Raw genomic sequence first — 119,364 nt, 5'->3', positions numbered from 1 at the left:
ATGGAAGATCTGCTCGAAACACTTCTGTTTTGGGCGCAGTTATTGGTGTTTGCGAGGAGCTAATGTGAAATGGTTGGAGGACCGATAGTAAATAGCTGCAGCCTTTGTTTGTGAATTGATTGTGCACCACGAAGCATTGCACATTACGTTGATTAATACTTTCCCCAAGAGTTCCGCATTGTGAGACTTCAGAAGAGATGCGGCTGGAGAAGCAAGATAAACATTATAGCAGTGGGTATTTAAAGCAAGGATCTTTTTATTTTAATCCTCTTGTATTCCGCACCACATGCATTGTCTTCTCATAAACATATGTGCTTCTGTGGGCAACATCTTGATTCGGTTTCTTTTCATTTGTAATGGTATTTGTGAACGAATATATTTTTGCAGTGCCTTGCTTACTCGCTTGTCATATTGAATATTACAGGTCCCATTTTACTGAATGGTGAGGAACGTGTCTGTTGATGATTTACAGTTGCCACATCTGACCTGTAACTTGACGTCATATCATAAACTGTAAGTTCATTCTGCTGTCGTGGGCAAAATATATTAATACTGCACTATCTGAATTAAAGTTACTGGCCCGGAATTTGCGGTGGGAATGATGGCGAACTGGCAGTCTGCGTTGGCCCTCATTCTACCTTTGAAACTGACCGCAACTTCGGGATTTGGCGCAGGTGCATGTGGAAATCGTGAAGTTGCAGTCAGTCATTGGCAGCCCCGACACTGGGTCCGCTGTGCCCACTACCCACGCCACACAGAGCCGGCAATCTGTGTAATGCCAAATCATTGAAACTGACAAAAACTTTGGCTCTTCCGCAGTAATTACACTGCTAAATTCCCCACTAAAAGTTAGACCCAAAGGGATGAGGTGTAACTGGAGTTTTAACAGCCTATTGCCTGCTAAACAAATGTTAATGGCTCGGAAAACTAATTTTAATTGTGTGGAGTATGCACACTGCACAGGAATTGCAGGCAACGGGTCTCAGCTGTCCCATCATTATGCTTCAAAGTCTATATAGGCCTTGAAATTCAGGTGGTTGGCGCCACCTGTTACAGCCATAAAATGGCGAAAAAACACGGCCGACATTCTTCCATCAGCTGGTGGTAGCTGCCATTTTCAGCAGGTCGGAAGTGCTGCCATTGCCTGTCATCAACGAGAGTATTTTAATGAGTTGGAGCGTGACCTCAATCGGCGTGCATCATCTTCATAGGCAGTCCCTCAGAATCAAGGAAGACTTGCTTCCACTCTAAAAATGAGTCCTTAGGTGGCTGAACAGTCCAATACGAGAACCACAGTGCCTGTCACAAGTGGGACACATAGTCTTTGAGGGAAAGGGTGGGTGGGATTGGTTTGCAGCACGCTCTTTCATCTGCCTGTGCTTGATTTCCACATGTTCTCGGCAATGAGATTCGAGGTGCTCAGCACCCTCCCGGATGCACTTCCACCACTTAGGGTGGTCTTGGGCCAGGGACTCCCAGGTATCAGTGGGAATGTTGCACTTTATCAGGGATGCTTTGAGGGTGTCCTTGTAACATTTCCTCTGCCCACCTTTGGCTTGTTTGCCATGAAGGCATTCCAAGTAGAGCGCTTGCTTTGGGAGTCTCGTGTCTGGCATGCGAACAATGCGGTGTGCAATACCGAGTTGGCTGCTCGCATTGCCACCCACGCTAAATCACGCCAGTGAGTGCTGCCGTGAGAAAATGCTGTTTCAGCAGCATTAAAGACCACAAGGAGCCTGGCAGGACTTACGAGGATGGACGCTGACAAGTGGAAAACACCTCAGATGGATGCCGAAACATCAAACGTCTCCTTTGCCAAGGTTCCTCTTTTAAACTTTCACTTTTTGCCCATCAATGACTGGAGGCGGGGGCAGTTGCATTTTCTGACACACACATGCTTCTGGGAGGCCTACAGTAGGTCAGTAAATCATTGGTGAACTCCATTGCAACAAGTGAAGATGATCGCTGTTAAAAAAAAAATCTCTTCTATCTTTATGATAGTGTCACCATAACGTCACCCCCTAGCAAATCTAGACTCAACTGCTTAAAATTTTAACGAATTATAAATAATTTATTGAAAATTCCATAAAGAATTCCATCAACTAATTATTTTGTGCCAAGTATGCAAGACCTACTAAAAGCTGCTATGATGACTACATATTTAAACACTTTCAAGAGTAATCATTGGGGAAAGATTAGTGATTAGAGAACGCAGAGGCACTTATTTCATAAACAAACAATTAAAAAATCGACAGTTTTTTTTTGAACACGTACGGCAACTGTTCGGGTAGCTCCTTTCTGCCTCATTCCCCTACACTGCAAGCGGGCGACAGAGGCGATCTTTGGCCTCTTTTTGAGATTAGTGCTACAAAGAGTGTGTTATACCAGAAAATCACCACCAGGCTGATGTTAATGATTAGCTTATGCTCTCTCAGCCAGCGGCCATCATCCTTGGCTGCCACTGTTACCGGCAGAATTCCAGCGTTTCCAATTTTTAGCCCTAACATTTTTAAGAAACTTTTCAAACATTTTTTTTTTAAATTTGGCGATCTTTATTTCAGGTTGGTCTTTCCCCCCCATATGTGAGCCCCAATCTTTCATTTTCTCTCTATTGAAAAAGTTAGAATTATAAGAGCTTATTCACTTGCTTGTTTGCTGTCTGTGAGAATTCTGCCTTTTGATTGGCTGCTTAGACAGCCTGTTGATATCAAAATAGTTCAAAAAAGGGGTATCCTCACTACAGTGCATTGAATTGAAGGTCAGAAAGCCCAACATTCACAAAACAAGGATTGAAAGATCCTTGTGCGGAGCATAGTTCGGGGCCAGCAGTGAATGTCTTTTTTCGCCCTTGACCACAAATTCCAAACATATATTTACTTCTATGCTTCTCAAAAATACGTGATTTTTGTTCCATTGTCAGAATAATATGCAGATACCAATACTAGGTGTAAATAAGGTTTCCAGTATAAGGCTATGGGCCTCGACAACATCCGGGCTTCCGTCCTGAAGACTTGTGGTCCAGAACAAACCGTGCCTTTAGTCAAGCTGTTCCAGTACAGTTGCAACACTGGCATCTAGCCAGCATTGTGGAAAACTGCCTATGTATGTCCGATCCACAAAAAGGACAAATCCAATCCTACCACCCCATCAGTTTACTCTCAATCATCAGCAAAGTGATGGAAGATGCTATCAAGCGGCATTTACTCACCAATAACCTGCTCCCTGATGCTCAGTTTGGGTTGCACCAGGACCACTTGGCTGCAGACCTCTTTACAGCCTTGGTCCAAACATGGACAAATGAGCTGAATTCCAAATGTGAGGTGAGAGTGACTGGCCTTGACATCAAGGCAGAATTTGACTGAGTGTGGCATCAAGGAGCCCTAGTAAAACTGAAGTCAATGGGAATCAGGGGGAAAACTCTCCACTGGCTGGAGTCCGACCTAGCACAAAAGAAGATGGTTGTGGTTGTTGGAGGTCAATCATCACAGCCCCAGAACATTGTTGCAGGAGTTCCTCAGGGAAGACCCCTCAGCCCAACCATCTGCAGCTGCTTCATCAATGACCTTCCCTCCATCATAAAGGTCAGAAGTGGACATGTTCACTGATGACTGCAGTGTTCAGTGCTATTCGCAACTCCCCAGATAATGAAGCAGTCCGTGCCCGCATGCGGCAAGACCCGGATGACATTCAGGCTTGGGCTGAAAAGTGGCAAGTAACAATCATGCCACACAAGTGCCAGGCAATGACTATCTCCAACAAGTGAGAGTCTAACCACCATCTCTTGACATTCAACAGAATTAGAAACATAGAAAATAGGTGCAGGAGTAGGCCATTCGGCCCTTCGAGCCTGCATCGCCATTCAATGAGTTCATGGCTGAACATGCAACTTCAGTACCCCATTCCTGCTTTCTCACCATACCCCTTGATCCCCCTAGTAGTAAGGACTACATCTAACTCCTTTTTGAACTCCTTTTCTAACATGCTCCTGGCCAGCTTCTCATCATCCATCCTCCACAAACTGCCGTCCACCATCGCCAAATCCCCCACCATCAACATCTTGGGGTCACCATTGAGCAGAAACTTAACTGGACCAGCCACATAAATACTGTGGCAACAAGAGCAGGTCAGATGTTGGTAATTCTGCAGTGAGTGTCTCACCTCCTGACACCCCAAAGCCTTTTTACTATCTACAAGTCAGGAGTGTGATGGAATATTCATCACTTGCCTGGATGAGTGCAGCTCCAACAACACTCAAGAAGCTCGACACCATCCAGGATAGAGCAACCCGCTTGATTGGCACTCCATCTACCACCTTAAATATTCACTCCCTCCACCACCGGCGCACCATGGCTGCAGTGTGTACCATCTATAAGATGCACTGCAGCAACTCCCCAAGACTTCTTCAGCAGCACCTCCCAAACCCATGACCTCTACCACCTAGAAGGACAAGGGCAGTAGGCACATGGGAACACCATCACCTGCAAGTTCCTCTCCAAGTTACACACCATCTTGACTTGGAAGTATATCGCGATTGGGTCAAAATCCTGGAACTCCCACCCTAACAGCACTGTGGGAGTCCCTTCACCACACAGAGTGCAGTGGTTCAAGAAGGCGGCTCACCACCACATTCTCAATGGTAAATAGGGATGGGCAACAAATGCTGGCCTCGTCAGTGATACCCACATTTCACAAACAAATTAAAAATAAGTATAACGTCCAGTTGGATGAGACTGCACTCGCCTAGTTCCATTCTTATCTATGCAGTCGTAGCCAGAGAATTACCCGCAATGGCTGCTCTTCCTGCTCCTGCACCATTACCTCTGGAATTCCCCCAAGGATCTACAATTAGCCCACTCCTAATTCTAATCTACATGCTGCCCCTCTGAGATGTCATCCAAAAACATAACATCAGGATCCAAATGTACGCTGATGACACCCAGATCTACTTTACCACCACCTCTCTCAACTCCACCACTGTCTCTGATTTATCACGCTGCTTGCCTGACATCCAGTACTGGATGAGCAGTAATTTCCTTCAAGTAAATATTGGGAAGACAGAAACCATTGTCTTCAGTCCCTGCCACAAACTCTGTTCCCTAGCCATTGAGTCGATCCCTCTCTCTAACAACTGCCTGAGGCTGAATCAGACCATTCTCTAAACTGATATCGGATTTGACCCCAAAATGAGCTTCTGACCAGATATCCGCTCCATCACCAAAATCACTAACTTCTAACTCCATAACATCACCCAACTATGCCCCCTCCAGCCAAACCCCCATCTTCCACCCGACATAACTTGAACTTATCTAAAACTCTGCTGTCCGTATCCTAACTTGCACCAAGTCCCATTCATCCATCACTCCTGTGCTTGCTGACCTGGTCCGGCAATGCCTCAATTTAAAATTCTCATCATTGTTTTTAAATCTCTCCATGGCCTTGCCTCCTCCCCCTCCCTATCTCTGTAACCTCTTCCAGCCCGACAATCAATGTTTCCTTTAAGCTGCGCAGCCGCACAGCTCACGTCACCTCCTGCGCTTTTCAATGGGGAAAACCGCACGTGCTGTATTTTGAATGGCACGTGGAGCCCCTTAAAGGGGCAGTGCACCCAGCAAAAATTAACAGGAACATTGCCTACAACCCTCTGTGCTCCTCCTATTCTGGCCTATTACACATCCTCAATTTTAATCACCATCTTTGGTGGCCGTGCCTTCAACTGCCGAGGAACTAAGCTCTGGAATTTCCTTTCCATATCTGTACATCTTTCTACCTCTCTCTCCTTTAAGACGCTCCTTTAAATCTACCTCTTTGACCAAGCTTTTGGCCATCTGTCCTAATATGTTACTTGGTGTCAAGTTTGTTTTGATAATGCTCCTATTAAAAGGCACTACATAAATGCAAAATTAAAATTTGAGTAATTGCCGGACTGGCAGCCAATATTAAAAAAAAAGAGTTGCATTTATATAGCACCTCTCAAACTCAGGACCTCCCAAAGCACTTTGCAGCAAATGAAGTACTTTTAGAAGTGTAGTTACTGTTGCAATGTAGAAAACGCAGCAGCCAATTTGCACACAGCAAGGTCCCACAAACAGCAATGTGATAATGACCAGATAATGGCCAAGAGTTTTCGCTTTGGGTGCAATTGGAGATCTGGGTGCCAATTGCATTCAAAATTGCGCTAGTTTTCACAAGTGTTGATTTTGCTCAAGATTCCGCTCAAACTCATTTACATATCAGCAAACGTAAAATCTGCCATAAACCAGAGCAATCAGGCAGCTTTTTAAGTTTTAAAAAATTGCATAATATATATTCTTTGCGGTATTTAAAAGTAGTAACCTGGTGCAGTTTTATTAATACAGCTGAAAATGGGTTTATCACAAAAAATAAAAAATTAAGTCAGAGTGTCTAGCCCACCACCTGTGAGTAACCAAATTTTAAATAACTTGTAAATAACTTTTTAAAAACTATACAGGATCATGTACCAGTTACAATGATGCATAGTAGTCAGTTTCTTAGTAAATTAAAATATTTAAAGCTTTCAAAACATTTCTACTATTGTCCCTGCGCCTAAAATAACGCTTAATTTTAAGAGCCTCCTCGAAAGTCCGCAAATAGACGCAATTAGCAGAAATTCGCAATGGTAATTAATTCAATGCCATGACAGTTTTAAGGGCGTGGTCCTGCTCCTAGCGCGATGTTTTCCAAACCAGTGCAAAAGATCACGGAAACTTGATTTGCGCTGGACATAGCTTGTGTTTGAAATTCCTCGATCTTTTGTGCTGGTTTGGCTGACTTTGAGTGAATTGAACTGAAAAAAAACAGCGCAACCTAGCAGGAAGTACTGCTCAATCTGTTTTAGTCCTCAAGTTTATTCCAGTTGATAAGCTTGCCAATAGATAGTGGGAGGGCACTCTTGGAATACCTGCAGTGGACTTGGGGGATATTTGTAACTTTCTATCCCAGCTCGAACAAAACTGATTGACTGAGATAATTGGCACAGAAGATTCAGGGAAGCTCCTAATTACTCAGATCGGGCATTGAGAACCAGAGCAACTGTGCTAATGCAAGCAATAAGTTTTATTCTGGAAGATTTTGAATTTATTTAATTTAACTCATTTTATTGTTGATTTTATTTAATTCATTCTTCACCTTGATTTGGCAGATTATGTTGCCATATGTTACTAGAAATATTGATATTTTGACATTGGATTTTAAATGACCTTCTCAGCAAATATTTTTTTCAGCAACTTGCTTTCTCCATAGATCTCCAGTAGATGATTCCATCCTTCTCAAGAAGTAAAACACTGGTGTTAGGTCTAATCTTGGTAACATTTTATTAACTTCCAACAATCCTTAGTCCATCTGAGAGTCATGCAGTTTAGAGTTGCTGATGATTTCACCTCACCTTAGCTGATGACTGATCATGATGTGATTTTTCTTCATAGCCATGTGTTATAGTACATGACTTTCCCATAACTTATGATCTAATCAGGGATAGTTAATCACTTATGAAATAAAAACAGAAAACGCTGGAAATACTCAGCAGGTCAGGCAGCATTACAATGAATTGTTTGGAGTGCAGTTACGCAGACCAACGTTTCAGGTTGATGATCTTTCATCAGTTCTGATTTCAACGTTAACTCTCTCCATAGATGCTGCCTGACCTCCTGAGTATTTCCAGCATTTTCTGTTTTTATTTCAGATTTCTAGCATCCGCAGTAATTTGCTTTTGATATAGTCGGGGATATTTAATCACTTGTGGTCTAGCTGGAGTGTTAACATGACGACTGCTTTGGGCAGAACAAATCTCCATCTTATTCATCATTCCCATTACGGATTAGCACATCAGTTAAAATAATGGACAAAGGAATTGCATATAAATGCATAAATCAGCATATGTTAATCTTCATACAGCATAATTTTATTGTTTTGTATTATCTTAAGTTATATATATTATCTCAAGCATTAATATTACTTATAAATTATTCATGCAACATTGTTTGTCTGTGGCTAGAACTAGAAATTAAAGTTGGCATAAAAGAGTGTGGCATAGCACGTGTTTCTCAATGGGACAATGCAAATTTCTCCATGGCCTCGCCGCTCCCTATCTCTGTAATCTCCATCACTCCTACAACCCTCTGAGATCTCTGCGCTACTCCAATTTTGGCCATTTGCACATCTCTTTTAATCGTTCAACCATTGCTGGCCATGTTTTCAGCTGCCTAGTCCCCAAGCTCTGGAATTCCCTCCTTAAACCTCTCCGCCTCTCTGAAGACGCTCCTCAAAACCTACCTCTTTGAACAAGCTTTTGATCATTTGTCCTAATAGCTCCTTATGCAGCTTGGTGTCAAATTTTGTTTGATAATGCTCATGTGAAGCACCATGGGACATTTTACTATGTTAAAGGTACTATATAAATGCAAGTTGTTATCAATCAGGTGTATTGTCCAAGACACAACAACCTTGGCTTAACTGAAAAGCAGTGCTCCAGGAGGCTATGGTTTAGCTGCTGTGCCAGTTCCTACAAAAAAACCTCAGACATCTGAAATTTAGACCGCACTGCCAGTGATCTTCAAGATAACCCTCAATTTTTATAACAGAGTAATTATTTGCACCACATTTTTGGCTCTCTGCGCATGCGCGCCTGTTTGATATTGCGCATGCGCACTCTAACTGGTCATGCAAGCGCAGTACTCAACGGTGCCATAGCTGCGGCATACCCTGCCACGCTTCACGTGGCTTTGTGTGGAGAAGGTCGGGGGATCGAAGGGGGGAAAGGAGGATAGGAAATCGAAGGCAAGAAGAGGGAGAGGATCGGAGGGGGGGAGAGAGAGGATCGGAGGGGGGAAGAGAGAGGATCGGAGGGGGGAAGAGAGAGGATCGGAGGGGGGAAGAGAGAGGATCGGAGGGGGGAAGAGAGAGGATCGGAGGGGGGAAGAGAGAGGATCGGAGGGGGGAAGAGAGAGGATCGGAGGGGGGAAGAGAGAGGATCGGAGGGGGGAAGAGAGAGGATCGGAGGGGGGAAGAGAGAGGATCGGAGGGGGGGAAGAGAGAGGATCGGAGGGGGGGAAGAGAGAGGATCGGAGGGGGGGAAGAGAGAGGATCGGAGGGGGGGAAGAGAGAGGATCGGAGGGGGGGAAGAGAGAGGATCGGAGGGGGGGAAGAGAGAGGATCGGAGGGGGGAAGAGAGAGGATCGGAGGGGGGAAGAGAGAGGATCGGAGGGGGGAAGAGAGAGGATCGGAGGGGGGAAGAGAGAGGATCGGAGGGGGGAGAGGATGTCAGGAACTCAAGGGGCAGGTTTGAGGGGAAAGCATAGAGGGGATGTGGAAAGAACGTGATCCAGGTCTAAAGGTTAGGAATTGAGAGTGAGAATGTGATCCAGATCAGAAGATGGATCAAAGGGAAAGCGAGGATCGAAGCGGGAGATTGAAGGGGGGGGGAAAGAGAGGGGATTGGGAGGGGGAGAATGGACTGAAGGGGAGGGGAGAGGGGATTGAGGGGGGGAAAGAGAGGGAATTGAAGGGGGAATGTTCTACCCCCCCTCTGTTAGATATGGAACGGGTTCTTTCAACCTCACCCCCTTTACACACGCAGCGTTCTCCCTCTCACCTCGCTCCCCCCACCCCCACCCCCCCTGCCCCAAGACCTGCTTGACTTCTCAGAAAGCCCGGCGCATGTGCGGCAAGTGACATAATTGGACCGAAGTCATAACATTGTCACTATTTACTTCCTATCCAATAAACCTGTTAATAATCCGTGATCTACACACAATCCCCATCTATGGCGGGAGCGGGAGGGCGGAGAAAGTCAAGAACATTTTTGGGTGAGTTGAAGGTCAGGAACCTGTTTGGGGGTGGGGGGAGGGGGAAGGTCAGGAAGTGGTGGGGGGGAAAGAGGTCAGGTCAGGAACTTGTGGGGGGTGGGGGGGCAGAACGTCAGAAACTTGTTGGGGGGGTGGGGGGAGATGGTGGGAGCTCTAACCTGCGAGGGTGAACCCTGTCGTTCTCTGAAAGCAGTACTGTGATCTGTGTCTGGAGCCTGGCAGTCAGAATGACCAGCTCAAATTACACGTTGCAAGTACTTGATTGCTCAGACTGGCAATTCATCTGCATTGCCATGATCTAATTAGACATTCTAGACAAACTGCTGGGTGTGTCTTGCCCTCCAAGGGGACCAATCAGAAATCTGTTCTTTTCCTCCAAGGGGGACCAATCAGAACTTTAGTGTTATGAGTAATTACAGCATGTTTATATTTTAGGTTCCTTCCAGGATAGTGCTGTGAAATCCTACAGTGTCATCTGTTGATGAATCGTGGATGTGACTAATCCTTAATACAGGAATGCCACTACTTTCAGAACATTCACCATTGAGCAGCAGCAATGTGAAAGAGCTGCACAATTCAAAAACACTGCCAGCTTTCCACATATACATGGGGTGATTGATTGCCTTTATGTTATCCATTTGGGCCCTGGCCCATAAAGCTGTGATTTAAAGGAGCAGAAAAGGGTTCTATGTTCTTAATGTTCAGCAGGTCTGCGACATAACATCTTCAAATAAGGCAGATTGTTGGCACAAAGTAAATGTATCAACTCAAACTAAACCTTATAACTAGAATAATGACATTACTACTTTTAAAATATATGCACTAAACATTTTCTATATTCAATTCATCTGCATTGCCATGAGCAACATCATGGGAGATCAGCAGATATATAATAACGGTATGCCTAGCACGCATTTTCTGTCTGCCACTCTTCGACTGTCACACTGCAAATTTCTGTGTCACACTTTTTTTTTTAAGAAAAGTATAACAAATGAAAGGCAGTCATTTGAAATGTACAAAGTCCCCAAGCAGTTGAACATTCAAAATAGCTTAAGTGACACAGAATCCAGAATGTCGGTAATCCCTGGCTGAGTTTACCAAACACATTAAACAAAAAGAGAATGAAAACCCGTGTTGTGACCTCATCCAGTGTTTATTTCATAGCTATTAGACCTTGTGGCCTTATATGGATACATCTTCACCACTGCAATAGAATAAAATATTTTTGCTTTGTATGATATACAACATTTCCTGTAACAATGCCACAGGACATCCGCTTCTATATACACAAGTGTGGTGCCCAGTGCATAACTGTCATACTTCATAACATATGTGCCAATGGGATTTTTTTTTAAAAGCCAGTCATTTCCTGCTGGTTTTTCTGACCTTTCTACCCTGACCATGATCAAAAACAGCAGCAGATTTTACCAATAGCTGCCAATCTGTAGAGACTTTTTCCAGCATTGCCATCTAACTAACTTCAGGATATGCCTAATAGGTATTAGCCTTAATTGACTTCAAGATTTGCCTTTTTACAGTAACTAAACCTTGTGCCTTAAAGGGACAGGTGAAGTTACACACAGCTCCATAGCAGAATAATAGCCCGGATTTTGCTGTGAGTGGCGAAGGAATGGCTTTCGCCGTTCACCTCACATACAGCTGCCCATAGGCTTTTAGCAGGCTTGTCAGCGCAGATTTAGTCTTCCAGTGTCAGTTTGAATTTGGCTCCCTCTACACGGGATCTGTGTGGTCTGTGAGCAGGTCAAGCAACCGGAAAATTGCAATCCATCAGATTGAAGAATCCTCAGATGACAAAGCAAGTAGTAAAAAACAGGAAATATAAATTACATAGAAAATAGGTGCAGGAGTAGGCCATTCAGCCCTTCGAGCCTGCACCACCATTCAATATGATCATGGCTGATCATGCACTTCACCCATTCCTGCTTTCTCTCCATATCCCTTGATCCCTTTAGCCGTAAGGGCCATATCTAACTCCCTTTTGAATATATCTAACGAACTGGCCTCAACAACTTTCTGTTGTAGAGAATTCCACATGCTCACAATTGTCTGAGTGAAGAAGTTTTTCCTCATCTCGGTCCTAAATGGCTTATCTCTTATCCTTAGACTGTGACCCCTGGTTCTGAACTTCCCCAACATCGGGAGCATTCTTCCTGCATCTAACCTGTCCAATCCTGTCAGAATTTTATATGTTTCTATGAAATCCCCTCTCATTCTTCTAAATTCCATTGAATATAAGCCTATGCGATCCAGTCTTTATTCATATGTCAGTCCTGTCATCCCAGGAATCAGTCTGGTGAAACTTCGCTGCACTCCCTCAATAGCAAGAATGTCCTTCCTCAGATTAGGAGACCAAAACTGTACACAATATTCAAGGTGTGGCCTCACCAAGGCCCTGTACAACAGTAGTGAGACCTCCCTGCTCCTACACTCAATTCCTCTCGTTATGAAGGCCAACATGCCATTTGCCTTCTTCACCGCCTGTGTACCTGTATGCCAACTTTCAATGACTGCTGTACCATGACACCCAGGTCTCGTTGCATCTCCCCTTTTACTAATCTGTCACCATTCAGATAATAATCTGCCTTCCTGTTTTTACCTAAAATGTGGATAACCTCACATTTATCTACATTATACCACATCTGCCATGTATTTACCCACTCACCTAACCTGTCCAAGTCACCCTGCAGCCTCTTAACATCCTCCTCACAGCTCACACTGCCACCCAGCTTAGTGTCATCTGCAAACTTGGAGATATTACATTCAATTCCTTTGTCTAAATCATTAATGTATATTGTAAATAACTGGGGTCCCAGCACTGAACCTAGCGGTACCCCACTAGTCACTGCCTGCCATTCAGAAAAGAACCAGTTTATTCCTACCCTTTGCTTCCTGTCTGCCAACCAGTTCTCTATCCCCATCAATACATTACCCCCAATACCTTGTGCTTTCATTTTGCACATCCTGTCACTGCTTTCCAAATGCGCTGCTATTACATCTTTAATAATTGATTCCAATATTTTCCCCACCACCGCTATCAGGCTGACTAGTCTTCTCTCTCTGTTTTCTCTCTCCCTCCTTTTTTTTTTTAAAGTGGGGTTACATTAGCTACCCTCCAGTCCATAGGAACTGATCCAGAATCTATAGAATGTTGGAAAATGACCTGCAATGCATTCACTATTTCTAGGCCACTTCCTTAACTACTCTGGGATGCAGACTATCAGGCCCTGGGGATTTATCGGCCTTCAATCCCATCAATTTCCCAAACACCATTTCCTGATTAATAAGGATTTCCTTTAGTTCCTCCTTCTCGCTAGACTCTTGGTCCCCTAGTATTTCCGGAAGGTTATTTGTGTCTTCCTTAGTGAAGACAGAACCAAAGTATTTGTTCAATTGGTCTGCCATTTCTTTGTTCCCCATTATAAATTCGCCTGATTCTGACTGTAAGGGACTACATTTGTCTTCACAAATCTTTTTTCTTCACTTATCTGTAGAAGCCTTTGCAGTCAGGTTTTATGTTCCCTGCAAGCTCACTCTTATATTCTATTTCCCCCCTCCGAATTAAACCTTTTGTCCTCCTCTGCTGAATTCTAAATTTCTCAGTCCTCTGGTTTGCTGCTTTTTTTGGCCAATTTATATGCCTCTTCTTTGGATTTAACACTATCCCTAATTTCCCTTGTAAGCCACGGTTGAGCCACCTTCCCGTTTTATTTTTATGTCAGACAAGGATGTACAATTGTTAAAGTTCATCCATGTGATCTTTAAATGTCTGCCATTGCCTATCCACCGTCAACCCTTTATGATCATTCACCAGTCTATCCTCACCAATTCACGTCTCATACCGTCGAAGTTACCTTTCTTTGTTGAGGACTCTAGTCTCTGAATTAACTGTGTCATTCTCCATCTTAATGAAGAATTCTACCATATTATGGTCACTCTTCCCCAAGGGGCCTTGCACAACAAGATTGCTAATTAATCCTCTATCATTACACAACACCCATTCTAGGATGGCCAGTCTAGGATAGACATATTGGTCTAGAAAACCATTCCTTATACACTCCAGGAAATCCTCCTCCACCGTATTGCTACTGTTATGTATGCATGTCAATGATGTACTGTAACACTAAATCTGAATGTACCTTCACCCTGTATATACCATACCTGTACACCAGAGGGTGCTGCTGCTGGAGACCTAAGTGTCACCTGTACACTGCAGGTAACCAAGTATAAAAGGGAGCTCATCTCGGTGTCCTCACTCTAGGAGCTGCAATAAAAGGACTGCAGTCTGTACAGTTCAACTGTCATACCCCTACCTCATGGAGTTATTAACAGAGTGCTTGCATACACAATAACTGGTGACGAGGTTATGAATTCCACGCACATGTCTAATCTCAGCAACTTCCAACAATTCACTGATGGGGAAGATTGGGACGCTTTCGTGGAAAGGTTAGAACACTTCTTCATCGCGATCAACCTGGATGGGGACTCACTGGCCACGTTGGCGAACAAACGCAGGGCCATCCTGCTCAGCAGTTGTGGGCCCACTATCCATGGCCTCGTCAAGGACCTGCTAGCCCCAGTGAAAACAACAACCAAGAGCTATGCAGAGCTCGTAACTTTAATACAAGAGCAACTGAAACCCAAAGAGAGCATCCTCACAGCCAGGCACCAGTTTTACACTCACCGGCAGCCTGAAGGCCAAGAAATTGCTCAGTATGCTGCAGATCTAAGAAGTTTGGCTGCACCGTGTGACTTTGGCGACCACCTCACCGAAGCACTAAGGGACATTTTCGTTATTGGTATCGGCCACGAGGGCCTCCTCCATAAACTGCTCTCTGCGGACACCACGTTCACCCTGCAGAAGGCAATCAAAGTGAGCCGGGCCTTCATGATTTCGGTCTGCCACTCCAAACGAATGATGAGCCACACCCAGGACTCTAAACTGACGAGTGCAGTGAACAGAATGGCGACTTTCAGAGGCAAGAATGCTGCCCCGAGTCCCGCAACCCTGAGTCCGCCACATGGGGCCAACTGGTTAGCCCCGTGCTGGCGCTGTGGAGGAAACCACAGGGCCCACCAGTGCCGATACAAAGAGTACACCTACAAAGGCTGCAACGTGAAAGGTCACCTTCAGCGAATGTGTCGAAAAAGTTTTACTCACCGCGTCACTGAAGAGTTGGCCGATCACCTGGGCTCCGATACTGATGAAGACAAAGCTGCTCAGCTCCTGTAAGAAGAGTACGGAATACATACCTGCTCCACCGAGAGTTCCCCGTGGAAGATGGAAGTGGACATCAACGGGGTTCCAGTTTCAATGGAGATCGACACAGAGGCAAGCCAATCGTTGATGAGTCAGATGGCCTTTGAAAAACACTGGAACAATCCCGTCGAATGACCAAAACTATCCCCAATTCAGGCAAAGCTGCTCACCTATACAAAAGGCACCATTCCAGTCGTTGGCAGCGTGTTGGTCCAGGTGTCCCATGGCGGTGCGATGTACAAGCTCCCCTTGTGGATCATTGCCGGCAATGGTCCAACGCTGCTGGGAAGAAGTTGGATGAAGCAGGTCCAATCGGTCGGAGCGACGTCAGCCTCCAGCGATCGACATCCTACGCAGCCCCAAACTTGGATCCATCACAGCACCTGGAAATCCTACCGTCCAGCTCGACTACGTGGCGACGACACAGACTGCACAACACCGTGGCGAGATCATCCAACCCGAACATCCAGACCTTACCTTCCGGGCCATGGCAGGACTCCGAGGGAAGAAGATCGGTGAAAAAGGTGGATTCCTGGCATCCGTGGCCAAACCTGGGGAGAAAAGGATCACCACAGTCTACCCCGAGAAGAGCGAGAAGATGGCGGTCGCAACACGAGGCGAAGAACCTGGAATCAAAATAGCCGCGACCAGACCACGAGGGACAGTGTTGGAGGAGCAACACGTGGCACTGAGCGGCGAACTGGATTGGGGTAAAGATTGCAAGGCCCTCTTAAAGGAGGCCGGCAACCCAAGGCAATTAAAGGGACAGTTCCACTCTCGGCACAGTGATGCCAAGGACATTAAAGTTAAAAGTGCAGTAAGCAAATGCAGGTATACAAATGTAATGTTAAATGGTGATGCCGGAAAAACTAATGGAAAAAATGTAATGAATGCTCTTAACAGTGATGTAAGTAACAAGTTTTTAAACGTTAAATAATGATACCAGAAATGCTAATATGATAAATGGAGACACTGATACACAACAAAGTGTTGTAAGTACAAAATGTGATAATGTGAAGAGAGATAACAGTGTAGAGTCGACTAGTTGCGATCAGAGCCAATGTGTCATGCATGTAAAAAGTAGACTGTTAAAGGACACCGGGTTCTACAGGTAGAATGTCAATGCAGGAGGAAACCCCCCGTGGGAGACCCCCAGGTCCAGCGGGCTACCGGACCATGTAGCCTGGGCTTTTGGGACAAATGTGATGCCCCAGGAAGGGCTCACACACACCCAGTGGGAGCAGACCCACTGCAGGGACAGCGGTCAATGGGCAGCACAGCCACCACCACTGGCAACCTGCCCCAGATCGGCCCTACACCCCCTGGCCAGCACCGTGAGCGAGAGGCCAGTACTCTCCAGCTTTCCCGGCGGACCCTGGGATGACCATACTTCCACCACCAATGGAGGACAAGGAGCCCACACAGCCCTGTGGCCCTGCTCACCACCACACACCATCACTTACCCACTCTACAGTGTATGTACCTTACCCATTGCACTGGCTCCACCACTGAGGAATCCTCCAACAGTGACACCCACATGTTTTTTGTGTGAGGGGGGGCGGGGTGGGAATGGATGAGGGCAGCCACAAGCACAGGGATCACACCTGGCACTCACACAACCCTCACCACAACCTCCCACAGCCCACTATTGATCACCTCCCCATGTCATGGCAATAAGGACTTGGAAATGGCTTAGGGGGGAAGTGTTGTTATGTATGCATGTCAATGATGTACTGTAACACTAGACCTGAATGTACCTTCACCCTGTATATACCATACCTGTACACCAGAGAGTGCTGCTGCTGGAGGCCCAAGGGTCACCTGTACACTGCAGGTAACCAAGTATAAAAGGGAGCTTACCTCTTGGTGTCCTCACTCTAGGAGCTGCAATAAAAGGACTACAGTCTGTACAGTTCAAGTGCCATACCCCTACCTCTTCGAGTCATTAACAGAGCACTTACATACACAATAGCTACCAGTTTGTTTAGCCCAATCTGTATGTAGATTAAAGTCACCCATGATAACTGCTGTATCTTTATTGCACGCGTCCCTAATTTCCTGTTTGATGCCATCCCCAACCTCGCTATGACTGTTTGGTGGTCTGTACACAACTCCCACTAGTGTTTTCTGCCCTTTGGTGTTCCGCAGCTCTACCCATAGATTCCACCTCATCCACGTTAATTTCCTTCCTTACTATTGCGTTAATCTCCTCTTTAACCAGCAACGCTGCCCCACCTCCTTTTCCTTTCAGTCTATCTTTCCTGAATATGGAATACCTTGGATGTTGAGTTCCCAGCCTTGGTCACCCTGGAGCCATGTTTCCGCAATCCCAATTACATCATATCCGTGGCATTGAAATCATTGTACAACAGTGAAATAAAGATTGGGATATACACGTGAGAATAAGGGAGAAACTCAAACAGAAAAACACACAAAATATATATTTTTTAATCTGCAACATTAATTTTCTTCTGCGGAAATGAGACTCTACACTTCTAAAAATTTAATTTTCAGGGCCAGAGAGGTTATCACATACTTGACCATTAAAAACTCAGTTACTCCAGATTTTACAAGCTCTAACTTTTGAATCTGTCTTTGGTATGGAATCAATTGGCAATTAGCGGCGAGGGACGTGATCGGGGCCCAGGAGAGGCACGAGTTCAGGGCCAGGGGCAACACAGGCCAGCCCACACTGCGATACGTGTGCGCACTAGGTCCGTGCAGCAGAGCAGGTCTCCAGTCGTCTTGGTTAATCCTGGCCACTGGACCAAGACCTAGCTCTGTCAATCTCGTGTGGTGGCTGGTGTGCAACGGTCACCACACGTTAAAAAAAATCCATACACAGACATCTTCCACCTTTCAGGATATAGTTCGGGACCTGGAATATTGGGTCCTTCATTGAAACACCTGTGAACTTATCCTTCTTGGCGTGGAAGCAAGTCATCCTCGTTTCGAGGGACTGCCTATGATGATGAGCCTAAGTTCACGCCACAAGATTGATTTCTCTGCAGATTCCATTGGCAAAGATTGCAACAGTGCACCCTGTGGAGGAGCAAGGTATCAACTGACAACAACATCTGGAATTCCACATTTAACTGTGCATGTGCAGACAGCAGACGTTGCTGTCTGTTTTACACAGTAATAACGGCGTTCGCTGACAGCTTTGCCGTTATTAGTCATCATCATCATTATAGGCAGTCCCTCGGAATCGAGGAAGACTTACTTCCACTCCTGAAGTGAGTTATTTGGTGGCTGAACAGTCCAATACAAGAGCCACAGACTCTGTCACAGGTGGGACAGATAGTCGTTGAGGGGAGAGGTGGGTGGGACTGGTTTGCCGCACGCTCTTTCCGCTGCCTGCGATTGATTTCTGCATGCTCTCGGCGTTGAGACTCGAGGTGCTCTTCGCCCTCTCAGATGCACTTCCTCCACTTAGGGCGGTCTTGGGCCAGGGACTCCCAGGTGTCAGTGGAGATGTCACACTTTATCAGGGAGGATTTGAAGGTGTCCTTGTAACGTTTCCGCTGCCCACCTTTGGCTCATTTGCCGTGAAGGAGCTCAGAGTAGAGCACTTGCTTTGGGAGTCTCGCATCTGGCATGCGGACCACGTGGCCCACCCAGCAGAGCTGATCGAGTGCGGTCAGTGCTTCAACGCTGGGGCCAGCTTTATTAGTACAGAAAAATCATTGACAATATATTGTGCATTACATAGCATAATGCTCCTGTCCTTATAAAGCAGTATACCCTCCAACTTACTGTAAGCAATGCTGTAGAGAGCTTTTAGTTTCTTATATAAAAAGGATTTGATATTATCAAGTACTTTAAAACATGACATATTAAATGGTTTTATATTATATATATATATATATTATATAAAACCCACATTATTACTTTAAAAGTCAGGAAAGTAGGTCTTCAGAACATAAATGGCAATTAATGAAAAAGTAAATGCCAAATTATAAGGATAACTTATAACTCCAAAAGTTATACATGTTTGGAATAATGACCAAATAGGTTAACATAAACAAACACATTGGGATTGTCCAATTTTCATATGGATTATATAATGGGAGAGTCGGGGTCTAAGAGGGATGAGGTAAAAGCATTGATTACATCCCTGGCTCTTACACTGTTGTAGTAAAAGCTTTAAGATCATTAATGTTCTTGCACAAAGACATATTAGATGATATAATTTACTAACAGAAGATGCTGCAAATACTCAGGTCAGGCAATATCTGTGGAGAGAGAAACAGTGTTAACATTTAAGGTCGATAAACTTTCATCAGAACTGGAATAAGTTAGAAATGTAACAGGTTTTAAGCAAGTACAGAGGCAAGGGATTGGGAAGAGGAGGAAAGGAGGAAAGAACAAAAGAACAAAAGGGAACCTTCAGTTCTGATGAAAGGACATCGACATGAAACGTTAACTCTTTTTCTCTATCCACAGATGCTGCCAGACCTGCTGGGTATTTCCAGCATTTTCTGCTTTTATTTCCAATATCCAGCATCCGTAGTATTTTGCTATTGTATTAGCATTTATTATCTGTTCAGGTCTGAAATGTGATACTAAAACATTTCTATACCAATAGTCACCATTTCACACTGACAGTCTGTGTTCACTGAAAGTCAGTGCGAATTGGGCCCCATTCCCTCAGCACCACTCCGAACTGTAATAGAAATGGCTTTGACCCCTCCATATTGTTGGTGTTAACTCTCAATAGAACAAGAGTTACTGCCTACAGTATGCATAGAATCATAGAATAATACAGCACTGATGGCCATTCAACCAATTGCGTTTGTGCCAGCTCTTTGAAAGAGCTATCCAATTAATCCCACTCACTGGCTCTGTCCCCATATCCCTATAAATATTTTCCTTTCCAGTATTTATCTGATTACCTTTTGACAAGTATTTATCCAATTCCCTTTTGAAAGTTATTATTGAATCTGCTTCCACTGCCCTTTCAGACAATGTATTCCAGACCACAACAATTGCTGTGTAAAAGAAAATTCCTTATGGCACCTCTAGTTCTTCTGCCTATTACCTTAAATCTGTGTTCCCTGATTAGCGACCCTTCTGCCACTGGAAACTTACTCACTCTATCAAAACCCTTCATGATTTTGAACAACTCTATTGAATCTCCTCTTAACCTCGGCTCTAAGAACAACCCCAGCTTCTCCAGTCTCTCCATATAATTGAAGTCCTTCATCCTTGGTACCATTCTAGTAATTTTCTTCTTCCCCCCTTTATGGCCTTAATATTCCTTCTAAAGTGTGGTGCTCGAATTAAACACAATTCTCCAGCTGAGGCCTAACCAGTGTTTTGTAAAGGTTTAGCATAACTTCCTTGCTTTTGTACTCTATTCCTCTTATTAATAAAGCTAAGGGGCCCATATGCTTTTCTAATAGCCTTCTCAATTTGTCCTGTCACCATCAAAGATTTGTGTACATACACCCCCAGGTCTTTCTGTTTCTGCCTTTAAAATTTTTACCTTTAAAATTGTACCATGTTGTTTATATTAGTCTCTCCTATTCTTCCCACCAAAATAAATCACTTCACAATTCTCTGCATAAAATTTCATCTGCCATGTGTCTGCCCATTACACCAGTCTGTCTGTGTCTTCCTGAAGTCTGTTGCTATCCTCCTCATTGTTTACTACATTTCTGAGTTTTGTGTCATCTACAAACTTTAAAATTATGCCCTGTATACGCAAGTCCAGGTCATGAATATACATCAAAAAGAGCAGTGGTCCTAATACTGACATCTGGGGAACACGACTGTATACTCCTACACGGCAAGCGATCGCCAGGTGGGCAGAGGAAACATTTCAAGGACACCCTCAAAGCCTCCTTGATCAAGTGCAACATCCCCACTGACACCTGGGAGTCCCTGGCCAAAGACAGCCCTAAGTGGAGGAAGAGCATCTGGGAGGGCGCTGAGCACCTCGAGTCTCGTCGCCGAGAGCATGCAGAAAACAAGCGCAGGCAGCGGAAGGAGCGTACGGCAAACCAAACTTCCCACCCACCCTTTCTTTCAACGACTGTCTGTCCCACCTGTGACAGAGACTGTAATTCCCGTATTGGACAGTACAGACACCTGAGAACTCACTTTTAGAGTGGAAGGAAGTCTTCCTCGATTTTGAGGGACTGCCTATGATGATGACTTCCCTCCAATCTGAAAAACAACCATTCACCACTAGCCTCTGCTTTCTGTCCCTTAGTCAATTTTGTATCCACGCTGCCATTGTCCCTTTAATCCCTTGGGCTTTCATTTTACTTACAAATCTATTCTGTGGTAATTTGTCAAAAGCCTTTTGAATGTTCATATACACATCAATCGTACTATGCTCATTAGCCCTCTCCATTACTTCATCAAAGAACTCAATCAAGTTAGTCAAATATAAACCGAAAATGCTGGAAATACTCAGCAGGTCAAGCAGCATCTGTGGAGTGAGAAAGAGATAACTTTTCAGGTCGATGACTTTTCATCAGAACAGTCAATTTGCCTTTAACAAATCCATGCTCACTTTCATTAATTAGTCCATACTTTTCCAAGTGCCAAATAATTTTGTCCTGGCATATTGTGCCTAAAAGATTCCCCACCACCAACATTAGGCTGACTGGCCTGTAGTTGCCAGGGTTTTTGCAGCAACTGGAATCAGTTGAAGCGCCAGAATTCTGATAGGAGCGGTGCTGAACGGACAGGGAAGGAAAACAAATAGATGACAATATAGGGTAATGGAAGGGGCAATTGGATGGCAATGGAGGGAAAGAGTGAAGGAGGCAGAAACTGAAAGGGAGGATGGGGGAAGTTGGGTGAGATGCTTTGGGTGGGAGGGGAAGGGGAAATCTTTTTAAAAAAGAGGAAACATGCATCAATTGTGAGGTATAACATGCTTATTAACCGGAATAAAGAATTTTTAGTGTAAAAAAAATTACAAGCCTCCAGATCCGCTTAGAAATCCACCAGCAGTTTGAGACTTCAACATCTGAATTTCCCCATTCAGACTTTTATGTTCACAAGCAACAGGATGTTGAGTATAGAGTACCTCCACTTAATATTACAAATTCCTTTACACGTCATGGGTTCATAAACAGGGGTATGAATCAGAACCTATTCATCAGCATTTGCTAGTTTTCTAGATCTACAACTATGCATATTATTTCTCATTAGTGGTGGGGGGGGGGGGGGGGAGAAACGGAACAATATTTAATTTAAAATAAAAGCAGAAAATGCTGGAAATTCTCAACAAGTCAGACAGCATATGTGGAGAGAAAAACAAGAGTTAACATGACCTTTTGTCAGAACAACATTTTGAGAGTTACAATATTTTAAGAGAAAAAAAACATAGAAAATAGGTGCAGGAGTAGGCCATTCGGCCCTTTGAGCCTGCACCACCATTCAATATGATCATGGCTGATCATGCAACTTCAGTATCCCATACCTGCTTTCTCTCCATACCCCTTGATTCCTTTAGCCATAATGGGCCACATCTAACTCACTTTTGAATATATCTAACGAACTGGCCTCAACAACTTTCTGTGGTAGAGAATTCCACAGGTTCACAATTCTCTGAGTGAAGAAGTTTCTCCTCATCTCAGTCTTGTTTTATTGCATTATTATAACTTTTGTGTTTTCTGAAGGGGAAAGTATTTCGAAAGCCACGTTGGTGGATTCATTCAACCCAATATAGATATAGTGTTTAAAAAACTGATTTAAAACTATCTGCCAACTTGGTGCAAAAAGTTGGGTCTGGCACCAACAACTTCTGCAGCCGTGGTCCCCGAGCTCGCTCGCAGTTACGTCACAATTGAGCGGGGTCGCGCGGCTGCTGCTGCGGCCAGTTGGCAGGCAGCGCGCGAGCGGATCGGATCCGGACTGGGCGCCGCCGATGGACGCCGGCTCTTGGCGAGCGGCGGCTCCGGCACTTCACATTCCCGCAGCCGCCTTCTCCTTCTTCCGCTGCCGCCGCACTGCTGCTACCGCCCGCGTGCCTCGGCTCCCATTGGCGGCTGTTTAAAGGTAGGGGGGGTTCCCGCCAGCTTTACTTTTATTTCTCGCGCGGCCGTGAGCAATGAGTAAGCGCGTGGACGCTCGGGCCTGGGGCCTAAGGAGACCGGGATGGGGAGGCGAAGGCGAGGCTGCGCATGAGCAGGAGGCCGCGCTGATCGCTGGGTCTTGTAGTTCTCCGTGACGTCAGTGGCCACAAATCAGAGGTGAGAGGCAGGTGGGCGGAACTCCAGGTCCCAGGGTGCAATGTGCACGGCACTCTTGACTGTCCCAGAGCCGCCTATAATATTTAGCAATATTATCTGTACTGCAGTTGTACTTTCTTTGTCATTCATGGTCTTCAGTCCGTTTGCAGCTCCTAACTGACGACGGTGAGTAGTTTTTGAGTTCGTCCATGGGTACGATTTTGTGATAGAATCAATATAGGATTGTTCAGTGTCCGCTTAATTGACGAGAAACATTTTTTACCATATGGTGGGCTGCAGTTTTGGTTCAAGTATACACTGCTCCTCGAGTAACCTGACAATTACGTTTCTTTTATTGATTTACAGTGATGCTTAAACGTTGGTGGGCAGCTTAGTGTGATGTACCATATTTGTGAAACTTTTTATACACTTTTTAAAAGTGACGATAATAAATTTAAAAGCGATGGAAATGCATTAAGAGGTTATTGGCATAGCCAAAAAGGAATATTGCAGATTTTTTTTCGGCACACGTTTGTTTGGGGATTATAGTAGCAACACACGTACCCAAAAAGGAAAATCAATGGAATGTAGTGTTAGTACAAGTACCTTGTAATCTACCCAAAAAGTGATCTTTTATTTCTGCTATCTATAGTCACTCACACTCGCCTGCAATGATCAGGGCAACACAAGTGCAAATGGTAGCTTGTCTATTCACTTGCAATGTTGATTTTTTTTAATCCAAACAAAAATTGGTACTTTATATACCATAAGTTTATTGAGTTTCCTTGCATAATGTATTTTATATTTTGTATCACTCTTGCACCATGATTGATTTGCACAACACCCACATCTCCCAAACATGCACTTGCACAACAAATTGTGCAATGAGTATTTAATTTGAATCCACTATTTTTCAGAGCTTGCAATGGTACTGTTAAATGAGGCTTAAAGACTATGCATAACAACAGTCCAAGTACTTGATAACTAAATCTTTTGTTGAGCTTGTGAGAGAAACTTACTTACAGGCAGAACTTGGGAGCAGTTGTGTCTACACACTTTGATCCTACTAATTACTTGCGCCCTGACCATTGTAAGCAAGGTATAATCAGCACACTGGCAGCCTCAGCTTCTATGGAAGTGTTTCCATAATATAGCCCTGCTATGTCAACCAAAGAATATTCTGGAAGTCTGAGTGCACCTGTCCAATTTTAAGCAAAATGCAGTGATCATCAATGAGGCTAGCTAGTATCTCGGTAGAGAGTCACTTGTATACTGCAGTTCTACTACAAATTGGTTTTCAAACAGACCCATGACTTCCATATGCACTACATGTCTTTCTTTATGCCACCACACCAATTGGAGGCCAGTGTTTTATGCTTGTGTGAACTGTAATGCAGTTAGATTGTTGGCAAAATACTGTTCTAGTGAAGCTTCTGGAGAAGCAGGGCAACTCGGACAGCAACTTTCTGGTTTCCGTGTTTAATTATGCATGTGCGGTTGCCAGAAGTTGCTGTCCGATTTCCCCTTTAATGCTGAGAGCCTCACCATTATTTTTACCGCAATATCTGGACCCCATGTTTGGCCAGGTGCTGCAAAGAAAAAGGGGTGGCGAGGGATAAACCTGGCAACTACAGGCCAGTCAGCCTAACTGGAGAGGCTGAACCATTCAACTCATAATTTGGATTTTGTTTGCATATATGTTTGGTGGCTCATTCTGAGCTTGAATTTAAATTTTGTTTGTCAGACATTTTTAAGTTTTCTGCCTATCTTGTTCAATTCAAGTGTGTTTGAAGCCATCAGAGAGGTCGGATAGACTTCGTGGAGGGTCAACAACATAGTGCTGCATAAAGATTAATATTCAAAGATCTTCTGTCCAGTTCAATTCTTCCCTGCACTGTCCAGCATAAAGACACTCAAAATGATGCTATTGCAATCTCGGCTGACACAAGTGCAATACTGAGGAAGTGCTACGATGTTGGCGGTGCGATCTTTCAGATGTGACAGTAAACTGAGACTCTATCTGCCCATGGCAGTATTCAAAGAACAACAGCGGATTTCTCCCAGTATTCTAGCTAACACTTACCTATCAGCCAACGTCACTAAAACAGATCTGACCAATTATCTAATTTGCATCTGAGATATTGCTGTATACAAACTTGCTGCCACATTTGCCTTATACAGTGTACTTAAAAAGTACTTAATTGCTTTATGAAGTGCTTTAAGACATCCTATGGTCATGAAGGGCATTATATAAATGCAGGTTTGTTCCATTTTTTCCAAAGATAACTTGGTCTCCATAGCATTCCCTTTATTTCGTGGGATAGCAAATCAGAGAAAACGCATGAAATTGTGATCCTTCAGATGGGAGAGTGGGAGATTTCAAACACGTGTGAGCATTCCACTTAATTCAAGAGTGTTGTCGGGCTTATAAGTTACATTTGCTCTGAGATGTGATTGAAGAGCTTAAAGAATAATCTCATTTGTGAAGTTTTAAAAATTTGAATTTTATTGAACTTTTTTATTTGCAGAATAACACTGATGGTGGTTCCCATGGTGATGAGGCTTCAGTATCTCTGTTGCAATTGGCGTTCATTTGTTCCTGTGGCATTAGTGCAGCACGTGGAGAATACAGTGTGCTGGGGCAGTAAGTGGTATTTTCATATATAATTTTATTTTGCCTTCTGCAAATTAATACATCAAATTATGACTCTTCATCATTATTATATTTTTGTTTTCTAGATGTTTTTTTATTTTCTACTTTAGTAGGGATTCCATTATTTTTTTCTACCACCGATGTTAAGCTGACTGGTCTGGTCTATAGTTCCCTGGATAAGTTTGATCTCCCTTCTTAAATATAGGTGTAATGTTAGCTATCCACTATCCTCTGGAACTACACCTTTATCTAACAAATTATTAAATATGAGTAATCGTGCCTCTGCTATCTCTTATCTAGATTCTTTTAAAATGTGTGGATGTAATCTGTCCAGACCGGGGGTTTTATCCACTTTGAGTTTAATTAGTTTATTTAATATTTCTCCTGTATTTATTATATATGTGGTTGTATCATTCTAATCTCATCTTCGAATGTTATGTCCACTTGATCTGTCTCCTTTAACTACTGAAGCAAAGTAATTATTTAATCCACCGTGCGTCGTCCACCCTACGTAAACTTGAGGTCATCCAAAACTCGGCTGCCCGTGTCCAAGCTCGCACCAAGTCCTACTTACCCATCACCCCTGTGTTCACTGACCTACATTGGCTCCCGGTTAAGCAACGCCTCAATTTCAAAATTCTCATCCTTATTTTCAAATCTCTCCATGGCCTTACCCCTCCCTATCTCTGTAATCTCCACAAGCCCTACAGCATCCCCCCCACCCGAGATATCTGTGCTTCTCTAATTCTGCCCTCTTGAACATTCCTGATTGTAACCACTCAACCATTGGTGGCCGTGCCTTCAGTTGCCATGGCCTTAAGCTCTGGAATTCCCTCCCTAAACCCCTCTACCTCTCTTTCCTCCTTTTAAGACACTCCTTAAAATCTATCTCTTTGACCAAGCTTTTGGTCATCTGCCCTAATTTCTCCTTGTGTGGCTTGGTGCCAAATCTTTTGTCTTGTAACACTCCTGTGAAGTGCCTTGGGACGTTTTACTGCATTAAAAACGCTATATAAATACATGTTGTAGTAGTAATATTGCGCCATTTCGCTATCACTGCCTGTGATTTTTAGGCTGTGCATTCCCTTAGTGGCTCTATTTCCATCCCGACTATTTTTTAAATTTATGCCTGTAGAATATTTTACTATTTGGTGTTATGTTCCTTGAAAATTTAATTTCATAGTTCCTCTTTGCCATGCAGCTTAAAGGGAATGTTGATGAACATCTAAAGATCTTTTGCCTCATCACAGCTCCTAGTCTCTCATCAGTAAGAAAATATTGGCCAGGTTTTACATGGTATTGACAGCAAAACTGTCAGCATTCATCGTCATTACCCCTCTGAAACTGACCACAACTTCGATTTAACACATGCACAAATAAACGCAGAAATTCTGAAGTTACAGTCAGTCATTCACTGCTCCACCACAGGTTGCACTGTGGAACTCCCTAGAGCTCGCAATCAGTTGAAATCACACTGAAAGACAAACACTTCCCCTATTATGATGGAATACTGTTTTTTTTAAAAAACCCTCAAACTTTAAGTCTTGTTGAAAAAGGTGTAATTGGGTTTTTAATGGCACACTGACTGCTGAACAACCGTTCTGGCCCTGAAAAACTATTTTTATATTTGAGAAATGTCAAATTTTTCCATCAGCATAAGAATTGCATGATTTTTAATATTTTTTTAAGTTTATGATATTTCAGCTTGTACCTTAATCATTTATGTATGTCCTAATCTTTATTTCGCTCTCTGTAAAATTTATAAAAAGTAAATTAGAATCTCTGCATTTTATTTCCTGGTTTGCTGTCTGAGAATTATTCAATGCAATTGGCTGCTTAGCTAGCTTGATGATTTCACTGTTGCTGGACGCTTAGGATCTGCTTGATTTGATGCCAGACTTAAATAAAGGTCGGGACAGCTCAAATTCACGCCACAGAGATCGCTATATCTTTGTGGGCAGCTTTCTTTGAGGTCAGCGGTGATTACCGTCACTGTGTCTTTCTCAGATTCAAAGTGAATGATTACACTTCTCGCATATGCCTTTGTCATCTGCAAACTTAGATATTCAACTCTCTTCCTTTATCCAATTAATTAATATATATGGTGAAAGGCTGAGTTCCCAGTACACCCTGGGGAGCACCACATGTCACATCCTGCCAATCAGAGTCTGTTCCCTTTATCCCTATTCTCTGTCTCGTACCGCTCAACCAATTTCCAACCCATGTTACAAGGTTGTCCCCAATTCCATGCACTTTCATTTTTGTGTGGAACTTTACCAAATGCTTTCTGAAAATATCCATAGACACTCCCTTTCTGCCATTTTAGTGACCTCCTCAAAAAATTCAACTAGATTAATCAGGCAAGGCCTAACCTTTCAAAAATTCACGCTGACTCTTTCATTGGCTCATATTTGTCCAAGTGCTTAATCATTCTTTCCCTGATGATAGATTCCAGTAATTTTCCTGCAACTGATGCAGAACTGACAAGTCTCTATTTTGCCTGATTTCTCCCTCCCTCCCTTCTTAAATAATGGAGTATATTTGCAATTTTCCAATCCATAGACATAATTCCTGAATCTAAAGAGCTTTGTAGAATTTATCATTAACACATCTGCAATTTCCTCATCTATTTTCTGATTTGAGTACTCGAGTGGAAACCATCAGGATCAGGAGATTTCTCTATGTTAAATCTCATTATTTTCTCTTTTTTTTTTACTTGTGCTAAATGCAGTGGCCTGATTTTTGCAGTAAAAATAACGGTGAGGCTATCAGCGCTCACCGTTATTAAAGTGTAAATCAAACATCAACTGTGACTGCATATGCACGCTCAGTTAAATGTGGAAATCAGGAATTTACTGTCCAATTGACCCTGCTCTTCCAGAGTATCTCGCCAAGAGACTCGGCATTGAAACACATGGAAAGGCTGAAGTTGCTGTTCCTGTGTGAGAGAAACATACTAAATTCGCCAGAAAGGTTGGGGCTTGTCCATTCTAGTGCAAGTACATTTTTAACAGCATAATAAGTCTTAATTACTGCCAAACAACCTCTTTGGCACTGAAAATTAACTTTTACAAATGTAGAGTTTCACTACTTCAGATTTTAATTATTGTTGGAGATTTTTTTTTAATTGTAACTTTTTATTTCTCTCTCATCTCTCTTAATCCCATCTGTCTTTCCCTCTCCCTACATGATTTTACATTGAATTACATATTCTAACTTACACTTCCTGGTTCAGACTGAGTGCCTCAGTTAGGATTCTTCAATCAGATTGGTTAAGGAGATGCACAGTTGCTTTCTCTGTTCACACAGGTCCCCTGTAGAGGATGCTGTGCTGTTTTTGCTTTATAATCACAGCAAGTTCCAGTGCAAAATCACACAGTCTGTGGGCAAACTAAATGTAATGAAGGGCTGGTGCCATTCGTTCTCTGCTGACCACAAAATCTGGGCCAATATGTTTCTTCTCTTGAATTATTAAATATTTCTTTCAACACTTCCCACAGTTTGTAGGTTTACCCATTAACTGTTCAGCCCAGTTTACTGTGGTCAATTCATTTCTGATCCCTTCAAGGTTTACCTTACTTAAATTTAAAACTCTCGTTTGCGACTTTCCATTCACTCTCAAACCTAATATCAACTCATTCATATTATGGTCATTATTCCAAAATGTTCCCCTACCACCAGATTGTTAACTAATTCTGATTTGTTTTTCATCACAATAGGATTACATAGCATATACAGCACAGAAACAGGTCATTTGACCCAACCAGTCCATGACAGCCTTTATGCTCCACTCGAGCCTGCTCCCATCCTCCTTCATCTAACTCTTATAAGTATAACCCTCTATTCCCTTCTCCCTCATATGTTTATCTAGCCTCCCATTAAATGCATCTATACTATTCACCTCAACTAATGCCTGTGGTAGTGAGTTCCACGTTCTTGTGATGCTCTGGGTAAAGAAATTTCTTCTGAATTTCCTATTTTATTTCTTGGTGACTATCTTATATCGATGGCCTCTAGTTTTGCTCTTCCCATCAAGTAGAAACTCTCTGTCTACTCTATCGGCATAGACACAATGGGCCGAAGGCCCCTTCTGTGCTGTAAATTTCTGTGATTCTGTGAAAACATTTCATAATTTTAAAGACCTCCATTAGGTCCCCCCCCTCAAAGGAAAAGAGATACAGACTGTTTATCCTTTCCTGATAGATATAACCTTGCAGTTCTGGTATCATTCTTGTAAATCTTTTTTGCACCATCTCCAATGCTTCTATATTCTTTTTATAATATGGTGACCAGAACGGCACACAGTACTCTTGAGTGTGATCTAACCAAGATTTGAAACAAGTTTAGCATAACTTCTCTACTTTTCAATTCTATCCCTCTAGAAGTAAACCCTAGTGCTTGGTTTGCTTTTTTTAATGGCCTTATTAACCTCTTCGGTACTTTTAATGTGTATATTTGTACGCCTTTGTTGGTTCTAAAATACTGTCCTGTATACATTCGAGAAATTCATTGCCTTTACAACTTGAGATGTTCTATAATAACCACATTGTTTTTGCTTCATGCTTCCCAGATCTCCGTATTTATACATCCCCACTACATCACTCCTATCAGTAGGTCCCACCAAAGTCTTGCACCCTATGCTGTTCGTTAACTCAACCCGTAGTGTTTCCACTGCCTGATGATTACTGAAATCCCTTTCTACTGCTATAATTGTCTTTTATCAATATTCTTCCTTTCTCAATTTCTCTGTCCTTTCTAAGGATCCTATAGCCTGGAATATTTAACTCTCAATCACAAGCAGCTTGTAGCCAGGTCTCTGTAATGGCTACCACATCATATCCTTTAAGATGAATTTGTGCTGATTTTATTTCTTATGCCAAGTGCATTTGTGTCCAGAACTCTTATTTTGGGTTAACTACCCCTCACTCTGCCCCTGTGTCCTGGTGGCCTTTTTCTTGCACTTTTTGACTTTGACTTAGAGTGAATTATGCCCTCCCATTCTCCAACTTATTTAACTTTTCCCCACTGCGCTATTTACCCTTTCCAGAAGGATGCCTTTCCTGCTTAGGTGCAGGTCATCCCATCTGTGGTACCAGTATCCCAGGAATCTGAAGCTTCCTCTGCCCCATCCTTCCAACCAAGCATTGACAATCCTAATCTTTTTCTCCCTCTCTGGTCCAGCATGTGCCACTGGGAATAATCCAGAGAGTTACTACCTTGGAGATTTTGCTCTTTAATCTCAAACCTATTGCTATCTATGTCATTGGTTTCTACATGAACCACAACCTCTGGCTGCATGCCTTGTCATTCCAGAGCCTTTTTTATTCATTCCATGATATCCCAAACTCGAGCAACTGGGAAGCAACATATCATTCAGGACTCTGGGATTATGTCCAAACTTGCATCCATTACAGTGGACAGAAAAGAACCTTTCATTCCATTAGGCTGGGCTAGTTTGACGTCCTCATAAAGGGGTGAAAGGATGATATTCCAACACATTGCATTAGCCAGACCCACACTGAATCCTAGGTTGTATCCGTAAATGAGAGGTTGTGTACAATTTCCGAAACCCCATTCAGTACTTTATTCATACTTGGGATGGATGAATTTAATGTTTGTTTCTGAATCTGTTGATTCCCTTCCAGCTACATTCTCACTAAGTGGTACCCTACTAAAACCAAGTTTGTGTGTTGTTTGATTGAAAATATTGATGCTTCCAAAACGACCAAATATTTTCAGTATGCATAGGATTAGTAGATAATTGTTTTCACTTTCATTTGAAAACAATAGTTTTCATAAATAATTTAATTAAATTACTGCAATTACACAAATAGCAATTGAGAATTTCTCCCTTCACACTGCCGCAGTGTTCAGCATGTTAGAATAACTTGATCTTTGTTGTCCTGACCAACAGATTCTTATTGATCGTCTGTGAAGTGTGATTCGGGGATGGAGGAAGACCAACGGGAGGTGGGCTGGTTTAATTAATTTATGGTATTTAATATAGAGCGTTCTTATTTTTCAAAAAAAATGTATTTGTTTTTAAGAGGACTATTTATATAAACTTAGATGTGAGAGTTCTAATTTTCAGTCTTGTCTGGTGATACAAGGTTAATTCCTTGATGATGACCACATTGTTACGTTAATTAATTAATATGGACAAACCCAATAGCAAAAAGATTGTATCCTTTTAATTTAGCTAATATAGGAGGATGAATTCCTGTATGCTAGGTATAACAAACTCGTTAGCCTGCTTAGATGTTAAATGAATTATTTCTGTTAATCTGGAAACGGATCCAAGAACAGTATTGCAATTCTTTTTCTTCCTTGTATGCTTCCAGTAGCGCTATTTGATGTCTGGCCCAGGCTTTGTAGGTTTCTGCCATTTTTTTTTCCTACAAAGTTAAAGTCTGTTTTCTTGTGAAAACTAGAACAATATTCACTGGGAAATTGGTACAATCGAGACAAAGTGCAACTCTGACTTGCATATATTGGGAGAAATAATAAGTGAGAGGTGGATGTAAAGTTTTATTAAGTTGTATTTAATGTCAAGGTCCCCAGTGGCTGAGAGTTTACCCAGTGGGTAACTGAACCATAGAGGCCAGGACATCTATCCTCAATCTGTGCTGTTAGTTAATCTCAACCGAGCAATAGCAGAGGTATTGTATTTGGCCCCAAGTTAGGGAGCTGAAAATTGTCCGACAACCCTTCAACTCCTTGCTAGGATTGCTTGTACCTGAACATTGAAGGAGGACAGGCTTGGACTCCACTGTGCTGGACCTAGCTGTCAAACAGCCCATAGTGCTTAGCATTGAGTTCACGCATATATAATAGCTGCTTGGGAGAGGTACTGCACCCCAGTAAGTAGTCAACAACTTAAAGGAAAAATGGGAAGGAAGAAGCTTGGCAGAAAGAGGAGAAAAAAAACATAAAATTAAAAAAAACTGTATTTAAATTCATAGAATACTACACAAAAAGAACTTGCCAATGTGTTTACTAGTTTTGGGAATCGTACAGCAGAGAAGGTGGCTATTTGGCCCATTGTGCCTGTGCCAGTTCTTTGAAAGAGCTATCCAATTAGTCCCACTCTTATGCTCTTTCCCAAAGCCCTTCAAATCTTTCCTTTTCCAGTATGTATCCAATTCCCATTTGAAACTTACTATTGAATCTGCTTCCACCATTCTTTCAGACAGTGCATTCCAAATCATCAAAACTTGCTGCATGAGAAAAATTCTCCTCATCTTCCCTCTGGCTCTTTTGACAGTGATCTTAAAACTTGTATTGTAAGAAGTATTTCATGTGTGTTGGGGATGGAGAACGTTGATCTTGATCAGTAATGTCATTCTTGGCAAAATTACACATTACTCAAATTGGATGGAAGCATTTAGATTTACATTTAAACATCGCTGCTTTTTTGTTGTTGTTTGTTATATTCCAAATGGTTGGAAAGTTTTTGAAATTTGCTTTATTATGTTTTTACGCTCTTGGTAGTTTTATTAAATGAAAACTGCAGTTTATACTTAGTGTCTTCTCTTTCCTAGAATTTGCACCAACACCACTTCAGGCTAATCTCCACTTGCTGCTAACTAAATTTAGGACCAATAATGAGATAACAAAAAATTAAGAATTTGTGAACAATTCTGTCAACAAAGCCGTGTTTAAATGGGAGCTCTGAATGACTCCTAATTTTATAGGAAGTTTGGGCACAGATATATATGATGTAGATTTCCATTGTGTGTTTTCTTTGTTAGGCTATGTATTTAAATGTATGAACTTTCTTTTTACCACTTTGAAAAAGAGTGATCCATTCATCATCAAACGCAAGAAATCAGAATCGAGGTGTAAATGCTGATCAGAGCAGAAAGTGTGCAGGAGAAAGGCTGAGAAACATTGCAGTGAAAGGCATAATTACCGAGAGAGCCTGTCACTCAGCAGGCTCACTAATGGATTATGTTTTCCAGCCTGTTTCTTGCAATATGCCTGGACTCCCAGAAGCACATTGATTACCCCCTGCATTTGCCATACAGTGGCGAGTGGCTAGGAGCGAAGAGAAATAATGCCAAGATGGGACTGGAAGCAAGACAATGAAGACGAGCATTGAACTAAACGTCTCCTGAGTTAGGGCAAAACAAACTAAATGGAGTAAATAAATATATATATTTTTTAAACTGCACTGACGAACATATACCGGTAAATTTTGCTCTGTTCTGCTTCCTGTGTGGAGTTTTGATTGCGGAGTGAGGATTAGACAATCAGGTGCGATGGTCATAGTGCCGGGTTCAAGGCGCTCCTGATTTCCCAGCCATTAAAATAAATGACTGGAGAGTTGAGTGTTGTGAATCAGTTGCACTGACTTTAGCACGTGATTCTCCAGCGCAATTTCTGTCTCATGAGATCCCTTATCGGGAACAGAATCTCTCAAAATTTACCCTGTGGTATATCTTTTGATATTCATCATCAATAATACGGCAGTATAGAAATCACTAATAACCAATAAAAGTAGGTGGTAAATTATGAAAATAGTTTACATTTGAGATGTGAGTGACCTGCAAAGGATGGGGATAGGTATGTAAATGGAAAAATTAGTACTGCTGCCTTTGAAATCAGACTCCGACATCTGCCAATATTTCCATTTAAGATTAAAACAAAAGCAAAATACTGTGAATGCTGTATCCATTAATAGTGTTCTATTCTAATAGGGCACTAATGTCAGAACATCTGTTGGGGTTAAGAAGATCTAAAGTTGCATACCGTTTTCAGAAGCTTCAAGAACTAAAATTAACTGTTAGCACTGTTTTTTGTCCTTAGGCAGAAGCAAGCTCAACACCACCAGCCGTATCTGATGACGAGCCACAGAATATGTCAGATATTCAGCAAAACTTGTGTAAGTCTTTCATATTTAATTTCCAGAAAAAAATTAAAGCAAAGTTAAGAAAGTAATAGCAAGTGATATCATCTGGGGTAGTATTAGGGTCACCTTTCATAAACAGTACCAAGCCCCATGAGGATATTAGTGTCCTAAGATGGTTGTCCTTTTTTAACTATGACCCTTTCTGCCCTACTGTTAACAATCACCACTTCCTGATTTACTTAATCTCCTTTACTCTTTTCAGTGTTGGTGATTTCTATGGGTTTTAGCCCTTCACCTTCATGTATCAATTTTTTTCACAAGTGTAGTGAGGAGTAGCTTCGATGGAAGAACATGGTTTTGTGAAAGGGAAATTGTATTTTACAAATCTTGGATTTTTGAAGATGTAACCAGTCGGATATGGATAAGGGGGTACCAGTGGATGTAGTGTATTTGCATTTTCAAAAAGCATTCAATAAGGTTACTGCACGAGGTTATTACACAAAATTAGGACTCATGGGATTGGGGGTAATATATTAGCATGGTTTGAGGATTGGTTAGTGGACAGAAAACGGAGAGTAGGAATAAATGCAACTTTTTCGAATTGGCAGGCTATAACTAATGGGGTACCACAAGGATCAATGCTTGAGCCTCAGCTATTTACAATATATATTAATGGCTTCGATGAAGGGACTGAATGTAACATATCCAAGTTTGCTGATGATACAAAGTAAGCTGTGAGGAGGATGCAAAGAGGTTGCAGAGAGATAGAGACAAGTTGACTTGAGTGGGCAAGGACATGGCAAATGGAATATAATGTGGGGAAGTGTAAAGTTATCCACTTTGGTAGGAAAAACAGAATATTTTTTGAATGGTGAGAGACTGGGAAATGTTTGCATTCAGAGGGACCTGGGTGCCCTTGTACATGAATCACAGAAAGTTAACAGCAGGTACAGCAAGCAATTAGGAAAGCAAATGGGATGTTAGCTTTTGTTACAAAGGGATTAGAGTATGAGTAAAGAAGGCTTACTACAATTATACAAGGCATTGGTGAGGCCACACCTGGCCTACTGTGTACATTTCTGTTCTCCTTACCTAAGGAAAGACATGTTTGCCTTGAAGGGAATGCAACAAAGGTTCACTAGACTGGTTCCTGGGATGAGGGAATTGCCCTATGAGGAGAGATTGAGTAGACTAGGCCTATATTCCTTTGAGTATGAGAGGTGATCTAATTGAAACATATAAAATTAAGGGGCTTGTCGGGGTTAATGCTGAGAAAATGTTTCTCCTGGCTGGGGAATCTAGAACACATGGGTCACAGACTCAGAATAAGGGGTTGGCCATTTAGGTCTGGGATGTAGAGAAATTTCTTCACTCAAAGGGTTGTGAACCTTTGGAATTCCTCTACCCCAGAGGTCTGTATGCTCACATTGAGTATATTCAAAACAGAGGTCAATAATTTTGGTGGAATTAAGGGATATAGGGATAGTGCGGGAAGGTGTTGAGGTAGAAGATCAGCCATGATCTTGTTGAATTGCAGAGCAGGCTGAAAGGACCAAATGGCCTACTCCAGCTCTTTATTCTTATGTTCTTATGTAAGAAATATTCCCCCACTATCTCCTCTTCTCACCCCATCCCAATCCAAAAAAGGTGAAAATAATTTAAATTAAGCTTTTTAATTTAAAACAATGCAAAAAGCTCTTGATGATTTGGAGAGCTTTAATTTTTTATTTCATTTACCAGAAAGAGCTGTCATTTTGGGTTTCCACATTTGGCAAGGGGCCAACTTTAGCTGTAGGACCTTTCAGCAAGTGGCTCTATCAGATGTAATTTGGATCAAATTCTGCTTGGTCCAGCATGCTCATTGGGAATGATCTGAGTTGGGAAGTTTCCGTATTGGCTAACTACTGCTTCCCTTTTTTTTTTAAAAAAACTTTTAAATTGTGCTTAGAATTCGAATTGACACTTTGCAGCAAGTATTTGGGAAACTGAGTTACTAAAAAAACCTTAAAAATGTACTCTCAATGGGCCCAATTTTGGCCATGACTTGCATCAATTTTTTTGGAGTAAGTTGTTTTTTCTGGCGTAAGTTTAAAAAATGCCATTTTCCCCAAATTATTTGCTCCAGAGTAAGTCAGTTAGGTACGATTTTTTTTTTAGTTAATTTTTTTTTCCAAAAGGGACCTTCCCAGACACTTATGCCAGTTTTGGCCATTTATGCCACTTTGGCCAGCTAAAACGTACTCCAGATCGACTTAGGTCAGCGTATGTGGCCGGCTCTGAAAAACATTGCGGGCAGTTAAGAATTCGGCGCAGGTTAGTACCTTGAAAGCACCAACACTTACAAAGCACTAAACAAACCACAAAAAGTAATAAGCAATCAATCAATAACAAATAAAAAATAAAAGTCCTACCTGTTATGCCAGAATCAAGATTTTTTTTAAGTTCCTCCCACCCCCATTAAAACACTCTTTCCAGCCCCCCCCCACCCCAAACTCTCTTTCTCCCCCCCGCCCCCCCCCCTCCCCCCCCAAATCAAAACTCTCAAGCACAGCCATCAATAAATAAAAAATAAAACTGAAGTCCTATCTCGGCCCAGGAAGTCAGCGGGCCGGCCGGCCGGTGCGGGAGGCCACTCGTCCGGGGATAGGGTGCGGCAAAGATCGGGGCGTCCCTTCGGCCAGGGATAGGTGCTGCGAGCATCGGGTCCTGCTCACAGCCCGCAGGACACGCTGGGAGGTCAGGAGCATGCGCGCAGCTGCCGGCAGTGCTTTCTGCGCTGGACTGTTGCTCCACCCCCCACTTCACTAGCTACGCCACGCTGGGACACCGGAGAGCGGGCAGAATGGGGCCCCTTTTTTATCGGCGCTGTTTCCAGCACGCAAAGTCGGTGCATTTAAGGTAAGTGCGCCAAAAAAAAGGGTTGGGGAAAATTGGGCCCCACATAATTGTGTTGATGTTGCATCTCCTCTGGTTAAGTTATTAATGCACCTCATGTATATTACTGTTGCTCCAGGATTTGACGTTTCTGTCTTCCACTGGCAAAATTATCTTCTATAGAAGTGTATTATTTTGAAAACCTGCATGTCTTCAGTGTAGACAAGTTATCTAGCCAAGTAGTAGGTATAATGGTTGACGAGGTTCAGCTGGTGGTGGCAGCCATGTTTTTGTCACAGTTTATAGTTGCAGGAAAGTGAAGTTAATGTTGCTTCTTTAAACTTCAACCTTTTAGATCCAACCAGAAAGCTGGGTTTTACTTATTGTCCCTCTCTTTCCTTTACCAGGTTTATATTAACAAATTGGGGGGAAAAACGTGTTAATTTTTCTGCTGTTGCGATGAGTGAGATAGACATAACGGGGCAATATAAATCCAGGTCCCAGTGGATGTTAATTCATGGACCTTTATTTTGAGGCTTAGCCCTATGTCTGTTTTTTCAGACTGCGAGTACAGACACCTTCTATTGGAAACTGTTAAACAAGTCACTACTTTTCAAGCAGACAGCTCTAAGTTTAATAAAAAGATTAAGTTGGATTTGCTGTATCAGTAACAGTAGGAATACTGTTACTCAAATAAAAACCCATGAAGACATTCCTTAAAGAAAGTGAACTTGGAATGAAGTTCTCTTTTGTAAGTGGCATTCAAGGTGGATTAGCAATACATTATAAAACTTAACATGAAAATAAATAAGAAAACTAATTACTCAGAACTTGAAATGTTGTTATTGTGAGCGGGGCTATTGGACCAAGATGTGTCGCTCATATCTTCTGAGAAAGTTTAAAGAAACTTGTGCCGTCTCCTCCCATTGACAGTTTGACTGCAATGTGGTGCACATTTTTATACAGCTCAGGTTACAATTGTGCTGCCACGAACCAGTGTGGCGAATAAATTACTGTAACATATTTATTTACTTACAGCAGATGAAGATGCTTTTAAACTTCTGTGGGAGATGAAGATGCGAAAAAGGCAGCAGAAGCCAAATCTACCAGAAACTGTCACTGAACTTTGCACAGAAGATGGCTGTAAGGTCTACCTAGTTGGCACAGCCCATTTTAGCGAGAGTAGCAGAAAAGATGTTGTCAAGGTAAAAATGGAAAACGTTATTAATTTGCTATAAAACAAACTTGTCAATGGTTAAATAAAGTTTTTAAAGTAAGGATAAATACTGAAGCAATAGAATTTTCACCTTTTGTAGGATTGCAGTTTGTTTATGCATTGTGCGTATTCCAATTTAATGCAAAACAACTACTTGAGATCAAAAACTAATTTAAGAACATAAGAAATAAGAACAGGAGTAGACCATTCGGCCCCTCGAGCCTGCTCCGCCATTTAATAAGATCATGGCTGATCTGATCATTGACTCGACTCCATTCCCCACCCGCTCCCCATAACCCCTTATCCTCTTATCGTTTAAGAAACTTGACTATTTCTGTCTTAAATTTATTCAATGTCCCAGCTAGGGGGAGTGTTTGCTAGTGCTGTTGGGGAGGAGTTAAACTAATATGGCAGGGGGATGGGAACCAATGCAGGGTGACCGAGGGAAACAAAAAGGAGACAAAAGCAAAAGACAGAAAGGAGATGAGTAAAAGTGGAGGGCAGAGAAACCCAAGGCAAAAAACAAAAAGGGCCACTGAATATAAAGGGGATGCAGGAGGTGTCAAAACTAAAAATCATGGTTTAAAAACTAGTATTAAAACACTCTACCTAAACGCACGCAGCATTCGAAATAAAGTAAATGAGTTGACGGCACAAATCATCACAAATGGGTATGATTTGGTGGCCATTACAGAAACGTGGTTGCAGGGTGGCCAAGACTGGGAATTAAACATACTGGGGTATCTGACGATTCGGAAAGATAGACAAGAAGGGAAAGGAGGTGGGGTAGCTCTGTTAATAAAGGATGATATCAGGGCAGTTGTGAGAGACGATATTGGCTCTAATGAACAAAATGTTGAATCATTGTGGGTGGAGATTAGGGATAGTAAGGGGAAAAAGTCACTGGTGGGTGTAGTTTATAGGCCCCCAAATAATAACTTCATGGTGGGGAGGGCAATAATCAAGGGAATAATGGAGGCATGTGAAAAAGGAACGGCAGTAATCATGGGGGATTTTAACCTACAAATTGATTGGTCAAATCAAATCGCACGGGGTAGTCTGGAGGAGGAATTCATAGAATGCATACGGGATTGTTTCTCAGAACAATATGTTACAGAACCTACAAGGGAGCAAGCTATCTTGGATCTGGTCCTGTGTAATGAGGCAGGAATAATAAACGATCTCGGAATGAGTGATCACAGTATGGTTGAATTTGTAATACAGATTGAGGGTGAGGAAGTAGTGTCTCAAACGAGCGTACTATGCTTAAACAAAGGGGACTACAGTGGGATGAGGGCAGAGTTGGCTAAAGTAGACTGGAAACACAGACTAAACGGGAGCACAATTGAGGAACAGTGGAGGACTTTTAAGGAGCTTTTTCATAGTGCTCAACAAAAATATATTCCAGTGAAAAAGAAGGGCGGTAAGAGAAGAGATAACCAGCCGTGGATAACCAAGGAAATAAAGGAGAGTATCAAATTAAAAACCAATGCGTATAAGGTGGCCAAGGTTAGTGGGAAAATAGAAATTTGGGAACATTTTAAACGACAGCAAAGAATGACTAAGAAAGCAATAAAGAAAGGAAAGATAGATTACGAAGGTAAACTTGCGCAAAACATAAAAACGGATAGTAAAAGCTTTTACAGATATATAAAACGGAAAAGAGTGACTAAAGTAAATGTTGGTCCCTTAGAAGATGAGAAGGGGGATTTAATAATGGGAAATGTGGAAATGGCTTAGACCTTAAACAATTATTTTGCTTCGGTCTTCACAGTGGAAGACACAAAAACCATGCCAAAAATTGCTGGTCACAGGAATGTGGGAAGGGAGGATCTTGAGACAATCACTATCACTAGGTGGGTAGTGCTGGACAGGCTAATGAGACTCGAGGTAGACAAGTGTCCTGGTCCTGATGAAATGCATCCCAGGGTATTAAAAGATATGGCGGAAGTTATAGCAGATGCATTCGTTATAATCTACCAAAATTCTCTGGACTCTGGGGAGGTACCAGCAGATTGGAAAGCAGCCAATATAACGCCTCTGTTTAAAAAAGGGGGCAGACAAAAGGCAGGTAACTATAGGCCGGTTAGTTTAACATCTGTAGTGGGGAAAATACTTGAAGCTATCATTAAGGAAGAAATAGCGGGACATCTAGATAGGAATAGTGCAATCAAGCAGACGCAGCATGGATTCATGAAGGGGAAATCATGTTTAACTAATTTACTGGAATTCTTTGAGGATATAACGAGCATGGTGGATAGAGGTGTACCGATGGATGTGGTGTATTTAGATTTTCAAAAGGCATTCGATAAGGTGCCACACAAAAGGTTACTGCAGAAGATAAAGGTACGCGGAGTCAGAGGAAATGTATTCGCATGGATAGAGAATTGGCTGGCTAACAGAAAGCAGAGAGTCGGGATAAGTGGGTCCTTTTCGTGTTGGAAATCGGTGGTTAGTGGTGTGCCACAGGGATCGGTGCTGGGACCACAACTGTTTACAATATACATAGATGACCTGGAAGAGGGGACAGAGTGTAGTGTCACAAAATTTACAGATGACACCAAGATTAGTGGGAAAGCGGGTTGTGTAGGACACAAAGGCTGCAAAGAGATTTAGATAGGTTAAGCGAATGGGCTAAGGTGTGGCAGATGGAATACAATGTCGGAAAGTGTGAGGTCATCCACCTTGGGGGGAAAAAAAACAGTAAAAGGAAATATTATTTGAATGGGGAGAAATTACAATATGCTGCGTTGCAGAGGGACCTGGGGGTCCTTGTGCATGAATCCCAAAAAGTTAGTTTGCAGGTGCAGCAGGTAATTAGGAAGGCAAATGGAATGTTGGCCTTCATTGCGAGAGGGATGGAGTACAAAAGCAGGGAGGTCCTTCTGCAACTGTATAGGGTATTGGTGAGGCCGCACCTGGAGTACTGCGTGCAGTTTTGGTCACCTTACTTAAGGAAGGATATACTAGCTTTGGAGGGGGTACAGAGATGATTCACGAGGCTGATTCCGGAGATGAGGGGGTTACCTTATGATGATAGATTGAGTAGACTGGGTCTTTACTCGTTGGAGTTCAGAAGGATGAGGGGTGATCTTATTGAAACATTTAAAATAATGAAAGGGATAGACAAGATAGAGGCAGAGAGGTTGTTTCCACTGGTCGGGGAGACTAGAACTAGGGGCACAGCCTCAAAATACGGGGGAGCCAATTTAAAACCGAGTTGAGAAGGAATTTCTTCTCCCAGAGGGTTGTGAATCTGTGGAATTCTCTGCCCAAGGAAGCAGTTGAGGCTAGCTCATTGAATATATTCAAGTCACAGATAGATAGATTTTTAACCAATAAGGGAATTAAGGGTTACGGGGAGCGGGTGGGTAAGTGGAGCTGAGTCCACGGCCAGATCAGCCATGATCTTGTTGAATGGCGGAGCAGGCTCGAGGGGCTAGATGACCTACTCCTGTTCCTAATTCTTATGTTCCACAGCTCTCTGAGGCAGCGAATTCCATAGATTAATAACCTGAGAGAAGAAATTTCTTCTCATCACTGTTTTAAATGGGCGGCCCTTTATTTCTAAGATCATGCCCTCTTGTTCTAGACTCCCCCATCAGTGGAAGCATCCTCTCTGCATCTACCTTGTCAAGACTCCTGATAATCTTGTACATTTCGATAAGATCACCTCTCATTCTTCTGAATGCCAATGAGTAGAGGTCCAACCTACTCAACCTTTCCTCATAAGTCAACCCCCTTTTCTCCGGAATCAACCTAGTGAACCTTCTCTGAACTGCCTCCAAAGCAAGTATATCCTTTCGTAAATATGGAAACCAAAACTGCATGCAGTATTCCAGGTGTGGCCTCACCAATACCTTGTATAGCTATAGCAAGGCTTCCCTGCTTTTATACGCCATCCCCTTTGCAATAAAGGCCAAGATAACATTGGCCTTCCTGATCACTTGCTGTACCTGCATACTATCCTTTTGTGTTTCATACACAAGTACCCCCAGGTCCCGCTGTACTGCGGCACTTTGCAAACTTTCTCCATTTAAATAATAACTTGCTCTTGATTTTTTTCTGCCAAAGTGCATGACCTTACACTTTCCAACATTATACTCCATCTGCCAAATTTTGCCCACTCACTTAACCTGTCTGTCATTTTGCAGATTTTTTGTGTCCTCCTCACACATTGCTTTTCCTCCCATCTTTGTATCATCAGCAAACTTGGCTACGTTACACTCAGTCCCTTCTTCCAAGTCGTTAATATAGATTGTAAATAGTTGGGGTCCCAGCACTGATCCCTGCGGCACCCCACTAGTTACTGGTTACTAACCAGAGAATGAACCATTTATCCCGACTCTCTGTTTTCTGTTAGTTAGCCAATCCTCTATTCATGCTAATATATTGCCCCCAACCCCGTGAACTTTTATCTTGTGCAGTAATCTTTTATGTGGCACCTTGTCAAATGCCTTCTGGAAATCCAAATACACCACATCCACTGGTTCCGCTTTGTCCACCCTGTTCGTTGCAGCCTCAAAGAACTCCAGCAAATTTGTCAAGCATGACTTCCCCTTCATAAATCCATGCTGATTCTGCCTGACCAAATTTTGCTTTTCCAAATGTCCTGCTACTGCCTCTTTAATAATGGACTCCAACATTTTCCCAACCACAGATGTTAGGCTAACTGGTCTGTAGCTTCCTGCTTTTTGTCTGCCTCCTTTTTTAAATAGCGGCGTTACATTTGCAGTTTTCCAATCTGCTGGGACCTCCCCAGAATCCAGGGAATTTTGGTAAATTACAACCAATGCATCCACAATCCCTGCCGCTACTTCTCAAGACCCTAGGATGCAAGCCATCAAGTCCAGGGGATTTATCTGCCTTTAGTCCCATTATCTTATTGAGTACCACCTCCTTTGTGATTGTTAAGTTCCCCCACCCCCCTCCCCCCCTATAGTCCCTCGACTATCCACTGTCGGAATATTGTTAGTGTCCTCTACCGTAAAGACTGATACAAAATATTTGTTCAGAGTTTCTGCCATCTCCATGTTCCCCATTACTAATTCCCCGGTCTCGTCCTCTAAGGGACCAACATTTACTTTAGCCGCCCTTTTCCTTTTTATATACCTATAGAAATTCTTGCTATCTGTTTTTATATTTTGTGCTAGTTTACTTTCATAGTCTATCTTCCCATTCGTAATCATTTTTTTTTCGTACTTTGCTAACTTTCAAAGGTTTCCCACAGTCCTCCCACTAATTTTGGCCACTTTGTCTGCCCTTGTTTTTAATTGGATACTGTCCTTTATTTCTTTAGTGAGCCACGGATCGCTATCTTTTCTCTTACACCCTTTCCTCCTCACTGGAATATATTTTTCTTGAGAGTTGTGAAATATCTCCTTAAATGTACACCACTGTTTATCAACCGTCCTACACTTTCATCTATTTTCCCAGTCCACTTTACCCAACTCTGCCCTCATACCTTCATAGTCTCCTTTATTTAAGCTTAGTACGCTGGTTAGAGATCCAACTTTCTCACCCTCCATCTGAATTTGAAATTCAATTATGCTATGATCACATTCCGAGGGGATCCTTTACTAGGGGATTGTTTATTAATCCTGTCTCATTACACAGGACCAGATCTAAGAGAGCCTGCCCCCTGGTTGGTTCCATTACATACTGCTCAAGGAACCCGTCCCTTATGCACTCTATGAACTCCTCCTCAAGGTTACCCTGACCAATTTGATTTGTCCAATCAAAAGAAAAGAGTGATTTTGTAGGGGGGAGAGGAGGGTGCAGTCACCCTTCAAACACACACATTCATCTCTCCTCGCAGTCAGTTTCTAATCAGTGATGTACTTGATAATGAAAACGTAATTTCTTTTGTTTGAGGATAGTTACATTTAATTCATGACAGGAGTGTGGCTACATATTAAAATCGTATATCATTAGTATTGATACCTATTCCTGAAATTAAACTGTATGATACCACAATGTTTATGACAGAAGTGTTTAAATATATTGGGAGTCTGTGATAAAGTATGCACATCCATTGCAATAAATTTAACATGATCTGGAATTGCTGTTTGCCATAGATTGACCTTTACTGTGAAGTATGGTACCGACTTAGCTTGTTAGTAAGATACTTACTAGTTTTAGAAAGGTGTAATGTTAGTTGTGATAGAGAAACAAGTAGGACAGGAAGGATGGTATGAGTGCATATTGTTTGAAGATTTGTATTGATCATTAACCCACATAATTTTGATCATATTAAGTAGAATGTTTATCTGAACTAGTTGGAGCTCACAGTATGTCTTCGATAAACCATTTTGTCATGCTATACATTGTACATAATACTAATTTAGTATGTTAACTCTGTTACATCAGAATTCATACATGATCAGTTCTCTGAATCATTCACTTACTCAAATAGGAATGTTTCCTGACCTGTTTTGATAAATGGCAACCTGCTAATTTATATTTTCACTGCACAAGTTGAGTCTGCCATAAAATGTGGTAGAGCTGCCGGATTTGGCTTGAAAATTTATCAATTAAATTCCTTTGCTGAGTTAGTTGACCTCCGCTGATGGGAGCTTTACATCACCAGATAGGTTCAGATTTTAAAAAACACTTGTGCTCTGATCTTTTCAGAATAATATTGCAATGGACCTAAATTAGGGTCGGAAAATCATCTTGGTTTCCTGCTCTTTACTGTTGTGGAGCAATTCCTGGTGGAAGTGGATGCTGACAGAGTGCAGGATTGGGATCAGCTGTGATGCACATTGTGGTTGAATAACCTGCCAACACTCAAATTCAAACTCTTGCATGAAGTACAGTCACTGGGACGTGTAGCAAAAGGTCAAAGATAATGAGGGGAGAAGAATATTTGATGAGTGTAAGAAAAAATAAAACACAGCATCAGCTACAACCATCTATTCAGTATGCATTGCAAAAAGATGGGTAGATTTATTTTCTCGAAGTTGGAAACCAGACTTTTATGTGGGGTACCAGAAAAGGGTGAATCAAATTACTCAACATCTGTATTGCTACAATATCTGTTTATAATCGGTTCTCTAAATAAATAAATAATAAAAGAAACTAGTTGCACATGGACTGGAGATCCAGTGTAGTCTGCAGTACAGGTTGATGAACTGGGAGGTGTAAAACTTGGGTGATACAGTGCCATCAGTGGGTGGCGTGTTATTGCAGTTTAACGAGTTTACAGAGGCAGTTTGCATTACAGTTGTGAACCTGAGAATTTAAAATGAGGACAAAAAAGTGACAGGAATTGCAAATTCCTGATGTAAAATTCGTATTATAGATAGATACTTGAATTTTTATAGTGCCTTTTAAATCAAAACATCTGAATGCTTTACACTTTTTTTCTTGAAATGCCATGATATAGGCCAATGTCATGCCATAATGTAGGCAAATCCAACAGCTATTCTATGCCAACATGTAGAACAGCTCAAGGAATTCGATTGGTTCACCTTCAAGAAAGTGAAATCCAAACTGGTAATTTCTTCCTGTAAGCATGATGTGTTTATTATTTTGTATTTTGTTCCAGACTATTCAAGAAGTACAGCCAGATGTAGTGGTTGTAGAACTGTGTCAGTACAGAGTCTCCATGCTTAAGATGGATGAAAAGACATTACTAAAGGAAGCCAGAGAAATCAATCTGGAGAAGCTGCAACAAGCTATAAAACAGGTATTCTATTTAGTCTGACTTTTATATGCTTAATACCAGTGAAAGGTGTTTCGTAGCAATTCTGGTATTGTGTGTGTTTATACTTTAAAATTAATGTCAGCATTGTATGCTGATTTGAAGAGGTGAGAGAGTATCTTGTAAACTGAGGAATCATGTAAAATTAAAAAAGCCAATGTAATGTACATATAAGAAAATACGGGGTTAAAAAAAGACAATTGGACATGTATTTGAAGAGAACTAATTACAGGGTTATGGGGTGGGGCGTGGGACTAAATTGGACTGCTCTTTCAAAGAGCCGGCTCAGGCACGGCGGGCTGAATGGCCCCTTCTGAAAGATTTTATTAAAGGCTTGTTCTTTCTATTGACCATGTAGTCTCCTTTATCATGGACTCTTCCGTCTATTTACTCACCTGTGGTAATGTGCTGCAAAGTTTTTCACGGCTTTTCTCGAAAGGTGAATCATGCAAAACGCCGTACGAATGTACATCACTGGAAAAAACCATTTTGGTTCACCAGACCAGCCCCTCGTTTCAAAAATATAATACACAATTTGCTGCTGTATCCCTCAAAACATTTCTTGCCAAATGTCTGACCAGTTATCTCTTAAAATTACTGATGATATCTGCCTCATTTCGCCTCTCTGTGCACTCTATTCCAAACATTCACTATGCTCTACGTTAAATAGTTATATCTGATCTGTCCTCTTCATCCTATGCCCCTTTCCTCCAATGGCCCCAGCCTGCTGATGGTGTTGCAGGCCCGGACCACGCCGATTTCCGGGCCTGGCCTAGCCGCACGCTGCTCCCTTCAATGGCCCCAGCCTACTGATAGTCTTGCAGGCTGGAACCGCACCGATTTCCGGGCAGGCCAGGGCCATTGGAGGGAGCAGCGTGCGGCGGCATACCACTGCACAGAGCAGCGCGTGCTGCTGCAGGAGGGCGACGGCTACGAAGCCAGGTCGCTGATTGCAGTGCGGGCAGGCACAGCAGGAGGGGTGAAGGAGTGGCAAGAGTCCATAGAGGGAAGTGACCGGGGCCAGGAGAGGCGTGAATCTGAGGCCCAGGGATGGCATGGGCCAGCCCACACTGCGATATGTGTGCGCGCTCGGTCTGTGCAGCAGAGCTGGTCTCCAGTTAGTCTTGGGTAATCTTTGCCACTGGACCAAGACCTAGCTCTGTCAAGCCTGTGTGGTGGCTGGGGGCAATGGCCACCACACGTTAAAAAAAATCCAAGCACAGGCATCTTCTACCCTTCACGATGTAGTTCAGGATCTGGAATATTAGGTCCTTCATTGAAACACCTGTGAACTCATCCCTTTTTGGCGTGGAAGCAAGTCATCCTCGCTTCAAAGGACTGCCTATGATGATGATGATGATGATGATGCCCCTTTGTTTTCAGAGTCAACTTATGTTTATATCATTAAGCATCTTGAATACCTTGGTCAATCTTCTATAGTGTAAGCAAACTCAGCTTCTATTAGTTTTGGTGTTCGATACCAGGTTTCTGATGGATAACCTTTGCTGCACTTTTACCGGTGTCAGAATTGTGACCAGTCCTGTAACAGATGGGGATGAAATAATACCATTTATGAGCAATACAACCCAGATCCTATTTACTGGTGCTGTACACTCTGCTGATGGTTTCAATTATCTGGCTACCAACATTCCCAGCTCCTTTTCCTGTGCTGTATCTTTTAGACTAACACCATTTAGTACCAATGTTTATTCTCTTTCCTTGGTCTCCTCACTTTGCACTTCACATTAAATTTTGTTTGCCAACTCTAAAAGAAGTGCCGATTAAAACCTCTGCCTTGCATAATTCATCCTTGACCGGTGTCATCCTTGACCGGTGTCTTCCTTGGCCTGACATTTCTATGCTCCCATCAGTCCATGTGATATTTCTTGGAACATTTGATCATCTTTGTTCCCCCTTATCCTAATAACTGTATCTCATTCTAAACAAGATATTTATCTAACTTTATTAGAATGCATTAATGACGCACCGTGAACTGCATTTACATAGAATCCTCAAGTCTTGCCTAAACGTTCTGTAGTTGTGTGCTTTCCACAATATTATCTATTCTTGACATTTTAAAGATCTAGATCTTGTGTCTTAATTGTCCTTTACGTGAATGAAAACCAGTTCAATCCCAAGTTAAATATGTTCTAAATTCCAGGTGCATTTTAATGAGTTTATGGATGATTACATTATTTTTAAATCCCATCTGCAAAAATTGTCTCCGTAACATTTATTAGATCTTAATGCACGGCAGCGTTCTTAAGTTCAACTGGCATGTCTGTTTTTAAAAAAAAATTAAATAACGCCTCACCTCAGTACTCAGTCTCATTATTGCACTTTCACCACGTGATACGTAACTGAGCCTTTGGATTCCTCTTGAAAATGAATGTGCTGAAAACAGGCAGTATATCAACCATCTATAAATGGATCTAGAATATTAATGTTGCTTGAGTAACTTAATTTAAAAATTGCATTTTATCTCCCTGCTTGATGGTGCTCTGAATGGGCCCAGGTTTCGAGCCGCGCCTAGAACGGCGCAGTCCCGACCTGGACGCCCGTTTTTCGCGCCACAAAGTGCACCTAAAAAAAACTTCCAGATTCTCCAGCTCCCTGCAGGTTGTTTGGGGGCGGAGCCAGGTCCCTGCGCTGAAAACAGTGCCGGGACCTCTGCACAGGCGCGCTACATTTGGGCGCGCAAGTGCAGTAGCTCCAGGCGCCTGAAACTGTGTGGGAGGGGCCGAAGCATGCAGCCCCTAGTCCTGGCCGAATGGCCTCACTGGGGCTGCGTGAATAAGGCTCCTCCCACGGCCAGCTCCTGCTTCCTCCCGACCCAACTCGACTCCCGCTTCCCGTCCCCGACCCGACTCCCGCTTCCCCCCGCCCCCGGACCCGACCCGACTCTTCCCCCCCCCCGCCAGCCTCCGGACCAAACCTGACACCGACCCGACTCCCGCCCCGGACTGGACCCGACCTGACCTCCCGACCCCCGACCTGACCTACCTCTCCCTCCCTCCCCCCGACCCGAACCGACCTCCCTCCCACCACCCCCCCCGACCCGACTCGTGCTCCCGACCCCGACTCCGACCCGCGCTCCCAACGCCACCTACCTGTAAATCTGGTGCTGGGGACGGGCCCTGCCCGAAGTCTTGGGGCCCCCCCATCTCCTTTCCTCCCCCCCCCCCCCATCTCCTTTCCTCCCCCCCCCCCATCTCCTTTCCTTCCCCCCCCCCCCATCTCCTTTCCCCTCCCCCCCCATCTCCTTTCCTCCCCCCCCCATCTCCTTTCCTCCCCCCCCCATCTCCTTTCCTCCCCCCCCCATCTCCTTTCCCCCCCCCCCATCTCCTTCCCCCCCCCATCTCCTTCCTCCCCCCCCATCTCCTTCCTCCCCCCCCATCTCCTTCCTCCCCCCCCATCTCCTTCCTCCCCCCCCATCTCCTTCCTCCCCCCCCCCATCTCCTTCCTCCCCCCCCCCATCTCCTTCCTCCCCCCCCCCATCTCCTTCCTCCCCCCCCCCCATCTCCTTCCTCCCCCCCCCCATCTCCTTCCTCCCCCCCCCCCATCTCCTTCCTCTCCCCCCCCCCATCTCCTTCCTCCCCCCCCCCATCTCCTTCCTTCCCCCCCCCCATCTCCTTCCTCCCCCCCCCCCCCCATCTCCTTCCTCCCCCCCCCCATCTCCTTCCTCCCCCCCCCCATCTCCTTCCTCCCCCCCCCCATCTCCTTCCTCCCCCCCCCCATCTCCTTCCTCCCCCCCCCCCCCCATCTCCTTCCTCCCCCCCCCATCTCCTTCCTTCCCCCCCCCCATCTCCTTCCTTCTCCCCCCCCATCTCCATCCTCCCCCCCCCATCTCCTTCCTCCCCCCCCCATCTCCTTCCTCCCCCCCCCCATCTCCTTCCTCCCCCCCCCATCTCCTTCCTCCCCCCCCCCATCTCCTTCCTCCCCCCCCCATCTCCTTTCTCCCCCCCCATCTCCTTTCTCCCCCCCCCATCTCCTTTCTCCCCCCCCCATCTCCTTTCTCCCCCCCCCATCTCCTTTCTCCCCCCCCCCCATCTCCTTTCTCCCCCCCCCCCATCTCCTTTCTCCCCCCCCCCATCTCCTTTCTCCCCCCCCCCATCTCCTTTCTCCCACCCCCCCATCTCCTTTCTCCCACCCCCCCATCTCCTTTCTCCCACCCCCCCATCTCCTTTCTTCCCCCCCCCCCATCTCCTTTCTCCCCCCCCATCTCCTTTCTCCCCCATCCCTCCCCCTTCCCTCCCTCTACCCCCCTCCTCCCCCTCCCCTCGCTGTCAGAAACACAGACACTGACAGACAGAGAGATAGAGACACTGACAGAGACACACTGGTGGGGGGGGGCGGGGGGCATCCCAGCACGCTGTTGGAGGGCTCCCGGTGCTGCAGTCGGTAAGTAGAAAATGTTTTATTTATTGATTTTTGAAAAAAATTATTTCTTATAAATTTTTTTTTGATTGATTTATTTATGTTTTTATCATTTATTATTGATGATGGCTCTTTATTTGTAAAACTGAAGTGTTTAATGTTTGTAAACTTCCCTTTAACCCCCCCTCCCCCCATTCCCTACGCCTGATTTGTAACCTACGCCTGATTTTCTAAAGTGTAGACAAGGTTTTTTCGAGCGTACAAAAATCTTCACTTACTCCATTCTACGTTAGTTTGGAGTAAGTTTTCACTGATGAAACTTTGAAAACAGGCGTAAGTGGCCTGACACGCACCCTTTTTGAAAAAAAAATTCTGTTCCAAAGTGAAACTGTTCTAACTGACTAGAACTTGAGCAAACTAAATGGCGAGAATTCCGATTTCTAAGATACTCCGTTCTACACCAGTTGCTCCTAAAAATCAGGAGCAAATCATGGCGAAACTTGGGTCCCAAGGGTCTACAGCAAGCCACAATGCATTCTGAATTGTCACCTCAGCAGCCAAGTAGCATATGAATATCCCAGAAATGTGTTGTGATAACTTGTCCAGTCGCATTAATCCTCATTGTCAAATTTGTCTCAGTTGTGGCGCTCTAAGCTCTGAGTCAGAAGGTTGTGGGTTTAAGGCTCACTCCAGGACATGAGTATATAATCTAGGATGACACTTCAGTGCAGCACTGGGGGTGTATCGTTTTGTTGGAGGTGTCATCCTTTGGATGAATAAAAAAATCCCATTGCACTATTGAAAGAGCATGTTATTTCACTCCTAACCTTAACTTTTTCCTCCACCAACACCACCAAAAACAGATTAACTGATTTTTAATTTCATTGTTTGTACGCTGCCATGTTTGCCTAAAAAAACATTGACTGCAGTTCAAAAGTAATTCATTGACTGTAAAACACGTCTTGACGACATGAAAGGCATATGTGCACATTTGTTCTTTCTGCTGGTTGTCTCTCATTCTTTCTCTTCTGTCTGCATTTTCCTCTACTTACTTTTTCACTTTTTTCTATCGCTCCTTTTTCTCTTCTCAGTAAAACTAGTAATACTGCACTTTCTGCTTTTCAATAATTGAGAGTGGGATTAGCTGAAGTGTTCTTTTTATTAAAAAGTTAGTTTGCAGGTGCAGCAGGTAATCAGGAAGGCGAATGGAATGTTGGCCTTCATTGCGAGAGGGATGGAGTACAAAAGCAGGGAGGTCCTTCTGCAACTGTATAGGGTATTGGTGAGGCCGCACCTGGAGTACTGTGTGCAGTTTTGGTCGCCTTACTTAAGGAAGGATATACTGGCTTTGGAGGGGGTACAGAGAAGATTCACTAGGTTGATTCCGGAGATGAGTGGGTTACCTTTATAATGATAGATTGAGTAGACTGGGTCTTTACTCGTTGGAGTTGAGAAGGATGAGGAGTGATCTTATAGAAACATTTAAAATAATGAAAGGGATAGACAAGATAGAGGTAGAGAGGTTGTTTCCACTGGTCGGGGAGACTAGAACTAGGGGGCACAGCCTCAGAATACAGGGGAGCCAATTTAAAACCGAGTTGAGAAGGAATTTCTTCTCCCAGAGGGTTGTGAATCTGTAGAATTCTCTGCCCAAGGAAGCAGTTGAGGCTAGCTCATTGAATGTATTCAAGTCACAGATAGATAGATTTTTAACTAATAAAGGAATTAAGGGTTATGGAGAGCGGGCGGGTAAGTGGAGCTGAGTCCACGGCCAGATCAGCCATGATCTTTTTGAATGGCGGAGCAGGCTCGAGGGGCTAGATGGCCTACTCCTGTTCCTAATTCTTATGTTCTTGCAGAGAGCCAGCACAGGCTCAACGGGCCGAATGGCCTCCTGTGCTGTAACCATTCTATAATTCTATAATGACCTTGAATAGAGGGTGGAGAATATTTTAACCTAAACTGGTCTAGGCAATGAGTGAAAATTCCTTGTGAAATCATCTGAACCCAAGATTCTGTTAAATTTCGAAGTGTACCAAACTTGTTAAATAGCTTTGCTTCCCTTCTACCCTGATCGCTTTCAAAGTGAAATTTGAGAGAAGCTAGCTACGTATATCAAAGGTGCAGCTCAATTTTGCAAATACACAGAGAAATTAAAATTGACTTCAAGAGCTGGATTTTCGTTTTTTGGTGAAAAAGGTAGTTTTTCGCCAAAATTACCATTTTTGCTGCGCTACCGATTTTAGGCCTAACTTTCGGCCTTTACATCTGTGCCGCAAAGTTGGCATTGCACAAGGATTCGCGGCGTAAACAGTTTTGGCAACTTTAATCCGAGGCCAGTAGCACTGCGAGAGGCCTTGTGGGGGGGCGGGGGAGAAAAATTGCAAAAAACATTCACAAAACCCTTAGCTACTAAATCGCTGAAAAATAATTTAAAAAGAAAAACTTTAACTTACCTTTTTTGCGGGTCTTCATACTTACCACTGCTGGCAGGGCTGCACCGACAAATTTGACCCCGTCAGTATTCTAGGCGTGGTGGAAAGTGCCGAAAGTATGACGGTAACGCAATCTGCGGCGTTGTGCGTTGTTTCACGTTGCACACCTCTCCCCAGCTGCACGTGGAAGCGCCGCCGCAAAGAGGTGCCCAAGGATCCCGCCGACTGGGTTTTCGCCGTGGAGGATCAAATTGCAGCCAAAGCCTGGTCGCAAAGTCGGCAAAAATCCAGCTCCTAGTCTCCTTATCCTATTACAATTCTAATTTGCAGAATGCTTCTATGCTCTTTCAAGAATTTACTTTTTTTTTTTATAGCAAAATGAAACAAATGGTAAAGTGGGCAGACAACAAAATGAAAGACCTTTTGAGAATTATCTAAGCTACCTTACAGACTCTCAAATTTACCATCTCAAAAAACTGTTCCAATTTTCTTTCCAATAGCCAAGATGAATTTAACAAATGAATTTCCCAGTAAACCTTTCAGAAGAGAATCTTTTTTTGGAAAGAATAAACAGGGTAATCTTTTTAAATAAGCATATTTGCAGGTTCACACGAGGGCAGTTATCTGTAAAAGTTGGCATTTTAAACTCTCTGCAGCGATCAATAAATCAAGCAAGGTTCTTTGTAGCCTTTGATATCTGTTGATGAATAACATGATGTTTTAGCTACTGAATGTAGTAGTTAGCATCTAAATTCTTTTTTTGACTGCTTAACAAAGTTTTCTGCATCTTTTTGAAAATTTGCATCTGTCCTTGTTTTAATAGAATGGAGTCATGTCTGGATTGATGCAGATGCTGTTGTTGAAGGTCTCTGCTCACATCACTGAACAGCTGGGCATGGCCCCAGGAGGGGAATTCAGGGAGGCCTTCAAGGAGGTAGGCATTCAACTTATCAGCTATTTTGCCTCTTGGAATTGAGAAGTCTCTCTTCTGCTCAGAGATCTGGACTGCGCAATGGCAGTGAAATAATTAAATTGACATTTATTCTCAAGTGATCTATTTGAGCAACATTTATGATTAAGTTAAGTGTGTATTTGAGATGAATATTAAGGTCTTGTAAATTTTAGTTATTTATAACGAACAAGAGTATGTGTAGTGGCTATGATGATACAGATATTCTATAAGCAACATCTTCATAATCTGTTTTAATGATGTTTGTTGAATGTTGGCCAAGATTTCGGGAGAATTCCGTGCTGCTCTTTGAACAGTGCCATTGGATTTAAAAAAAAATTAATTCTCTCAATGTGGACGTCGCTGGCGGGGTCAGAATTTATTGCCTTTCCCTAATTGTCCTGAAATGGTGATGGCCTTTTTCTTGAACTGTTGTAATGTGGTTTGATACAACTGAGTGGTTTGTTAGGCTACTTCAGAAGGCAGAATCAAGCATGTTGGTGTGGGACTGGAGTCGCATAAAGCAGACTGGGTAAGGGCAGCAGGATTTGTGAAGTAGTTGGGTTTTTATGACAACCCAACAGCTTTATGGCCACTTTACTGATACCAGTTTTATATTTCCATTTTTAAACTAAATTCAAAATTCTCAAGCTGTCATGGGTTTTGAACTTGTGTTCTCTGGCGTATGAATCCAGACCTCTGCATTACTCATCATCATAGGCGGTCCCTCATATCGAGGATAACTTGCTTCCACGCCAAAAAGGTGATGAGTTCACAGGTGTTTCAATGAAGGGCCTAATTTTCCAGGTCCTGAACTACATGTTGAAGGGTGGAAGATGTCTGTGCTTGGATTTTTTTTAATGTGTGGTGGCCATTGCACACCAGCACCATTACTAGTCCAGTAATGTAACCACTATGTACCCCTACATCCGTGGCGGCATACCACTACAAGGTGCAGCGCGAGCCAGTTCAGGAGGGCGACAGCTGTGAAGAGGGCGACTGGATTGGATGTCACTATAATCCAGGCCGCTGATTGGAGGGTGGGCATGTACAGCAGGAGTGGCATGATCGGGGCCCAGGAGAGGCGTGAGTTCGGGGCCTAGAAGAGGCGAAGGCGCAAAGGCAGCATGGGCCAGCCCACACTGCGATATGTGTGTGCACTTGGTCCATGCAGCAGAGCTGGTCTCCAGTCGTCTTGGGTAATCCTTGCCACTGGACCAAGACCTAACTCTGTCAAGCCCAAGTGGTGGCTGGTGTGCAATGACCACCACAAGTTAAAAATAATCCATGTACAGGCACCTTCCACCCTTCAATATGTAGTTTGGGACCTGGAATATTAGGTCCTTCATTGAAACACCTGTGAACTCATCCCTTTTTGGCATGGAAGCAAGTCATCCTTAATACGAGGGACCACCTAAGAAGACGACGACATCTGTCCTTAACATCTCATTTGAAAGAGACGCCATCAATAATGCAATACTCCTTCAATACTACACTGTAATGTCAGTCAAGCCCTGGAATGAAGCTTGAACACTTGGAAGTGAGAGTGTTTCCACTGAGCCAAGACTTCCAAGAAAAGAAGGGCGTTCTCTTGAACATGCGTGTCTGTCATGTTCACCCTCTTTGGAAAACTTTTATGATCCTGTCAACTTGTGCAAATATAATTAGATGAAGAGCATTTTGAGGGTTATTGTTTAATTTCCACTTGCACAACTATATACAGAGTATTCTATATATGCTTTAAATTTGATTTAAAAAATTATGATTCCTTAATTTATTTAAATTCTAATTTCATAACCAGTTTGCCAGTAATGTTGTATGGCATATGCTTGGATAAAGATTTCTAGATATAGGATAGTACATTGAAATGTAAACTTTTATGAAATGTGCATTTCAAAAACCTGTACAACATCTGTGTTTCAGGCTGGAAAAGTGCCTTTTTGTAAGTTTCACCTTGGGGATAGGCCCATCCCCATCACTTTTAAACGGGCCATTGCTGCACTTTCCCTCTGGCAAAAGGTCAAATTAGCCTGGGGTCTCTGTTTCCTGTCTGATCCTATCAGGTATGAATAAATACTTTTTAATTCTAGGGAATTGTAAGCTTCAGTCATGCTATTTAAAATGAAACAATTTAAATTATAAAACTATATTGTGCTGTTCTGCTGAAGTACAAGATATAACCAGATATTACATTCATTATCTTAAAAAAATGTTTTACTGGTAAACCTGCAATATTCTGTAAACGTCAATACTTATTGGTCCAGTTATTTTGTAATTAACCTAAAGACATAGAAACATTTATTTTCTTTGTGTCAAATCAGTAAAATAAGGTCTGATATAACTGCTTGTTAGATCATGAGAGACCATCGACGCTTGTTGTGTGCTAGAAAAAAATATAGCAATAGAGTATGATATCATTGCACCCGTGTTGTACAGAATCATTTTGAATGTGTATTCTACGGCAGTAATGTGTCAGGATTGAGATGATCATCATCATGATAAAACATTTAAGCTTCCCTCTTGCGGATGCCATCTAGGAATAGAGTAGCTAATTCAGCCCCTCGAGCCTGCCCCACCATTCTATTAGATTATTACCGATTTGTACCTCAACTCCATTTACCCGCCTTTGATCCATAACCCTCGATACCATTACCGAATTAACAAAAAATCTGTCAATCTCGGTCTATAAAATTGCAATTGACCCAGCATCCATATCCTTCTGTGGAGATAAATCCAAATTTCCACTGTCCTTTGTGTGGAAAAAGTGCTTCCTGATTTCATTCCTGAGTGGTCTGACTCTCATTTTAAGATCGTGCCCCCAAGTTTTGAATTCCCCCACCAGAACAAACGGCTTCTCTACCTACGGTATCAAATCACTACAAACACCTCACTTCAATCACGCCTTAATTGTCTAAAATCAAGGGAATATAAGTCACATTTATGCAACCTGTCCTCATAATTTAACCCTAAGTCCTGGTATAATTCTGGTCAATCTTCACTGTACCCTCATCTCTTTCAAGGCCACGACAGCTACCGAGGTGCAATGCCCGAAACCGAATACAGTACTGCATATGGAGTCTGTCCAAGATTCTGTACAACTGAAACATAACTACCTCCCCTTTGTATTCCAACCCCATTGAAATAAAAGCCAACATACCATTAGCCTTTTTGATTGCTTTTTCATCTGTGCATTAGCTTTTAGTGATGTGTACACGGACACCCAAATCCCTTTGCTCCTCCACAGCTCCAAGTCACTCGCCATTTAGAAAATAGTCCTTTTGTTTTCCTTTCTTGGATCCAAAGTGGGTGACCTCCCACTTCCCTACATTGAAGTCCATTTGCCACAATTTTTCCCAATCACGGAATCGGTCTATTCTTTATATCTTTTTATATCTATATATTACAGATTGTTATCCTTTGTGCATTATGTGGATGTTAGGATTTTTTTTTAAGTGTGTTCAAAGAAGCAAGACAAACAGAAAACATTGGTAGTAAAATGTTTGTCCATAAATTTTTAACTAATCTATCTGTTTCAGTAAAGATGATGTAGAAAAGTGCAAACAAAAAGATCTTCTGGAGCAGATGATGTCTGAAATGATTGGAGAGTTTCCTGACCTTCACCGTACCATTGTTTCCGAGCGAGATGTTTATCTAGCCTACATGTTGAAGCAAGCAGCAAAGCCATTAGAACTACCTCTGGCTTTAGGACGTAAGCATATAAACTGGCCTGGATAAAATGTTGTTATCTGTACTTGGAGTGAGTCTTGTCGTTGGGATTTTGTTTAGTATACCAAGAAGATTCCAGGTTTGATTCCTAACCTGTGTTGGGTTAGCTGATTTCAGCCAAGGCAGTAGTGAGGATGCAACACTTTGCCTCATCTTTTGTAGACTGCTGTTCAGTAACTCCTGCTAGAAGTGCATGTGTGGAAGGACAGGACTTGGTGGTGATTTTTGCACCTAGCCTGCCAATACTCAGAATTAAAGCTCATATAGGAGTTATGTTGAAGCATGTTGGAGTAAATCTAATTATCAACAGTTTTTACGCTAATGTGGTGCAAAGTGACTGCAGTGAAATACCACAATTCCGACTGTTGGAACTGAGTTTTGGGTGCATGCATTACAATTATATTTTCATTGTGTAGTCTAAACAGTTACGAGATGTCTTTATATTCTTTGTTGTCAATATTTTTAATTGTCCTGCTGTATATGATCTTGTCAATCAGGTAATTGGGTGCAGTTTCACAAGCTACTCTGGAAGGTGCTGATATTCAGTTAACAACTTGTATTTATATAGCGCCTTTAACTTAGTAAAATGTCCCAAGGCGCTTCACAGGAGTGCTCTAAAACAAAATTTGACACCGAGGTACATAAGTAGAAATTAGGGCAGGTTGGTCAAGGAGGTAGGTTTTACGGAGCATCTTAAAGGAAGAAATGAGGCAGAGAGGCTTAGGGAGGGAATTCTAGAGCTTGAGGCCAAGGCAGCTGAAGGACAGCCGCCACTGGTTGAAAAGGATTAATTATTGGGGTACACTACAATTATCATCTAGGGATCTGATCCGTTATTTTTCTGTTCATTCCACAGCTGAGCCCAGCCAGCAAATGCCATCTATTGTGGTAGGAGTAGTTGGAATGGGCCACGTACCTGGAATTGAGAAGAACTGGAATAATCTATTAAATATTCAAGAATTAATGAGGTAAAATTTTCCATAATTTTTCATTTGAAACAATTTTGCCTTAAAGCTACTGTGGTGGTAAGTGGCACTGAATGTGGTACATTAGTGAAGAGATTCACATTTAATATGCAGTGATCAAATAGTAACAGTGTTTATGTATAGATTCCCTTGTTAATTCAAAATCTAATAGGTGACTAGATGAGATTACCTTTTCTCAAAACTGAAACTACTAATCTTATCCTTGGCTGTAAGGCCTGAAACTATAACATTTAGTTTGGAAGAGTTACCAATAGACAAAGCTTCTGGTATCTGGTCAGTTATCATTTTCATTCCGTTTGTAATGCACATTTTACTTGGAAACTATGTCTTAAACTTAAAGAATTTTAAAAATCCACATCTTCCATAATGTTCTGCTAATTACTAAATTGCCCATGGCATTGCCTACGGCGAGTCCAGTGGAAGCCCGAATGCAGCACGTCGTCTCAAGGCAAGGAAGATTGAAGCAGGAGTGAACCTCCTAGAAAACTGAAGTTGGATGGGGATTGGGGTTGCAAGTGTTGCTGGCAAGCTCCCAACATTTTGAGCTGTCGTGGGAGTTGGGCTAGCAGCCGGGACTCCTGTGAAGATTTTCCCTCTGAGCAAGAAGATGTGATGGGGTGCCTCCAAGTGGTATTGGCAGGCAGGCAACATTCCAGACATGGGTGGGAGTGGGATTGAGAGCTGGGGCGCCATTGTGGCGCTGGACTGTCCAGCGGGAGAAGAGACGAGGCCTGAAAACCCACCTTTTCAAAATACAATTTTTGAGGCAGAATTGGGAGGCCCAGCAAGAGCAGCGATCAAAAGGCATGATTAAAATGATGATGTTGGTTTTGTTTCTTCATCTGGAAAATATTTTTAAAAGATTAAAATTGGAAGTTCTGAGCAGCGCATATCTACAGCAACCATACATTATACCTGCTCATGGCACTAGCTTAAATCACTAACTCACCGACTCTTTGGCATTTTACATATTAGAATTACAATAACAGCCTATACTTTATCAATACCAGTATGTGGTTTTATCATTAACTGCTAGTAATGGGGACACCCTCCCTGAACTGATTTTTTTTTTTTAATTACTGAGTCTTGCAGATATAAATTTAATGAGCTCTGTGATGGTCACTTATTAAAATACACATTTGTTGAGGTTAATCTGGGGATTGATTAATTGGTATGAAGCAAAATTATTTTGTCATTGCATCTGAATAAATTATGCAAATGTAAATTTAATAAAGGTGCATTCATCTCTAAATGCCTTTGAGATTCATATGATAGGCAAATGTTCTAAGGTATTGTGGCAGGCAGTACTTTCAGTTCATTCGGTATATGTTTCCTATAGTTAGGCCAAAATTCAGGAAATTCATAACTTGGTGTGGCACTTGGATATAAAGACCAGGAACTTCATGGCCTTTAAAGAGTTCGCTAATGTTGCCTGGTACAGCAATTCAATTATCCTTACCATCCTGTGAGACAAAGGGACAAATTAGCATAGTTTCCTGTGCCTGATGGTATTCAGAAGCCCCTTCTGAGGTATGCCAGTGTTGGCACAGTGCGAGGATAATGTTGGAATCATGTGTCCTTATGGCCTACCCAGGGTTACACACAAACCGTGCAATGTGCAGCTTATTGTACTGTATTTTTAATGCAGTAGAATTCTTCTCAACAAGGTTTGCTGCTTGCAGTTTTACTTTATATGGTGAAATACTATTTTTGGCTGCTTCCCTGATTAAGCAATATAGAAACATAGAAAATAGGTGCAGGAGCAGGCCATTTGGCCCTTTGAGCCTGCACAGCCATTCAATATGATCATGGTTGATCGTGCAACTTCTGTACCCCACTCTCGCCTTCTCTCCATACCCCCTGATCCCCTTAACCGTAAGGGCCACATCTAACTCCCTCTTGAATATATCCAACGAAATGGACTCCACAACTTTCTATGGTAGAGAATTCCACAGGTTCACCACTCTCTGGGTGAAACAGTTTCTCCTCATCTAGATCCTATATGGCTTATCACTTATCCTTAGACTGTGACCCCTGGTTCTCGACTTCACCAACATTGGGAACATTCTTCCTGCATCTAACTTGTCCAGACCCGTCATAATTTTATGTGTTTCTATGAGATCCCCTCTCATTCTTCTAAATTCCAGTGAGTATAAACCTAGCCGATCCAGTCTTTCTTCATATGTCAGTCCTGCCATCCCGGGAATTAGTCTGGTGAACCTTCGCTGCACTCCCTCAATAGCAAGCACGTCCTTCCTCAGATTAGGAGACCAAAACTGCACACAATACTCAAGGTGTGGTCTCACCAAGGCCCTGCAGTCAGTCCTCCCTGCTCCTACTCAAATCCTCTCGCTATGAAGGTCAGCATGCTATTTGCTTTCTTTACAGCCTGCTGTACCTGCATGCTAACCTTCAATGACTGATGTACCATGACACCCAGGTCTCATTGCACCCTCCCCTTTTACTAATCTGTCACCGTTCAGATAATCTGCCTTCATATTTTTGCCACCAAAGTAGATAACCTCACACTTATCCAGACTATACTGCATCTGCCATGCATTTGCCCATTCACCTAACCTGTCCAAGTCACCCTACAGCCTCTTAGTATCGTCCTCACAGCTCACACTGCCACCCAGCTTAGTGTCACCTGCATACTTGGAGATATTACATTCAATTCCTTCATCTAAATCATTAATGTATATTGTAAATAGCTGGGGTCCCAACACTGAACCTTGCGGCACCCCACTAGTCACTGCCTGCCATTCTGAAAAGGACCCGTTTATTCCCACTCTTTGCTTCCTGTCTGCCAACCAGTTCTCTATCCACGTCAATATATTACCCCCAATACCACGTGCCTTAAATTTTGCACACTAATCTCTTGTGTGGGACCTTGTCAAAAGCCTTTTGAAAGTCCAAATACACCACATCCACTGATTCTCCCTTATCCACTCTACTAGTTACATCCTCAAAAAACTCTAGAAGATTTGTCAAGAATGATTTCCCTTTCATAAATCCATGCTGACTTTGAACGATCCTTTCACTGCTTTCCAAATGCACTGCTATTACATTTTTAACAATTGATTACAGCATTTTTCCCACCACCGATGTCAGGCTAACCGGTCTATAATTCCCTGTTTTCTCTCTCCTTTTTTAAAAAGTGGGGTTACATTAACTACCCTCCAATCCATAGGTACTGATCCAGAGTCCATGGAATTTTTGGAAAATGACCACCAATGCATCTACTATTTCTAGGGCCACTTCCTTAAGTACTCTGGGATGCAGACTATCCGGCCCTGGGGATTTATTGGCCTTCAGTCTCATCAGTTTCCCTAACACCATTTCCTGAGTAATAAGGATTTCCCTCAGTTCCTCCTTCTCAATAGACCCTCGGCCCTCTAGAATTTCGGGAGGTTATTCATGTCTTCCTTAGTGAAGACAGAACCAAAGTATTTGTTCAATTGGTCTGCCATTTCCTTGTTCCCCATTATGAATTCACCTGATTCTGACTGCAAGGAACCTACATTAGTCTTCACTAATCTTTTTCTCTTCACATATCTATAGTCAGTTTTTATGTTCCCTGCAAGCTTACTCCCATACTCCTATTTTCCCCCTCCTAATTAAACCCTTAATCCTCCTCTGCTGAATTCTAAATTTCTCCCAGGCCTCCGGTTTGCTGCTTTTTCTGGCCAATTTATATGCCTCTTCCTTGGATTTAACACTATCCCTAATTTCCCTTGTTAGCCACGGTTGAGCCACTTTTCCTGTTTTATTTTTACACCAGACAGGGATGTACAATAGTTGTAATTCATCCATGTGATCTTTAAATGTCTGCCATTGCCTATCTACTATCAACCCTTTAAATATCGTTCGCCATACAATATGTTGTATTTTTCTTTTTTTACAGTGTTCCTCCACCATCATTAGCTACGAAAGTATTCAAGTTTGCTGTTAAAACAACTGTTATGGGACTCATGGGCTATGGCTGCTACCGTGTGGGAAAAGGGACCGTTCAGTTGATGCTGTCAAGACCATTAATACAGAGTTACCTCCACAAATTTACAAATCAAATATTCTAACTGAAAGCAAAACAGTTTGAAGATGACCTTTTACTTGATTGAGAAGTGCTGAAGGCAAATATACAGCAACCTTTGCATTTTCCAATGTGTTTGTTTTACACTTTGAATTCAATAATGCAAATGATTCATGACCTGATGGATGAATTCTCATTACTTAAAAGCTACACCATCTTCAAGGGAGTGACGAGAAGTAATCAGTCAGAAAATTTACCAATGCCATTTTGTGTAAAAACACCTCCCTTTTAACTCTGAGAGGAGACCTGCTATGTGAATGGCTTGAGTCATCGAGTTACTGTATTTTTAAGCCTGTCAATTGGGAGAGACTGAAATTTACAAATGTTCATATTTTGAAATATTACAATAGTACTATCTATTTTCATTTAATGCAACATTAAGAGACCCATGATTCAACTGTTGCTTTAAAATCATGTTTAAATGCCACTGAAAAAATCTTGTGATTATCTCAGATGTTCATTATAACTAGTAAATTGCACAAAACTGTTTTAGTAACTTTTCAAATATTGATATAAAGGTTATGGCATATTGTCCATATAGTAACAGCAGTACGGTTTACAACTTCAGATGCAACTCATGGTTTTTAGAAATCTCAAACGTTTGTTACTTTTCTTTAGAATCTATTGCTTCACAAACGTTTATTTTGATAGGTGATGGAGTTCTATTAAAATGAATAAGTATTTAAAATTATTTATGATTCACTCTTTCAAAAACTACGTGCATTCACATTTTTTGCTTTCCCTTCTAAAATTTGCCAGTTCACGAGAAAGTATTTCAAACGAGGTTGTAAACTGGATTTTTTTTTTTCCTTGCTAAGAATCTTTCTTCCCCCATCTCCTGAAGTATTTGACACCTTGCTTGGAGATGCTTTACAGGTGCTAGGTTCCCTCCAGTACCTTGGTACATTTTCCATGATTCATGTGTGAGTTTCAGTGAGTGTTGGCAGGTTATTTTACTGTGAGGAGCATCATAGCCAAGTCCAATTATGGCCATATTAAATAGGCACATTTCCAGGAGTTTGGATTGTCCAGTGGATTGAGAAGCTGTTTCCTCGCCCCCTCCCCCTCAACCCACCCATAGTTTAGAAAGTACTCAGAGGTAAGATGGCACAAACTATGCTTTTGTAGTATTCCCCACACCTCCGGCCCTTGTCACACAAAGCAATGTTCTACAGGATTCCAAACAGCCAATAAATGCCAATTCTGAACAGTTATCAATTTGATTGAAAGCAACATCCTCCGTCAGACTCATAACTGAAGACATCATAAATTTTTCAGCTTTTATGAATTCTATCGTGGTAAGGTCATTTCTATTTATAGACTGTTGACGCATAAAAAGTAATTTGCCGTTGTCTCAGTCTTAAGTTTGCTGAATCTTGCAGGTTACTTTTATTCAGAATTTGTATCTCTGTTAAATGTCTATTTTCAAATCATTCAAAGAATAGATCAAGTGTTACCTAAACAATATAAAGTATGTGCACTTTGTGAATCTGTATTAACTTGATGGTGCTTGCTTGGCTACTTTTCTATATTTGTAGGACCAGTGTCACCTTCAGCAAAGAAACATTACCCTCAGGTTAAATTCTGTATTCTGTCTAAAGCAGATTGTGCAGGAAAAGTGTTGAGTAAAAACCAGTCATTTATAATTTCGTAATGGGTGTTGCACCTTTTCATCTGAACAGTAGAATTGTGTGTGTAATATATACGTATATAACCATGCAGTTATCTTTTTTTTAAAAGAAAAGGGCTCAATAATTACTTTTCAATTAGCTTTTGGATGTTTGGAAATGTAAAGTGCATCTTGATACCTTCTGTAGACGGGTGTGATTTGTAATACAAAGCAACTTATTTGGTGTGTATATCTGGTACAACTGATTTTCTTTTAAACTAAATTGTCGTGAAAATGATGCAGTGGAAGTCCATGCTTGCATCAGGAATTTGACTGCATTACATGCGTTGTCTCCTACGTTAAATACTGGTGTGCCACACTGTTTTGTTGATTTGAATAAGCTGCAAATATCTTTACTGAAGGAAGAAACTGGAACAAGTTAATCAGATTTGGAGCAGAATGCATGGCAGATCCAAATGTAAAACCATATGAATCACCAAAGTATGAGATGGTATTCATAGAGTTCTAAATATATGTTTTTGAAGATTTTTTGTGTCTTGAGGGAACATAATTAGATAATTTTAGCATTTTAGAGCAAGTGAAGTACTCTTTCATATCTGCTCTGTTATATGGTACTATTTAAATTTTCTTAAATAGGATTACATTATATGGAAAAATCTGCAGTAATTTAACACATCTAAATGGACAATCCCACAGAAAAGGCCTTGTTCCAACTCTAGTTTCTTTAGACTAAACTGTATTTTAAAATGGCTGGATGCACATACATAACCATGTTGTGGTTTTCAATCACTTTTTCCTCCAGAAAAAGACGAAACGTATCTTATATATTAACATTAAATCCTTCACAACTGAAGTTATTTAAACTGAATAAAGTAGGTATTCAGTAGTGCCTATATACAAATAATCACACCCTTCTGCTTTACGTGCAACTGCAAGAAACCTTTCTGTGGTAGTTTCTTTTTACAGAAAGAGCTTGGGATTTCCTCATGTTCAAGCTTTTTACACAAAAGATGCACTTGCTGGAGGGGGGGGGGTTTCTTGTCTTTTTTTTAAAAAAAAATTATAGTATACTACAATTTCAGATTCACCCTGAAAACTTAAGAACTCTGCCTTATGTGAAAATCTATTCAAAAATAAAACTGCTACTGAGCATTCTTTTTGTATGCGTGCAACTCACATTATTCATGCAAAGTGCAAAAGTGAAAATTCAAAAGGCATATTATTAATTATGCTCCAATTTGTCTGTTGCCTGTCAAATAGTATTCTTGCAAAACCATGTTTTCCAGTAAAAATACATCTGCATTTATTGCAATGAAAGAATAAAATGGGCCTATTAAGACTATATGTGACAGTGTTGGGTTCTGACAACGATCAATGATTGTAGTCCATGTATGTGTCATACGTTAGAATTAATGAAATCCAAATTCTATTGGGAGAGGATTAAAAACAAATAAATCCCAAGGAAACAAGCAGTAATGTTGAACTGGTCACTGGCTTTTGCAATTTTAACAGTATTTTGGCCTGCACTTTCTCCAAAACATAAATGCTTAACACTACCTAGAAATAATGGAAAATGTGACAATGTGATGAGGTGCAGGTATTATTTAGGTCATAAATTCTAGCTCTGTCATTCCTGTTCCTAAGACTGTTTGCTGAAATGCTTCTTATTTTTGAGGTTACATTCCTTGAAAAGGTGGTTGTTTTCAACATTGTACCAAAAAACATTGATTTTTACTGAGTGTCTACTGTGTGATGCTGTTTGCTGGGCTTCATTTTTGCTTCTCAGGTACTGTACTTCAAATTTTGAAAAAAGAATCAAAGGTTACAACTTCTCTTTGGTTGGACCTTGAATTATAAAAAGCCATGTTTTCCAAACATCCTGCTATGGGGTATGTGTTTTCTGTGTCACATGTCTCTCCATTGTAATGTAAATATCGAAAACAAACCTATCTTCAGTTTCTGTAGGATTGTGCCTTTTAACAGCTACACATTCTGAGACATTGCAGATAATAAGTCTAGAAATAAAGTTTTACCGAGATTTTAACTGTTTTTCAGTTATTTTTTTTACATTTTCTGTTAAATAGCCTAGATCTGACCAGATGTTTCTTGTTTTAAAATCTTAATCACTAAGCAAAGGTTGATGATCTAGTACAATATCGCAGATTTGCTGTACATTTGTTCCAACACACATCTCTGTGCACCACCTTCCTACTTAGTGGAAAGAAAACACATTTGGGAATTTGGGTATCCTTATTTGTATGCAGGATAACCTACATACACACATGCTGAATTGGCCAGTGTGCTAGTATTTTCTTTTCAAATGTTATGAGCTCCTTTTGCATTTTCTTTCTTTGGAAAGAGGGTAGTTTTTTAAAATTACGTATATATCGCTTAACTCAATAGCATTCAAGATCGCCTATATCACGTAAGCAATTTCCAAAACTCTTGTTCAATTTTTCCCTCAATGGCAGTTACTACTAAAATAGCTGTTAAAGCAATATGTCTTGGTTAGATTTTTCTACCTAGATATTTTATTTGCAATATTTAAAAAAACACAAGGCTTTAATTCATTTGCTTTCACAGATTAAACCTATTCACTAAAGGGGTATTGTAAATGGAAATTTCCTAATAGTTAAATGTTGCAGTAATTAGGATACATCACATCCTGCACGACCCAGTGGGCTAATTATATTTGCAGTGTAATTTCCCATTTAGATAGTTCTGAATGTTCTGGTCAGTTGTTAAAGGTAGGTGATGAGTGAAACTTGGTGGTGGTGGTGGTGGTGAGAATTACATTGAAAGTCACATTGTACAGTAGTTCTGAAATGTCCCTTCTGGTAGCTGGTCACAGATCATCTTTGGAAGAGACCTGCAACTTAGCTAGCTAAACTGAATACATTGTGATCTCAAAGGGGTAATAGAGAGTTTAGACTAGCATTGTGATTCTCTTTATGCATCCCAATACCCTATTTGTCTTATTGATTGCAATCTCCTATAGTGTGCACATTTATACAGCTACGTTAATAATAATCACTCTTGGATAAATGGGTTATCTTTAATGTATGTAACGATTTACATTTAATGCAAATTATTTTTAAGAATACATGTAAAATAAAAAAGCTCATTATACTGCTGTACACTTTTCCCATCAGTTTGATGATCTCAGGACGGTAAATAATAACGATACTAAAGGCACTTTCATGTTAAAGCTGTGTAGTTTGGAGACAGTGATGCCAATTTATTGAAAACTTGGATGTATGAAGCTATGGCTGGATGCCACTGTGCTTGCATTTTCTGAGCGATCTGGATTTAAATCCATCCCATGTTGTTATGATTAAACTGTTCGAAGTTCCAGTGTATTTCAATCTAGAATGATTAGGTACTGGTGCAAAACTAGCCAGATGTACAAAGAGCTGATAAAACACAATTTTTCTTATGTTCAGTTTATTTGTATAATTATTCATGGGTCCCCTTGCAACTTTAGCCTTGTGCAGGGAGCTATCTCAATGAGGACTGGAAAATTGCCATGGAAAAGAGGAAAGAAGTGCCAGGCAAAAATGAAATCAAAAGAAACCTGCTGTGATGCCAGATTTGGCAGTACAAAACTGAGTCTGGATAAATGATGAAATAACCAGTCCTTGTTCCATGGTTAGTGAAATGGGTGGTAGCGGTTTGCTCAGGGGGTTCTACAGATAGAACATAAATATAAGAAATAGGAGTAGGCCATTTGGCCCTTCGAGCCTGCTCCTCATGTATGATCTGATCTTGGCCTCAACTCCACTTCGTTGCCCACTCCCCGTAACCCTTGATTCCCTTTATCGTTCAAAATGTGTCTGTCTCTGCCATAACCTTGTCAGAAGATGGCGGGAAACCCGCATACGTGCATAAAGGAGTTCTCCACCGAAGTTACACTGCTGATCATGAGAACCATCAAGGAAGTTTCTGGCATAAGACAAATGAAATAGATGTGAGGAGGGTTGACTTATTTTGCACTCCATGGTACCCTGCCCATAAGACACCAGTGCATTTTGCTGGGGTTAGGCAAGAACTAAAGTGACTTTCACAGCAACTGGTGATGCTGTGTTTATCGTGAAATTTGGCAGGTCAGATTACAGCATAGTGCATGATTAAGAAAGAAAAAGAAAGACTTGCATTTATATAGCACCTTTTACAACCTCTGGACATCCCAAAGCGCTTTACAACAAATGAAATATTTTTGAAGATTATTCACTTGAAGGAAACGTGGCAGCCAATTTGCACACAGCAAGTTACCGCATTGTAATGCCTTAAGAAATCAGAAAGACTTATCCAACCTTAACTATCATTTAATCCACAACACAGTTTCATCTTCCTCTTGTCTTGCCATCAATCGGTGTCCCTCCACTCATGTTGAGTGAAGAATCTGTTTTTAAAATACTTCTGTTAAATCAGCATCCAAAGCACTAGGGCTGATACATACCCTAAACTAAGTGGAAGAAATTACATTGAGGTTTAAAATTTCCTTTGGTATAACACTGGTTAATGTTTCTATTAAATTTCTCTGCAAGGGGGATGGAGTATAAAAGTCGAGAAGTCCTGCTACAACTGTACAAGGTGTTGGTGAGGCTACAACTGTACAGGGTATTGGTAAGGCCACACCTGGAATACTGGATACAGTTTTGGTCTCTGTATTTAAGGAAGGATATACTTGCATTGGAGGCTGTTCAGAGAAGGTTCACTAGGTTGATTCTGGAGATGAGGAGGTTGACTTATGACGATAGGTTGGGCCTATACATATTGGAGTTCAGAAGAATGAGAGGTGATCTTATTGAAACTTATAAGATAATGAGGGGGCTCAACAAAGTGGATGCAGAGAGGATATTTCCACTCTTGGGGGAATCTAGAACTAGGATACATAGTCTTAGAATAAGGGGCCACCAATTTAAAACTGAGATGAGATATTTCTTCTCTGAGGGTTGTAAATCTATGGAATTCTCTGCCCCAGAGAGCTGTGGAGGCTGGGTCATTAAATATATTTAAGGTAGAGATATAGACAGATTTTTTGAGCGATAAGGGAGTAAAGGGTTATGGGGAGCAGGCAGGGAAGTGGAGCTGAGTCCATGATCAGATCAACTATAATCTTACTGAATGATGGAGCAGACTCGAAGGGCCAAATGGCCTACTCCTGCTCCTATTTCTTATGTTCTTATCTACAGTGCATTTCAATAGTGCCATCTGCTGGTTAAAGTCTGCAGAACTCTTTTCAACCAGCATTGTTAGGTACATTTTTACTGTCAATTAAAGTAAGTTACACTTTAATAAACTGCCAAATGTACCTCACTGACTATGAATCCTTGAGTTTGAAAATATTTTAGTTTGTTAAAGGGCAGTTTTTTTTGTTTAGCAGTTTGTTCACATGCAAGCTCCTATAACGAGTGTTCTGAACCATATACTGCCCTACAAATGTCGTCCTCCATAACATGGAAACTCCAGTATGGCAATGATTATTTGGATTCACCTAACTAATAATGGCTTGAATTATTGTTTTCATGGCACTTTCAAACAAATATTGATACTGTTTTAGACCCATATCAGAAACTTTGAATATACACCCACCCTGGCTGACTTTATGTGGCTGTCTTTAGAGGGCCGATTTTCATCAAGGCCTCCGCCCACCCAAAGTGCGGCCGATAGCCACTGAGGTACTGGACGATACTTTGGGCGGGATATTCATGGCCGAGGTCCCTCGAAGGTTGGCGGGTGGCAAATGGACGACGTACGCTGCTAATCTGGGCGGCAGCAGGCGCGAAATCTCATTCTCAGCGGCAGAGGCACTTGTCGCCCAAGTGCCGCCAAGGATGGAGTCGGGCCCACGGAGAGTTGAAGCCCTGAAAAAAAAATGTTTTTAATTTTAAAGTATCCAAATACCTTCAGGGGACCCCATCCAGGTAAGTTGCTGTTGAAAAAAATATATTAAATTGTTCACTTACCTTTTTTTTCAGGTTCTTCAGACTTACCGTCTGACAGACCAGCCTCCACACAGCGGTCCATCCCCGAGTCGCCAACAGGAATCTGGGAGCTCAGCGGGCAGGAGCTCAGTTGCGCCACTCGGCCGTCCACTGACGTCAGCGGGTGGTTCCTGGGGGCTCTCCGCTCCAGGCCGCCCCGAAAGTGGCACTGGGCGGATCTTCAGGAGCAATGTGGGCGGTGAGTGATGAATTTCGGCCCCTAGGATTTGAAAGACACAATTCTGTCTACAAACCTCGCTCACCTCCAGATTCAACTATTGTGATGCTCTTCTGGCCGTCTCCCACTTCAGCTCATCCAAAACTCTACACAAGTATCTTATCCTGCATTAAATCCTGCTCGTTCATCACCGCTACCTTTGCAGACCTATACTGGCTCCTGATCCCCCAATGTCTCCAAATCAAATTTCTCATCCTTGGTGTTTAAATCCCTTCATAGCCTTGTACATTCCCACCCACTTCATCTAGGCCACATGCTCTGGAATTCCCTCTCAATTCCTTTACCACCTCCCTCGCCTGCTTTAAGACCGTCCCTAAAGCCCACCTCGTGGATTAAGCTTTTGGTCATCCCCTTCTCTGGCTCGGCATCTGTGTTTTTTTTGACTGAAGTATTCTTGAGCTGTTTTTCCATGTTAAAGGTGTTAGAAATGCAAGCTCTCTAACGACCACAAGGGGCAAGATAAAAGTATGTTTTGAGAGTTTCAACCCCCTTCCGAATGGTTGGGTCCCATCTATTGGCTGCTGTGAATAAGAGACAAAATATAAAAATACCACATTGTGCCAGCAAATTATACATCATATGCCCAACTTTTAAATATCGAATAGTTATTTTCAACTTTCTTTTAACGTGTACATTTGATTAAATAAGGAATGCTGGCGATCTGACTGGAACGAGCAGAGCAATGTGACGCAATTGAATTATCAATTCAGAAGATCGTTACAGGAACGCTCTTCATTTAAAAATAAATTGGCAAACTTAGTTGTCGAGAATGAAGAGCCATTGGAAATTCTCCCCAAACAAAAACAAATAAAATTAACAGAATTTGCAATTAAATAATGCCTGGCTCAGGGGCATGTGGAGGATGACAGCACAAAAACAGAAAAGCAACACAAGCGTTAAAATATTTTAAAAGTTTATTTATTATCTGCTTGTTTTTTTTTTAAAGCACCGATTTCAAAAAGTCTTTCCGCGGCACATAGCACTGTGAGAGATGAACTTTACTCCGGGCCAAGTTGTGACCTGCACTGGGAGTGGTTGGGTGCGTTAAACTTCCGCCTGGCAATGGTGTGTGCAACTTGGGTGCAAATCCGACCTGGGTACACAAACAGTAACCAAAAAATAAAATGGGGTTTTGCAAAACTAACCTCAACAAATCGGCACAATAACTGCGTGCAAATATATATTATAGAAAAGTAAAAGCAGGCGCCACATTGGAGCGCGACCTTGGAGTGGGGCATTAGTGCGTGCGCTGTGTGGGACTGTCCGTGGCCCGGGTTGGAGTTGCGCCGCTGTGTATGGTGGTGGCCGCGGCTCGCTGTGCCCTGCGCTCCGTCCCGTTACTGAGCGGCGGTACCCAGGCCATGGGCACGGCAGGCAGCGGTCGGGGATCCCCGCACCGCCTGCGCTTCGACAACCTGGCGCTGCGCTCGCTGCCCGTCGACCCTTCCGACCAGTGCGGGTCCCGCCAGGTGGCCGGCGCCTGCTTCTCCTGGGTCAGGCCGGCGCCGGTGGACGCTCCCCGGCTGGTGGCTTGCTCGCTGCCGGCCTTGGGCCTGCTGGAGCCCGAGCCCGGGCACCCCCACCGGCTCGGGCTGTCGGAGCAGGAGCTGGCTGACTATTTCAGCGGCAACCGGCCGCTGCCCGGCTCGCAGGCCGCCGCTCACTGCTACTGCGGGCACCAGTTCGGCAACTTCGCCGGGCAACTAGGGGACGGTGCCGCCATGTACCTGGGCGAGGTGCTGAACAGCAACGGCGAGAGGTGGGAGCTGCAGATCAAAGGCGCCGGACCCACCCCGTACTCCAGGTCAGTAGCACGCACTTGCCTTTTGCCAGCTAAGCCAGAGAACTTTTGGGCAGGGTGCTTCAGAATCAGCGAGTGTGCATTAAATCTGGCCTCTCTGGGGCCACTCTCCTGTCTTTTTGACTTTCCTGAATTTGGGATCTCCCATTGTGTCCACCAATGGAAGCCACCCCACATTGCTCCTTTCTCTTTGACCGAGTTTTTGGCCATTTCTTTCTTGTGTGGCTCCGTGTCACATTTATTTGTTTTGTCTTGTAACAGTCCTGTGAAGCGCCTTGGGATGTTTTACTATGTTAAAGGCACTATACTTCAAAGCAAGCGCTCTACTCGGAACTCCTACACGGCTGGCGAGCCCCAGGTGGGCAGAGGAAACGTTTCAAGGACACCCTCAAAGACTCCTTGATAAAATGCAACATTCCCACCAACACCTGGAGTCCCTGGCCAAAGACCGCCCTAAGAGGAGGAAGTGCATCCGGGAGGACACTGAGCACCTCGAGTCTGGTCGCTGAGAGCATGCAGAAAACAAGCACAGGCAGCGGAAGGAGCGTGCTGCAAACAAAGCTCCCCACCCACCCTTTCCTTCAACAACTGTCTGTCTGACAGAGACTGTAATTCCCGTATTGGACTGTTCAGTCACCTAAGAACTCACACTTTTAGAGTGGAAGCTAGTCTTCCTCGATTTTGAGGGACTGCCTATGATGATGATGATGATGATGATAAATACCAGTTGTTTTCCTGCTCGGTATCTACTTTTCCATCTATAAAGCACTCTTGACATTTTATTTTTACCTGATGCCTACACTTATAAATGCAAGATTTTTTAAATTTGTAAATATATATGTGACATAATTGACACAGGTGGCTATATAGCTATTCCTATCGAATAATTAATTATATTGGGAACAATGTTTATGTCGGTTTTGGATAAATCCAGATGTAAATGAACTGTTAGAGTACAGAGTTTAGGGGACATGATGTATTCTTGGAGCCAGCTTCCTACAAAATCTCTTTCTTGGCTGTTAAATCCAACTCCCCCCTGACTTCAATGACCTATATTGGCTTCTGGTCCCCACAATGCCTTCAATTTAAAATTCTCATTCTTGTGTTTAAATCCCTTCATGGTCTCCCTCTCGCTATCTTTATTTCTCCTACAACCCTTCCCCCAAACTCTCCATTGCTCCTACTCTGGACTTCGGTGCAACTTTATTCCCCTGCCCCAGTTGCTGCACCATAGACCGCTGTGCTTTTCACCACGCTATTAGCTGTTGTGTCTTCAGCTGCCTAGACCTCACACCCTAAAATTCCTTGCCTACGCCCTTCAGCTTCTCCGTCTCCCTCTCCTCGTCTGAGACCAACCATAAAACCCACGTCTTGGAACGAACTTTTGGGTGACCCTTTCTAATATCTCCTTTGGTCCTTTGTCCATTTATTTCCGATTTATGCCTTGGAATGTTTTGCTACATTATAAAAGTTGCTGTTGCAGCATGGTGTATCTGTTTAAGTAAAAACCTATTGCAGGTTTTAGTGTTGGCTTGTATGTAGTATTTTGTACAGTAATCTTGCATTTGAATCTTGTGCTGTTCATAATATTGTGGATTATGTTCAATTTTATTTTTGACAGGCAATCAGATGGTCGAAAAGTGCTTCGCTCCAGTATAAGAGAATTTCTCTGTAGTGAGGCCATGTTCCATCTTGGAATTGCAACAACACGAGGGGGAACATGTGTAACATCTGATTCTAAAGTCATTAGGGATGTGTTGTATGATGGACATCCAAAATATGAAAAATGCACGATTGTTCTTCGTATTGCTCCAACATTTTTACGGTATTTAGAATTTCTGTTTTAAGTTTTCAGAATTTATCAAATATTAAAGTTACTCTAAATTCATTAACTATAATAATAAATGTATCTTGTTTTATTTTTTAAAATCAGGTTTGGATCCTTTGAGATCTTTAAACCTATGGATGAGGATACAGGCCGAAAGGGACCCAGTTGTGGTAGAAATGATATTCGAATTCAAATGCTCGACTATGTTATTGGGACATTCTATCCGGACATTCAACATGCACACTCCCAAAACAAGGTGCAGCGAAATGCTGCTTTCTTCAGAGAGGTAAGAATTTATGAAATAAATAAACTGCATTAGAATATAATACTGTTTACATGTGGGCTTTAATTTTTGACCTTGTGTACCATAACTTTAATGTTCATTGCAAGCTCTCATTATCCAGAATACATAAGAACATAAGAAATAGGAGCATGAGTAGGCCATTCAGATCTTCGAACCTGCTCCACCATTCAGTAAGATCATGGCTGATCTACCTCAACTCCACCTTCCTGCACTATCCCCATATCCCCTCAGGCCCTTAATATTCAGAAATCTATTGATCTCTGTCTTGAATATACTCAATGACTGAGCATTCACAATCCTCTGGAGTAGAGCATTCTAAAGATTCACAACACTAAGTGAAGAAATTTATCCTCATCTCAGTCCTAAATGACCGACTCCTTATTCTGAGACTGTGGACCCCTGGTTCTAGTCTCTCCAGCCAGGGTAAATAACCTCCCAGCATCTACCCTGTTAAGCCCTGTAAGAATTTTATATGTTTCAGTGAGATCACCTTTCATTTTTCTAAATTCTAGGGAATACAGGGCTAATTTCCTCAATCTCCCCTCCTAGGACGATCCCCTCAACCCAGAAATCAGTCTGGTTATCAGATGTGGATTATTTTTTGACCATTATGTGTTCTGTTACTGCTGCTGCATACAGATGTATAGTATAGTACACATTACAAATCTGAATCCAACAGGCCAGAAAGGTTCCAGGCTTGATCCCTGATGCATGATGTGAAGGTCAAAGGTTTGGTGATGTACCAGAAAGAAGGGGAAAGTCATAGTACTTATTAAAGATATAACCAATTTGTTTTGAATGTTTATTCTGGAGGGAAAAGGTGGTCGAATGAGTTAGAATGCTGCCTGTCACTACAGCTGAGCATTAAAGCACTAACGCCAAGCAAGAGATGAGTGTAGGTTTTATTCATGCTGTCAGTTCCAATCTTAGCTATACCAAATGGAAAGGCAGAGGCTGTAGTGTCTCCTATTGGGAGAATCATGCCTGATGGTATCTAGCACATTGGTTGAACCCAGATTCACACTTCCTTCACCCTGGAGATCAAATGTCTTTCCTTGGCAGCCTCCCGTTTCTACCCTTCACAAACTTTAGCACATCTAGAACTCCATGACTCATGTCCACAGTTCATCATACATACCCATCGTCACCGCCTTGATGACCGTTAATTCTCCGCTGTAACCTTAAGTACTTCGATTTTGGCCTTTTCAAGCGATTGTAGCATTTTTTTTTAAATTAAGCAAAACTCGCAGTTGGGATGCCGCAATGATGCAGCGATGTGAGCTCAGTCTGTCTCGGTGTAACATTTTAAATGTGCTAATGAATGCCAATTACAATTTCAAACTTTTTGTTGTGATTAGCACCTCATGTAGGTCGTTATTTCCCCCCTCCATTTCACATACAACCTACAAGCGATTATTTCACTTAAAATTGATTGAACTAAGATATGAAACATACTCAGAGAAAATGAATGTTAGCTCAGCATTAACCCAATATGATGCAGTTCATTTTCTTTCCAGAGAAAAAAATCTGTGATATTTACAATCTGTATTTTATAATATGAAATCTTTAAGCTTATTATTTTGCAATGATGACTACCTGGGTAGATCATGGGAGCAGCCTAGGTCAGACTATCAGCAGCATTTGTCACCTGGGCTGGATCAGGCAGTCACTGTCTCAGTTGACCTGAGTTCACAGCACAAAAGTGCCTTCCCAAGTTTGCTATGGATGATGTAGCTGCTTTGTTCATTAAAGCTACATTCCTTAGTAGTTTTAAAAAGTAATCTATCACATTGGTACAGCAGTAAGATCTTATGGGCTGAGTTCAAGTGGGTGGCAAGGATCATATGATGGGCCTCTTCACTGTAACTATCATTCTGAGCCTGATGTGAAATTGTTTGATTCTTTTAATTGGTGTAAAGATATTTAGTTTCCCAGCACTATCTTGCATCCACCTTAGAGAAAAAAACTGACCAAAACTGAAAACAGAGCTGTGTTCATCACATGTAGAGAACCTGGGTACATTTCAAAATGTGCTCATTTTGCAGAAGTATGTGTTAAAATTGAATAATGGCGTTTATTATACACCTAAAAAGGCCCGCTATATGTAGCTGATCCTGTTTTACCAAATCTATAGGTAATCAAGAGGACGGCCAGGCTGGTTGCTGAATGGCAGTGTGTTGGATTTTGTCATGGTGTACTAAATACAGACAACATGAGCATTGTAGGACTCACCATCGACTATGGACCATTTGGCTTCATGGACAGGTATGCGGATTTTGAATGTAACTAGGAATAATTTATCATTTTGAGGGGTTAAAACTTTGTTTCAAATGCAGTTACCAAACACATCATAGTTTTCGGCAATGGGACGAGCTGAATGTTCCTGTGATGTACATGTTGCAACGGGAAGTTATTGAGTAATTTTGCTGCTGTTTTTATTTTATCTTTCGGCCTTCATATTAATTAAAAAAATATGAGTATTCACTGCAACAAAAAAAACAGATATAGATAGATATTTACTTAACTTTACATCTGTTAAGGTATAAACATTTTCCCTCATAACCTGGTGTATTTATGATAAGTTTTATATTTCACTGGACTTGCCTGTACTATCCTACCAATTCCCAGCACATATAGTGGAACGGAAAACATTGAAGAATGTAGGCAGCTGGCTCAGTTATATCTACCCTTTGCAGTCAACCTTGCACAAAAAGATTAAAAAAACAGTATGCCTGCCTATAACCTGTGTTTGGGCAGTACTTGCACTTCATGGTTGTGGATCCACAGCAAAAAAACTTCCCCAGTTTAGCACAAGTTCAGAAGAAACATTGGGCCCAAGTTTCGGCCTCAGTTGCTCCTGATTTTTTGGAGCAACTGGTGTAGAACGGAGTATCTTAGAAATTCAAATTCTCGGCATTTAGTTTGCTCCAGTTCTACTCAGTTAGAACAGTTTCACTTTGGAACAGAATTTTTTTTTCAAAAGGGGGCGTGTCCGGCTACTTACGCCTGTTTTCAAAGTTTCGGCAGTGAAAACTTACTCCAAACTAACTTAGAATGGAGTAAGTGAAGATTTTTGTACGTTCGAAAAAACCTTGTCTACACATTAAAAAATCAGGCATAGGTTACAAATCAGGCGTAGGGAATGGGGGGGGTTTAAAGGGAAGTTTACAAACATTAAACACTTCAGTTTTACAAATAAAGAGCCATCATCAATAATAAATGATGATAACATCAATAAATCAACCAATAAATCAATCAAAAAAAATTAATAAGAAATCATTTTTTTTTAAATCAATAAATAAAACATTTTCTACTTACCAACTGCAGCACCGGGAGCCCTCCAATAGAGTGCTGGGATGCCCCCCCCCCCCCCCCCCCCCCCAGTGTGTGTCTGTCAGTGTCTCTATCTCTCTGTCTGTCTGTCTGTGTCTCTCACTCTGTCTGTCAGTGTCTGTGTTTCTGACAGCGAGGAGGGGGGGGGCAGAGGGAAGGGAGAGTGGGGGGGAGGAGAAGGGAAAGGGTGGGGGGGGAGGAGAAGGGGGGGAAAGGATGGGGAGAGGAGAAAAGGGGAAGAAGGGGAAAGGGTGGGGAGAGGAGAAGGGGAAGGGGAAGGAGAAGGGGGGGTGGAAGAGGAAGGAGAAAGGGGGGGGGAGGAAGGGGAAGGAGAAGGGGGGCGGGGAAGGAGAAGCGGGGGGTGGAGGAGAAGAGGGAGGCTGAATGGGCCAGGCCCGGCCAGGCCAGACCCGGCCAGGCCCAAGACTTCGGGCAGGACCCGTTCCCAGCACCAGATTTACAAGTAGGTGGCGTCGGGTCGGGAGCGCGGGTCGGGGCGGGGGGGGGTGGTGGGGAGGTCGGGAGCACGGCTCGGGTCGGGGGGGGTGGTGGGGAGGAGGAGGAGGAGGGAGGTCGGGTTGGTTCAGGTAGGGGGGGAGGCAGGGAGTGCGGGTCGGGTCGGGGGTTGGGGGGGCAGAGGGAGGTCGGGTCGGTTCGTGTCGGGGACGGGGGGGAGGGAGGTCAGGTTGGGTCGGGTCCGGTCCGGATGGGGGGTCGGGTCGGGGGGGTGGTGGTGGGAGGTCGGTCGGTTCGGTTCGGGTCCGGGGGTGGGGGGAGGGAGGTCAGGTCGGGTGGGGGGGGGCGCGCGGGTCGGGTCGGGTCCGGTGGGGGGGATGCGGGAGTCCAGTCGGGGTCGGGTCCAGTCCGGGGGGTGGCGGGGGGAAGCAGGAGTCGGGTCGGGAGGAAGCAGGAGCTGGCCGTGGAAGACAGCCTTATGCACGCAGCCCCAGTGAGGCCATTCGGCCAGGGCTAGGGGCTGCGTGCTTCGGGCCCCTCCCACACAGTTTTGGGCGCCTGGAGCTACTGCACATGCGCGCCCACTGTAGCACGCATGTGTAGAGGCCCCGGCACTGTTTTCAGCGCAGGGACCTAGCTCCGCCCTCTACAACTCGTGCCGCACCGCGCCCAGCTCCAGAGGACCTGCAGGGAGCCGAAGAATAGGTAAGTTTTTTTTAGGCGCACTTTGTGGCGCGAAAAACAGGCGTCCAGGTCTTGGGCCCATTGTGCTGTGAAACTGCTGCCAGAGCAAGGACATGATGGAACTCTAAATTAATGGCCTGAGTATTGCGGCCTCTGTACGCACCCACCTGAAGAGACCTCGCAAATGCCAGTTCTCGGCACGCGATGCGCACGCGCTGAGAACCGGCTTTTGCGATCTGTCATTGACAGATCGCACGCATTTGCGGGAGGAGGACATTCGCGGTCGTAGATATTTGCCCATCTCTTGCACAGCGAATGTCCTTCAAACTCTTACGCCTGGTAAAAGCAGGCGTATAACCTACTTTTACCAGTGTAAGAGTTTTAAAACATAGAAAAATTAAATGTTACTTATTTTTATATTAAAAATCCTGTCTATGAAGGTAAGTTTATTTTTAACATTATTAAAACATTTTATTTTAAATTTCAAAGAAATACGTTTTTCTCAAACATTTAATTTAAATAAACAAATAACCTTTAGAAACTCGATGTAAGTGCTATAAAAACACATTTTATACAACACCCCCTCCCCCTCCCCCTCCCCCCTGTCCCCCAAACAATGCATTTAATTTTTTTTAAGTGAAGTTTTAAATTTATGTTTTATTTGATTTTTAGGGCTATTCTCATTGATTGTAATGGAGCTCGGAGCTCCCATTACTATGAATGTGAATATTACATTGTGATTGGTGGTCCAGGATATGCGTACGATTCTGGAATACGTGGTCCCCTACATTGGACTGCGAAACTAGGCCTCGGAGTGCAATCCTACGTTCCTCCGGGACCACCAGGTATTTTTGTCAAAAAAATTTCAGTTGGAGGCGTTCGTCCGCAGGAAGCCTTTGATTACAATTTCCCCCCCGAATATTTTATTTAATTCTTCACAATGGAAAAGCAGAATTTTACCCTACGTCTGACTGTACTGTACCTGACCTGGGAGCGCTTGGTGCTCGCACTCGGTACCAAAATGGAACACGTTGCATTGTCCAACATAAACACTCATCAACTAATGAACAAAACAAATTCACAATGTTGATTGTATTCTCCTGTGAACTAATCTGCATTATGTAGTAATACATTTTAAAAGCTTTTCAGTTTATTGTAGTGTTGCTGTAATACTTTTGTTTTAGATCAACAATTTTCTTTTTGGATTTGCAAGAAACTACATTTGTATTATCTGAAGCGGGTGTGCATTCATACATATATTTGATGTGGCTTTTATACATACAGCAGCACTACTTTTCAATGTACAAATGATCCAGGTAAGGTTATGGATAATTAAATTTAGTAATGCATTGTAACATAAAAGGCTTCAGCATGATTGATCTAAAGGCCTATTTTTTCCTCCAACCATTTAAGGTTTGATCCGGATTATATCTGTAATGGTTCTGATAATAGAGGCCGCTATGCATTCAACCGACAGCCTGAAATCTGTAAATGGAACCTGGGTAAACTGGCAGAGGCCTTGGATCCTGAGCTGCCCCTGGAGAAGGGGCAGTCTATCATTGAAGAGGAATATAATGCAGAATTCGAGCAACACTACCTGCAAAAGATGAGGAAGAAATTGGGACTTCTTCGATGTGAGAAGGCCGAGGATGAAGAGTTAGTTTCTGAGCTGTTAATTGTTTTCAAGATAACAGGTCAGTACAAAAGTTTTATGTTTCATGGTACCGTGGCTGGCTCTGCTGCACAGGAGGGCAGGAAAAAGAGTGGGAGAGCAATAGTGATAGGGGATTCAATTGTAAGGGGAATAGATAGGCGATTCTGCGGCCGCAACCGAGACTCCAGGATGGTATGTTGCCTCCCTGGTGCAAGGGTCATGGATGTCTCGGAGCGGGTGCAGGACATTCTGAAAAGGGAGGGTGAACAGCCAGTTGTCGTGGTGCACATTGGTACCAACGATATAGGTAAAAAACGGGATGAGGTCCTACGAGACGAATTTAAGGAGCTAGGAGCTAAATTTAAAAAGTAGGACCTCAAAAGTAGTAATCGCGGGATTGCTACCAGTGCGTGCTAGTTAGAGTAGGAATCGCAGGATAGCTCAGATGAATATGTGACTTGAGCAGTGGTGCAGCAGGGAGGGATTCAAATTCCTGGGGCATTGGAACCGGTTCTGGGGGAGGTGGGACCAGTACAAACCGGACGGTCTGCACCTACGCAGCACCGGAATCAATGTCCTAGGAGGAGTGTTTGCTAGTGCTGTTGGTGAGGAGTTAAACTAATATGGCAGGGGGATGGGAGCCAATGCAGGGAGACTGAGGGAAACAAATTGGAGACAGAGGCAAAAGATAGAAAGGAGATGAGTAAAAGTGGAGGGCAGAGAAACCCAAGGCAAAAAACAAAAAGGGCCACTGTACAGCAAAATTCTAAAGGGTCTAAGTGTGTTAAAAAGGCAAGCCTGAAGGCTCTGTGCCTCAATGCGAGGAGTATTCGGAATAAGATGGATGAATTAACTGTGCAGATAGCAGTTAACGGATACGATGTGGTTGGCATCATATACATAGAAACATAGAAATTTACAGCGCAGAAGGAGGCCATTTCGGCCCATCATGGAGACATGGCTCCAGGGTGACCAAGGCTGGGAACTCAACATCCAAGGGTACTCAACATTTAGGAAGGATAGACAGAAAGGAAAAGGAGGCGGGGTGGCGTTGCTGGTTAAAGAAGAAATTAAGGCAATTGTAAGAAAAGAAATTGGCTTGGATGATGTCGAATCGGTATGGGTGGAGCTACGGAATACCAAGGGACAGAAAACGCTAGTGGGAGTTGTATACAGACCTCCAAACAGTAGTTGTGATGTTGGGGAGGTCATCAAACAGGAAATTAGTGGTGCATGCAATAAAGATGCAGCAGTTATCATGGTTGACTTTAATATGCATATAGATTGGGCTAACCAAACTGGAAACAATACGGTGGAGGAGGATTTCCTGGAGTGCATAAGGGATGGTTTTTTAGACCAGTATGTCAAGGAACCAACTAGGGGGGAGGCCATCTTAGACTGGGTGTTGTGTAATGAGAGAGGATTAATTAGCAGTCTCGTTGTGCGAGGCCCCTTGCGGAAGAGTGACCATAATATGGTGGAATTCTACATTAGGATGGAGAATGAAACAGTTAATTCAGAGACCATGGTCCAGAACTTAAAGAAGGGTAACTTTGAAGGTATGAGGCGTGAATTGGCTAAGATAGATTGGTGAATGATGCTTAAGAGGTTGACAATGGATGGGCAATGGCAGACATTTAGAGACCGCATGGATGAATTACAACAATTGTACACCCCTGTCTGGCGTAAAAATAAAAAAGGAAAGATGGCTCAACCGTGGCTATCAACGGAAATCAGGGATAGTATTAAAGCCAAGGAAGTGGCATACAAATTGGCCAGAAATAGCAGCGAACCCGGGGACTGGGAGAAATTTAGAACTCAGCAGAGGAGGACAAAGGGTTTGATTAGGGCAGGGAAAATAGAGTACGAGAGGAAGCTTGCAGGGAACATTAAAATGGTCTGCAAAAGCTTCTATAGATATGTAAAGAGAAAAAGGTTAGTAAAGACAAACGTAGGTCCCCTGCAGTCAGAATCAGGGGAAGTCATAACTGGGAACAAAGAAATGGCAGACCAATTGAACAAGTACTTTGGTTCGGTATTCACTAAGGAGGACACAAACAACCTTCTGAATATAAAGGGGGTCAGAGGGTCGAGTAAGAAGGAGGAACTGAGGGAAATCCTTATTAGTCGGGAAATTGTGTTGGGAAAATTGATGGGACTGAAGGCCGATAAATCCCCAGGGCCTGATGGTCTGCATCCCAGAGTACTTAAGGAGGTGGCCTTGGAAATAGCGGATGCATTGACAGTCATTTTCCAACATTCCATTGACTCTGGATCAGTTCCTATGGAGTGGAGGGTAGCCAATGTAACCCCACTTTTTAAAAAAAGAGGGAGAGAAAACAGGGAATTATAGACCGGTCAGCCTGACATCGGTAGTGGGTAAAATGATGGAATCAATTATTAAGGACGTCATAGCAACGTATTTGAAAAGAGGTGACATGATGGGCCCAAGTCAGCATGGATTTGTGAAAGGGAAATCATGCTTGACAAATCTTCTGGAATTTTTTGAGGATGTTTCCAGTAGAGTGGACAAGGGAGAACCAGTTGATGTGGTGTATTTGGACTTTCAGAAATCTTTCGACAAGGTCCCACACAAGAGATTAATGTGCAAAGTTAAAGCACATGGGATTGGGGGTAGTGTGCTGATGTGGATTGAGAACTGGTTGGCAGACAGGAAGCAAAGAGTAGGAGTTAATGGGTACTTTTCAGAATGGCAGGCAGTGACTAGTGGGGTACCGCAAAGTTCTGTGCTGGGGCCCCAGCTGTTTACATTGTACATTAATGATTTAGACGAGGGAATTAAATGTAGTATTTCCAGATTTGCGAATGACACTAAGTTGGGTGGCAGTGTGAGCTGCGAGGAGGATGATATGAGGCTGCAGAGTGACTTGGATAGGTTAGGTGAGTGGGCAAATGCATGGCAGATGAAGTATAATGTGGATAAATGTGAGGTTATCCACTTTGGTGGTAAAAACAGAGAGACAGACTATTATCTGAATGGTGACAGATTAGGAAAAGGGAAGTGCAACGAGACCTGGATGTCATGGTACATCAGTCATTGAAGGTTGGCATGCAGGTACAGCAGGCGGTTAAGAAAGCAAATGGCATGTTGGCCTATATAGCGAGGGGATTTGAGTACAGGGGCAGGGAGGTCTTACTGCAGTTGTACAGAGCCTTGGTGAGGCCACACCTGGAGTATTGCGTACAGTTTTGGTCTCCTAACTTGAGGAAGGACATTCTTGCTATTGAGGGAGTGCAGCGAAGGTTCACCAGACTGATTCCCGGGATGGCGGGACTGACATATCAAGAAAGACTGGATCAACTGGGCTTGTATTCACTGGAGCTCAGACGAATGAGAGGGGATCTCATAGAAACGTTTAAAATTCTGACGGGTTTAAACAGGTTAGATGCAGGAAGAATGTTCCCAATGTTGGGGAAGTCCAGAACCAGGGGTCACAGCCTAAGGATAAGGGGTAAGCCATTTAGGACCGAGATGAGAAGAAACTTCTTCACCCAGAGAGTGGTGAACCTGTGGAATTCTCTACCACAGAAAGTTGTTGAGGCCAATTCACTAAATATATTCAAGAAGGAGTTAGATGTAGTCCTTACTACTAGGGGGATCAAGGGGTATGGCGAGAAAGCAGGAATGGGGTACTGAAGTTGCATGTTCAGCCATGAACTCATTAAATGGCGGTGCAGGCTCGAAGGGCCGAATGGCCTACTCCTGGACCTATTTTCTATGTTTCTATGCTTCCTTTGGTCTTCTAAAGATTGAATTGCCCCTTCTATTTTGGTATAATTTGCATATTTTGACACCATACCTTCGAAGCCTATGTCCAAACTATTGATGTACACTAAACTGCTCTTAACTCTTACTCTGTTTTCTCCCATCGAATCAATTCTTAATCCATGTTGCTATCCTCGCCCTAATTCCATACCCATTACTTTTCTCTAATAATCTTCTGTGTGGTACCTTGTGGGAGAACTGAATGTAGAAAAATACAGAAAGGGTGGCCTGAAATAATAGAGAAAGACTTGCATTTATATCGCGCCTTTCACGACCACTGGACATCCCAAAGTGCTTTACAGCCAATGAAGTACTTTTGGAGTGTAGTCACTGTTGTAATGTGGGAGATGTGGCAGCACAGCAAGCTCCCACAAACAGCAGTATGGTAACCAGATAATCTGTTTTTTGTTATGTTGATTGAGGGATATATATTGGTCAGGACACCGGGGATCACTCCCCTGTTCTTCTTCGAAATAGTGCCATGGGATCTTTTACGTCCACCTGAGGGGGCAGAGGGGGCCTCGGTTTAACGTCTCATCCAAAAGACGGCACCTCCCAACAGTGCAGCACTGGAGTGTCAGCCGAGATTTTTGTGTTCCAGTCCCTGGAGTGGGACTTGAACCCACAACCTTCTGACTCCGAGGCTAGTGTGCTACCCACTGAGCCACGGCTGACACTATAATGAAAAAGAATGAGTGACTACAGAAACAGGATGAGAGACAATCGTCCATTTATGCCAGAAATGTTCTGGGTTTTTTTGTGCTGTTCCAATTTCCTTCCAAATCCTAAATGCTAATGCTTATGCTCGGATACATACTGCGTGGGTTCCTAGTTGTACCCAGGTTAAATGTAATAATTGGATATTTTTCATGCGTTTACTGTAGTACTTGCGCAGAGAATGAGATGAATTAAAACTGCAAGTATATTTTAAATAACTTCTGTTTGCTTCATTCAGGTGCAGATTTTACAAACACCTTCCGTTTACTCAGCGATTTTCCAATTCCTGGAATTTCCACTGTATTCACACTGCCAGAATTTCTTGACAAACTGACCGAGCAATGTGCGACATTGGAAGAGCTAAAACTGGCCTTCACACCAAGTATGGATCCACGGTAAGCATGCACAGTGCATTTGTAAATCCTCACTACGTACAAAACCTAGGTTATGAAATAGTTTTGAGATTTATATAAGATTTACTTGTAAAATCATTACTTTACACACTCTTGCTTTATTTAGTGTGCTATGTTTGTAATCATCAGTTGTTTGCAAATTAAAATCACTTGTATTTTTGATGTCATTTGTCAAATGACCCTCCATTTGTCAACAATGACCATAGGTACTTCTCGCAGATGACTTTTCCTTAAACTAATAATTAAGTTGCAGAACAGCAGTGAAAGGTTACAATGAATGATGGGTTGCAACACTGCGTGAAATATTCTCTCAATGATTTTACATATTGGAGTACAGAATCTACACGGAGTATCTATTTATCAGTTTCCTACCTTCAAAGACCTGCTGACCTCCATCCACAATTATGCAAAACCATGAATTTTGAAACACTCGCGAGCTTGTGCATGAAACACAAAAAGTTAGTATGCAGGTACAGCAAGTAATCAGGAAGGCTAATGGAATGTTGGCCTTTATTGCAAGGGAGATAGAGTACAAAAGCAGAGAAGTCCAGCAAAGAACGACTAAAAAAATGATTAAGGAAGGGAAGATAGACTATGAAAGTAAACTAGCACAAAATATAAAAACAGATAGCAAGAGTTTCTATAGGTATATGAAAAGGAAAAGTTTGGCTAAAGTAAATGTTGGTCCCTTAGAGGACGAGACCGGGGAATTAGTAATGGGGAACATGGAGATGGCAGAAACTCTGAACAAATATTTTGTATCAGTCTTTACGGTAGAGGACACTAACAATATTCCGACAGTGGATAGTCAAGGGGGCTATAGGGGGGTGGAGGAACTTAACACAATCACAATCACTAAGTAGGTGGTACTCAGTAAGATAATGGGACTAAAGGCAGATAAATCCCCTGGACCTAATGGCTTGCATCCTAGGGTCTTAAGAGAAGTAGCGGCAGGGATTGTGGATGCATTGGTTGTAATTTACCAAAATTCTCTGGATTCTGGGGAGATCCCAGCAGATTGGAAAACTGCAAATGTAACGCCCCTATTTTAAAAAAAGGAGGCAGACAAAAATCAGGAAACTATAGACCAGTTAGCCTAACATCTGTGATTGGGAAAATGTTGGAGTCCATTATTAAAGAAGCAGTAGCAGGACATTTGGAAAAGCAAAAATCGGTCAGGCAGAGTCATCATGGATATATGAAGGGGAAGTCATGTTTGACAAATTTGCTGGAGTTCCTGAGGATATAACGAACAGGGTGGATAAAGAGGAACCAGTGGATGTGGTGTATTTGGACTTCCAGAAGGCATTTGACAAGGTGCCACATAAAAGGTTACTGCCCAAGATAAAAGTTCATGGGATTGGGGGTAATATATTAGCATGGATGGAGGATTGGCTAATAACAGAAAACAGAGAGTTGGGATAAATGGTTCATTCTCTGGTTGTCAACCAATAACTAGTGGGGTGCCGCAGGGATCAGTGCTGGGACCCCAACTATTTACAATCTATATTAACGACTTGGAAGAAGGGGCTGAGTGTAACATAGCCAAGTTTGCTGATGATACAAAGATGGGAGGAAAAGCAATGAGTGAGGAGGATACAAAAAGTCTGCAATAGGACATAAACAGGCTAAGTGAGTGGACAAAAATTTGGCAGATGGAGTATAATGTTGGAAAGTGTGAGGTCATGCACTTTGGCAGGAAAAAAATCAAAGAGCAAGTTAATGTTGAAATGGAGAAAGATTGCAAAGTGCCACAGTACAGCGGGACCTGGGGGCACTTGTGCATGAAACACAAAAGGATAGTATGCAGGTACAGCAAGTGATCAGGAAGGCCAATGGTATCTTGGCCTTTATTGCAAAGGGGATGGAGTATAAAAGCAGGGATGTCTTACTAGAGCTATATAAGGTATTGGTGAGGCCACACCTGGAATACTGCGTGTAGTTTTGGTTTCCATATTTACGAAAGGATATACTTGATTTGGAGGCAGTTCAGAGAAGGTTCACTAGGTTGATTTCCGGGGATGAGGGGTTGACTTATGAGGAAAGGTTGAGTAGATTGGGCCTCTACTCATTGGAATTTAGAAGAATGAGAGGTGATCTTATAAGATTATGAGGGGGCTTGACAAGGTGGATGAAGAGAGAATGTTTCCACTGATTGGAGAGACTCGAACTAGAGGGCACGATCTTAGAATAAGGGGCCGCCCATTTAAAACAGAGATGAAGAGAAATTTCTTCTCTGAGGGTTGTGAATCAGTGGAATTCGCTGCCTCAGAGAGCTGTAGAAGCTGGGACATTGAATAAAATTAAGACCGAAATAGACGGTTTCTTAATCGATAAGGGGTTATGGAGAACGGGCAGGGAAGTGGAGCTGAGTGCATGATCAGATCAGCCATGATCTTATTGAATGGCGGAGCAGGCTCGAGGGGCCGTATGGCCTACTCCTGCTCCTATTTCTTATGTTCTTATGTAAGCTGTACAGGGTATTGGTGAGACTACACCTAGAGAACTACATACAGTTTTGGTCTCCATATTTAAGGAAGAATATACTTGCATTGGAGGCTGTTCAAAGAAGGTTCACTAGGTTGATTCCGGAGATGAGGGGATTGACTTATGAAGATAGGTTGGGCTTATACTCATTGGAGTTCAGAAGAATGAGAGGTGATCTTATCGAAACATATAAGATAATGAGGGGGCTCGACCAGTTGGATGTAGAAAGGATATTTCCACTCCTAGGGGAAACTAAAACTAGGGGTCAGAGTCTCAGAACAAGGGGCCACCCATTTAAGGAGGAATTTCTTCTCTCAGATGGTTGTAATTCTATGGAATTCTCAGCCCCAGAGAGTTGTGGAGGCTGGGTCATTGAATATATTTAAGGCGGAGATAGACAGATTTTTGAGCGCTAAGGGATTATGGGGAGCGGGTGGGGAAGTGGAGCTGAGTCCATGATCAGATCAGCCATGATCTTATTGAATGGCGGAGCAGGCTCGAGGGGCCGTATGGCCTACTCCTGCTCCTATTTCTTATGGCATTCTGAAGGTGTTCTAACTTTTTTAAATATTGCTGCATACTATTAGTATTGTGTTTTTAGCACAGGTCAGTGAATGAGTTGTTGGATATTCTTATTAGTTCAGGTATCAAACATAAGAACATAAGAAATAGGAACAGGAATAGGCCATTAGGCCCCTAGATTTGAGCTTGGTTTCAACTTTACTTTCTTGCCCGCTCCCCATAACCCTTCACTCCCTTATCGTTCAAAAATCTGTCTATTGTCGAAATCTCGACTCTCAATTTAACTAAAAAAAAAATGAAACTCAGACATAAACAGCTCAGTAGATGTCCCTTTAATTTACTTGCTGCAAGGAAATGTCCTGCTAAGTCAAAAGCTCCGCAAAGACTTCTACAGTAATACAAAAACACACTATCTTTATACAGAAGAATAAACAAAGAAATTATGGTTCCATCACGTGTATCAGTTCTGCCCTTGCGGTCAGCAAATACATAAGGAGTTCTTCAATCACTTAATGAACATCACATTCTTGTTTTAATTTCCTACTTATCTAAAACAGCTTTTATCTAATACTTCTAAGATTTTGCACAGCCACAGTTATTTAGCAGGGAGTATAGTTCTAACAAGACAGGGAGGGTAAATTCAAGGTTCCCTCGCTCACACACATGGCTTCTGCTTTTCTAAATGAGTTGGCTTATCAGTCAAGGTTAATGTGTTTATGCAGAAACAGGCTGTCTGCTTCAGGGGCTTCTGGGAGAACTGAGACTTAATTTTGTTTTACATAGAAATATAGAAACATAGAAAATAGGTGCAGGAGTAGGTCATTCGGCCCTTCTAGCCTGCACCGCCATTCAATGAGTTCATGGCTGAACATGCAACTTCAGTAACCCATTCCTGCTTTCTCACCATACCCCTTGATTCCCCTAGTAGTAAGGACTTCATCTAACTCCTTTTTGAATATATTTAGTGAATTGGCCTCAACAACTTTCTGTGGTAGAGAATTCCACAGGTTCACCACTCTCTGGGTGAAGAAGTTCCTCCTCATCTTGGTCCTAAATGGCTTCCCCCTTATCCTTAGACTGTGTCCCCTGGTTCTGGACTTCCCCAACATTGGGAACATTCTTCCTGCATCTAATCTGTCTAACCCCGTCAGAATTTTAAACGTTTCTATGAGGTCCCCTCTCATTCTTCTGAACTCCAGTGAATACAAGCCCAGTTGATCCAGTCTTTCTTGATAGGTCAGTCCCGCCATCCCGGGAATCAGTCTGGTGAACCTACGCAGCACTCCCTCAATAGCAAGAATGTCCGTCCTCAGGTTAGGAGACCAAAACTGTACACAATACTCCAGGTGTGGCCTCACCAAGGCCCTGTACAACTGTAGCAACACCTCCCTGCCCCTGTAGTCAAATCCCCTCGCTATGAAGACCAACATGCCATTTGCTTTCTTAACCGCCTGCTGTACCTGCATGCCAACCTTCAATGACTGATGTACCATGACACCCAGGTCTCTTTGCACCTCCCCTTTTCCTAATTTGTCACCATTCAGATAATAGTCTGTCTCTCTGTTTTTACCACCAAAGTGGATAACCTCACTTTTATCCACATTATACTTCATCTGCCATGCATTTGCCCACTCGCCTAACCTATCCAAGTCACTCTGCAGCCTCATAGTATCCTCCTCGCAGCTCACACTGCCACCCAACTTAGTGTCATCCGCAAATTTGGAGATACTACATTTAATCCCCTCGTCTAAATCATTAATGTACAGTGTAAACAGCTGGGGCCCCAGCACAGAGCCTTGCGGTACCCCACTAGTCACTGCCTGCCATTCTGAAAAGTCCCCATTTACTCCTACTCTTTGCTTCCTGTCTGACAACCAGTTCTCAATCCATGTCAGCACACTACCCCCAATCCCATGTGCTTTAACTTTTCACATTAATCTCTTGTGTGGGACCTTGTCGAAAGCCTTCTGAAAGTCCAAATATACCACATCAACTGGTTCTCCCTTGTCCACTCTACTGGAAACATCCTCAAAAAATTCCAGAAGATTTGTCAAGCATGATTTCCCTTTCACAAATCCATACTGACTTGGACCTATCATATTACCTCTTTCCAAATGCACTGCTATGACATCCTTAACAATTGATTCCATCATTTTACCCACTACCGATGTCAGGCTGACCGGTCTATAATTCCCTGCTTTCTCTCTCCCTCCTTTTTTAAAAAGTGGGGTTACATTGGCTACCCTCCACTCCATAGGAACTGATCCAGAGTCAATGGAATGTTGTAAAATGACTGTCAATGCATCCACTATTTCCAAGGCCACCTCCTTAAGTACTCTGGGATGCAGTCCATCAGGCCCTGGGGATTTATCGGCCTTCAATCCCATCAATTTCCCCAACACAATTTCCCGACTAATAAGGATTTCCCTCAGTTCCTCCTCCTTACTAGACCCTCCGGCCCCTTTTATATCTGGAAGGTTGTTTGTGTCCTCCTCAGTGAATACCGAACCAAAGTACTTGTTCAATTGGTCCGCCATTTCTTTGTTCCCCGTTATGACTTCCCCTGATTCTGACTGCAGGGGACCTACGTTTGTCTTTACTAACCTTTTTCTCTTTACATATCTATAGAAACTTTTGCAATCCGTCTTAATGTTCCCTGCAAGCTTCTTCTCGTACTCCATTTTCCCTGCCCTAATCAAACCCTTTGTCCTCCTGCTGAGTTCTAAATTTCTCCCAGTCCCCGGGTTCGCTGCTATTTCTGGCCAATTTGTATGCCACTTCCTTGGCTTTAATGCTATCCCTGATTTCCCTTGATAGCCACGGTTGAGCCACCTTCCCTTTTTTATTTTTACGCCAGACAGTTATGTACAATTGTTGTAGTTCATCCATGCGGTCTCTAAATGTCTGCCATTGCCCATCCACAGTCAACCCCTTCAGTATCATTCGCCAATCTATCCTAGCCAATTCACGCCTCATACCTTCAAAGTTACCCTTCTTTAAGTTCTAGACCATGGTCTCTGAATTAACTGTTTCATTCTCCATCCTAATGCAGAATTCCACCATATTATGGTCACTCTTCCCCAAGGGGCCTCGCACAACGAGATTGCTAATTAATCCTCTCTCATTACACAACACCCAATCTAAGATGGCCTCCCCCCTAGTTGGTCCCTCGACATATTGATCTAAAAAACCATCCCTTATGCACTCCAGGAAATCCTCCTCCACTGTATTGCTTCCAGTTTGGTTAACCCAATCTATGTGCATATTAAAGTCACCCATTATAACTGCTGCACCTTTATTGCACGCACCCCTAATTTCATGTTTGATGCCCTCCCCAACATTACAAAAGGGTACATTTAACAGAAAATGTAACTTTAAAAGTAAATTTCCACATTCTCTCCTTTTGTCCTTTATAAGGACAACTTAATCCATTCTAATCTTGCACAGTCTTTCTATTTCCATTTCCACACAAGAACCTTCAGTAGTTGTTGCTAACCTAACCCTAGCAGTGGTTTCGGTTGGTAATATTGTTTCTCCCAACCTGGCACAGCAGCACTTAATCTTTGCCTTATACCTTTTGTTTGTATTAGTTATCAGCAAGAACATGATCAAACCCTGTACCAAGGATTTTCCCAGGGATCCCAGCCATCCGGATATCCAATTCCACAAGGCGGTACTTCCCTGGCCAATAGTTTGTTTGTACTCTATCACCCTCTTCCTAATATATTCAGCTAGATTGCTGATCTCTTCTGAATTATCCGGGATGTACGTACAGCATTCTTCACCAATTAACACGCATGTCCCTCCCTCCTTGGCTGGGAGATAATCTAAGGCCATACGATTTTGGAGAGCCACCGTTCAAATGGCTACCATTTTGTCATTTACCCTTTCGAAGGCCTGGGAAGTTGTGTTGGCTACTGATTCTACTAAATTAGCCAGTTCCCGTAATTGCCATTCGTTCGATGCTATTCCATAGGATGGTACCATTACCTCGACTATTTCATTTAACCATGTCAAATCCCGTTTAGGTCTATGGCTTCCATAGGCATCCCTTAGAGTCCTTGTTGTCCTAATAAAGGGTATCACATATCCTAAATAACAGGACCCCGTCCAGTTGGCTGGTAACCATGGGTAGGCTTTATGGCCACAAATAAAGTAAGTGCAATTATAGGACATCAGTCTCTGGTCCTTCCGTGCCATCCATACTCGAGTGGTCTCCCATCCCACCTTTTACCTGAAGTTTTATTAAGGACCATAGTCCAGTTAAAAGTTGCTATCTTTCTCCCGTCAGCGTGATTTGTTGTGGCTTGTCATTTGGGAATACTTGCTGCATTCCACTTCTGGTCCTTTAGTTTCGTCACTTACTAAGCATATTATACCTTCAGGATTTCCTTTCCCGGGGTAATACTTAGGAAGGGTGGTTGACGGCTATTACTATAATTTGGCTAGTACCATCCCTGGAAGGTTGTAAGATTATATCCTGCTGACCTCCATTCTGTTAGATCCTTTGTTTCTGACACCTTAGATTAGTGGGAAAGCGAGTTGTGTAGAGGACACAGAAAGACTGCAAAGAGATTTAGATAGGTTAAGCGAATGGGCTAAGGTTTGGCAGATGGAATACAATGTCGGAAAGTGTGAGGTCATCCACCTTGGGGGAAAAAAAAACAGTAAAAGGGAATATTATTTGAATGGGGAGAAATTACAACATGCTGCGGTGCAGAGGGACCTGGGGGTCCTTGTGCATGAATCCCAAAAAGTTAGTTTGCAGGTGCAGCAGGTAATCAGGAAGGCGAATGGAATGTTGGCCTTCATTGCGAGAGGGATGGAGTACAAAAGCAGGGAGGTCCTTCTGCAACTGTACAGGGTATTGGTGAGGCTGCACCTGGAGTACTGCGTGCAGTTTTGGTCACCTTACTTGAGGAAGGATATACTAGCCTTGGACGGTTCACTCGGCTGATTCCGGAGATGAGGGGGTTACCTTATGATGATAGATTGAGTAGACTGGGTCTTTACTCGTTGGAGTTCAGAAGGATGAGGGGTGATCTTATAGAAACATTTAAAATAATGAAAGGGATAGAGAAGATAGAGGCAGAGAGGTTGTTTCCACTGGTCGGGGAGACTAGAACTAGGGGGCACAGCCTCAAAATACGGGGGAGCCAATTTAAAACCGAGTTGAGAAGGAATTTCTTCTCCCAGAGGGTTGTGAATCTGTGGAATTCTCTGCCCAAGGAAGAAGTTGAGGCTAGCTCATTGAATGTATTCAAGTCACAGATAGATAAGATTTTTAACCAATAAGGGAATTAAGGGTTACGGGGAGCGGGCGGGTAAGTGGAGCTGAGTCCACGGCCAGATCAGCCATGATCTTGTTGAATGGCGGAGCAGGCTCGAGGGGCTAGATGGCCTACTCCTGTTCCTAATTCTTATGTTCTTATGTTATGTTCTTAGTTAAGTTTGTCCTATTTGCACTATTAACCATTCTGCCATTTCTGATTCATTAAAGGGGACAGGTCCATGAGAACATATCCAACAGTCAGACAAGTTCCTTTCTTGTACATACTTATGACTCAGTGCCATAAAGACATTTTCCTGTAGTTCCCTTTGTTCGTGTTTCCGTACCCCTGGTTCTGTCAATGACACAAGGCACAACCCTGTTGAGCACAGCACTATCAGTCCCCATAGTCCATACAGTTCCTTATTCATTCCTCTATGTCGGATGTCCTTTTGCAATGGGACGCATGGATCCATGTTGGTCTTTTATCTTGATTGCAGTATTAGTTGCCAGCAAGACCTGGTATGGTCTTGTAGGCTGCTTTTTCTTTAAAAAAAATTTTGATGTAAACGAAATGTCAAGGCTCCAGATTATGACACTTTCCCTCTGCTGGTTCGACTTAGGCTTCTTTTACCTGTGAATGAAAGCTGGAAATACATTTGGTTAGTGCAATACAATAAGTCAACATATTTTCTTCCATTTTTTGAATGTCCATTTGTTTTGCCGTAAACGGTGCAGTAAAAGGTAGTCAGTCGTTGGGGATGTCCCATAACTATCTTATACGGTGACAAGCCTGTTGTTCTGTTAGTTGCAGATCGCATTATCATCAAGGCTAAGGGCAGCAGTTCTACCCATTTTAGTCCAGTATCATTACACAGTTTCGCCAGCTTATTTTTAAGCATTCCATTTTATCTTTCAACAAGTCTGACTGATTGTGGATGATAACTGCAATGAAAACGTTGGTTGATCTATAATGCTTTACACATTTTTTTAATAACCGTTCCCGTAAAATGTGACCCATTGTCACTGGAAAGCTTAGCTGGAATTCCGAAGCGTGGTACGATTTCTTTTAACAAAAATTTAGCAACAGTAGTGGCATCGGCCTTTCACATGGAAAGGCTTCAATCCATCTAGAGAATACATCTACAATAACTAATACATACTTAAATCCCATACACATAGGTAATTCAATAAAATCCATTTGTAAATGTACAAAAGGCCCCATTGGATTTGGGTGGGAGGCAGATTCTACCTTTTCCGTTTTACCTGGATTCATTGTCTGACAGGTAACACAATTTTCACAGATTTGTTTTGCAATTGCCAAAATACCTGGTGCATACCAAGTTGCCAAAATATAATCTGCCACCCCCCTTTTGTAGTATTTGTATTTATTGTTGGATTACAAAATGTCAAATATGGTAATACTGTTTTTTATAAAATCGGACTTCTCATTTTTGCTTATAGTGATTCGCAGATCACAGAATGCAAAGTACTTGTTTTATAATTGTGTGGCCAACTTTTGGTTTAGAAGCCGAACATCAAAAACTCCAATCTTTTGCTCTGTAACTTCAATTTATGATAGTGTCTCATAAATTACAACCTTTTAAGCTATAGCTTCTGGCACAGCAATTGTTATTAAAAAGGCTTCCAAACCCAAGATTTTTCCCATACATCCAAAATGTTTATCAAGGAGAATCATTTGAAATATCTCAAATTCTAATTTAAATATTTTACTGCCAATTTTTAAATTTAAAATCTCTTTACTGAGCTAGAAGCTTTCGTAATACTGTTTTACACAAAGGAAAATGGGAGCGTACTCCCCCAGCCTGCAGCCTCGAGAGACCCACACAGGCTTTTTTTTTAAGGCATTACAACTTCCCTTCTCCATTCTTTATCTCATTTCTAGACTAAATTTATTGTCTTTCAACCCAATGCAATTAATGATTGCGTGTTTTCTTTCGACAAGTAAGTGAGCGTGTCAAATAAATTCTCTTTTTTTTTAAACCGCCGGGACCATGCATTTTTATCTTTTGCTCAACAAACCTATATCCTTTGGGCATTTCCTAGCTCCGTAATTTATCATCTGAATAAATCCACACCTGCATTTCTAACTTAAAATTTCTTAAAACTTCCCACACACAGGACAACACTACGAAGGGTTAAAAAAACATTCACACTGTTTGAAAAAGTGGGTGGAGCTAAAACAAACAGACAGCTCCACTACTTTTCCAAACAGACTTTCAGGCACATGAAAAATTCATTCCGCAGTCAAAAAATCACACAAGGACTCTCACTCATCGACAGACATTCACAAAAGTCTCTTTTTATTCAACAAAGCTCATTAATTGTTTGGATCCATTTACATGATTGATTTACTTTCTCTGTTAATTTTACGTGGGCTCGAAGAATCGGAACCCAGGCTTTTTCTATTTCTTTTTACCTCTTCAACCTGTCTGTCTATAAGACACTCCTCTAGGCATGTTATCCTTTCTAAATTAAACGAACCATTGGGTGGAAATGGCCTGTTTGCACCCTTAGCCCACTTTACTCATTTTTATTTGGTGATCAATTGAAGACTGATCACAATTCTGGAGCATAAAATAGGCTGGTGTGCCTTTTGGTGATGATTTACTTGCTCCGGCACCCATTCTGGATGATTAAGATTTTTCACAGTTTCTGATCTCACAATCCTTTCGGTCAACGAGTTCTCTACGCCCACTTCTCCTGGCCGTCACGTGGCCTGAAAAGGCTCTTAATTCGGGCTCAGTCTGGGTGTTTGAAATATATTGACACAAACCAACCGTAGTTGATCAATCAGTCACTGTTTCCTTTCTTAATCAATTTTTGTTTATCCGAATCACAATTTTCCCTAGTGACTCTTCCCGTTTCGTTAATTGCAATGTCACACAAAAGTACTGAACACAACAGTATAACAAGGACAATTAAGACAAACAACATCCACGCGGGCATACAAATCATAACCTTAAACTCTATCTAAACATATAGTCAATTCTCAGTCTGCGTTTTACGCCACTACAGACTGACTCCTTAACTTATCTAAAATATCTCTTCCCTCGACGCCGTACACTCGTACTGCCATGCTTCGGGTCAATATCTGGTCCTCTCTTTCAAGGATTCTTTTTCTCCTCTTTCAAGGATTCTTTTTCTCCTCTTTCAAGGATTCTTTTTCTCCTCTTTCAAGGATTCTGATCCTCCCTTTCAAGGATTCTTTTTCCTCTCTTTCTAGGATTCTGATCCTCTCTTTCAAGGATTCTTTTTCGATTGACAGCGCTCTTTTACCTTATACTAATGAAGATCTCCCAGGGCTGTTTCCAGATCGGATATTTTTCAGGATCAGATCCCTTCTGCCTTCAAGCCGAGAAGGAAATTATTAAAAAATAACTTTAGCTCTTAAATGTCGAGCCTCGTAGATCGCAGTACCTCCACTGTGGACAACAGATTACATATACGGTTCAACTGCAAAGAGACCCTTTGCGAGCAAAAGGTTTGCCTTATTCTGGCCAGTTAAGCCTTTCACTGAAGAGGCACTATGTCCGCATCCGTTTACTCACAGAAGAGGGTAAGCGATCTCGGTGGAACCTCCAAGAAACTGTCGAAATCTCGACTCTCAATTTAACCAAAAAAAAAAATGAAACTCTGACATAAACAGCTCGGTAGATGTCCCTTTAATTTACTTGCTGCAAGGAAAAGTCCTGCTAAGTCAAAAGCTCCACAAAGACTTCTACAGTAATACAAAAACACACTGTCTTTATAAAGAAGAACAAACAAAGAAATTATGGTTCCATCACGTGTATCAGTTCTGCCCTTGCGGTCAGCAAATACAGATAAGGAGTTCTTCAATCACTTTAATTAACATTACATTCTTGTTTTAATTTCTTACTTATCTAAAACAGCTTTTATCTAATACTTCTAAGATTTTGCACAGCCACAGTTATTTAGCAGGGAGTATAGTTCTAACAAGACGGAGGGTAAATTCAAGGTTCCCTCGCTCACACAGATGGCTTCTGCTTTTCTAAATGAGTTGGCTTATCAGTCAAGGTTAATGTGTTTATGCAGAAACAGGCTGTCTGCTTCAGGGGCTTCTGGGAGAACCGAGACTCCATTTTGTTTTATTACAAAAGGGTACATTAAACAGAAAATGTAACTTTAAAAGTAAATTTCCACACTATCTCCACCTTAAATATTTTCAATGATCCAGCCTCCACAGCTCTCTGGGGTAGAGAATTCCATAGATTCACGACCCTCGATTATCTCTGATTATATGATATGATAACGTGAGGTTGCATGGCGACTACATACCTGTGAGAATAAGAAACGTTCCTTGATGTGTGAAGTAACAGTTGTAGCTTATATTTTGTTGCTATTCACCCACAGAAATAACCTCAAATAGAGGTGGCAAAATGCACATTCTTTCACTTGTGGGGAAAGGCTTTTGTGAGGTTTTTTTTTAACATTTGTTGAAGAATTCTTGTAACTTGCCAGAAATGGTTGGTAATTCTAATTTATTTATTGTTGTTTTAATTAAATGTGCCCAGTTCTGTTAAAGAAAGCCATTAAATGAACACTGTTATAGTTTTGGTTCTCCTGAAAAATATCTGGATAATTCTGGTTGTGCTCCGCTGCAGTTACCCTTGCTAACTGACTTGTCCCTTTTGTAAATGTTACTCAGCTTATACTCCTAGTAACTTGTATATATTTTAAAATATTTACAATTTGTAACATGCTTTTTGAAGTGTTCTGAATGTGACTTGGTTTATTGCGATTCTGATCTTGTGCTCTGGCCATCTACTCAGGCAGCTGTCCATGTTGCTGGCACTGTCCCAGTCCAATCCACAGCTCTTTGAGCTTCTTGGCAACAAAGAAAGAATTGCTAAGGAGTTGGATCGCATAGAACACTTCTCTGAGCTGCAGCAGATGACAACCGAAGAGCTACTAAGCAAACACAAGAAAGCATGGACAGACTGGCTACAAAAGTACAGGTTAGAGACTACAACTTTATGGACAAAAAAGAATGTTAAAATAAAATAAAAAATATCTTCTAGATTTTCCCCCAGGTGCCCGTTAGTTGAAGGCACCTCCCAGAATAGCACGAAGCCTCACAGAGCAGAATTTCCCAGGATTGATTCCTGTTTTCATGTGCGTTAGCTGCAGCGGATGTGGGGATACTACATTTAACCTCAGTGGCACAGGGTTTGATCATTTGCGGGGTGGGGGGAGGTGGGGGAGGGGTGGGGGGAAGAGGGAGAGAATCCAGTAGGATCCCTGCTTCTGAATGTTACCCTAGTGGTAAATTGTTTATACATTGGTTGAGAACAGGATTGAATGGTCAGATTGCCTGCTGACATTCACTGTCGAGGCTCACACATGGAGAAAGACCACTTGGGCAAAGTGGCCAACCTACCAGCATCCATGGAACTACACGCCAGATCGAGTCAGCACTGGGACAAAGGGAGAAAATTGGGGAGGGGAGGGAGGCGGGGGGAGAGAATCAATTAAAAAAAAAAAAAAAAGGATTTGAGCATTCATGCAGATGTACACTTTGTAAATCCTGAATGTTGGGGTCTCTTATGAGCAGGTCATAGTTTGTGTCTCCTGTACCTGCGGCTTCTGTGTAGTAGAATCTTTACAAATAATGGTAGTTTACTTAATGTTGGACAAGCTCACAAAATGTGACACTGAAACCACTGAATATTTTTCATCTTGTAATGGATTGTAGCATACCTTTTCATATTTAAGGTCCAGAAAAACTCAATGGTTTCTGTATTTAAAAAAAATTTGAATGGAGATGGGGAAGTGATAATGTAGATAGAGAGAGCGGGATGTGTGGAGGTGCAGGATTAGTTGGTGTGAGTACTAGGAGTAAGGTAGGGAAGGCAGAGTGATGGGGATGTGACGAGTGGCACAGCAGGATGAGGTTGAGTGTAGCTTTGCAGTAATGTTTCATGATCGACTGAGATCATTGAAACGTTTGCGGCACAGCACCCAGGTCCTCCTGACCACACCCCTGTTTGTGCCCTCCTCTGTAATGTGCAACCAGGTTGTGTTGGCTTCCTGGGGAGGTCTCGTCCACTCATGGGAAAGGACGAGAACCTCCCTGCGTGCTGTGACTCTCTCCATAAGCATATGGAGGGAGTGATGGGAGAGCCTGGGTGCAGCCCTGCACTTCTGTGCAGTGTTTGTCAGTGTTTGCAGCACATCAGTGCTGTGGAAAACTGACAGCACAAATGTAAAACTAAAGTTGGCCATGGTCCTTTTAAGGAATCCGGCTGATGACGCGTCATCAAATGACGTCACCAGACCCGCTTCCTCTACGTGGCCGGGAAATGCACTGGGTGGGTTTAACAAGCCCAGTCTCGGTAACTTTATTTTGGAGGCCAGGATGGAGCCAGCAGCGGGATCGGGGTCGCCACAGATGTCACCTGCCACGGACCCATCGAAGTTCGTAAAATCCAGCCAACTGAGTTGGTATTTATGAACATTCAGCTTCGGGATTTCAATGTAATGATATACCTCAAAAGATATAGATGGGTTTTTTTTTGTTTCCTTTCAGGTCTCGTTTGGAGAATGAAGCAGAAGGTGTAGATGATATTGCTGAACAAAACACTCAACGTGTGAAGGTGATGAATGCAAACAACCCAAAATTTATTCTGAGAAATTACATTGCACAGAATGCAATCACCGCTGCAGAGAATGGGGACTTCTCCGAGGTGGGTAAATGTCACTAAACTAATTTCAAACATTATGTGCAAAAATAACATTCCTGTGCAAATAAATGGGCGAGGCAGAATCGCACACTTAAATTTATAAGAAAAATTCAAACTTGATCATTAAAGTAAGGCCCAGGGTTTCATGAAACAGTAAGGTGCTGTAATCTAATGAAAATAGTAACTTTTTTTAAGCATAATGCTACCTCCTGGAAGAGGCAAAAAAACCTGTGACCAATGTCGTGAAACACTCTGGAGGAAATTCCTCCCTATAACTAACAATCACCAGGAAAGTATGGTTACCAAATATCCATCATTACATGTATTTAATTTATCCTCTATTTCTCCCATCTCTTGCCCCCCCGCCCCCCTCCCCCCAGCTGTCTGGGGCAGAGAATTCCAAAGATTCACAACCCTCTGAGAAGAAATGGTTCCCCATTTCAGTTTTAAATGGGCGACCCCCTATTCTGAGACTATGCCCCCTAGTTCTAGATTCCCCCACAAGAGGAAACATCCTCTCTACATCTACCCTGTCAAGTCCCCTCAGAATCTGTTTCAATAAGATCACCTCTCAGTCTTCTAAATTCCAATGAGAAGAGGCCCAACCTGTTCAACCTCTCTTCAGATGGCAACCCCTTCATCTCAGGAATCAATCTCGTGAACCTTCTCTGAACTGCCTCCAATGCAAGTATATCCCTCCTTAAATAAGGAGACCAAAACTATGTAGTACTTCCCTACGTTTATATTCCATCCACTTGCAATAAATGCCAACATTCCACTAGCTTTCCTAATTACTTGCTGTACCTGCATACTAACTATTTGTGTTTCATATACAAGGACCCCCAGGTCCCCCTGTACCACAGCATTTTGTAATCTCTCCCTATCAAATAATTTGCTTTTTTATTTTTCCTACCAAAGTGGATAACCTCACATGACTTCCTACCCCACTTTATCTCTTATAAGCTCCAATAGTTTAATTCTTACATTACGATTACACTTTAAAAGTATTTCATTGGCTGTAAAGTACTTTGGGACATCCTGAGGTTGTGAAAGGCACAATATAAATGCAAGTCTTTTTTTTCGATATTTACCTACTACTCTCTTGAAATTTAACGGATCCTCTATAGACTATTCGACAGATACACAACCCATGGTCAAGAAGTTACATATTAACTGTTTTTTTTCCTGAACTTTTGTTGGTATTGAACAGTGGTCTGAATGAGTTTTATCAATTCCCTACAAGATCTTAAATCCCTTTATCATCATATCAAAGCTGCCTTTTTTCCACTGTAAACATCCCTCAAACATTTAGGGCCCAAGTTTCCACATGATAAAAAAACGGACGCCCCTCCAAGCTGGGCGGCCGTTTTTCGCGCCTAAAATGGCGCCGGAAAAAAAACGAGCGATTCTGGAGCGCTTTGCAGCTCCTTGTCTGCTTGGCGTGGCGCCCAGGGGGGCGGAGTCTACACTCGCGCCGATTTTGTAAGTGGGAGGGAGCGGGTACTATTTAAATTAGTTTTTTTCCTGCCGGCAACACTGCACGTGCGTGTTGGAGCGTTTGCGCACGCTCAGTGTGAAAAAAACATTGGCTCCCTCCTCTTTCCCCCCCCCGGCCCGCGTTCGGTCGGCTCCCTCCTTCCCCCGGCCCGCGTTCGGTCGGCTCCCTCCTCTCCCCGGCCCGCGTTCGGTCGGCTCCCTCCTCCCCCGGCCCGCGTTCGGTCGGCTCCCTCCTCTCCCCGGCCCGCGTTCGGTCGGCTCCCTCCTCTCCCCGGCCCGCGTTCGGTCGGCTCCCTCCTCTCCCCGGCCCGCGTTCGGTCGGCTCCCTCCTCCCCCCCACCCGTGTTCGGTCGGCTCCCTCCTCCCCCCCGGCCCGCGTTCGGTCGGCTCCCTCCTCCCCCCCGGCCCGCGTTCGGTCGGCTCCCTCCTCTCCCCGGCCCGCGTTCGGTCGGCTCCCTCCTCCCCCCCGGCCCGCGTTCGGTCGGCTCCCTCCTCTCCCCGGCCCGCGTTCGGTCGGCTCCCTCCTCCCCCCCGGCCCGCGTTCGGTCGGCTCCCTCCTCTCCCCGGCCCGCGTTCGGTCGGCTCCCTCCTCCCCCCCGGCCCGCGTTCGGTCGGCTCCCTCCTCCCCCCGGCCCGTGTTCGGTCGGCTCCCTCCTCCCCCCCCGGCCCGCGTTCGGTCGGCTCCCTCCTCCCCCCCGGCCCGCGTTCGGTCGGCTCCCTCCTCCCCCCCGGCCCGCGTTCGGTCGGCTCCCTCGTTTTGTGAGGCTTGCTGCACCATTCTTCCTGGCTGAAGCACTTTCACACAGGTAGGAAGATGGTTTATTTAATCTTTTCTTTGCTTATAAATGTTTATTCAGGTTGGATTTATTTGTATAATATTTGTAGAAGTATAAATAAGGATTGATTGTAGAATTTAATGAGTTCCCTTCCCCCCCACCTCGTTCTGGACGCCTGATTTGTAACCTGCGCCTGATTTTTTACTGTGTAGAACAGGTTTTTTCAGTTCTACAAAAATCTTCACTTGCTCCATTCTACTTTAGTTTGGAGTATATTTTCACTGTGGAAACTTTCAAATCAGGCGTCAGTGACCGGACACGCCCCCTTTTGAAGAAAAAATTCTGTTCCAAAGTAGAACTGTTCTACCTGATTAGAACTGCAGAAAAAAAAATGTGGAGAATTGCGAATTCTAAGATAGTCCGTTCTCCACCAGTTGCTCCTAAAAAATCAGGCGCAAATCATGTGGAAACTTGGGCCCTTAGTCTTTCCTTATAGCTTGGGTGTCTAATCGCATTATTTGTACTTTCGCCAAGGCAAGTGGTACTGTGCCCAGGATTGTACAAAATAGGGATGCACCAATGCTTTGCAGAAACTATTTATCACTTTGTTATTTCTTGCTTTATAATCTGCGTCACTATAGATCCTTTCCTGAGATTCTACAAAGATGCCAAAGGCCAAGTGTTAGGCAGGTAGTTGCCTCTTCCAAAAGCTTACTGTACAATCTCTTTTCCTCCTCTTAAATGATAGTAGAACTCCGGATTCAATCAAAGCGGTATTTATATTGGCTTCAGTGGGTGTTTTTTCTTGCAGCCAACGATGGTGCCAATTTAAACCTGCTAAATTTGCTAAGGGGTTCCATAAACTCTCCATACTGATAAGGTATTTATTTCGGAAACTCTGGCAGAAAATTAATTTTTCTACACAATTCAAAGCTGAATTAACAAAAGGATAGAAAGTTGTGGGTAGTGCTCTAAGCAGCGAGACTCTCCACCGGTTATGCACATTTGTAAAGTCAGCCCTCTGCCATCTATGTTGACTTTGACTGTAAAACGTTGAAGGAAAATTATTACTGTTGAAGGAAGAATCTTCAATGCAAGAATCTCCCGCTGTGTATTCACCTGGTAATGTATTCGAAAATAATTTGGATCCACTGTACAGATCAATATTTAGGGTACTTTTTTTAACTGCACGTGCAGCATTGAGAATCCGGAATGTTCCAGACTCCGGGATGATCGGTGGCAGGGTCGTCCAGAATCCGTAAAATGTTCCGGAATGCAGACCCGACGACCCTGCCATCCTCGGGGGGCCTTGCCGCTGCCCGACCTCGGGCCTCGCCTCACCACCGCGCACCTCGCCCCGCTCGCCTTACTGCCACTGCCCTCCTCGGGGCCTCCTCGCCGACCCGCCCGAAAACCTCCTCGGCGGGGCACACCCGATGCTAACAGCTCTTCGGCGAGGCCAGCCCGCCCGATGATCTCCTCGGCAGGGCTCGCCCAAACATCTCCTCGGCGGGACCGGCCCGGCCCGACAACCTCCTTGGCGGGACCTGCCCGAACACCTCGGCGGGGCAGGGCAGGCCCACCTGAATACCTCCTCGGCGGGGCTTGCCCAAACATCTCCTCGGCGGGGCCGGCCCGGCCCGACAACCTCCTTGGCGGGACCTGCCCGAACACCTCGGCGGGGCAGGCCCACCTGCATACCTCCTCGGCGGGGCTTGCCCAAACATCTCCTCGGCGGGGCCGGCCCGGCCCGACAACCTCCTTGGCGGGACCTGCCCGAACACCTCGGCGGGGCAGGCCCACCTGCATACCTCCTCGGCAGGGCTCGCCCAAACATCTCCTTGGCGGGGCCGGCCCGGCCCGACAACCTCCTTGGCGGGACCTGCCCAAAAATCTCCTTGGCGGGACCTGCCCGAACACCTCGGCGGGGCAGGCCCACCTGCATACCTCCTCGGCGGGGCCTGCCTGACGCTAACAGCTATTTTTCCTGTGATTCACTTCCTAAGTAAGCTGCACAGAAATAGGTACAGCTTACAATTGGCTGGAGGTTGTGCTTGAGCGAGAGCTTGGAGTAGAGGGCTCAGCTATGATGGCTGGGGTTGAAGATGGGCCAGCATTAAGATTTTCGTGTGTGGACCTTGCTGGTGCAGTTCTTGGGCACTCTGCTGCGATACCCTCTTAAACATATCGACTAATTTTAATTGCTTAACTAATTTGGGCTTTTCTTTGATTAATTTTTCCCAAATTTTATACACCTGCATTATTTCCTCTTCATTTATGAAGTTTCGTTGCTCTAGGGGTTTACTTAATTCATGACAAAGATTGATAGCTTTGTCGATGGACACTTTTTCCACTTGATTATCAACATCAGCATCATCATCCTCATTGCTTTCATGCTTTTCCTCTGGACGCAAAACCATGCCCATAACTTCTTCATCTGTCACTGTATGCACAACGGGAGCATCATTGTCTATGTCCATGACTTCAGTGACACATCGTCTTCATTCTAGTACAGCTTCACAAGTCAGCCCTTTTGCATATTCTAAAAGTTCAGAAATAATTTTCTTCTCTTTGGACACATGTAAACCTTCAAAGTCAGTAGCATCATCATCTTCTCTAAACATAGTTGCTGGTCGGAGGTTATGCCAAACAATAGTCAAGGTGTTTCTAGTTACCTCATTCCATGCATCCACAGCTGCCCATATGGCATCCTTCACAGAGAACCCTTTTGAGGACGCTGTTATCCCCATGCCTCTGTTCACAGCACTAAGCAAACATCTCATGAATTTGTTTTTGCAGAAACACTTCATTGATCTCAAAATTCCTTGGTCCATTGGCTGTGTCAGTGATGTTACATTGGGAGGTAAATAGATTCCACAGACATTATCCTTTACTAGAAGTTCAGTATTAGAATGTGCTGAGCAATTGTCCATACAGCAAGAATATTTTGCAGTTTTCATCAAGGCCAGCTGTCCTACGATGAGCACGAACCTCGGGAACAAAATGCTTCTCAAACCAGTTCCGAAAAATTACCCTGGTTATCCATGCTCTCTTAATAGCATAATAATGCACTGGGAATATTCTCACGCCCTTGAAACATCTTGGACGCTGGCTTTTTCCGATGACCATAAGCTTACATATGTGTCCCAGCCGCATTTGCACAAGAAAGCACAGACAATCCATCTTTGGCGTCTTTTACACCTGCTGGCTGTGATTCTTCTGCTGTTGCTAATGTCTTTCTCGGTATATAGCGCCAAAACAGTGCTGTATCGGCATTATAGATTTGCTCACCCAAAAGGTTTTCATCAGCAATTAGTTTAACAAACTCATCTGCATAACTTTCAGCTGAGGCTTTTTTATCATATACTTCCAATTGCCTGATGCCATGATGCCTTTTAAATTTGCATAGCCAATCTGAAGAATAGCCGCATGGAGTTTCAATCTCCAGTTCTGCGTGGAATACCTTGGCTTGTTGCATCACCATTGGGCAAGACAAAGGAACCTTTTCACTTCTCCTCTGTCGCCACGACTCCATCAGTACTCGATCCAACTCATCACTTTTAGGTTTATACATAGTTTTTCTTTTACTCATTTCTTCCTGAACGTCACTTTCTGCATAAAACATCATGATCTGTCTTTCTGGTTTTTTATATCCTAAATGTTGGAGATTCCAACACCATACTCCTCACTCAGTCTTCTCGCTAAAGCACCTCTATCTAATCTCTGCAGTAACTCCACTTTCTTGGCAACTGACAATGAATTATGTTTCCTTTTTGCACTACCTGTATCACCTATTGGGGTATCTGTTGGCCTTTTTTGACATGGTTGCAATGGCAAACAACACAAATTCACAATACCTGTAAATCGCAAAAAACACCACAGCGCTTAAGTCGGGTCGAGTCGGGCCTGGTCAAGAGGAGCACGTGGGTCAGGTCGGCTCACACGTGGGTCGGGGTCGAGGGTCATTCGGCAAGGCGATCGCACGTTGGACGACTCCATCTGCAATGCGCTTTTCTAAAAGAATGTCCGTTTTCGGAATTGCGGATTCGGGACGTTGTACCTGTACCCAGAAATAATTCTTTCACTTTGCCAGTTTACTGATAGAAACGATTAAATTGGCCAATTCTTAAAATGTTTGTTAAAAAATGTCAGCAGCACAAAAGGAAATTACTATTGAAAACATAAACTTTCTCATCGAAAGTGAGGGTTTAAAATTACCTAGAATTACAGACATTTAGATTTGGTTGAGCCAATTTTACCATGAACTCCTTTTAGATAGCTCACTAATCTATCTTGTTTGTTTTTAGGTTAGACGAGTTCTAAAGCTTCTTGAGAATCCGTACAGTGAGGAACCCTGTGTGGAAGAGGAGCTGCTACAAGAAGCAACAGTGGAGGTTGCAGTTTCGAATGACCCATTGAGTAGCAGGAGAGTGCCGTATCACAGCAAACCACCGGGCTGGGCTGGGAAACTTTTAGTTACCTGATCTTCGTAAACACCTTGTTTTGGTTTCTGGCTACTTCCCGACTGTCGGGATAGACTGTTAAACTGAAGTTTTCTTCAGCGGTGGAGAAGCCAAAACAAGGTAAATAATGAGTGCTACTTTTTCCTCCCAACAGATGTAATGTGGAGACTTACAGAGACTTGCATATGAAGAGCAGTAGCCGATGTTCTGAATTACCTACACCACATTGTTATATCACGAAAGTATGATTCAGTTGACTGTAATGTGGTGAGCTGATACACAGCATGAAAAGCCTTGGTGCAAAAAGAGAATATATTCAAATATATTAGCATAAAAATAGCAAATGTTTTTAAATGTACTTCGTACTAAAAATACGCGTATTGTTTTAGAGATGCTGAGTATGGAATACCGATTGTTATAGCTCTAGTTTCATTTTGCTGACAACTAAAGCAGTGAGAACGTATGGGCATATGCACTACTTTGGTTACAAACTGCAGCAATTTACTTTGAAGTAGATATTCTTATACAAGTGGACTCGCTTCACATCCCCCGAAAGAAAGGAGCTTAATTTCATGAAAATAGCAGATCATGGTTTGGAGATGAGGGTTTTGTTATTGTACAGCTAGCAGAAAGTAGACCAGCTGCAATTTCCCTCCACTTAAATCCTTGAGTATGAAAGTGGCTGACATTATGTCTGTAATGATTAAGCGTATAATGAGGGACATTTATATATGTAAATAAGCAGGTAATCACAAGTGATTGTGTATTTGCAAGCTGAATAGTAATACACTTTAGTAGTGCTACTGATGTAAGTGACACATTGTGTGCACAGAATGATTTTGTTTACCCAAAGTTGTGAAGGCAGGAATCTTTATTCAGGTAAAGGCCATTTTATTTAATGTACTTGCTTGTTAATTTTTTAATTGAATGTAATTCCATTGTTGAATAAACAATATCTAAATGGGCTTGTAGAACTATTGATTACCAAACACTGGCGCTGCTCTGTGAAGTTTGAAATGTAAGCTCTCCAGATAAAATCTGTTATCATGAATACAAAAATATCAACTCCGATATACTGGGCTATTTTTGTACGATGTGGAAACTGTTGTACTCTTGTAAAATGCTCAACATTTAAGAAATAACGCACAATATAAGTTTTTATTCCTTGGATAATAATTTGCACTGTGACTTCTTGGTTGTTTTTATACATCCATTGTTTAGAACCCTATTCACATTGTAAAAGATTGAACTATATGTATATAAATTGCACATGTATCCTGTTCCCTGCAATGCAACAATAAACAATCATTAACAAATGTTAAAATAATTAATTGTGTATATTTTTGTGTACATATCACCTTTTACATCCTCAGGACATGCCAAAGCACTTAACACCCAGCGAATTAGTAGTCAATTATATAGAGAAACACTGCAGCCAATTTTCACATAGCAAGGTCCCACAACTGGCCAATTAATCTGTGTTTTGGTGGTGTTGGTTGAGGGATGGATGTTCGTCATAGATTCTCCTGCATCCACCTGAACAGGGAGGCGACTTCATCTGAAAGGTGGCATCACTGACAATGCAATGGTCTCTCAGTACTGCACTGAGGGGTGTTAACTTACATAATGTACTCAGGCCCTGGAGTGGGGCTTGAACGCACAATGTATGACGAGAGTGCTACCAGTTAGCCAAGTTAACACTTGTAACAGATAAAAGTGCATTTTAATTATGCTCGAGTAGATGTTGAGGCCCGAGTGCTTAATGATGCTGCCATGTGTAAAAGTGACACATAATAGTGATCAATGTCTTTGGTAAAAGATTTCACAGGAATTATAAAGAACTGATTAAAATACATCATAATAGAACTACAGATGTGTATTGTTTTACCGCTGTGTATTTATATAAACTACTTGCATTTATATTGCATCTTTTAACGTCATAAAATGTTACAAAGGTGCTTCACAGGAGCGTGATCAAACAGAATTTGATACTAAGCCACGTAATAAGATTTTATGATCGATCACCAAAATCTTGGTTATAGAGTAGGTTTTAAGAAGCGTCTTAGAGCAGCGCGAGTCCGGGGTCGGCGAGAGGCCTATAAAGGCCAGCGGGAGCTCGGAGCAGTCAGTCGAGGAGGCGGGAGCTCGGAGCAGCGCGAGTCCGGGGTCGGCGAGAGGCCTATAAAGGCCAGCGGGAGCTCGGAGCAGTCAGTCGAGGAGGCGGGAGCTCGGAGCAGCGCGAGTCCGGGGTCGGCGAGAGGCGGACCGGTGCAGCTACAGGGAGAAGGCGAAAAAACAAAGGTGACGTCACAGCCTAGGGGGTAAGTGATTGGCTGGTGATTGGTGAGTAGTTTTTCTTTTTCTTCTTATATTGGTCAGTAACTTTTAACATTGTTATTACCAGTTTAAGTGTATCTAAGGGTTAAGACATGGCAGGAGAGCTCGGTCGGGTGTTGTGCTCCTCCTGTACCATGTGGGAACTCAGGGACGCTTCCGGTGTCCCTGACGACTATGTGTGCGGGAAGTGTATCCGCCTCCAGCTCCTGACGGTCCGCGTTACGGAATTGGAGCTGAAGGTGGATTCACTCTGGAGCATCCACGATGCTGAGAATGACGTGAGTATCACGTGTAGTGAGTTGGTCTTACCGCAGGGAAAGGGTCCACAGCCAGATAGGGAATGGAAGACCAGCAGGAAGAGTAGAGCAAGGAAGGTAGTGCAGGGGTCCCCTGCGGTCATCCCCCTGCAAAACAGATACACCGCTTTGGGTACTGTTGAGGGGAATGACTCATCAGGGGAGGGCAGCAGCAGCCAAGTTCATGGCACCGTGGCTGGCTCTGCTGCACAGGAGGGCAAGAAAAAGAGTGGGAGAGCGATAGTGATAGGGGATTCAATTGTGAGGGGAATAGATAGGCGTTTCTGCGGCCGCAACCGAGACTCCAGGATGGTATGTTGCCTCCCTGGTGCAAGGGTCAAGGATGTCTCGGAGCGGGTGCAGGACATTCTGAAATGGGAGGGAGAACAGCCAGTTGTCGTGGTGCACATTGGTACCAACGACATAGGCAAAAAAAGGGATGAGGTCCTACGAAACGAATTTAAGGAGCTAGGAGCTAAATTAAAAAGTAGGACCTCAAAAGTAGTAATCTCGGGATTGCTACCAGTGCCACGTGATAAGTCAGAGTAGGAATCGCAGGATAGCGCAGATGAATACGTGGCTTGAGCAGTGGTGCAGCAGGGAGGGATTCAAATTCCTGGGGCATTGGGACCGGTTCTGGGGGAGGTGGGACCAGTACAAACCGGACGGTCTGCACCTGGGCAGGACTGGAACCAATGTCCTCGGGGGAGTGTTTGCTAGTGCTGTTGGGGAGGATTTAAACTAATATGGCAGGGGGATGGGAACCAATGCAGGGAGACAGAGGGAAACAAAAAGGAGCCAAAAGCAAAAGACAGAAAGGAGATGAGGAAAAGTGTAGGGCAGAGAAACCCAAGGCAAAGAACAAAAAGGGCCACTGTACAGCAAAATTCTAAAAGGACAAAGGGTGTTAATAAAACAAGCCTGAAGGCTTTGTGTCTTAATGCAAGGAGTATCCGCAATAAGGTGGATGAATTAATTGTGCAAATAGATGTTAACAAATATGATGTGATTGGGATTACGGAGACGTGGCTCCAGGATGATCAGGGCTGGGAACTCAACATTCAGGGGTATTCAACATTCAGGAAGGATAGAATAAAAGGAAAAGGAGGTGGGGTAGCATTGCTGGTTAAAGAGGAGATTAATGCAATAGTTAGGAAAGACATTAGCTTGGATGATGTGGAATCTATATGGGTAGAGCTGCAGAACACCAAAGGGCAAAAAACGTTAGTAGGAGTTGTGTACAGACCTCCAAACAGTAATAGGGATGTTGGGGAGGGCATCAAACAGGAAATTAGGGGTGCATGCAATAAAGGTGTAGCAGTTATAATGGGTGACTTTAATATGCACATAGATTGGGCTAGCCAAACTGGAAGCAATACGGTGGAGGAGGATTTCCTGGAGTGCATAAGGGATGGTTTTCTAGACCAATATGTTGAGGAACCAACTAGGGGGGAGGCCATCTTAGACTGGGTGTTGTGTAATGAGAGAGGATTAATTAGCAATCTCATTGTGCGAGGCCCCTTGGGGAAGAGTGACCATAATATGGTGGAATTCTGCATTAGGATGGAGAATGAAACAGTAAATTCAGAGACCATGGTCCAGAACTTAAAGAAGGGTAACTTTGAAGGTATGAGGCGAGAATTGGCTAGGATAGATTGGCGAATGATACTTAGGGGGTTGACTGTGGATGGGCAATGGCAGACATTTAGAGACCGCATGGATGAAGTACAACAATTGTACATTCCTGTCTGGCGTAAAAATAAAAAGGGGAAGGTGGCTCAACCGTGGCTATCTAGGGAAATCAGGGATAGTATTAAAGCCAAGGAAGTGGCATACAAATTGGCCAGAAATAGCAGCGAACCTGGGGACTGGGAGAAATTTAGAACTCAGCAGAGGAGGACAAAGGGTTTGATTAGGACAGGGAAAATGGAGTACGAGAAGAAGCTTGCAGGGAACATTAAGGCGGATTGCAAAAGTTTCTATAGGTATGTAAAGAGAAAAAGGTTGGTGAAGACAAACGTAGGTCCCCTGCAGTCAGAATCAGGGGAAGTCATAACGGGGAACAAAGAAATGGCGGATCAATTGAACAAGTACTTTGGTTCGGTATTCACTAAGGAGGATACAAACAACCTTCCGGATATAAAAGGGGTCAGAGGGTCTAGTAAGGAAGAGGAACTGAGGGAAATCTTTATTAGTCGGGAAATTGTGTTGGGGAAATTGATGGGATTGAAGGCAGATAAATCCCCAGGGCCTGATGGCCTGCATCCTAGAGTACTTAAGGAGGTGGCCTTGGAAATAGCGGATGCATTGACAGTCATTTTCCAACATTCCATTGACTCTGGATCAGTTCCTATGGAGTGGAGGGTAGCCAATGTAACCCCACTTTTTAAAAAAGGAGGGAGAGAGAAAACAGGGAATTATAGACCGGTCAGCCTGACCTCAGTAGTGGGTAAAATGATGGAATCAATTATTAAGGATGTCATAGCAGTGCATCTGGAAAATGGTGACATGATAGGTCCAAGTCAGCATGGATTTGTGAAAGGGAAATCATGCTTGACAAATCTTCTGGAATTTTTTGAGGATGTTTCCAGTAAAGTGGACAAAGGAGAACCAGTTGATGTGGTATATTTGGACTTTCAGAAGGCTTTCGACAAGGTCCCACACAAGAGATTAATGTGCAAAGTTAAAGCACATGGGATTGGGGGTAGTGTGCTGACGTGGATTGAGAACTGGTTGTCAGACAGGAAGCAAAGAGTAGGAGTAAACGGGTACTTTTCAGAATGGCAGGCAGTGACTAGTGGAGTGCCGCAAGGTTCTGTGCTGGGGCCCCAGCTGTTTACATTGTACATTAATGATTTAGACGAGGGGATTAAATGCAGTATCTCCAAATTTGCGGATGATACTAAGTTGGGTGGCAGTGTGAGCTGCGAGGAGGATGCTATTAGGCTGCAGAGTGACTTGGATAGGTTAGGTGAGTGGGCAAATGCATGGCAGATGAAGTATAATGTGGATAAATGTGAGGTTATCCACTTTGGTGGTAAAAACAGAGAGACAGACTATTATCTGAATGGTGACAGATTAGGAAAAGGGAAGGTGCAACGAGACCTGGGTGTCATGGTACATCAGTCATTGAAGGTTGGCATGCAGGTACAGCAGGCGGTTAAGAAAGCAAATGGCATGTTGGCCTTCATAGCGAGGGGATTTGAATACAGGGGCAGGGAGGTGTTGCTACAGTTGTACAGGGCCTTGGTGAGGCCACACCTGGAGTATTGTGTACAGTTTTGGTCTCCTAACTTGAGGAAGGACATTCTTGCTATTGAGGGAGTGCAGCGAAGGTTCACCAGACTGATTCCCGGGATGGCGGGACTGACCTATCAAGAAAGATTGGATCAATTGGGCTTGTATTCACTGGAGTTCAGAAGAATGAGAGGGGACCTCATAGAAACGTTTAAAATTCTGACGGGTTTAGACAGGTTAGATGCAGAAAGAATGTTCCCAATGTTGGGGAAGTCCAGAACCAGGGGTCACAGTCTGAGGATAAGGGGTAAGCCATTTAGGACCGAGATGAGGAGAAACTTCTTCACCCAGAGAGTGGTGAACCTGTGGAATTCTCTACCACAGAAAGTAGTTGAGGCCAATTCACTAAATATATTCAAAAGGGAGTTAGATGAAGTCCTTACTACTCGGGGGATCAAGGGTTATGGCGAGAAAGCAGGAAGGGGGTACTGAAGTTTCATGTTCAGCCATGAACTCATTGAATGGCGGTGCAGGCTAGAAGGGCTGAATGGCCTGCTCCTGCACCTATTTTCTATGTTTCTAAGGCGAGAGCGAGGCGTAGGGAGGGAATTCCAGAGCTGAAGGCACAGCCGCCAATGGTGGAGTGATATTAATCAGGATGTGCAATAGATAGAATTGGAGAAGCACAGAGACCTCGGAGGGTTGTAGGGCTGGAGGAGATTACGGAGATAGTGGTGAGGCCAGAGAGGTATTTAAAAACAAGGATGAGAATTTTAAAATCGAGACTTTGCTGGACCAGGAGCCAATGTAGGTCAGTAAGCATACAGTAATGGGTGAACGGGATTTGGTGCGAGTTAGGACACAGGCATCAGAGTTCTCGATGAGCTCCAGTTTACGGGGGGTGTAAGATGGGAGACTGGCCAGGAGGGCATTGGAATAGTTGATTAGCGGTAATAAAGACATGGATGAGGGTTCAGTTAAGCAGATGAGCTGAGGCAGTGATGAAGACAGGCAATGTTCGAGTTGGAAGTAGGCGGTCTTAATGATGGAGTGTTTATGGGGTTGGAAGCTTGGCTTGGGGCAAAATAGGTGGCAAAGATTGGGAACAGTCTGGTTCAGTCTTATACAGTGACCAGGAAGAGGGATGGAGTTGGTGGCGAGGGAACAGAGTTTGTGGCGGGGACAGAAGATAATGGATTTGGTCTTCTCAATATTTATTTGGAGAACATTTCTGCTCATCCAATGCTGGATGTCTTACAAGCCACAGAACAAATCAGGGCGTGGAGGGGTTGAGAGAGGTGGTGGTAAGGTAGAGTTTGGTGTCGTCGGCATACACGTGGAAGCTGATATGCTTTGGATGATGTTGCCGAGGGGCAACATGTAGATGAGAAATAGGGAGCCAAGGATCGCTCCTTGGGGAATTCCAGAGGTACCGGTGCAGTAGTGGGAAGAGTCATTGCAGGAGAATCTTTGGCTACAACTGGATGGATAGGAATGGAACCAGGCGAGGGCAGTCCCACCTAGCTGGACAATGGAGGAGAGATGTTAGAGTATGATGGTGCGGTTGAGCATGTCAAAGTCTTCAGATCGGTCAAAAAGGACGAGGAGGCATAGTTTACATTGATAGAAACATAGAAATTAGGTGCAGGAGCAGGCTATTTGGCCCTTCGAGCCTGCACCACCATTCAATAAGATCATGGCTGATCATTCAACCTCAGTACCCCTTTCCTGCTTTCTCTCCATACCCCTTAATAACTTTAGCTGTAAGGGCCATAGCTAACTCCCTTTTGAATATATCTAACGAACTGGCCTCAACAACTTTCTGCGGTGGCGAATGCCACAGGTTAACCACTCTGAGTGAAGAAGTTTCTGCTCATCTCGGTCCTAAATGGCTTACCCCTTATTCCTAGACTGTGACCCCTGGTTCTGGAACTCCCCAGCAACGGGAACATTCTTCCTGCCTCTAACCTGTCCAATCCCATCAGAATTTTATATGTTTCTATGAGATCCCTTCTCATTCTTCTAAACTCCAGTGGATACAAGCCCAGTCGATCCAGTCTCTCCTCATATGTCAGTCAGTCCTGCCATCCCGGGAATCAATCTGGTGAACCTTTGCTGTACTCCCTCAATAGCAAGAACATCCTTCCTCAGATTAGGAGACCAAAACTGTACACAATATTCCAGGTGTGGCCTCACCAAGGCTCTGTACAGCTGCAGTAAGACCTCCCTGCTCCTATACTCAAATTCTCGAGCTATGAAGGCCAACATGCCATTTGCCTTCTTCACCGCCTGCTGTACCTTCCTGCCAAACTTCAATGACTGATGTACCATGACACCCAGGTCTCGTTGCACCTCCCCTTTTCCTAATCTGTCACCATTCAGATAATATTCTGTCTTCCTGTTTTTGCCACCAAAGTGGATATCCACATTACACTGCATCTGCCATGCATTTGCCCACTCACCTAATCTGTCCAAGTCACCTTGCAGCTTCTTAGTATCCTCCTCATAGCTCACACCACCACCCAGCTTCGAGTCATCTGCAAACTTGGAGATATTACATTCAATTCCTTCATCTAAATCATTGATGTATATTGTAAATAGCTGGGGTCCCAGCACTGAACCCTGCGGCACCCCACTGGTCACTGCCTACCATTCTGAAAAGGACCCGTTTATTCCGACTCTCTGCTTCTTGTCTGCCAACCAGTTCTCTATGCACATCAGTACATTACCCCCAATACCATGTACTTTAATTTTGCACACTAATCTCTTGTATGGGACTTTCAAAAGGCTTTTGACAAAGTCCAAATACACCACATCCACTGGTTCTCCCTTGTCCACTCTACTAGTTACATCCTCAAAAAATTCCAGAAGATTTGTCAAGCATGATTTCCCTTTCATAAATCTATGCTGACTTGGACCAATCCTGTCACTGATTTCCAAATGCGCTGCTATTTCATCTTTAATAATTGATTCCAACATTTTCCCCACCACCGATGTCAGGCTAACCGGTCTATAATTCCCTGCTTTCTCTCTCCCTCCTTTTTTAAAAACGTGGTGTTATATTAGCTACCCTCCAGTCCGTAGGAACTGATCCAGAGTCAATAGAATGTTGGAAAATGATCACCAATGCATCCACTATTTCTCGGGCCACTTCCTTAAGTATTCTGGGATGCAGCCTATCAGGCTCTGGGGATTTATTGGCCTTAATCCCATCAATTTCCTTAACACAATTTCCTGACTAATAAGGATTTCCTTCAGTTCCTCCTGTGACTGAATTTTATTTGTGACTTTGATGAGGGCCATTTCAATGCTGTGGTGGGGCAGAAACCTGATTGTATGGGTTTAAACACGGAGTTGCGGGAAAGATAGGTATGGATTTGAGAGGCGACAACATGTTCAAAGTCTTTGGAGAGGAAAGGGTGGTTGGAGATGGGGTAGTAGTTTGCAAGGACAATGGGATCAAGGGTGGGATTTTTGAGGAGGGGATTGATGACGGTAGATTTGAAGGGGAAGGGGACAATACCTGTAGTGAGAGAACCGTTAACAATATCAGCTAACATGGGAGCTAGAAAGGGAAGTTGGATAGTCAGCAGTTTGGTGGGAATAGGTTCGAGGGAGCAGGAGATGGGTCTTGTGGACAAGATAAGCTCAGAGATAGCATTAAGGGAGATCGGAGGGGAACTAGAGAAAGATGCAAGTTCTGCATTAAAATTATATTTTTATAAATGGAAGAAGTGACATTTTATACAGGGTTTGTGATCAGTTCTTCAGAAAGAGCTTGACTCTAATACAGGTAATTAAACTATATTTTTTAAACAAAATTACAGTAAGTATTTTATTCATGGTTTATCTAATTCACTTGCACTCCATATAATTGAGTTTATTCATTTCAGTTCTGTTGCGGAGTATTAAAAATCTAACACTCACACGAAAGGTTTTTTATGGAGAAAAGCGTTGTTTATTAAAACCTGATTAATCAAGGGAGATCTGGCCACATCAGTACCGTTACTGAGTGCTCTCAACGCCGATCTCATGGGACAAGCTACGCAATTACATTCTTATACAGTTCAAATACAGTCAAAATGGTGGAACTACGCGGGGAAGTATTCCATTGGTTAATACAGGTTACAGCAATTTCATTGGGTGGTACAGTTACATTAATTTTATTGGTTAAAGTAATTTCTAATGATTCCATTGGTATATTCAGTTCTGATGACTGTTGCTAAGGAAAAGCCCCCTACAGGTTATGTGTTACATTTCTGGGAACGTCTTCCAAGGCTAATTCTGAGACTAATGTCGTTGGCAGACATATGGCTACCCGCTGGTGAAAAGAGACATTGTCCCTGTTATCTCATGTCGCTGGAACATCGTGGCCTCCTCTCATTATTTCTGTGAACTGTCTACGTAAATCTTGTGGTTGTTCTTATCTCCGAAGAGAATTTCTTTGACCTCAGTGTTCCTGCCTAATTCAGCTACCTTTCTCTGCCTTTCTTACTTTGTATTTTAATTACACCGAATTACTTTAGCCCTAATTAAGGTTTTTCACTCTTACAAGTTCCCATGTTCTTTCCCTATGCATGTGTTTTTTTCTAGTTCCATTCTACATCAAACTTTGCTGTTTTATACCAATTTGAGAGTGAAAGGTCAAATGTTTCAGGACACCAATAAATGGGTATTAACCAAATGAGATTAATTCCTGTACTTTTGATGGCCATGTTTGGTGTTCCAGCTATTTATAATGGGCCAGCTTTTGCAGTAACTGTGAGATCAGCAATAGACACCTCGCTGCCCGGCATGTGGATCTAGCCGCTCAAAACTTACTTCTGATTTTGCTGATCTTTTGATTAGAATATGCCACAGCGAGCATTGGAAGAATCAGAAGCTGCAGAGCCAATTACCATTGAATTAAGCATTGTTTTGGAACTATTTAGATACATTTTAAACATCTTAAAAGTATGGTAAACATGGGAAGGTTGGGTGATTTCTAAGAGTCTGTGTAAGACTGCTTGATGCAGTGTATATATGTGATGTATGGCATTCCAAGTTCAAGAGGATGCTGGACCATCCATTGATGAGAGGGGATCTCATAGAAACATATAACATTCTGACGGGGATGGACAGGTTAGATGTAGGAAGAATGTTCCCGATGTTGGGGAAGTCCAGAACCAGGGGACACAGTCTAAGGATAAGAGGTAAGCCATTTTGGACTGACTTGAGGAGAAACTTCTTCACTCAGAGCGTTGCTAACCTGTGGAATTCTCTACCGCAGAGCGTTGTTGATGCCAGTTCATTGGATATATTCAAGAGGGAGTTAGATATGGCCCTTACGGCTAAAGGGATCAAGGGGTATGGAGAGAGAGCAAGAGAGGGGTACTGAGGTGAATGATCAGCCATTATCTTATTGAATCGTGGTGCAGGCCCGAAGGGCCGAATGGCCCATTCCTGCACCTATTTTCTATGTTTCTATGTGACCAATAAAATTCAGCTGGCACAACTTGAAGATGATTAGGAATATCAACAGGAGAATGCTGGATGCGTAGCAGAAACAAGGCATAACAGCAGCATCGGTGCTTGTCTGTCGAGTGAGCCAGCTTTCAGTGCGGTAACTGGAGCTCAGGATTTGATTGATGTTTCAGTGCTGTTCTCAATTGGTTATAATTCACAGCTCTTACAGGAGCGCCGGGCCCCTGCAACATCGTGAGCCACCCCGACCTGTGAGAGAACTGCACCACAGGTCGGGAGTAAAAGAGCTGGATCGCCGGGCTCCTGG

General features: G+C 43.0%; 2 protein-coding genes across 5 annotated transcripts; both read left to right on the top strand.

Annotated features, from left to right (window-relative positions):
- The first annotated feature begins 22,940 nt into the window (after nt 1-22,940).
- Nucleotides 22,941-66,827, top strand: trabd (TraB domain containing). 4 transcript variants are annotated; one of them, XM_070897380.1, is made up of 12 exons: nt 23,366-23,477; nt 25,574-25,680; nt 25,820-25,935; nt 31,859-31,914; nt 34,753-34,828; nt 38,708-38,874; nt 46,435-46,575; nt 54,226-54,336; nt 56,275-56,414; nt 57,888-58,060; nt 58,934-59,045; nt 62,968-66,827. In XM_070897380.1, exons 4-12 carry the CDS (start codon nt 31,894-31,896, stop codon nt 63,137-63,139), a joined length of 1,113 nt encoding a protein of 370 aa, XP_070753481.1. In that variant the 5' UTR covers nt 23,366-23,477; nt 25,574-25,680; nt 25,820-25,935; nt 31,859-31,893; the 3' UTR covers nt 63,140-66,827. The 4 variants fall into 4 exon arrangements, with proteins under 4 accessions (XP_070753482.1, XP_070753479.1, XP_070753481.1 ...); XM_070897381.1 differs by lacking the exons at nt 23,366-23,477; nt 25,574-25,680 and adding an exon at nt 22,941-23,118 and having other exon boundaries at nt 38,711-38,874; XM_070897378.1 differs by lacking the exons at nt 23,366-23,477; nt 25,574-25,680 and adding an exon at nt 22,941-23,118.
- A 5,222-nt stretch (nt 66,828-72,049) lies between these two features.
- selenoo1 (selenoprotein O1) lies at nt 72,050-109,051 on the top strand. The gene is made up of 9 exons (XM_070897377.1): nt 72,050-72,812; nt 74,431-74,634; nt 74,743-74,923; nt 77,076-77,206; nt 80,828-81,108; nt 85,811-85,967; nt 99,078-99,263; nt 100,835-100,991; nt 107,569-109,051. The coding sequence occupies exons 1-9, from the start codon at nt 72,304-72,306 to the stop codon at nt 107,752-107,754; spliced, it is 1,992 nt and encodes a 663-aa protein (XP_070753478.1). The 5' UTR covers nt 72,050-72,303; the 3' UTR covers nt 107,755-109,051.
- Nucleotides 109,052-119,364: the final 10,313 nt, after the last annotated feature.

The sequence above is a fragment of the Pristiophorus japonicus genome, chromosome 13 (assembly GCF_044704955.1).
Source record: "Pristiophorus japonicus isolate sPriJap1 chromosome 13, sPriJap1.hap1, whole genome shotgun sequence".
NCBI classification, from domain to species: domain Eukaryota; kingdom Metazoa; phylum Chordata; class Chondrichthyes; family Pristiophoridae; genus Pristiophorus; species Pristiophorus japonicus.
The sequence above is the reverse complement of the archived record's forward strand: the minus strand, read 5'-3'. Positions and strand labels throughout refer to the sequence as shown.

Coding starts and splice junctions, on each gene's coding strand:
- trabd (XM_070897378.1), top strand. CDS start 31,894: ATGGAGGAAGACCAACGGGAG. Junction 34,829..38,707: donor AGATATTCAGCAAAACTTGT/GTAAGTCTTTCA, acceptor ATTTACTTACAG/CAGATGAAGATGCTTTTAAA. Junction 59,046..62,967: donor AATATTCAAGAATTAATGAG/GTAAAATTTTCC, acceptor CTTTTTTTACAG/TGTTCCTCCACCATCATTAG.